The following is a 120,166-nucleotide window of genomic DNA, read 5'->3' as shown; positions in this document are numbered from 1 at the left end:
TCCCAAAAATAAATAAACGTTGAAAAAAAAATTTAAAAAAAAAAAAAAAAAGAAGAGATTGTGACACACACAGAGGAAGAACATGTGAAGATACAGGGGAAAGATGGCCATCTACAGACCAAGGAGAGAGGCTTCAGAAGATACCAACCCTGTTGATGCTTTGAATTGGACTTCTAGCTTCCAGAATTTTAAGAAAATAAATTTATATTGTTTAAGGCATCCAGTCTTGGTACTTTGTTATGGCAATCCTAGCAAGTAATACAAGATCTTTCAAGGAATTTTGTCTACTTCACCAAGTTGTTGAATTTATTAGCATAGAATTGTTTATCAAAATGCAAAGAGATACCACTTCACATTCATTATAATGGGTACTATTTTTTTAATTTTATTTTTTATTTTTAAAAATTTATATCCAAATTAGTTAGCATATAGTGAAACAATGATTTCAGGAGTAGATTCCTTAATGCCCCTTACCCATTTAGCCCATCCCCCCTCCCACAACCCCTCCAATAACCCTCAGTTTGTTCTCCATATTTATGAATCTCTTCTGTTTTGTCCCCCTCCCTGTTTTTATATTATTTTTGTTTCCCTTCCTTTATGTTCATCTATTTTGTCTCTTAAAGTCCTCATATGAGTGAAGTCATATGATTTTTGTCATTCTCTGACTGACTAATTTCACTTAACATAATACCCTCCAGTACCATCCACGTAGTTGCAAATGGCAAGATTTCATTCTTTTTGATTGCCGAGTAATACTCCATTGTATAGATACACCACATCCTCTTCATCCATTCATCCATGATGAACATTTGGGCTCTTTCCATAGTTTGGCTATAGTGCATAGTGCTGCTATAAACATGGGGGTGCACGTGTCCCTTCAAAACAGCACACCTGTATCCCGTGGATAAATACCTAGTAGTGCAATTGCTGGGTCACAGGGTAGTTCTATTTTTAGTTTTTTTAAAAAAATTTTTTTTTTCAACGTTTATTCATTTTGGGGACAGAGAGAGACAGAGCATGAACGGGGGAGGGGCAGAGAGAGAGGGAGACACAGAATCGGAAACAGGCTCCAGGCTCTGAGCCATCAGCCCAGAGCCCAATGCGGGGCTCGAACTCACGGACCGCGAGATCGTGACCTGGCTGAAGTCGGACGCTCAACCGACTGCGCCACCCAGGCGCCCCTATTTTTAGTTTTATGAGGAACCTCTATACTGTTTTCCAGAGTGGCTGCACCAGTTTGCATTCCCACCAACAGTGCAAAAGAGATCCTCTTTCTCCTCATCCTCGCCAACATCTGTTGTTGCCTGAGTTGTTAATGTTGGCCATTCTGACTGGTGTGAGGTGGTATCTCTTTGTGGTATTGATTTGTATTTCCCTGATGATGAGTGATGTTGAGCATTCTTTCATGTGTCAGTTGGCCATCTGGATGTCTTCCTTGGAGAAGTGTCTATTCATGTCTTTTGCCCATTTCTTCACTGGATTATTTGTTTTTTGGATGTTGAGTTTGATAAGTTCTTTATAGATTTTGGATACTAACCCTTTATCTGATATGTCATTTGAAAATATCTTCTCCCATTCTGTTGGTTGCCTTTTAGTTTTGCTGATTGTTTCCTTCGCTGTTCAGAAGGTTTTTATTTTGATGAGGTCCCAGTAGTTCATTTTTGCTTTTGTTTCCCTTGCCTCCAGAGACATGTTGAGTAAGAAGTTGCTGTGGCCAAGATCAAAGAGGTTTTTCCCTGCTTTCTCCTCGAGGATTTTGATGGCTTCCTGTCTTACATTGAAGTCTTTCATCCATTTTGAGTTTATTTTTGTGTATGGTGTAAGAGAGTGGTCCAGGTTCATTCTTCTGCATGTTGCTGTCCAGATTTTCAAGCACCACTTGCTGAAGAGACTGTCTTTATTCCATTGGATATTCTTTCCTGCTTTGTCAAAGATTAGTTGGCCATATGTTTGTGGATCCATTGCTGGGTTCTCTATCCTGTTCCATTGATCTGAGTGTCTGTTGTTGTGCCAGTATCATACTGTCTTGATGATTACAGCTTTATAGTATAGCTTGAAGTCTCGGATTGTGATGTTTCCTGCTTTGGTTTTCTTTTTCAAGATTTCTTTGGCTATTTGGGGTATTTTCTGGTTCCACACAAATTTTAGGATTATTTGTTCTAGCTCTGTGAAGAATGTTGGTGTTACTTTGATAGGGATTGCATTGAATATGTAGATTGCTTTGGGTAATATTGACATTTTAACAATATTTGTTCTTTCTATCCAGGAGCATGGAATCTTTTTCCATTTTTTTGTGTCTTCTTCAATTTTCTTTCATAAGCTTTCTATAGTTTTCAGTGTATAAATTTTTCACCTCTTTGGTTATATTTATTCCTAGGTATTTTATGTTTTTTTGTGCCACTGTAAATGGGATCAATTCCTTGATTTCTCTTTCTGTCACTTCATTGTTGGGTGTATAGGAATGCAACCAATTACTGTGCATTGATTTTATATCCTGCAAGTTTCCTGATTCATAAATCAGTTCTAGCAGTTTTTTGGTGGAATCTTTTGGGTTTTCCATATAGAGTATCATGTCATTTGCGAAGAGTGAAAATTTGACCTCCTCCTGGCCGATTTGGATGCCTTTTATTTCTTTGTATTGTTTGATTGCAGAGGCTAAGACTTTCAATACTATGTTGAATAACAGTGGTGAGAGTGGACATCCCTGTCTTGTTCCTGAGCTTAGGGGGAAAGCTCTCAGTTTTTCCCCATTGAGGATGATATTAGCGTTGCGTCGTTCATATATGGCTTTTATGATCTTGAGGTATGCTCCTTGTATCCCTACTTTCTTGAGGGTTTTCATCAAGAAAGGATGCTGTATTTTGTCAAATGCTTTCTCTGCATCTGTTGAGAGGACCCTATGGTTCTTGTCCTTTCTTTTATTGATATGATGAATCACGTTAATTGTTTTGCGGATATAGAACCAGCCCTGCATCCCAGGCATATATCTTGCTTGGTCGTGGTGAATAGTTTTTTTAATGTATTGTTGGATCTGGTTGGCTAATATCTTGTTAAGGATTTTTGCATCCATGTTTATCAGGGAACTTGGCCTATAGTTTTCCTTTTTAGTGTGGTCTCTGTCTGGTTTTGGAATCAAGGTAATGCTGGCTTCATAGAAAGAATTTGGAAGTTTTCCTTCCATTTCTATTTTTTGGAACAGTGTCAAGAGAATAGGTGTTAACTCTTCCTTAAATGTTTGGTAGAATTTCCCTGGAAAGCCGTCTGGCCCTGGACTCTTGTGTTTTGGCAGATTTTTGATTACTAATTCGATTTCCTTACTGGTGATGGGTCTGTTCAAATTTTCTATTTCTTCCTGTTTCAGTTTTGGTAGTGTAGTGTTTCTAGGAACTTGTCCATTTCTTCCAGATTACCCATTTTATTGGCATATAATTGTTCATAATATTCTCTTATTATTGTTTTTGTTTCTGTTGTGTTGTGTTGGTGATCTCTCCTCTTTCATTCTTGATTTTATTTATTTGGGTCCTTTCCTTTTTCTTTTTGATCAAACTGGCTACTGGTTTATCAATTTTGTTAATTCTTTCAAAGAACCAGCTTCTGGTTTCACTGATCTGTTCTACTGTTTTTTTGGGTTTCAATAGCATTAATTTCTGCTCTAATCTTTATTATTTCTTGTCTTCTGCTGGTTTTGGGTTTTATTTGCTGTTCTTTTTCCAGCTCCTTAAGGCGTAAGGTTAGGTTGTGTATCTGAGATCTTTCCTCCTTCTTTAGGAAGGCCTGGATTGCTGTATACTTTCCTCTTATGACTGTCTTTGCTGCGTCCCAGAGGTTTTGGGTTGTGGTGTTATCATTTTCATTGACTTCCATATACTTTTTAATTTCCTCTTTAACTGTTTGGTTAGACCATTCATTCTTTAGTAAGATGTTCTTCAGTCTCCAAGTATTTGTTACCTTTCCAAAATTTTTCTTCTGGTTGATTTTGAGTTTTATAGCGTTGTGGTCTGAAAATATGCACAGTATGATCTCGATCTTTTTGTACTTACTTAGGCCTGATTTGTGTCCCAGTATATGGTCTATTCTGGAGAAAGTTCCATGTGCACTGGAGAAGAATGTATATTCTTCTGCTTTAGGATGAAATGTTCTGAATATATCTGTTAAGTCCATCTGGTCCAGTGTGTCATTCAAAGCCATTGTTTCCTTGTTGATTTTTTGATCAGATGATCTGTCCATTGCTGTGAGTGGGGTGTTGAAGTCCCCTAGTATTATGGTATTATTATCAATGAGTTTCTTTATGTTTGTGAATAATTGATTTATATATTTGGGTGCTCTCACATTTGGAGCATAAATGTTTACAATTGTTAGGTCTTCTTGGTGGATAGACCCCTTAATCATGATATAATGCCCTTCTTCATCTCTTGTTACAGTCTTTATTTTAAAGTCTAGATTGTCTGATATAAGTATGGCTACTCAGGATTTCTTTTGTCAACAATTAGCGTGATAGATCCATCCCCTTACTTACCATCTGAAGGTGTCTGTAGGTCTAAAGTGGGTAGCTTGTAAACAGCAAATAGATGGATCTTATTTTCTTATCCATTCTGTTACCCTATGTCTTTTTATTGGAGCATTGAGTCCATTGACGTTTAGAGTGGGTACTGAAAGATATGAATTTATTGCCATTATGTTGCTTGTAGAGTTGGAGTTTCTGGTGGAGTTTTCTGGTCCTTTCTAATCTTTGTTGCTTTTGATATTTATCTATACATATATATATATATTTTTTTTTTCATCTTTTCTCCCCTCAGAAAGTCCCCCTTAAAATTTCTTGCAGGGCTGGTTTAGTGGTCACAAACTCCTTTAATTTTTGTTTGTCTGGGAAACTTTTTATCCATCCTTCTATTTTGAATAAATACAGCCTTGCTTGACAAAGAATTCTTGGCTGCATATTTTTCTGATTCAGCACACTGAATATATCCTGCCACTCCTTTCTGGCCTGCCAAGTTTCTGTGGATAGGTCTGCTGCAAACCTGATCTGTCTTCCCTTGTATGTTAGGGAATTTTTCCCCTTGCTGCTTTCATGATTCTCTCCTTGCCTGAGTATTTTGTGAATTTGACTATGATATGCCTTGTTGATGGTCGGTTTTTGTTGAATCTAATAGGGGTCCACTATGCTTCCTGGATTTTGATGTCTGTGTCTTTCCCCAGGTTAGGAAAGTTTTCCGCTATGATTTGCTCACATAACCCTTCTACCCCTATTTCTCTTTCTTCCTCTTCTGGGACCCCTATGATTCTGATGTTGTTCCTTTTTAATGAGTCACTGATTTCTCTAATTCTTAAATTGTGCTCTTTTGCCTTAATCTCCCTCTTTTTTTTTTTTTGCTTCATTATTCTCCATAAGTTTGTCCTCTATATCGCTGATTCTCTGTTCTGCCTCATCCATCCTTGCTGCTGCTGCATCCATCTGTGATTGCAGCTCAGTTATAGCATTTTTAATTTCATTCTGGCTATTTTTTACTTCTTTTATCTCTGCAGAAAGGGATTCTAATCTATTTTCGACTCCAGCTAGTGTTCTTATTATCGTGATTCTAAATTCTGGTTCAGACCATTGCTTGTATCTATGTTGGTTAAATCCCTGGCTATCATTTCTTCCTGCTCTTTCTTTTGGGGTGAATTCCTTTGTTTGGTCATTTTGAAGGGAGAAAAGGAATTAATGAGGTAGAAAAGTTAAAATTAAAAAAATTAAAATAAAAAAAATTAAAACTAAAAAATGCTAAAATTAAAAAATTAAAAACACAAACACACACAAAATCGAATAAATGATGCTAGATTCTAGGTGTGTTTTGTCTGGGTGTTGAAAGTGGTTTGACAGATTAGAGGAAAAAAAGTGGGGGGGAGAAAAAAAATAAAATCATTTGAGAATTTGAAAAAATGAATACACTGAAGTAGACTAAAATGAGATGATGGGGGTAAGATAGAATTTGATAAAATACACACAAAAGTAAAGAATATAGTAGAAAAAAATTTAAAATATTTTTAATAAAAATTAAAAATAAATATGAATTTTTCTTTTTCTGTATTTAAGAAAAAGAAAAGAAATGAAAAAGAAAAAAGATGAAAAACGAAAAAAAATCATTTGAAAATTTGAAAAAGTGAATACACCGTAGTAGACTAAAATAAAATGATGGAGGTAAAATAGAACTTGAAAAAATTTACATAAGAGCAAAAAAATAGTAATAAAAATTAAATAAAAATATTTTTAATAGAAATTGAAAGTAAAAATGAAGTTTTTCTCTTCCTGCATCCAAGAAAAAGGAAAGAAAAAGAGAAAAAAAGAAAAAGAAATTGTTTGAAAATTTGAAAAGGTGAATACCCTGAAGTAGACTAAAATAAAATGATGAAAGTAAAGTAGAACTTGAAAAAATTTACACAAAAGTAAGAAATATAGTAATAAAAATTAAAGAAAAATATTTTTAATAAAAATTGAAAATAAAAATGAATTTTTTCTCTTTATGTATTCAAGAAAAAGAATTATAAAAGAGAAAAAGAAAAAAGAAAAAAAAGAAAGAAAATTGAATAGATGAACCTGCTAACAGATTGAAGTAGGACTGAAATGGCTTCGTTTTCCCGTAGAAGTCAGTTTACGTAGGCCGTTAGAGTCCATAAATTAAGCTGGCGGTGAGACATGTGTTCTTGAAGAGCGAAGTTGGCCCAGTTGGGCGGGGCTCAGTGTAACAGCTTCACTCCCCAGTAGATGGCGCTACTAGCCTACTGGGGTGGATTGTTGCGGTGCTCGTGGGTGTGTATGCACATGCGCGGGAGTGACAAAAATGGCACCACCCAGCTACCCAGTCCATTCTCCCTATCAGCAATCGCGCACCCGTTCTCTGTCTTCAGCTCTGGTCCACTCCCCGCTTTTTCACTCTTCATGACCAAGCCCCAGGCAGTACCTCTCTCACGAGTTTTGACTCAGATGCGGCTGTTTTCCCCAGCCCCTTACTTCCGAAGGACTGCGGCTTTGACCAGTTCTGCCCCTCTGCGGGAGGGTCTCACTGTGCAATGGCTGAATGAGCAATGGCCGAATATTGGCTGCACCGAGGAACGCCTGCGGGACCCCGCTGCTGCCGGTGCCTGGAGACTGCGGCCAGGTGCCAGCCTGTCCCAGAAAAAGTTCGCGAGACAGTGTAGCAGCAGCGTTTCAGGGATTATGGAAAATCACAACACACATCTGGCACCAGGCTTCACCCTTAATGACCTTGCCCCAGCACCAGCAAATGTGGCTGCCTTCTGGGGTCTGCTGGGACCAGGTGGCTTCAACAGTCTCTACCACACGTCTTTCTGCAGTGGAACCGCTTTTCCCTGTGTGGCCCGAGAAGCTCCCGGACCCCACTCTGTTCCTGGGGATTCGCTCTTCCCACCAGAGCACCGCCAGGTATTGAGCCACGGAGTTGCAGCCTTTGCTCTCCCCTTGTTTACAGTATTAATGGAATTTAAACCCTCTCCTTTCTCCTTTTTCCCTTTTTAGTTTAGTCCCTGTGGCTGTTTGCAGTTTTCCACTTTCTCTCCAGCTGCTTTTGGGGAGGGGTGCTTTTCCCGTATTCTCCTCTCCTCCCTAGTCTCCGTCCTCTCTCTGCCCACTTTCCCTACCTTTTGCGGCTTCTTGCTCCCCAAATTCACCTTTCTGCGCTGTGTACCTGCTGAATTCTGTGGTTCAGGTTGTGCAGATTGTTGTGTTAATCCTCCAATCAGGTTTCTAGGTGTGTAGAATGGTTTAGTGTTGGTCTGGCTGTATTTCATGGACACGAGACATATAAAAAACTTCCATGCTGTTCCGCCATCTTGGCTCCTTCCTCATTATAATGGATACTACTAAGAAAAGAAACAGGGTGCCTGGGTGACTCAGTGGGTGAAGCGTCTGACTTTGGCCCACGTCATGACCCTGCACTTTGTGGGTTCGAGCCCTGTGTTGGGCTGACAGCTCAGAGCGTGGAGCCTACTTTAGATTCTGTGTCTTCCTCTCTCTCTGCCCCTCCCCTGCTCACAGTCTGTCTCTCTGTTGTCTGTCTCTCTCTTTCTCTCAGAAATAAACATAAAAAAAAGAAAGTAGCAAGTGTTGGCAGGGATGCGGGGAAATTAGAACATTGTGCACTTTGGTAGGAATGTGACAGGACCCTGAGTGTTCATTGGTGGATGGATGAATGAGAAAAATGTGGTATGTTGGAAGGATGGATTAAATAGGTGATGGGGATGAAGGAATGCACTTATGATGAGCACTGGGTGATGTGTAGAATTGTTGAATCACTATATTGTACACCTGAAACTAATATAGCACTATATGTTAACTAACTGGAATTAAAAAAGAAACTTGGAGCTCCTGAGTGACTCAGTTGGATAAGTGTCCAACCCGTGCTGTCAGAGTGGAGCCTGCTCTCTCCCTGTCTCTGCCCCTCCCCCCCTCAAATAAATAAACTTTAAAAAGAGTTGAATTATTTTTAAAAATGTATATATATGTAATGGCATATTCAGCTTTAAAAAGGAAGGAAACTCTAACATACACAACAACATGGATGAACCTTGAGGATATTATGCTAAATGAAATAAGCAAGTCGCCAAAAGGCAAGTACTGTATAATTTCACTTATATGAGATACTTAGAGTAGCCCAAATCATAGAGACAGAGGTAAAATGGTGTTTACTAGGAGCTAGAGGGATGGGAAGTGGGAAGTTATTGTTTAATATATATAGAGGTTTTTAAAAAATATTTGTTCTTAAAAAATGTCTATTTTGAGAGACAGCATGAGCAGGGGAGGGACAGAGAGAGGAGAGAATTTTTTTTTAATGTTTATTTATTTTAGAGAGAGAGAGAGAGAGAGAGAGCACAAATGGGGGAGGGGCAGAGAAGGAGACACAAAATCCGAAGCAGGCTCCAGCCTCTGAGCTGTCAGCATAGAGTGTGATGGGGGCCTCGAACCCACAAACCCACAAACCATGACCCAAGCTGAAGTCAGACGCCCAGCCAACTGAGCCACTCAGGTGCTCTGAGGAGAGAGAGAACCTTAAGCAGGCTCCCCGCTCAGTGTAGAGATGGACACAGGGCTCTATCCCATGACCATGAGATCATGGCCAGAGCTGAAATCAAGAGTCGGATGCTTAACCAACTGACCCACACAGGCACCCCCAGTTTCAGTCTTATAAGATGAAAAGAGGGGCACCTGGCTGGCTTAGTTGGAGAATGTAACTCTTGTTCTTGGGATTGTGAGTTTCAGCCCATGTTGAGTATAGAGATTACTTTTTAGAGAATCGTTAAATTTTTTTTAATGTTTATTTATTTATGAGACACAGAGAGACAGAACATGAATGAGGGAGGGGCAGAGAGAGAAGGAGACACAGAACCTGAAGCAGGGTCCAGGCTCTGAGCTGTCACCACAGAGCCTGATGAGGGGCTCAAACTCATGGACTGTGAGATTATGACCTGAGCCGAAGTCGGATGCTCAACTGACTGAGCCACCCAGGTGCCCCTTTAAATAATCTTTTAAAAAGTAAGATGAAAAGAATTCTGATGATAGTGATGATAGGATGATAACGATTGTACAATATTATAAATGTATTCAAGTATGACTTAACTGTAGACTTACAAATGATTAAGATATATAGCTTTTATGTATTTTACCACAATTTAAAAAGTTGGAAGAAATGTTCACAGTATTCTTTTAATATTCTTTCTAGGTCTATAGACTCTGTTGTGTTTCTTCTTTCATTCCTGATTTTGGGAATATGTGTCTTTTTTCTTTTTTTCTGGAAAGTCTGACTAGAATTGTCCAATTGAAAAAGTACCTTTCAAAAAACCTACTTAGAGTTTTATTGATTTTATTTTTTTTCATTTTCTGTCATTGATTTTTGCCCTTATTTTTTTTAATTTTCTTTTTTTACATTTTATTTATTTTTGAGAGAGAGAGAGAGAGAGACAGAGCACAAGTGGAGGAGAGACAGAAAGAGGGAGACACAGAATCCAAAGCAGGCTCCAGGCTCTGAGCTGTCAGCACAGAGCCCAATGCAGGGCTTGAACCCATGAACCGTGAGATCATGACCTGAGCCGAAGTCAGTTGCTTAACCGATGGAGCCACCCAGGCGCCCCTCTGCTCTCATTTTTTATTTTCTTATTATTTTAATATTAACTTGCTCTTTTTTAAAAAGTTCCTTTAGGTACATGTTTAGATCACTGATTTTAGACCTTTATTGTTTCCTAATATAAATAACTAATGTTATGCATTTTCCTCTAAGCAATGCTTCAGTTGCATCCCACAAATTTTAATATATTATATTTTCATTTTGATTCAGTGAAAAATATTTTCTAATTCCTTTGTTTTTTTTTTTTTATTTGACCATTGGTTAATTGGGAATTTATGGTTTAATTTCCAAATGTTGTTTTTTTTTTTTTTTTATAATTTTCTGTTCTTGATATCTAGATTAGTTCTGTTTTGGTCAGAGAATATATCTGTATTATTTCAGTCCTTTTCAGATTTATTGAGACTTGTTTCATGCCCAGAATATAGTTTATTTTGGTCATATTCCATAAAATTTGAAAAGAATGTTTATTCTGTTGTTGGGTAGACTCTTTCAGAAATACCAATTAGGACATGTTCGTTAATAATGTTAAGAGCTTTTTTTGTTTGTTTTGTTTTGTTTTGTTTTTTGTCAGTTAATGAATGAGTGTCAAAATATCCAAATACAATTGCGGTTTAGTTTATTTTTCCTTTTAGCTCTATCAATTTATCCTTTATGTTTTAGACCTCTGTTATTAGATGCTTTCATATTTGGATTTCTTTTTTAATGAACTTATTCCTTTATCATCATAATATCTTTCCTTATTCTTGCTAATATTCCTTCTTATGAATTCTATTTTGGGTATTATTAATATAACTACTCTATTTTTTTTCTTTGTGTTTGAATGTTATCTGTTTTCTCCATGTCCTATTCTTTGGTAATGCTAGAGGAATCCTAGGTCCAGACAAAAGTCAGTAATTAATTCTGTGTTCTTTGTCCAGCGTCCTCTTGAGATCCAGAACCTCAAACAAATCAATGCTCCAGGGAGTAGGCCAGAGTTTGTTTCAGGCTTATTTCCCAACCAGGGGATCCACATCTCAACACCTGACTTTAAGCACAGGGATTGGAGCCAGTCCCCCATGTCACATGAAATATTTTTAGTTGTCTTGTAAGAAAAAAAAAGCCAAGCTCCCCGATACCTAGCCTGCTTTGGGCTCCAGTGCTCAGCAGACTTGTACCTTCTGTACTATCTATAGTGTTGCATTCCCGTCTTGTTTTTGGACCCAAACATATATATCTTTTTTTGAGCTGACTATATCTTAGAGTGCTTCTCTTTTAAAGTTTTATCTGTCATTGTTATATATTAGAGTGCTGAAGTTGGAAGAATCTTGATGGATGTCTTAGAGTTCTTTCCTTGTAAGCTACAGAACTTTCCTCTGGAATTTGCACATAGGAAGACTAAGATGGAGCTCGTGGGGTAGAAAGACATGGCCGGAATAGATATGCAGGTTTGGGCAGCAGGAACTAATGGAGACCCGGGTCCATGTTGTTCCTAAGATGAATTCCTAGATTTCTAATCATGTGCAGTCATTTTTTCACTATCCTTGAATCAATTCCAGAAAAGAATATCTGATTGGCATTTCTTGGACCATCCATATCTTTCTTGGAGTAATTTGTTTCACAGCCTATCCAAGACCATGTGCAATGAATAGAGAAGGAACTTCAAAATAAAACTGGACTGTGGTTTCCAGAAGACAGGAATATAGATGTTGGGCAGCACAAACTAGAGATGCCCATTTTACTTACTCTGCCATGACGTAGGTGTGAGAACAATAACATCTGGTATTTATCAAGTACTTTCACGTACTTACTGTGTGCCAGTCATTGTTGTTGGTCTTTTCCACCTAATAGCACCTCTAAATTGTCACTATACCCCATGAGGCATGTATAACTTTCACGCTACTGATGAAGATGTTGAGGGTCAGAGAGATTGAGTAACTTTCCTAAGGTCACATAGCTCGGATTTGTATCCAGTTGGTTGGGTCTAGTGTTCTTATCCTGAGCACTGAGCCACACTGCCTCTGGACTCAACTGCCTCTTCATATGGTTGACTGAGAATTAAGACAATGCAGGGAGAATACCTAGCAGTGCTTCCTCAGTCTAGGGTGACTGTTCAGTGTCCAACCAAGTTGGTCAGTGTGGGTCCAATGGGGCTCACTGGGTTTGCTCCATATGTGAGGAGAGAGAGGAGATAATGTGAGCTGCTTTTATTTTGAATCCCCAGGGCAAGTTTTGTAATAAGAGGGAATTCTCAAAATCGGAGGCCAGAGTTGAACTGTGTTACAAATTATCTGCCTCCCATGCTGTTTGTCACCTTTATTTCCAGCTGAGGTGCAAAATGAAAATACCCTGCAGTCACTTCCTTCTCAGAACCACTGGACCCAAAGGAAAGGCCAAGGAATACAGATGCTGCTGCTTTATTGCAGAGGATATTCAAAACCAAACTTCATCTTTTTCCTCATGGGAAAAGAATATAACCTTTGAATAAAAGGGACACTCAGGATAATAATAAGGAATAATAATTCCTAACATTTATTGATGGCTTAACAGTGTGCCAGGATCTAGGCTCAGCTCCTTATATTCTTTCATTTTTATCCTCATAATAGTCGCATCAGGAAGGTGTTATTACCACTCCCATTTTATTGATGAGAAAACTGAGGATTGTGAGGTTGAGTAGATTTTTGTCTATATAAACCCTAAGAGGGGGCTTCACACCATCTCTGACTCTCCACCCCAAACTGTGCATATGGTATTGTGGACAAAGAAAATAGCAATCTTTTCTTTTTTCTATGCCTCCAGTCCATAAAATGATACACATGCTTTTCTTTTCTTTTCTTTTCTTTTCTTTTCTTTTCTTTTCTTTTCTTTTCTTTTCTTTCCTTTCCTTTCCTTTTCTTTTCTTTTCTTTTCTATTTTCTCTTCTTTCTTCTTTCTTTCTTTCTTTCTTTCTTTCTTTCTTTCTTTCTTTTCCTTCCTTCCTTTCTTTTCCTTCCTTCCTTCCTTCCTTCCTTCCTTCCTTCCTTCCTTCCCCTTCCTTCCTTCCTTCCTTCCTTCCTTCCTTCCTTCCTTCCTTCCTTCTTTCACATGCTTCCATTTGACAAACCTTCAAAGCATTTTCTTAAACACGTGTGCCCAAGGTTGTCTTGTTCAGGAAAGGGATTGGGGGCATGTTTTGTTTTGTTTTTTTTTTTTTTTTGCCAAGGGAGATTTAATTTACACAGCAGCCACCTGGGGCCCAGTCAGAGCTGGGGAGATCTATAACCAAAGACCCCACTACCTCTTCCCTTGAAGACCAGTCCCCATAGACACTTAGATGGGGCTCCTTGGGTTGTGCAGAGAATGCTCCAGTCAAAAGGAGATTTGGAAATAATATTGTCCCCAAAGTTGGGGGAACTCTGTGGCCTGGAGATGGTTGGCAATAGGGGGTTTGGGGGGCACCTTTTGCTGGGATCTTACAGCCTGTTGAAATGTACACTTTAAACAACAAAGGCTCCATCCACGCTGTAAGTCTGCATGCCAGGGCAGGCATAACTCACGTTATGAGTCAACCTGTTTGGAAAATAGCAACAATTGCTGTGACAAACAGAAGAACAAATTGAGAAATATGCAATTTTCCTAAACATATCAATGTTACAATCATTTTTCTCAGAAAAAACTCCACAACATATATTTGCCATATATAAGACATATATTTCATATATTACCTTTGCCAAAACCCTAACGTGTTTGGACACCTTCACATCCAATGAAGCGGATCCTAATGCTCTCAGCCTCCTCCGTTGCCTCTCTCCCTTATCCATCAGCACATGGCTTGTCCATGCCAGTTACTTAGCTTAATCTGGATTGCAAAGGCAGACTAGGTTTGAGTGCTGACTCTACCCCCAGCCAGCTTTGTGGCCAGGAGCAAGTTGCCTCACTCCATGAAACGCTATTTTAAAAGTCTGGATAGCATGGCTCGTTAGCTCACAGGTTGCTGAGAGCTCATTAACATACATGATGAGCATGGCATGGTTTCCTAACTCAAAACAGGTACCACGGTGAAGCCTCACAGCCTGTGGTCCATTTTTGCCTGGAATGGAGACAAGGAAGGAGTTTGCTGCCTGACAAAATAAGAAAATGTTTGCTTCTGTCAGGGCAGGGTGGGGGGGTGGCTGGTAAGAATGTAGAGCTCCTGGGAAGAGGAGGATGTGCAGGCCAGGGGAGACAGAGAAGAGCTGTGGGGAGTACAGACAAGTGATGAAGACTTCTAAAGTCATTGTTGTTCGGTATGTGATAGAAGCCCTCCCCTCTCTCCTAGAGAAGCTTCTATAAATTCTACTTTGTACGTGGTCACCTCTGGGTGAGTGAGTTTGTTTGGGGGTGCCCTAAGAGGAAGATAAGTGACAAGTTGGCTATTGCATGGGTGGGAAGGTCAAGCCCCACGCTGGAGTGGTATGCGCCTGGAGCTGCAGGGAGCTGCCCCGGTTCATGTGCGAGAGGTGTCCCAGGCCCCTCCCCAACCCCCCAGTTTCCATTAGCTGCTATAGAAGTGGCTATTCAATTTTTCTGAGCATGCACTGTTGTGTTTGGTGGCTGATCCAGTGAAAACCATTTTGGTTCCAAGTGACAGGAAACCAAACTCACACTAGCCTAAGAAAAGCCAATCACTCTGGCCTTGGACGTGCTGTGCTCTGATCAGCTGGGCATAACATTTCAGCTGCCACAGGGCAAAGAGTGGCATCCCAGTTGGGCCGGATAGACCAAGAGTAGGGGATAGGTGGGTCCCTAAAACAACAGGGCTGTTACTGCAGGAAGCTGGAAGGGAGGCAGCAGAAGTGAAAAGCCACTGTTCACCATGGTCGCCAAACGAGAGAAGTAAGTCTTCTCTGCTCCACAGTTTCAGAGATTTTCCAGCTCCCAAAAAACCTAGGGAGGCAGTTTTCTCCAGCAGGTCAACTGATCCCCAAAGGGAGATGATAAGTTGTCAGCAACAATTTATACTAAGCACTTTTCTCCAAGGCAAGTGTTTGTTTTTTAAATTTCTACAGAAAACCACTGAGATACTATTAGGTGCTTTGGAAACATTTTTCAAAAGAAGGAAAAATAGAGGTCTCTCCAAGGACGCCTTCCAAGAAGGCACACACTGTTTAAATGCCAGTGTGCTGCCTGGCTTTAGTGCCACTCCACTGCTTGCTTCAGAAAGGACAGGGATCAACAAGCAGTTTCGGATATTTTTCCATTGTGAATTGTGGTGTTTATCTCGTTGAATCCATTTCCCCAGTGATGCTGAATTCCTAATGAATATTTAAATGACTGGAACATTTTAAGGACAAGAATCAGTCAAGCCTTGGAGCCTGATCACCGGCTGCTCTGAGCCTCTTGGTGTTACTTAGGCTCTTGCTTAATTTCGGTGAACTTTGTAATTTGTTCCACAAACGTGGTTGATTTCATATGTGCACTTTGACTGGGTTATTGTTGTCATCCACTGTTGTCGAAGTAGACTCCCAAGAGGTCAGTTTTGGGAATATAACAAAAAAAGCTTGAGTTTCATTCCAGCAAAGAGCGGGTGGAGGTGGAATGCTTGGGCCTGGGGTCCTATCTGTGAGTGCTCTGCTCCCAGGTGTGGCCACCACTCGCCTGTGTAAGAGAGCCTGGCCGAGTCCCTCACCTCAGTGCTGGGACTCAGTCTTCCCACCCAGGAAGAGAGAATGCTTACTGTGTAGGGCTGTGGAAGGGTCTCTTGAGGATTAGATGAGATCAGGTAGACAAGGAGGTCAGAGCCGTGTATAGCATGTAGCAGGGGCTCAATAATTAACAGTTGTCTATAAAGGAGCTCACTTTTTGCCTTTTCTTATTTTTATTGTTTCCTAACAAAATAGCAAGTGCTCATTGTAAAAAAATTCAAATAACACAGAAGTGTATAGAGTATGCCTTTCTCAGGTAAACCTGGTCAAGAGTCCTGACGTAGTTTTACTTGTGCAAATGTATGTACACACACTATACACACATGGCACAATTGTTCACGTGTATATGATGTGAACATCTTTACAAAACCAGCTCCTATAGGTGGATGTAGATAGAATCTTGTTCTTTCTAAAATTGTTCAAATAGTTTGGAGGGATGGGGCAACTGACTTTTTTAATTAAAAAAAATTGTTTTTAACGTTTATTTATTTTTGAGACAGAGAGAGACAGAGCATGAACGGGGGAGGGTCAGAGAGAGAGGGAGACACAGAATCTGAAACAGGCTCCAGGCTCTGAGCTGTCAGCACAGAGCCCGACGCAGGGCTTGAACTCATGAACTGAGAGATCATGACCTGAGCTGAAGCTGGATGCTTAACCAACTGAACCACCCAGGCACCCCATTTTTGATAACAGTTTTATAGATGTATAATTCACATGTCATACAGTTCACCCATTTAAAGCATACAATTCAGTGGTTTTCAGTGTATACACAGATTTGTGTATAGCCATTACCACAGTCAATTACAGAATATTTTCATTATGTTAAAAAGAAACCCCACGCTCTATCACACCCTCAATCCTCCAGCCTGCAGCCCTATGTAACCACTGATATACTTTCTTTCTATTTCTCTATATTTGCCTACTTGGACATTTCATACGAATGGAATCATATAATATATGGTGTTTTATAATTGGCTTATTTCACTTAGCATAATGTTTTCAAAGTCCATCCATGTTGTAGCATGTATCAGCACTTCATTCCTTTTTATGGCTGAACAATATTCCATTATACAGATATACAAGATTTTTTTTTATCCACTTATCAGTTGATGGACATTTGAGTTATTTCCAGCTTCTGGCCATCATGCATAAATATGCTATGAACATTCACGTACCACTTTTTGTGTCAACATAGGTTTTCATTTCTCTTGGATATATATCTAGTAGTAATATTGCTGGGAAGTCTATGTTTTACTTTTTCAGGAACTGTCAGGTTTTTTTCCAAAGTGGCTGCACCACTTTACATTCCCACCAACGGTGTCTGAGAATTCTGATTTCTCTGTAGCCTCACCAACACTTGTTGACTTTTTGATAATAGCCGTCCTAATGGGTGAGAAGTGGTATCTCGCCGTGGTTTTGATTTGCATTTCCCTGATGACTAATGATGTTGAACATCTTTTCATCGGCTGTCAGCCGTTCGTAATATGTTCTTTGAAAAACCGTCTGCTCAGATTCTCTGCCCATTTAAAAATTGGAGTTTTTTTTTTATTATTGAGTTGTAAGAATTCTTTATGTATTCTGGGTACAAATCCTTTAACAGATTTATGATTTAAAAATATGTTCTCCCATTCTGTAGGTCGTCTTTTCACTTTCTTGATGGTGTCCTTTGAAAGACAAAAGTTTTTAATTTTGATGATGCCCAATTTATTTTTTTTCGTCAGTTGCTTGAGCTTTTGATGTCATGTCTAAGAAACCATTGCCATATCCAGAGTAGTGAAGATTTACCCTATGTTTTCTTCCAGGAGTTTTATAGCTTTGGCTCTAACATACAGACCTTTCATCTATTTTGAGTTAATTTTTGTATGTGGTTTGAAGTTAGGATCAAATTTCATTCTTTTGCATGTGGTTATCCAGTGTCCCAGCACCATTTCTTAAGGGAACAGAATTTTGGATCTTTCTCCCTATACTGAATTCTGTCTTTAGTCCAAACACTCTTTCAGTTGTTTTTTTTCCCTTCCGGTTATTTCTTGGTTTTCATGCCTCCAATGACCCTCTGCTATGTTAGAATCTGGTTTCTCTGTTGATCTAAACCCAACTGCTTTATTTTTTTAAATGTTTTTGATTAGGTAATATAATATATGCAAATCTAAATTTAAATACAAAGTTAATAGATAAAAAGGTCTCCCTTTCACTGCTGTCCCTCTGTTACCCCAGGCCTCCCAATGTAAAGGTAGTTACTTCCTGGTTCTTGCTATTTTATGCATACACACACACACACACACATATGCTTATACATACTTTCTCTTTTCTTCACAAATTGTAGTATAGCACATATACTCTTCTGAGTCATGTTTTTCATGACTTTTTTACTTAAACAGTATGTGTTGGAGATTCTTCCGTTACTGTACTCCAAAGATCTTTTCTAGGACACACAGGACTCCATTGTATGAATGAACCATGGTTTATTGAATCAATCCCTTGTTAGTGGACATGGGTCAGCTTGTTATTATAAGCCATCCTGCAAAGAATTTTTGTACATGTAGAAATTTGTATGTGGGAATGTATGTCTTTAGGATATGAGGAATCTATTAAATGAGGTGAAACATCTTTTCCTAAGTTCAAGGACCCTTCATATTTCCTTGTCTGTGAATTGTCTCTTCATGTCCTTTGCCTCTTTTCTGTTGGGTTTCTGGCCTTTTTCTCATGGATTTGTGGAAGCTCTCTGTAGATAAAAGATACAAGTTGAAAAGGCTTTTCCCTATATGCATTTTAACTTCAGTGTTATTTGCATTTAAAAAAAAACACAAAATCATTTTTATTCTTATGGAGTTGAATTTATCCATTTGTTCTTCTACGTCTTTGGGTTTTGAGTCATACTTAAGAAGTCCTTCTTGATTCCAAGCTTAAAAAATATTTCAAGTTTGTGATTTTATTTACTACATTTAAATATTTGATCCATCTGGAATTTATTCTAGGATAAGGCTAGATAGGAATCCAGCTTTCCTCCAGATGGCTACCCAATTGTCTGCAATAACAATTTTAGAAGAAACACTCTTCTCCACTGATTGGAAAAGCCCTTTATCATACCCTACATTGCTCTGTTTGTCAATTTCAGATTTCTATTTTTGACTACAGCTTTTTTATATTTCAATATAAACTTTATAATCAGTTTTTCTTGTTTCTAAAAAGGCCTGTTGGCATTTTAATTTAATTTAACATGACATTTATAGATTAACTTAGGGAGAGTTGATGTTTTATGATGAGCCTGCCTGTAGTGTCTAGGACAAGGAGGGAGGTATGAGGAGAGGGGCTTTTGAACTGCCTAGAAATGTTCCTGGATTTACAGCACAGCTTGTCACAAGACCAGGCATGATAACCCTTCAGTAATGACTGAGCCCCCTTTAATGTGTTTAGCAGACATCCTGTGAATGTCTGCTTTGTGCCCATGTGTGGCTGAGGCCTCGAATTAGCTGTTCTTCCCATCTTAGTATTAAGATGTTTTAGTGCCCGCTACTGCTTGGCTAAACATCTCCATTTTCCTGTCCGTTTTGCAACAAGGTTTGTCCATGTGAATGGAGGATCATGTGAGGCTTCTGAGAATTCTTAAAAGGAAGGGGAAAACCCTTTTTCTTGTCCCTTCCTCTGTCTGGCTGCCTGGAACACAAACCTGATGGCTGTGACTCAGAAGCCATTGTGGACCAGGAGACCCAATGCTAAGATGGTGGAGGTAGATGGAGTCAGGGTCTCTGGTGACTGAGGAGCACCCACAGCCTGGACTACTATATTAGGGTTCTCCGGAGACACAGGACCAAGAGGAGATATATATGCATTTGTATACATATATGGGAGAGAGAAATGTATTATAAGGAATTGGCTCATGTGATTATGAAGGCTGGGAAGTTCCACGATCTGCCACCTGCAAGCTGGAAACCCGGGAGAGCCAGTGGTGTAAGTTCTAGTTGAAGTGCAGCAGAGGACTGATAACCCATGTCAGAAAGAGTCAGGCAGAGAGTGTGAATTCTCCTTCACCCCTGCCTTTTGTCCTGTTCAGGCCTTTACCAGGTTGGATGAGGTCCACCTATGTTGGGGAGAGCAGTCCAGTGTACTCAGTCAACAGATTCAAATGTTAATCTCAGCTAGAAACACCCTCACAGGCATATCCAAAATGACACGTAAGCAAATATCTGGGCACCTTGTATTGACGCCTAAAATTAACCACCACAGCTTCCTGCTTCTAACTCCTTTCAACTGCTGTTACTTTGGGTTTTTCTCCAATGTGCCGCTGAACTTGATTCCATTCATCTTGAGCACACAGGCAAGAAAAGAGAGTCTTCATCGAGGGGCTCTTTCTGCAGAGGAGTGGGGAAGACCAACAGGCATCCTCAGGATAGAGCGCCACATGACAGGAAGCACCCATGAGGTTGTACTGCTGCTATAGGGGGCAGGGAAGGCTCAGAGCAGGGTTTGATGGCTAAGTGGGACATGAAGGCTAGGCAAGATTTTGTCAGCCGGAGAACACAGCCTGGGCATTCCAGAAGGAGAAAGAAGCACGAAAAAGGCAAAAACAAGAAAGGCGCGGTTTACGTTCAGGAACTGTGAGAAATTTGGGGTAACCAGATTGGGTGTGTATAGGCAAGGTCTAGGTCGGTGTAGGGCTTAAAAAGCGTGAAAGACCATAATGAATCTGGGGCACAACTTGGGGTACAGTAATTACTGTAGTTCAGAAATACACTTTTAGGTTTAACATAAATGTTAATGGAGAAAGAAGCACTTTATAAAATATTTCTAGCTGGGGTTCTCTAAACCGAGGTGTCCCCATATAGGATACGTTCACATCAGTGCGAGAGGTTCACTTGGCTGCAATTTCCCCGCCCCGCCGGGGACACAGCATACTACGTCGGTCTCCACAGAAGGTGTCTGCAGATTGAACAAGGCGCGAAGCCTGCTACAGCCTTTGGGAGGTGTGGCCTCTCCCTCACATCCTCCTCTGCCCTCAGAACCTCCTTGACTACTATGCTGGGCTGGAGCCTGCGTACTCCACCAAGTGAGGAGAACCTGGATTGATTTTTATCCAGAGTAAAAGACCTACTAACGTGAGTGTGGGGTTTTAAAATTTTCTTTTTTTTCAACGTTTTTTATTTATTTTTGGGACAGAGAGAGACAGAGCATGAACGGGGGAGGGGCAGAGACAGAGGGAGACACAGAATCAGAAACAGGCTCCAGGCCCTGGGCCATCAGCCCAGAGCCCGACGCGGGGCTCGAACCCACGGACCGTGAGATCGTGACCTGGCTGAAGTCGGACGCTTAACCGACTGCGCCACCCAGGCGCCCCTGTGGGGTTTTAATAAACAGATATACATAGAGAAGGGCAAGTAATTTTTATTTTTTATTTTATTTTTGTATTCATAACCCAAATGCTGCCTGCCTTTTTTTGGTTCAAGGGTGCAATTAAACTATTAGCAACAAAAGGCCAAGTTTGCTCCAAAGTGTCTTTCTGTGTGGCTGAAGGACAAGTGCCCTTCAATGTGCCCTCTTCTCTAGACAGGAGTGATGGGGGATGAACCCCAGTGTTCTCCCCCACTGCTCTGAGCCTTTAATAGGCTTTTCTCCATATTCAGTCACCTCCAGAAGGTTCCAGGGCCACTGCCTTCTAAGGCCTCTGTTGCTGCTGTACACACCTTGGGGTTATATGCCCTTCCCCCTTAACCCTCCCCGCAGCCCAAGAGTAGACACAGACTGAGAAGAAGAATGGATTCCTCTCCCTATACCACAGCTCAGATGTCAAGGGCTTGCTGATGGCTCTGGGATAATTGGCCACACTCACAGAGTACTGGCCACAGGATGCTTCCCAGCCTAACCCGCAACCTGCTTCCATGCCCTGGAGACCAGCTTCTCTCACACTCCAGGAGTGTGAGACTAGCCCTGCTAGTCTCTTTGGACTCTGTGAGGCTGAGAAGGAAGGAAAATTCCACCTCACCTGCCTTCCTATTCTTGCCCAGCATGATTGAGGGAAGGAAGTTCCATTCCCCTCATGGGGGAGTCCTCACCTCTCCTTACAGTGATGTGGTCTCTCCCTAACACTCCAGTACCGCCTTTCTCAGAGTTGCAGTTGGCTTATGTGCACTGGAATCAATAGACGCTTATGTTAAAATGCAGATCCTGGGTCCCATCGCAAACTCACTAAATCAGAGCACAGGAGAGGATCAGAGACTACAACATCAGTGGATTCCTTGAAGGAGACAGGTTTTGGTTCGAAATATTATATGCTGGGGGCATGACTAACACAGGCTGGAGTGAGCTTCCCCTAACTTGATACTCCCATGCAAAGCAAAGGTTGGGGCTTACCATTCTTCTTTAGTCTTCTGGGTCTCCGTTCTTGACCTCTTTGGAACAGCCGCTCAAACAGGAACACTTACTTTCAAAGAGGTCCATCGTGATGCTGGCAAAAGTAGTCCAATACCTCACTTAGAGGAGTATTTCCCACAGTAAATATGATCTGGGGTGTGCAGCTCTCCCCACAGCTGGGCCCCCTTGTATGTGACCACAGAGTAAGAGGCCCAGCTTCTCAAATGTCTTAATGTCACAGTCTTTGCTTTGCATTTGCATAATCAAATAGTAGCGTCAAGTGGTTTCACTAGGACGGGAGGGCCGTGGGCCTCATCGTTTTTGGGGACAATTACAGCCAGACTGAAGGTGTAAATCGGAGAGTTTCAGGCAACCAGGAACAGATAGATGATCATCCTATGAATGGGCCAGATGCGGTAGTTTCTGTTTTCTTTTTGGTTTTTGGTTGAGACTGTGTTTTTCAAAGAATTAAGCCCACACTTAAAAAAATTTTTTAAGTTAATTTATTTATTTTGAGAGAGACAGAAACGGTGCAATTGGGGGAGGAGGGAGAGAGAGAGAGAATCCCAAACAGGCTCCATGCTGCCAGGGCAGAGCCTGAGGTGGGGCTCGAACTCACAAACTGCGAGATCATGACCTGAGCCCAAATCAAAAGTCAGACACTTAACCAACTGAGCCACCCAGGAGCCCTGAGTTCACACTTTAAAACCAAAAGTTTTAAATAAAAATCTAGATTTCGACTCTTCTGGGCAAATTCAGAGCATTGATACCATGGGGCTTGCCTCTGCTGGCTTCATAGCAGCATGGCCCTGTAAGGCCATCCCAGCCCTTACTCCCCACGGTGTCCCTCACAAGGCCAGTGTCCAAGGTTGTCATTATGCTGTTAGCTGTCTTGTTTCTTTTTACCTGCCTAGTGCCACTTAGCCTGTGCTGTCCTCACTCTGTGGCCTCCAGGATAGCGGTGGGGGCTGGGGGTATGTGACCTCTGGCCCACATGGAGGTTAATTCAGGTCTCCCTTCCTTTCAGAACATCCGCTTACAGCCAGGACAGGAGCATCTGGTCACACTGCTATCCAAATAACCACAAATAGGTCATGACCTCATAAGCCATGAGTTCGAGCCCAGGCTCTGTGCTGACAGCGTAGAAGCTGTTTGGGATTTTCTCTCTCCCTTTCTCTGCCTTTTCCCCACTCATGTGCTTGCTCTCTCTCTCTCTCTCCCTCTTTCTCTCTCAACATAAATAAATAAACATTTTTTAAAAAACCCAACCAGCAAAGGAAACAACCAACAAAACTAAAAGGCAACCAACGGAATGGGAAAAGATATTTGCAAATGACATATCAGACAAAGGGCTAGTATCCAAAATCTATAAAGAGCTCACCAAACTCCACACCTGAAAAACAAATAACCCAGTAAAGAAATGGGCAGAAGACATGAATAGACACTTCTCTAAAGAAGACATCCAGATGGCCAACAGGCACATGAAAAGATGCTCAATGTCACTCCTCATCAGGGAAATACAAATCAAAACCACACTCAGATATCACCTCACGCCAGTCAGAGTGGCCAAAATGAACAAATCAGGAGACTATAGATGCTGGAGAGGATGTGGGGAAACGGGAACCCTCTTGCACTGTTGGTGGGAATGCAAATTGGTGCAGCCGCTCTGGAAAACAGTGTGGAGGTTCCTCAAAAAATTAAAAATAGACCTACCCTATGACCCAGCAATAGCACTGCTAGGAATTTACCCAAGGGATACAGGAGTACTGATGCATAGGGGCACTTGTACCCCAATGTTTATAGCAGCACTCTCAACAATAGCCAAATTATGGAAAGAGCCTAAATGTCCATCAACTGATGAATGGATAAAGAAATTGTGGTTTATATACACAATGGAGTACTACGTGACAATGAGAAAGAATCAAATATGGCCCTTTGTGGCAACATGGATGGAACTGGAGTGTTATGCTAAGTGAAATAAGCCATACAGAGAAAGACAGATACCATATGGTTTCACTCTTATGTGGATCCTGAGAAACTTAACAGGAACCCATGGGGGAGGGGAAGGAAAAAAAAAAAAAAAGAGGTTAGAGTGGGAGAGAGCCAAAGCATAAGAGACTGTTAAAAACTGAGAACAAACTGAGGGTTGATGGGGGGTGGGAGGGAGGGGAGGGTGGGTGATGGGTATTGAGGAGGGCACCTTTTGGGATGAGCACTGGGTGTTGTATGGAAAACAATTTGACAATAAACTTCATATGTTGAAAAAACAAAAACAAAAAACAAAACAAAAAAAACCCAACCAAATAACCACAAATAGACTCTTTCCCATAAAATGTTCAAACAATCTGGGAAGAAAATTTCTCTATGCTTCATGCCAGACACCTGGGCTAGCATTTTCTTGTCTTTTACCTGGATTTGGCCAATGGTGTATTTCTCCAAAAAGCACAGCACCCACAGGTGAACATGTGAAACCTGAAATTTTCTCCCCCGTGGTGTCTGCAAAGCACAGGGGGATTCGTGCATCAAGTCTCAGTATTACTTTGCCTGGGATATGTGTCCACACTAGCCTTTGCTAGAGAGGAAATACAGAGGCCTTTGGGGTCCCCCCTCCATATACCGACTGCTCAAATGTCCTAGCAGCTTAGTTTGGAAACTAATTTTTAACACAGTTCTCTTATATGTGGACTTTTCACATATTGTCTGTCAATGTTTTTAAGGGTGAAATTACCAAGAGGGCAAATATAGCCAGTGAGGCCCCCAGCAGCAAGCCCAGGGAGGCTCCCAAAAAACCTATTCTTTTTAAATTTTAAAACTAGAAGAAATAAACTTAGAGATTCCAAATTTCACTTAAAAACTAATAAGGTGGAGCTATGCTTCTAATTTTATTAAAAGATTGTAAAGATGTCTTTTACTAAAGAGAATTTCTTTACACATTTTCATGTTATACAATGAAATTGATTTGGCATCTTAATAAAGTTAAAATGTGAGTTAACTAAGTGGCATTTTAAAAGCATTAAAAGGCACCCGAATGTCTAGCTTGTTGAAGCACAGAGGGCTTTTGCCTTCAATCAGGAGCAAGCCATGTTTCCTGTTTCTTTGCAGGGAGACAGATGTTCAAGAAGACATAAGACAGAGGAAGGTGGAGGCAGATTCTGGCACATTTCTTTAGACTGAAAAATGATCACATTTCCAAAGAGAAAGCTCTTCTTAATGACAGAGAAGGGCTAGGATATATGGGCAGATGACTTTTATATCAAATTCTTGATTTTATTTTTATTAAAAAATTTTAAAGTATATTTATTTATTGAGAGAGAGAGAGAGAGGGAGACATGGAGGGACAGGGAGAGAGGGAGAGAGAATCCCAATCAGGCTCCGCACTCTCAGTGCAGAGCCTGATGTGGGGCTCAATCTCATGAACTGTGAGATCATGACCCAAGCTGAAATCAGGAGTTGGATGCTCAACTGACTGAGCCACCCAGGCACCCCAAACTCTTGATTTTATTTTAAATGTTTGTTTTAAAAGCACCCTCAACCCCAACACACACACACACACACACACACACACACAAAGTAAAAATTCTACCACTGAAAAATATTTCTTCCATACCGGGAAGAAATGAAACTCTTGCAGTCCCACCCCACCAAGCCTACCACACAGAGGTAACCTTGTGATTTGTTCTGGCGATGCTGATTCCTACATCATTTAACTCTGAAACTGGAACACAGCACCTGGGGCATAGGCATCTCCCAGCAGTTTTGCATGCTCGAGTGCGTCTTAGAATCGTGTGCAATCTTGCCTTACTTGCCCTTCTGCTCTGGTCAGGGAGAGAAGGAGAGCAGGTGTAGGTGCTGGTGGGGGGCTCCTCTGAGGGCACAAATACAGGCTGGGGGGGGCATGTCAGAGGAGGGCAAGGCAGCTACCTGGTGGGGCCCTTGCTCAACACGGGGTGGGGGGTGGGCTGCAGAGCCTGAAGAGGGGCCAGAGTCCTTCGAGCTGAAGTTACTGCACTGAACGCTGATGGGAAAGCTTGCCATTTTATTTCTTAGCAGAAAAAGTTATGGTAGTGAAAGTGGGAATCACTATTCAAGGAGGAAGAAATTTCCTGATTCATGATAGAATTCCTGGACAAATGTCTTAGTCACTCGGGAAGAGGGTCAACACAAAAAGCTAAGTTAAAAAATAGATACATAATTGGGTACATACAACGTGGTCTCAACTTAGTGAAATCAATTTCTCTATATATCTATCTCTTAATGAATATTCAGACGTAAATGCAAGAAACTCAAATTGAAATATACCAAAATGTTATCAAATGTATACCTTATTCCCACTTGTATTTTTCCATTTGACTGTAATGAAAATGTATTTCTCTTATAGTAAAATGTTTATATGAAACCAGAATTCTACATCTTAAACTGGTCTTTAAGACAGAGAAACTGAATCTAGGGTTACTGAAGACATGTGAGAACTGGCACCAGACGCCAGGGGGAAAGTTTTTTAGCCTCAGGTTCTCAGTGAGGATGATTAAGTATTTCCAGAATCCTAAAGCGATCGTAATCTCTGAGTGAAATCTGGTAAGTGAAGCTTGGGCTGAAAATGAAAATTATATCCCCCATGTCCTCACATGCGAGAAAGAACTTGTGCAGGTGGTTTCATCGCGTCCCAGATGCCTTTGAAGTTCTGAGGTGCAGGAGGTATGAGGCCACCTGGAGTTATGGGAAGGGTGGCCTCCCCAGGTGCAGTGAAGCCGCGGGGAGCAGGGTGGTTGCCTCCCCAAGGGGGCTGCGCTGGGAGTCAGCCGGTGGCCTTGTGGAGGCCCTGAAAGCCCTTCTCTTTCACCAGGGTGCCCAGAGTCTTCTGTGAAGGAACTCATCTTTCCCCTACAAGGTGTGATGCATTTTTACCATGACTTCACATTTAACGTCATTAGATCGGTATCTGCATGTCTCTATAGCTAAGAAGGGATGCTACAGTTGGTGCACAGGACCTGAAAGTACAAACAGCATCACTTTGACACAGTTGATTTTACACTGCCCATGACTAACCTTCTTTAACCCTGCAGGGCTGTGTGTTCCTCCAGAGGGACAAGCAGCCACTTTACCCGTCTGCCCTGGGCTCTTTCTGGCCCTCTGCAGAACAGCTTGTTGGGCTGGCTCATGCAAAAGAGGGCAGATACTTTTCTTGTTATGAAGAATAACTGGCGATTTGACTTTAGGGAATTGTATTTGAACACTTAAAATATTATTGCATTGGGAGCAAGAAATCAACCTGTAGAAATAGCCAGGTTTCCAAATACCGACATTAACTGTGGGTTCAGATTTTCAAGGGCCACTCTTCTCCCTCCTGCTCCCCTTTCCCCGCAATCTTTAATTTTACCTGCTCCTAGCTCTTTCCTTACTAGAGAATGGAATCTCAGATGCTCCTGGCAAACTCTGTGTTATTAGTACAGGATGGCTTTCTGTTATTAGATTGCATTTTATTATTTCCTTCAGCTCAGCGCATACCTGATATTGGAGGACTCTCCCTGTGGGTTGAGATTGAAAGATGCTGCAAATGATGATGTGCTTTTATTATTTTGGGGGGGCCTTGTTCTCTCGCAGCCAGGTGAGAGACCTTATGGTGGGCAGGCTGAAGGACAGGCCTGCATTACTTTAGACTGTCAGAGCCCAGCATCCTGGAATGACTGCTTTTGTTTGCCAGAGGCAGCTGCTGTGTTGTTGACTTGAGGTGCCTGTCTGGGTGAGGAGATCAGTAGGCATTTAGGATGGCTATCCTGGCCTCTTCGCACAGTGGGTCTAGTTTACCATCACCTCCTAGGGAAATAGATACAATTTTCCTTTGACCAGCTTTCTGTACAATTTCATGTCATGTAAGACACGTACGATTTCCACTAGAAGACAAGTCTCAAAGTACACAGTCACTTAAATTGTTAACTAGCCTTCGACAGAGTATAATAACAGCAAAAACTTTTACTTCTGAGCAGAGTGTGGTATGTGCGATGCCAGCCTGCCAGGCAGGAAGCTCTCCAGGGCAATGAAATCCCTAGAATGTCACTGATAATGCCATGCACTGAGGGCGTGTCGACTCTAATTGTCTTAGCAAGCCTAGGTAGAATAATCAAATGGAACAAACCTGTTTTGAAGGCAAATGATAATAAAACACACATTGTTAAGATGTGAAAATAAAAAGAAAGAATAAAAGAAAACCCCCAAACCTATTACCCCTAAGTGCCTGTTATATCATTTGAAATCTGGGGCTAAAACTTCATTTTTCTTTCTGTCCCTCTTTTGTGTCCAGTGTTCTGGGAAGGAACCCAGAGCATCAAGCACTTTGTGTGGTTTAGGATGTGCTTACTCTTGTACACAGGGCTTTGAGTAAGAATTTAAGACTCAGAAAAAAAGTCCAATTTGAATCTGGTCCTAACCCACTGGCCACTTCAACTAGAAATCGAGCCCACTTCAGAGAAGGCAAAATGCTGCTTGGGAGCAGAGCAGTGCTGAAGGACTTACCAAATTCCAGTTCTTTGATGTTGCAGTAAAAGACGACTTCTTCATTCACCATGAGTTCTACCACATTCCAGTCTTCTATCTTTTCTAGGATGACGTTGTGTCCATCTCTGGCCAACACAGCTGGAAAAGATGGAGAGGAGTGTGGGTGGCATGAGGACAGGCTCTAGATTAACCTGCCATGCGGATGTTCTCATGGATGCCAGCAGCTGGCTTGGTTTCCAGTTGCCCGTGGCTATAACTCCAGTTGCCCTGTTGGGTACCTACCTGGTGCTGGCCCGGTGTGCCCTCACCTTTTCTGGAAAGCACAGCCAGAGACCTGAGCAATTCAGGTTTTGGTTGCAATTTGCCCCAGACCCATAGGATATGTGGAAATAGGAGATGTCTCTAGGAAGAGTTTTTGAACTTTTTTTTATAGAGATGATACTCAGTGCTGGAGGGGATGGGGGGAATTAGGTAACTTCTTATCTTGCTGATGGAAATAGAAATTGGCCACCTTTCTGGAGTTAATTTGGCAATACAAGCCTCAAAAGCCTCAAACATTTTTAGAATTACAGAATAAACTCTGGCCAGGGGATACGCGCTTATAAGAAAGCTTCCTCAGGAAAAAAAAACAACAAAACAAAACAAAACAGAAATACAGGCAGACTTTTGTAACGAGAGGTTCCTTTCTGCAGTTTTATAATAGAAAATACTTTGTATAACCTATTGTTCAAATCATAAGAAGATGATAGGTCCATATGATGAGTTTTTTTCTGATCATTTCAGAAAATGTTTATTCATTTTTTTAATAGCAAGAAAAATATTTGTAATATGTGCAAACAATCAGGGTACATGTATAGCATATATGAAAACACATCTTCACTACTAATTAGAGTATGTATATGTAATAGGAAAAGAAAAGAAATATTCAGTGGTTATCTCTCTGGTAAGAGTGTGTAAAACTTCTTTGTCTTTATTCTGCCAGCATTTTCCAGATTTTCTATACTAAGGAGAAATAAAATGCTTTTTATTTTTTGTTTTGTTTTAAAGCTAATGAACTGAAATTTTATTCACACCTTTGGAAGTTGCTTTTTGGTTTTCACTTCCCTAGAGATGAGCCATGGAAAAGTTGTTAGATCTATTCTCTAACGTGGAAACGCAAAAGTGTAGGAGTTTAGGAGAAATGATGTGCATGAACAGCATGGGATTCTGTTTTCTCTAACATGTCTGTCCTCCGTTTTCCTGAAATGTTCACCTTGTAACATTGGTGGTAGAGTCGGTGTGCTCAATCACCATCTTTGGCAGTCTTCATGCATCAGTGAGAATTTTGGTTAAGTTGGGATGAGGAATCCGATGAAGGGCGTGGTTTGTTTTTTTTTTTTTTTTGAGTCTTAGCATTGCAATCAGTCTTATGTGCAGAAAAGCAGACAATTATGTCAGTTAATTGCACTTAATTACAGAGACAATTGCTGCTTCAAAATGTTGGCGTGTCCACTTCTTCATCTTTCAATCAGCTCAAGAACATCCAGCCCCAACTGTGAACATTTTAATTGCGTGATTTTAATTTCACTTCTGGAAAGGAACTTCAGAGAGTAACTCAGTGAGGATCTCCATCAACGAGATAGCGCTCCTTGGGCACCCAGCGGGAGCCCTAATTGACCCTGCATCGGCTAACGCCTCTCTCTACGAACACCCGCATCTTTTCCTCTGGCATATTTATGTTATTGTATCCTATTTAAGTGTCTTGTATTGAACATCTTTGGAGGAAGGCACTGAGCTTGGACTAATGCCTTGTTGAAATGAAGTGGTCCATGCAGTTTGGGATGGCCAGGGGACAGTCTAGGAAGCAGAAAGGCAGTCCATAGGCAGAGATTTCTGGGAAGCAGACACTCTCCCAGCAGCACCCCATCAGGAGAGGGGATGTGTAGCCTGAGAGGGAAAAGTTGCAAGTGAGTGGGTAGGGGGCAATTTGGCCTCCAGAACCTTGGCTTTGCCTTGTCAGAAGATGTTCCTGGGAAATGTACTTCAATTTGGTAGGAAGAAATCAGGAACAAAACAGCTTCTCTGTTCCAACCCCATCTCTGGAGGCAAGGTGTTACCTCTATACTACTAACACACAACAGTGACTCTCTAAGGCCTGGGGGTTCTGGAGAGAAGGAGGCACAGACTGTGTCTGGAGTTGCTCACTGTAATGCAGTGTAAGTGAGGAAGGGCTCTGCACGAGGAGACCTGGGAAGGCGCACACCCTTCGTCAGTCCACAGACCTTTCCTTTCTCAGAGGGCAGAGCCCTGTCTGAGTCTCACATAGCATCTGGGTCTGGGGTTACTTTTATGAGAAAGTAAGCACTCTTTCATAGCAAAGCGAATCTAAGAAACAGGATTTGATGTACCAAATAATCCACCCTGTGGAAGTGGGAGTGCCAAATAATGAGAGTCTGCCTCCTACTTGAGCAAATCAAGCCCTACAGGGAGAGACCCTCTTAAGACAGCATACCACTTCTCACTTCACTTTCTACATGGTTCGCAAAGCATGGGCTCTCGGGGCCTTTAAGGGAGCACATCTCCCTCACTGACTCTAATCCCCCCACCCCAACCCCACCAGATGCTTGGTGTTAATATAGCTTGTTAAATAAACAAACTCAATTCAATGGTGCTGGGAATCTCCAATGACTCTCTTGGATCCTGAGTGACCTAAGTCTGATTCTTATTAAAGCGATGAGCCACCCTAGACCCCACATCATATATTCCCCCACAGGATGCCTGCCCCCTTGTCATCAGTCTGGGGTGTGTTGAGCCCAGCTGTAGGGTGGTCAGTGCGGGCTTAAGGGATCAAACCTGGAGAAGCACCAGAATTCCTGCAGCTCATCCAAATGCCGCCTCTCTACATGGAGGACCCATTCTTTCCTACGAGCTGCTGTGGCGTTGTCTATTCAAAGAAAGGTCAGATAAATACACTCCATGCAACAAAGTCTTTCCAAAGGCGGTAGCTAAACTCCGGCATAAATCAACCAGAAGCTGTAAGGCCACCCGCAGAATGCCTGCCTCTTTGAAGTGGCACCTCATCCTTCAAGGGGGATCTGGGTAAGCTGAAGGGAAACAGAAAAGCCTCCCTTTTCTCAGTGCTGGCGGAATTGGGCACCATCTGGGAGGGATTTAAACACTGCTAGTTAGGAAGTCAAGGCAAACAGACAGACAGACATCTCCCCCTTCTCTGCTGGGCACAGATGAAATGCCTATGATCATTGATGTGAGCAGCTAATGCATAGCTAGGGACAGGAGAATGGCACACAGGGTGTTGTCACTAAATAAGCATAGATCCAATTTTTATGGGTTTGTTTCAATTCCTTTTAGTTCCTTTTCGCAGCTCATTTGGCAGACTTAAGGACAGTAGACAAGGAGCAACCATGGTCAGGAGATTACTTAGGACTTTGGTTAAGCATTACATAGTTTAGTTTCATTAATATTGAGTCCATAATAGAGACATTTTTGCTGAACCATTATAACTTGTGGGTAATAAAAAAAGAACAAAAATTTTCAGATTCCTTAAGGCACAGTAAGTTCAGGAAATATCAGGCATATTTCCAAAGCCAGCAGGACTTCAGGAAATGATAAAGGGCTATGATTTTTAAAGAAACATACAGAATTCAGATGCAGATTTTACAGATGGGGACCTGTGAATGCACCACTCTGCTTGGTTTGATGTTAGTATTGACTCTAAAGTGGTGGTGGGAGTGTGGAGCAGAACGGGGTCGTGGGGGTGGGGGGGACCAGATACTCCCTGCTTTGCTTTTGTTAACGCCCTGGCATTTGTCACCAGTCCTCAGTGAATGTTGGCTGCTGGTACAATATGAATCATCATTCAGGGATACACAAACTAACTTTAAACATCAGCCACCTGCTGATAGCTTGCAATGTGCTTCTCCAACCATAAAAATTCTCCCCTTGATCTTCTCAAGATACTCCTTCCCCTCCCCTACTGCGGGAAGAACTGCTCGTGCCCTTGGCTTCCTCATCTCTCCCTGCATCTTAACCTCCTGCCAATGAAGGCTTCAGCCCACCTTCTCTTGATCCTGTGCTCTCAGAGGTGGAGAACCATCAGCACATTCAGTGGCTCACACAGTTCTCCCGCCCCTCTTAGTAAACTGATAGTCTGACTCATCTCCTTTCTTACTTCTTTTTTTAAAAATGTTTTTATTTATTTTTGAGACAGAGAGAGACAGAGCATGAGCAGGGGAGGGGCAGAGAGAGAGGGAGACACAGAATCCAAAGCAGGCTCCAGGCTCTGAGCTGTCAGCACAGAGGGGCTCAAACTCATGGACTGTGAGATCATGACCTGAGCTAAAATCAGATGCTTAACCGACTGAGCCACCCAGGCGCCCCTCTTACTTCTTTAAAATACTTCTGCTGGAAAAAAATAAAGAAACTACCCCAAACTATTTTAAACTCTAAAATTTTATCAGATTAATTTTTTTTAATGTTTACTTTTGAGAGAGAGACACACACAGAGCACAAGCGGGGGAAAGGCAGAGAGACAGGGAGACACAGAATCCGAAGCAGGCTCCAGGCTCCACACTGTCAGCACAGAGCCTGATTCAGGGCTCGAACTCATTCATGAACCATGAGATCATGACCTGAGCCAAAGTTGGAGACTTAACTGACTGAGCCACTGAGGCACCCCATGAATTTTTATCAGATTATAAATGTGATGCAGACCCACGATTTTTAAAAAACCTTACAATTATAGGACAGAACATTTTAAATCACCCATAATTCTTCCTCCTCCCCTCCACTTTGTCCTTTTCAGTGGAAGTTGGATCACAGTGTACATGGAATTCAGGAACACACCTCACTCCCTTAACGTCATGTCGTGGTGATCCAGTTCTGTCGATATATACATGGACCAGCTGCACTGCATTTCATGTGACAGCTCAAACTTATGAGCACTAGGAAGAAGTAAAGAAGGAAGGAAGGGAGATAGGGAGGAGGCAGGCAGAGGGAGGTGTTGACGTTTTTGATAGGGATGCTCAAGGAACGGCTGTTGATGAAGGTGACTTTTAAGAAACACCCAGAGGCTGCGAGGGAGTGAAGAGTGAGGACAATGCAGGAATCTGGAGGAAGAGCATTCCAGGTGGAGCAGCTGCCACACCTGGAGGTCAAAGTGCACCAGGGGGGTTCAAGGGCCAATGAGGAGGTCGGCGTGGCTGCAGCTGAGTGACTGAGGGTACAGAGTGTATAGTGACAGAGGAAACGAGGTCAGGGAGGACACCTATAGGCCACTGCAAGCCTTTGACTTCTCCCTTGAGTGAGCTGGGAGCCACCAGGATGTTCTTGGAGGCACAGGCCATGCTATGACTCAAGTTTAAAGGCATCACCCGGCTTTGGCGCTGAGGACAGACTGCAGGGGACAAGGGTGGTCACAGGGAACTCAGCAGAGAGATAGGGGCACTTATCCAGGCAGGAGATGATGGTGTTTGTGATGAATGTGAAGCAAAGAGAGGACAGAAAGTTGCCTGCAAAGTTTTTGGCCTGAGTAACTAAAAGAACAGAGCTGTGGGAACCGAGAGGGAGAGAATGCAGAGGGGCTGGTTTGGGGTGGGTATTAGGTTTAGAAACTTTGGACATATTAGTCTGAGATGCCTACTAAACACCCCAGTGGCAATGAGAAATCCTGACGGGAGAGAGAAATTTGGGAGTCATCAGCACATAGATGTTATTTAAACTCATAACTGCTTCTGACTCAAATCTGCCTTTGTCTTTCCCCTGAACTTCAGAACGTAATTTCTAACCTCTTAATATCTCTTAATAATTAATCTTTTCTCACTTCTCCTCCCTAAATCTCTTCCTTGAGAATTGGCCTCTTAAGGCACATCCTTAATCTCATGATTCTTTAGCTCAAGAAACTTTGCTGGCTCCCTGTTGCCAAGGGTAAAACAGTCGTGACTCTCTTGTTACATACCATCCTCCAGCCAGACCCAGCGGCTTGCTGCTCCCCAGCTTGCCCCATGTGGCTCCCTCCTTCCCTTCCTAGTAACCCTGTGCCCTGAAATAATAAGAACGAATGCTTGTTGAACATTTACTATGTGCAGGTATGGTATTCATGACTCTGCATTTTCCCACTGGAATCTCGCATCAGCGAGGTAGGGATCTGCTCCCATTTTACCAATAAGTAAACTGAGGCTTGCAAAAGTGAAATAACTTGATCTTGGCTTTGGCCACAGAGCTACTAAATGGTGGAGACCCATTCAAAATTAGATTGGTTGGACTTCAGAGTCCTTGCACTTGACCTCTCTGCTCATGCCATTTTCTCTGCCAACTGTGCCAAGAGCGCAAGTAGGAGACAGGTGACCAGGTGATCCATGGGATTTGTGTACAAACTAGATGGGAAGTATACCCCACTTCAATACCTGTAATTTGTAGGTTATAACAAAATGTTTATTTATGCGTTCTCCTTTAATATAATTCTTGGTAGCGAAATGATCTAGTTGGACTCTATATAAGTCATGCTCGCTATGGCAGCAGCAAGAAACATAATTAAAAAGGGTCTGCAGGCATCAGCACAATGGCGGAGTAGGCACTCCAAACTCCCATTCCTCCATAGAGACATTAACGTTCTGTTGTCAAAAAAACAGCAGAAACTGTCAGAACAAACTTTGTCAGAACTCTGGAAAACAAAGTTGGCAAAAGAGTAAACACTGGGTCAAGACAAAGCCAACTTTAAGATGCTAAGAAAGCTTTGTGGCATCTTTACTTGTCCTTGCCTCACCTCCTCCCTCACTTGCTGGCAGCCTTGAAGATAATAGCCCTTGTCCCCAGTGTGGGTCCTCGTCCCCATGTCTAGAGGGAGCAAAGCAAACCATGTTTTGCAAATTCCTGTTTGTCTGTTCTTCCCTGTCTGGGGGCTCCCTAGGGACTAGCACAAGGCCCTCGTCTATGTTTCACCTAATGTGGAACTCACACAAGGTGGAAAAGCTGTGGGCAGCGTGCGGGGAAATGAAAAATGCATAGCTGTCTGGGCAAAAGACTGTTGAGACATACAGTAAACCTCATGAAGCCAGGGAGGGAAAGCTGGTAAGAAGTTTCTGATGGGAAATTAGAGCATTTAAAAGCACTGAAGACTGAAGACCCAGGCCTGGGCTCTCTTCTCGTTCTATATGTGATCCCCAAGTCCATGACTCAGACCATTCTATCTCTAGTTCAGACTTTTTCTCTGAGCTCTAGAACTGCAGAGCTAACTCAGTACCTCCATCTACACAGCTGAAAACACATGAAGTTTAATATGGTCGAAATGGAGCATGTTCCTACAAATTACAGTCCATCTGTGTTGTCATCTTCAGTGTAGAGCACTTCCATCCATCAGCACTTTGATCAAGCCAGACACTGACTGGATCCAGAGGATATCCTCCTGACCCTCAGCCCCCCCCCCACCTCTTTCCTCTTACTTTTTTTTTTCCTTCCTCTTTCTTTAATCCACTGCCCCTCTACGGCTGTCCTGGTCCAAGCTACTCTCATCTCTCCCTTGTACCACCCGAAGTCTCTTGACTTGTCTCTTCACTTCCATTCTTGGCCCCCTCTGCTCTGTTCTCCTCAGACAGCCACAGTTTGACCGCCCCCCCCCACCACCCCCACCTGAAACTTGCATAGGGCCGTGCAGGATCTGCCCCTGTCTACCTCTCCAACCTCATCCTTCTTGCAGTTCAACAAATACCTCATTTGTTCATGCTTCCAGCCTTTGTAGTTTCTCTGTCTGGCATGCTCTTTCTTCTCTTTACCTGGTTTTCTCTCCCTACTTTTTAAAGCTCAACTCAAGTATAATTCCAGTGAACAAACCTTTCCAGATCTTCCCCTCTCCCCTCCAATTATAGCCAGTGGCAGGCCCCACTCTGATCACATTCCTCTGTTGGAGGCTCAGCACAACTGTTAACTAGTAGTCAACAATGAGAAGGTCATTTTAAGGACATGTACCTTTGTTTGCAAGTATGTCCCCAGTACCTGGAATAGTGTCCAACACATATTAGATGCTCAGTAAAGGTTTGTTGCATGATTGAATGCTGAAAATGTAGACTCTCCACCATTTTCCAGCCACATGACTTTGGAAAAGTCACTTAATATTCTTGATCTTCTGTTTAAGCAGGATTATGTGATCCTTCCCATTCAAATGATTTGTATAAACTGCCTGGTACCCAGTGGGCTCCCAGTACATGTTTGTTTCCACTCCTATTTTGAAGCAGTAGAAGCCAGAGGAAGATGCTAAGTCATCCTGAGGAAGCAGAAGCTCAGGGAAGACTCTCCAGAGGTTATGGTGCTTGGTCTGGGTCAGCGGAAGGAAGGAGGTATAGGGAGAGGGTACCGCCTGCACAGGTGCTCAGAGGTTGGGGTACACCTGGGCACACGCAGTTGGGTGGCCCTCTGGAGCTCGGCTGCCTACCTTGCAGGCCCTCTAGGCGGAAGGTGCGGTACTCCACAGACAGGCCGACTGCACTGTATGGCCCATAGCGCAAGATGACTAACGCGTTCTTAGGCATGGCTGCCGAGCACCCAGCCTGCGCGAAGGCGCAATACAGACTGCTAGGCAACTGCTCTGCAGGCCCTTGGGAGAGGGTGTGGCCACGGGGCAGTGGGCGGGGCCAGGCGGGTAGGGGTGGAACTTGAGGATCCTCCCCACAAGTCCCTTCCTGAGAGTCTGTGTCAGGGGTGGGGATGAGGGTTCTTCCTTTCTGGGTGTCTGCCCCACCATCACTGGGGTGCAAGAAAGGTGCGGTGGTAGTTTGAGGCGATAGCCAGGTAAATGCGGGATTTCTACTTGGTATGGCAAGTGTTAGTGATAAATAACAAGAGCCAACATTTATAGCTAGTTACAGAAAGTATTGTCAAGTGACATGCTAAGCACTTTCCATATATTATCTCATTTAACCTTTTTACCATCCTTCTGAAGTAGGTTGTATTTTGTATTTTGTATTTACAAAACTAAGGCTCAGAGGGTCCAGGTAGCCTTCCAAGGCAAGTCAGTGGTGTAGGATGGATTGGAACTCCTTGTAAGGTGCCTATATATAGAGAAGTGATTTTTGTTTTGTTTTGTTTTGTTTTGTTTTGTTGTTTTTTGTTTTTTATCAGTTCTTGAAACTGAATTTAAGTCCTTCATCTGTTTTCTGAAAAATGTGAGTCATTATCTCTTCACATATTGCTTCTGGTCCCATTTTCTCACTTTTTAGGGACTTCAGTTAAATTTATGTTAGACCTTCCAACTGTATTCTTCATGTCTCTTCTCTGCTGTGTTTTTCTCTTTTCAATCTTCTTTTGGACTGTATATGTGTATGTGTTCATTCATTCATTCATTCATTCATTCATTCATTTTTACCTGTAATCCAGTTTACTAATTTTCTCTCTAGCTGTGTCTTAACTGCTATTAGAGCCATCAATATGGTTGGGTTTTTTTTTTCTTGAGTTATTTGTGTTTTAATTCTGGAATTTTACTTTGGTCCTTTTTCAAATCTGCTGTGACACTTTCTATACTTTTCAGTTTCTTGCCAAGTGTTTTAGGTTTGAGGTTATCTTCTTGATCATAGTAAAGATACTTATTTTATAGTCTGCATTTGAGAATTCCACTATCTGGAGACCCCATGTTTCTGTTTCTGTTTTTATTTCTACTAGTGTCTGCTTATTTTGTCTAGAGCTCTTGGTTTACTTTCAATGTGTACTGGACATTGTATTTGAAAAATTATTTGTAGGAAGAATTTGAGGCCAAGGGTGATGTTATCTTCCTCTATAGAAGACTTTTTTTTTTCTTCACTGCTTGCCAATTCCCAGTAACACCAGTAACCCAGGATCATCTTAATATGACTTCAGGGCTTATGGTTATCTGAGTCATCCAGATGGCTTGAAACTGGGAGCAGGCCAGGTGGAGATTTGTTCACTTATATTTTATCCTCATTTCTGCCCTAATGAGGGTGGTCGCTTGCCAGGATTCACCCGTGGTGGTGCTGGGCTCCAGTTTTTATATGCCTAATGCTGCAAAGACAAAAATTGCATCTTACCTTCTAGGTTGCCTATTCAAGATCACTAGACAGCTCCAGAGTAAAAACATCTCCAGTGCTATGCTTACTTACTCTCATCCTCTCCCTGATCTTGATCTAGGTTAGGTCTTTTATGATTTCAAGAAGATTTTTAAAAACATATATGCCAGATTTTTAAAAATGTCTTCTGTAGGAAGCTTTGTCTGAATTAGCTAGTCTACCATTATTACAGGCAGAAGATGCCCCTGTTGAAGTTTTGTTGGAGTTGAATTGAATCTAGAGATCAATTTGGGGAAAACTAACATCTTTCTGAGGCTTTCATATTCATGATCTTGAAATACCTCTCCTTTATTTAGATCTTCTTCAATGTATTTTAGTGCAGTTTATAATTATCTGTGTATAGGTCTTCATGTCTTTTGTTAGATTTATTGCTAGGTTCTATTGTAAATCATGTATTCTGTATTGTGATTTTATTGTTTGTTGCTGGTATGTAAAACAAAATTGACTTTTATATGTTGATTTTATGTAAGCAGCTTTGATCTTTTTAGTTGATTTCTGTTTATTTATATATAGATTCTTTTGGATTTTCTTATTGGCAATCACTTTGCAGAAAATGGTCGGTTTTTTTTCTTTTATTAAGCTTTTGTTTCTTTTTCTTCTTATCTTGTTGCACAGTCTAGAACCTCTAGTTAAATGATGAACAGAAGTGGAAATAGTACATATCCTGTTTTTATTTTGTTTTATATTATTTTATTTTTTTAATTTACATCCAAGTTAGTTAGTATATAGTACAACAGTGATTTCAGGCGTAGATTCCTTAATGACCCTTACCTATTTATCCCATCCCTCCTCCCACAATCCCTCCAGTAACCCTCTGTTCTCCATATTTAAGAGTCTCTTATGTTTTGTCCCCTCCCTGTTTTTATATTACTTTTGCTTCCCTTCCCTTGTGTTCATCTGTTCTGTGTCTTAAAGTCCTCATATGAGCGAAGTCCTGTCATATTTGTCTTTCTCTGACTAATTTCGCTTAGCATAATACCCTCTAGTTCCATCCACGTAGTTGCAAATGGCAAGATTTCATTCTTTTTGATGGCCGAGTAATACTCCATTGTATAGATATATACCACATCTTTATCCATTCATCCATCAATGGACATTTGGGCTCTTTCCATACTTTAGCTATTGTTGATAGTGCTGCTATAAACATTGGGGTGCATGTGTCCCTTTGAAACAGCATACCTGTATCCCTTGGATAAATGCCTAATAGTGCAATTGCTGGGTCACAGGGTAGTTCTATTTTTAATTTTTTGAGGAACCTCCATAGTGTTTTCCAGAGTGGCTGCACCAGTTTGCATTTCCACCAGCAGTGCAACAGAGACCCTCTTTCTCCACATCCTCACCAACATCTGCTGTTGCCTGAGTTGTTAATGTTGGCCATTCTGACAGGTGTGAGGTGGTATCTCTTTGTGGTTTTACTTTGTATTTCCCTGATGATGAGTGATGTTGAGGCTTTTTTCAAGTGTCGGTTGGCCATCTGGATGTCTTCTTTGGAGAAGTGTCTATTCATGTCTTTTGCCCATTTCTTCACTGGACTATTTGTTTTTTGGGTGTTGAGTTTGATAAGTTCTTTATAGATTTTGGATACTAACCCTTTATCTGATATGTCATTTGCAAATATCTTCTCCCATTCCATCGGTTGCCTTTTAGTTTTACTGATTGTTTCCTTCGCTGTGCAGAAGCTTTTTATTTTGATGAGGTTCAAGATTGCTTTGGCTATTCGGGGTCTTTTCTGGTTCCATACATATTTTAGGACTGTTTGTTCTAGCTCTGTGAAGAATGCTGGTGTTATCTTGATAGGGATTGCATTGAATATGTAGATTGCTTTGGGTAGTACTGACATGTTAACAATATTTGTTCTTCCTACCCAGGAGCATGGAATATTTTTCCATTTTTTTGTGTCTTTTTCAATTTATTTCATAAGATTTCTATAGTTTTCAGTGTATAGATTTTTCACCTCTTTGGTTAGGTTTATTCCTAGGTATTTTATGGGTTTTGGTGCAATTGTAAATGGGATCGATTCCTTGATTTTTATTTCTGTTGCTTCATTGTTGGTGTATAGGAATGCAACCAATTTCTGTGCATTGACTTTATATCCTGCCACTTTGCTGAATTCATGAATCAGTTCTAGCAGTTTTTTGGTGGAATCTTTTGAGGTTTCCATGTAGAGTATCATGTCATCTGTGAAGAGTGCAAGTTTGACCTCCTCCTGGCCAATTTGGATGCCTTTTATTTCTTTGTGTTGTCTGATTGCTGAGGCTAAGACTTCCAATACTATGTTGAATAACACTGGTGAGAGTGGACATCCCTGTCTTGTTCCTGACCTTAGGGGGAAAGCTCTCAGTTTTTCCCCATTGAGGATGATATTAGCGTTGGGCCTTCATATATGGCTTTTATGATCTCGAGGTATGATCTTTCTATCCCTACTTTCTTGAGAGTTTTTATCAAGAAAGGATGCTGTGTTTTGTCAAATGCTTTCTTTGCATCTATTGAGAGGATCATGTGGCTCTTGTCCTTTCTTTTATTGATGTGATGAATCACATTGATTGTTCTGAGGATATTGAACCAGCCCTGCATCCCAGGTATAAATCCTGCCTGGTCATGGTGAATAATTATTTTAATGTATTGTTGGATTCAGTTGGCTAATATCTTGTTGAGGATTTTTGCATCCATGTTCGTCAGGGAAATTGGTTTATAATTCTCCTTTTTAGTGGGGTCTTTGGTTTTGGAATCAAGGTATTGCTGACTTCATAGAAAGACTTTGGAAGTTTTCCTTCCATTTCTATTTTTTGGAACAGTGTCAAGAGAATAGGTGTTAACTCTTCTTAAATGTTTGGTAGAATTCCCATGGAAAGCCATCTGGCCTTGGACTCTTGTTTTTTGGGAGATTTTCGACTACTAATTGAAGTTCTTTACTGATTATGGGTCTGTTCAAGTTTTCTATTTCTTCCTGTTTCAGTTTTGGTAGTTTATATGTTTCGAGGAATATGTCCTTTTCTTCCAGATTGCCCATTTTATTGGCGTATAATTGCTCATAATATTCTCTTATTATTGTTTTTATTTCTGCTGTGTTGGCTGTGATCTCTCCTCTTTCATTCTTGATTTTATTTATTTGGGTCCTTTCCTCTTTCTTTTTGATCAAAGTGGATAGTGGTTTATCAATTTTGTTAATTCTTTCAAAGAACCAGCTGCTGGTTTCACTGATCTGTTCTACTGTTTTTGTTGTTGTTATTTGCTTGTTTGTTTCAATAGCATTGATTTCTGCTCTAATCTTTATTATTTCCTGTCTTCTGCTGGTTTTGGGTTTTATTTGCTCTTCTTTTTCAAGCTCTTTAAGGTGTAAGCTTAGGTTGTGTATCTGAGACCTTTCTTCCTTTTTTAAGAAGGCCTGGATTGCCATATACTTTCCTTTTATAACTGCCTTTGCTGCGTCCCAGAGGTTTTGGGCTGTGGTGTTATCATTTTCATTGGCTTCTATGGACTTTTTAACTTCCTCTTTAGCTTCTTGGTTAGACCATTCATTCTTTAGTAGAGTGTTCTTTTGTCTTCAAGTATTTGTTACCTTTCCAAAATTTTTCTTCTGGTTGATTTCGAGTTTCATAGCATTGTGGTCTGAAAATATGCACAGTATGATCTCAATCTTTTTGTACTTACTTAGGGCTGATTTGTGTCCCAGTATGTGGTCTATTCTGGAGGACATTCCATGTGCACTGGAGAAGAATGTATATTCTTCTGCTTTAGGATGAAATGTTCTGAATATATCTGTTAAGTCCATCTGGTCCAGTGTGTCATTCAAAGCCATTGTTTCCTTGTTGATTTTTTGATCAGATGATCTGTCCATTGCTGTGAGTGGGGTGTTGAAATCTCCTACTATTATGGTATTATTATCGATGAGTTTCTTTATGTTTGTGATTAGTTGATTTATATATTTGGGTGCTCTCACATTTGGAGCATAAATGTTTACAATTGTTAGGTCTTCTTGGTGGATAGACTCCTTAATTATGATATAATGCCCTTCTTCATCTCTTGTTACAGTCTTTATTTTAAAGTCTAGATTGTCTGATATAAATATGGCTACTCAGGCTTTCTTTTATCAACAATTAGTGTGATAGATGGTTCTCCATCCCCTTACTTACCATCTGAAGGTGTCTGTAGGTCTAAAGTGGGTAGCTTGTAAACAGCAAATAGATGTATCTTATTTTCTTATCCATTCTGTTACCCTATGTCTTTTTATTGGAGCATTGAGTCCATTGACATTTAGAGTGGGTACTGAAAGATATGAATTTATTGCCATTATGTTGCTTGTAGAGTTGGAGTTTCTGGTGGAGTTCTCTGGTCCTTTCTAATCTTTGTTGCTTTTGGTATGTATTTATTTATATAAATATATATTCTCATCTTTTCTCCCCTCAGAAAGTCCCCCTTAAAATTTCTTGCAGGGCTGGTTTAGTGGTCACAAACTCCTTTAATTTTTGTTTGTCTGGGAAACTTTTTATCCATCCTTCTATTTTGAATGACAGCCTTGCTTGACAAAGAATTCTTGGCTGCATATTTTTCTGATTCAGCACACTGAATATATCCTGCCACTCCTTTCTGGCCTGCCAAGTTTCTGTGGATAGGTCTGCTGCAAACCTGATCTGTCTTCCCTTGTATGTTAGGGACTTTTTTCCCCTTGCTGCTTTCATGATTCTCTCCTTGCCTGAGTATTTTCTGAATTTGACTATAATATGCCTTGTTGATGGTCGGTTTTTGTTGAATCTAATAGGGGTCCACTATGCTTCCTGGATTTTGATGTCTGTGTCTTTCCCCAGGTTAGGAAAGTTTTCCGCTATGATTTGGTCACATAACCCTTCTACCCCTATTTCTCTTTCTTCCTCTTCTGGGACCCCTATGATTCTGATGTTGTTCCTTTTTAATGAGTCACTGATTTCTCTAATTCTTAAATTGTGCTCTTTTGCCTTAATCTCCCTCTTTTTTTTTTTTTGCTTCATTATTCTCCATAAGTTCATCCTCTATATCACTGATTCTCTGTTCTGCCTCATCCATCCTTGCTGCTGCTGCATCCATCCGTGATTGCAGCTAAGTTATAGCATTTTTTATTTCATCCTGACTAGCTTTTACTTCATTTATCTCTGCAGAAAGGATTCTAATCTATTTTCGACTACAGCTAGTATTCTTATTATTGTGATTCTAAATTCTGGTTCAGACATCTTGCTTGTATCTGTGTTGGTTAAGTCCCTGGGTGTCGTTTCTTCCTGCTCTTTCTTTTGGGGTGAATTCCTTTGTTTGGTCATTTTGAAGGGAGAAAAGGAATTAATGAGGTAGAAAAGTTAAATTAAAAAAATTAAAATTAAAAAATTAAAAACAAACACATACACACACACAAAATCGAATAAATGATGCTAGACCCTAGGTGTGTTTTGGTCTGGGTGGTGAAAGGGTCTTGATAGAATAGAGAAAAAATGGGGTAAAAAAAGGATACCATTTGAAAATTTGAAAAAAATGAATACACTCAAATATAATAAAATGATGGAAGTAAAATTGAATTTGAAAAATTTACAAAAAAGTAAAAAATAGAGTTGAAATAATTAAAAAAGATATATTTAAAAAATAATTGAAAATAAAAAGATTTTTTCTCTTTCTGTATTCGAGAAAAGAAAAGAAAAAGAAAGGAAAAAAAAGAAAATTCAATAGATGGACCAGCAAACAGACTGAAATACGATTGAAATTACTTTGTTTTCTCCTAGAAGTCAAACTATGAAGTGCTTTATAGTCCATAAACTAAGCAGGCAGAGAGATTTGTGTTCCTGAAGAACAAGGTTGGCCCAGTTGGGCGGGGCTTCGTGTAATGGTCCATTCTCCACTAGATGGCGCTGCTTAGCCTACGCTTTGGAGGGAGTGTTGTGGTGCTTGTAAGTGTGTATGCGCATGCGCGGGAGGGAGTGGTGAAAATGGCGTCACCCAGCTACCAGTCTCTAGTATTGGAACTCTGTTCTCCTCGATCAGCAATCACACACCCATCTTTTGTTGTCCTTTCTGTCTGGCTTCCATCCACTTTCCGCTTTTACACTGTCCATGACCAAGCCCCTGGCAGCACTTCCCTCCTGAGTTTTATCTCAGACGTGGCTATTTTTCCCAACCCCTTACTTCTGAAGCACTGCGGCTTTGACCCATTCTGCCCCTCTGTGGGAGGGTCTTACCAAGCAATGGCCGGTGTCAGCTGCACCCAGGAACGTTCACAGGACAGTGCTGCTGTAGATGCCTGGAGACTGCAGCTGGGCACCAGCCTGCCCCAGAAAAAGTTCGCGTGATGGTGGCAGCAGCAGTGTTTCAGGGATTATGGAAAATCACGGCACACATCTAGCACATGGCTTCACCCCCAATGACCTTGTTCCAGCCCCAGCAAATGTGCTTGTTCTCCCAGGTCCACTGGGGCCTTTGGGGGAGCCACACAGCCTCTACCAGGTGTCCTCCCAGCAGGGGAACCACCTTTCCCCATGTGGCCCAGAAGACCTCTGGACTTCATTCTGTTCCTGGGGATTCGCCCTTCCCACCAGAGCACCACCAGGTATCAAGCTGCAGGGTTTCAGACTCTGCACTCCCCCTGTTTATAGAGTCTTAATGGAAGTTAAACCCTCTCCTTTCTCCTTTCTCCCTTTTTAGTTCAGTCCCTGTGGCTGTTTCCACTTTTCCACTTTCTCTCCAGCTGCTTTTGGTGGGGGGTGTTTTTCCCATATTCCCCCCCACCCATCTCTGTCCTCTCTCCGCAAGCAAAAACAGCTCCCTGTCCTCTGTGGCTTCTCTCTCCCCCAGTTCACTCTCGGCGCTGCGTACCTCCTGAGTGCTGTGGTTCAGGTTGTGCAGCTTGTTGTGTTAATCCTCAAGTCAGTTTTCTAGGTGTGCGGGATGGTTTAGTGTTGGTCTGGCTGTGTTTCATGGAGGCAAGATGCACAAAAAACTTCCATGCTGTTCCTCCATCTTGGCTCCTCCAGTGCATATCCACCTTTATCCTACATTTCCCTACTTAGGATGATGTATATTGTATGTTTTATGCAGATGTTCCATGTTGCTAAGTTATTTTCTAATTCCTTTTACTATGAGTTTTTTAAAATTATGAATGACTGTTAAATTTTACTGAATGCATTTCAATGATCTATTAGAGTGGTTCTGTAGTTTTATTCTTTAAGCTATTCATGGGTAAATGACATTTAGCTATCTTCTTTTTTTTTAAGTTTTAATTTTAATTCTAGTTAGTTAACAGCATCATATTAGTTTCAGGTGTACTATACAGTGATTCAACACGTTTATACATCGCCTGGTGCTCATCATCTTCTAATATTAAACTACCTTGCATTCTCAGATAAACCTGACTTGGCCATGGGTGCAGTACTGTTAGAATTTGTTTGCTATAGTTTCATTTAGATTTCTGGATATTTATGCATGAGGAAAATGGGCCTTTAGTTTTTCTTTATTGGATATCCAAGTCTGGTTTGGATACTAAAGTTATACTAGCCTCAGAGAATAAATAAGGGCGTTTATACAAAGAGGGAATATTCCCTTATTGGTTTTATATATGATTGAAATGATCATTTCTTTGAATGTTTGGTAGGAAATGTCTACAACATTTTACATTCCTCTTCCCCCACCATACTTATTTTTCTGAGTGGGAAGATTTTATTTTATTTATTTTATTTTATTTTTCTGAGTGGGAAGATTTTAAACTACTGCTTCAGTTAATTTAAGATTTATAAGGCTATCCAGAAATCTTATTTCTTCTTTTATTAGTTGTAGTAAGTTATACTTTTCTAAGAATTTTTATCTAAGTTTTCAAATTTATTGGAATAAAGTAGTTGATATATTCTCTGGTTACCTTTATAATGTCTACTACAGTTGTATCTACCTATTATTAATTATATATTTCTGAATTTCTCATTTTTTCATTGTTTTTACCAGAGCCTTGTCTATTTTGTTATTGTTTTCAAAGAACCAAGTTAAAAAATATATATTTATCACGCTGTATTTTAGTTACCAGTTTATCAGTATCCCATTTGACTGGGGGCTCCTTGAAAGCTAGAGAGTGTCACATTCATTTTGCCTTGAAGTAGGTAACAGATTATTTGCTAAATGAATAACAAACAATATTTCTATTCAAATTGTGTGTATTTATCCATGATTACTGAGTGTTAAATCTCCAAATATGTAGGTATGTATGTATTTATCTATTTATTTATTGTCAACTTAGCTAACATACAGTGTAGTCTTGGCTTCAGGAGTAGATTCCAGTGATTTATCACTTACATACAACACCCTGTACTCAACCCAACAAGTGCCCTCCTCAATGCCCTTCACCCATTTTCCGCACCCTCCCAAACCTTCATGCCCATCAACCCTCAGTTCTCTGTTTTTAAGAATCTCTGTGGTTTGCCCCTCTCTCTTCTTGTATCTTATTTTTCATTCCCTTCCCCTATAGTCATCTGTTAAGTTTCTAAAATTCCACATATGAGTGAAATCATATGGTATCTGTCTTTTTCTGACTGACTTATTTTTCTTAGTATAATACCCTCCAGTTTCATCCACACTGTTGCAAAGATTTCATTCTTTTTCATTTCCAAGTAGTATTCCATTGTGTATATATATATACTACATCTTCTTCTTCTTCTTTTTTTACACTTATTTATTTTTGAGAAACAGAGCACTAGTGGGAGAGGGGCAGAGAGAGACAGACAGACAGACAGACAGAATCCAAAGCAGGCTCCAGGCTCTGAGTTGTCAGCACAGAGCCTGACGTGGGGCTTGAACTCACAAACTGTGAGATCATGACCTGAGCCAAAGTTGGACGCTCAACCAACTGAGCCCCGACATCTTCTTTATCCATTCATCAGTTGATGAATATTTGGACTCTTTCCATACTTTGGCTATTGTTGATAGTGCTGCTATAAACATTGGGGTGCATGTGCCCCCTTTGAATCAGCACTCCTGTATCCTTTGGATAAATTCCTAGTAGTGCAATTGCGAGGTCTTGGGTAATTCTATTTTTAATTTTTTGAGGAACCTCCACACTGTTTTTCAGAATCCACAAGTATTCTATAATCTGATTTAAAATCCTCAAATTCAAAGAAGAAACTTATACCAAAGCTTTGGCTCAGCTTGTACTAAATCATTTAAAAAATTTGTAACTTTGAGGCATTTTATTATAAGAAGCTGGCACTCATACATAAACTAACAAGAACTTAAAATTCATTACACATTTACTTCATTTTTTTAGCTTGACTGTGTAGTAAATCTTTAGCTTCCTTGATTTTGGCTGCTATATAAGGAGATTCTCCCTTGTCTGGGTGATTTAAAAGGATACTTCATCAACAAGCATCTCTTATTTTTCCTTTATTGGCAGTAGGGCTTGTGCCTAATATTAATGCTGCTTCTCATTTTGTCATTTTGAGTTCAAATGCACCTCTATAATAGCCACCACTGAAAGCAGATTTTTGTAGACTTTGAAAAATTTGTTATGCTTGAGGTTCCATATATTTCATGGCTTGAAGAACATAGCAGCCTGCAAATCCTGCAGCAGCCATTGTCAGTCCAACTGCTGCCCCTATACTGGCCATGATTCTGGCTCAGTTCCCTGACCTCCACTGAGCACAAGCATGTGGTCAAAGAACCAACTTTTGCTTTTTTTTTAGCTTCTCTGTTATTTTTTGTTTTCTCCTTCCTTGATAGTTGTCTTATCTTGGTTACTTTCTTTGAGTTTACTCTTCAGCTCTTTTTCCTACCTTTTTTTTTTTAAAGTTTTTTTTTATTTTTGAGAGAGAGAGGGAGAGAGGGTGTGTGCATGCATGTGCATGGGGGAGGGGCAGAGAAAGAGAGAGAGAATTTCAGAAGGTTCCACACTGTCAGCACAGAGCTCGACGTGGGGTTCGATCTCACAAACCACAAGTTCATAACCTGAGCCAAAACCAAGAGCCAGATGCTTAACCAACTGAGCCACCCAGGTGCCCCACTTTTTCTTACTTTTTAAGAAAAAAGTACACTTAAGTGTATACTTAGCTCATCAATTTTCAGTCTTTCATCTTTTCTGATGTATTTTAAGGTATAAATTTTCCTTAAATTTATACTTTTAAATTTCCTTAAAAGTATCACTTTTTCTGTATCCCAGAGATTTGGTATGAAGTGTCTTTATTATCATTCTGATCTAATAATTTTCATTATTGTTTTTTCTTTGACCCAAGAATTTTAGAATAATGTAATTCTTTGAATCATGGAATATTCCTAATTATTTTCTCTTTGAATAGTGCTTTCCTCCATTGTCTCTAACCTCTTCTTCCTGAACTTCAACATGTATCTTCCTTGTATTTTTATTTCTTTCTTTATAATATTAAACATATCTATTTTACAGCTTCTGTCTGAGTCATCTTTTCTTTCCAGTCTTTGTGATATTCACTCTGATGTTTGCTTTATCTGCTGCTTTCCCTCTTGTGAACTATTTCTTGTGCTGTTTGTATTTTTTGACTGTGAGCTCATCTTTAATAGAGTGTTTTCCTTCTCTGGGTGTTTGGTGTTTCCACATTTGTGGAAGGTGGTTTTGTATTGGACTCTGCTGAGCCCCTTTGGATCTTACTGACCCAGGAAATTAAAAAAAAAAATTATTGGCGTAGAATTCTTGCTTTGCAAATAAGTTGTATAAACTCAGGCTCCACATCTACACGACACACATTTATAGTTTAATTTCTCATGGATGTCTTTTTTCCATCATCTATAGCCCTGAGTGAATGGCATGGTTCCTCAATGCTCCCCTAGGATGATGGGAAGAGTTTTTCTAGTCTTTTTATTGTTGTTGTTGTTAAAGTTGGGACACTTCTATGAGGTTCGGATTTTGTGCAGGGAGTTTAGCTGCATCTTCTATCTTGCATGAGCTGAGGTCATGTTCTCTCAACTTGCAGCGGTGGTAAACCCTGCTGTTAGCCACTGGAATTTGTGTCTGGTCTGACACATCTTTAACTCTTGCTCACTGTTCTGTTTTAGGCCTTCTTCTCCTTCTCCGTCTCCGTCTCCTTCTCCTTCTCCTTCTGCTTCTGCTTCTGCTTCTCCTACTCCTTCTCCTTCTCCTCCCCCTACCCCTCCTCCTTCTTGTAATGTGAGGATTTATTTTCTTTCTTTTGAATTTGACTATATATTTCAAAGAATTTTCTCTGTGCATATGTTTTTATAGATAGAAGGGCCCTTCTGGATCAGTTCAATCTCCCGTTTTGTTGCTCTTTAATATAAGAAATAGAGATAGGGGCACCTGGGTGGCTCAGTCAGTTTAGCATCTGACTTTGGCTCAGGTCTTGATCTCACGGTTTGTGGGTTTGAGCCCCACATCAGGCTCTGTGCTGACAACTCAGAGCCTGGAACCTGCTTCAGATTCTGTGTCTCCCTCTCTCTCTGTCCCTCCCCTATTCATGCCCTGTCTCTCAAAAATGAATAAACATTAAAAAAAAGAAATAGAGATCAAGGACAGAACCCTGGGGTCCAATATCACGTAAGGGACAGAAATAGGAAGTGAAACCCTCAAAGAGATGGAAGAAACAGAAGGAATAGAACAAGGAGAGACCTGGCCCTTAGAAGAAGGAGAGCAGTTTTTAGAAAGGTTCTCTTATTTGATATGAGGCCAGATTTCCCAGAGATGGCATATTGTTTATCCTGCAGACTCAAAAGGCCTCCTTGGAAGGAAAACTCAGAGAACTATAAAAGGAAGGAGATCAGCTGAATTCATAAAGGGAATGAAGGGCACTAGTTCCCGCCCCCCCCACTATCAGGGATTAATTTGGAAAATTCTGGTTCTTCTTGTGAACCTGGGAGGGACTCTTCTCTGCCTTTTTAACTAAATGTACCAACATCCACCCCATAGAGACTCCAGAGACAACAAGGAGGGAGTTGCATTAGTTTGTATGTTGGGCGCTGGCTTGCCTGTTTGTATTCTTCTCTCTCTATTTTCTTCATCTTGTTATTTTAGGGCCACGTGTGATCTGTGTGCTAAATAAGAGCAAGCTGACATTACTCTGACCCTGTTCGTTCCTAACCCCACCATTCCTCCTGGAATATTCTTAGCCGTTGTCTTTTTGCATAATGCCTTTTCTGCTTCCCAAGTATACAAATTCAGACATGTTAAGGTTCCTTTTAGGCTCTGATTGGAAAGCATTTGGAAACCCAGTTCTGGTTCTGTGGATTTTTGTGGCTGCAGAGGGGATCTTGCAGCTTGGAATGTATCTTTGGGCTGTGCAGGGTGAAGGAACCTGTGTGCAAGTATCTGTGAGCCTGCAGTGAGCGATTTTTACGTCACTATCTAAGTTTTCAAACAAGGACCATCTGTGTCATCTCACCACAGTCCTGGAAATGGGTGGTGCTGGTGTCAACATCCACACTTCACAGATGAAGAAACAAGGCAAGAGAGGTGAAGCAACATCCCCAGAGTCCATGGCAAGTTAGAGATAGAATTGGATTTACAGTCTAGGCATCCCATCTCTGAGTCTGGCATTTTCCTCTCCATTCCATTCTGCTACGCACGTTTGTGGAGGCTTAAGTGGAGACACTGATCTCTACACCCAGGTTTCTGCCAACGTGATCACAAACAGCCCGTGAAGCCCCTCTGCCCCTCACCCTTTCCCCATGCCACATGGTAGGAGAGACTCAAGTCCCTTCCTCCCTTTCTCTCCTGGTCCCTGTACCTTTCAGACATCCACTGCTGCTGCTGATGGACTTCAGACAATGCCAAATGAATTGTTAACCCAGCTCACAGAATTTACAACAAAATTTTTATAGCATTTATGGGTAGAAACAATGGCTAACACCATCTTTCTTGGCATTACTTTTTATTGAATACAGGCTTACAGTCTTTAAATATTTTGAATATAGTACTTTCAATATACAGTCCTTTAGTCATACATATATTTAAAGCACAAAACTATAACTTAAAATTGAAAGACTATAAATACACATGTATATATTGCCATAAATCTAGAACAATTTTATAAAAATAGAACTCAAATGTCAACTTTATATATTTTGGCAACTTAGCAGTATTGTAAGGTGGCCACAAGCATTTTTATTATGCATCACTGCCCTGAAATGACTGTCTTCAGATTTCATTCTCCATCTCTCTGGGGACACTTGAAACAGTCTCCATTACCAGGGTCCCCCAGAGATGCCCATGGCCATGGCTCAGCATTGCCTTTGCATAAAGACTCAGGGCATCCACCTGTTCTTGGAGGGGGAAGACCAGCTTCCAGATTCTTCCTCAGAAAGAGGAGGTATTCCCTCCTGCCAAATGTCCACAATCCTACACTTCTTAAAGCCCTCACAGTGTATGGTTGATATCTGAATATACAGAGTCAGTTTCCTTTCCCTATGCTCAGAGAATGACAGACGTGAGCTTGGTTCTTTCAAACCAGTGTAAAAGTTTGAAATAACTTCACCTGAACAATGCCTGCTGGGGTAACATCATACTGACAGTGGACACCAGAGCCCAACTGCTTGTGCAAGGCCCTTTACAGACATGATCTGCAATCCTCAAAGCATTGCAAAGTTGGGACATTCTTGTCCCCATTTGATGATGGAGGGAATTGAGTCTCTGGGTATTTAGGTCTCTTGGTCAGGTCAGTGGGGTTGCCAGACCCCAAAATCAAATGTCCAGAAATCCATGGAGGGAAATCAGAAGAGAAATCAGATCTGTACTGTGGTCATTTGGTGAGAACAGACAAGTGGTTTTGGGTCAACTTACATCAGGTGTACAGAAATTCCCCAGACATTCTCAGGACTCTTAGAATGCTACTTCCCAAGGGGAGCAGGAAGGTGGAGGTCTGTAGGAGTATGCACCTACAGACCAGTGACTTTGAAGGGCAGTGCAGAATCTCCTAGATCATCCAATAGAAATCCTCAATCTAAAACCAGGGCTCAAGGAATTTACTGTTCCGGGTGGTTTGTGTTTTCAGAGCTGAACAAAGGTCCCCCATCTCAGCCCTGCCTACTTCAATACTGGTCAAAGTGCAGAAAGCTTGCATGGTTGTCCAAAGGGACATGTGCAGGGTCCCTGGGCTAGAGTGCAGAGCTCAGAATGCCTCAGAGCACAGTGGGAATGGGGCGAGGGGTATTTGCAGGAATCTCCCGCTGGTCGCACAGCAGAAGTTAGTGGTGAGAGCCAAGCTCTGTGCCTCCTCTGGACAGAGACAGGCTGCCTCAGCTGTTTGCAGTGTGGCCTTTCTAGTCCCTTGCCTTTTAGATTTACTATAAAAATAGTCCCCAACAGGAAGTGATTCTCATATCTTCTTGATGATCACAATCTCTCGGGACCACCTTAACTTTGGCTTTGTGCACTCTCTGCCCCTCCATCAGGGTTGTCTCTGGATACAGCCATTCCCTCCTCCTGGCCCACTCCCCACTAGCTGTCTCCTTTCCCCACCCTCCCCTGCTGGGGGCAAGGAGAGTCCTGTTCTGCACTCCTCCTCATGGGGTTTAGTTGGAATCCCTGGGTAACATCCTCCACATAAAGGGGCCCAGCTGTCTGCAGGTGTCCTGCTTGGGTCACTGAGATAATTTTCTGAAATTAATTATATGGTAGTTTTCTTAAAATCCTCTCTTAAAAATAAATAAAACAAGGGGTGCCTGAGTGGTTCAGTCGGTTAAGCATCTGATTTAGATTCAGGTCATGATCTTGGGGCTCATGAGTTCAAGCCCCACGTCGGGCTCTGTGCTGACAGCCCAGAGCATGGAGCCTGCTTCAGATTCTGTGTCTCCCTCTCTATCTGCCCCTCCCCTGCTCACTCTATCTCTCTCTCTTTCTCTCTCTCCCTCTCTCTCTCTCAAAAATGAATAAACATTGAAAAAATTTTAAAGATGAATAAAACAAAACAAATGAACAACAAGAGCAGAAAGCCCCCAAAGTAACCCTCTCCTCTGTAGAAGGCAGATCACCTATAAGGGCATGATTCCTGTGAAGGGGAGTGGGGAAGGAACGAGAAAAAAAAAATGTGAGTGGCAGGATCCTTGGGGACGTAGACTGGTCCCCCTTCCATCCCTGCTGCTTGGTGGGCACTGTGCTGCTTACTCTGCTGGACTGTCCTTAATGCCCCCCCACCCCAGGGAAGCAGAGAGCAATACCACTCTAGGGCAATGGCAGATGGTTCTTTTTCCCCTTTCAAAATAGCAGGACCAGATTTTCCAAACTCAATGGAAGGCTGCCCCTAGGAGATTAGATGAAAACCAGGAGACATGTGGTTTTGGGCCTGGGTCACTACATTTTAAAATAACTTGGGCTGTGTGTGTGTGTGTGTGTGTGTGTGTGTGTGTGTGTAGGGGAGGGGGTGTTTACAGCACTGTCTGGCTCAGTGCAGGCCACCCTGAATGCCATGATCAGACTGCTGTGAATCTGAAAACAAAGGCCCCTACTCTTCCCCCCCCAAAAAGAGGTAATGACCTGGAGTTAGCCTCTTTCTTCATGATTCGTGTAGGGACACTGCATGTAATAGGTTGACTCATTCTTTTTTGGGGTCAAAAGTCTCACCTGGACATACTAGGTCCTGCTAGGGTAGCAAACACCAACATTAAGCTTCTGATACCACACAGGGAAGGCAGTGTAGACTTCCCCATCTCACCAAGGCTGCCTCAGAGCCAGGCCAGTCTTATTTCCCAGTACACAGGCTAGAGGTAACCTTGGTAAATGATGACAATTCCCATGAGTAATGAGGGACACTTTCCTCCTAACACTCCTGCTTTGTGTGATGCCTCAGTGTGGTCTCTGTGTTGGGCCCTGAGGATGGGAGCTACTGAAAGCTGGGGAGAGGGTGGGAAGCAGGGGTTTGGCAGGGTCTAGCAGCGGCAGAATGCTGGGTTTGGGGAGATGAAACCTAGTGGCAGGAGTCAAGGTTGGTGCCCTTGAATGGGCCTTGTTGCTTTTTCTTGTGTTGCCAATGGCTTGCCCACCACAGACTGTGACAGACTACAGAGGTCCCGCATTTCAATGAGGCTTTCTTCTACCGCTTTTGCAAACTTGGTAGAAGATGTCTCTTTGCAGCCATGAAAGCTGGAGATGCAGAAAAGGATGCTCTCTGGCTGGGGGTTGTAGCAGGCCCCGTACCCATCGGGCACCACGGGACCATAGCAGCAAAACATCTCCATGGTTGTGGGCACCTAGAGGAGAGGACAGGTCAGAAGATGCTTGTCCTGAAATGTAACCTGCGAACTTGCTAGAATGCAGGGCTTTTCAACAACCCAGAGGCCTCAACGGGATATTTGCTTCTCTTTTCCACCTGGGCGTTTGACTGAATTAACCAAATGAACCAATTGCTTCAGCATGGTTGGCCACAGGCAGAGTCATAAAAACAAACCTATCTAACCACACGATGTCAGAAGAAGAGGGTCCATAAGCCACTCCCTGGTAGGAAATGTGCTGTACTTGTAGAGTCAAAATCTCCCAGAGTGACCTGTGCTGGGTCTCAGGCTGAGACTCTCCTTCACTGGGAAGGCTGTTTGAGGCACTGAGGCAATCAGGGTAATTAACTCAATGGGACCCTGGTGGTACCCAACAGTTACATGGCTTCCCAGAGGGAGTAATTTATGAACAGAAGGAAATCTGGCCTGTCTTCTTTGTTGATTTTCCCCACATCCTTAATTACTGTCAGTACTGCCTGGCTGGTCTGATTTTCTCCCCATAGCCCCGCCATGCACAATTACCCAGCATTGGGCATTTCAAAGAGTGCCATCAACTGGAGTTTTAGTTATGCACCTAATACATTTTGAATTCAGAGTGCTGAGATTTTGTAATCGGGATCACAAATCAGGAAAATGTGTCTCTGAAGGCCTTCAAGCCATAAATGTTCATTTCTAGTTGGGAGGGGAAAAAACACCAAACCACCACACCCCAAATTAATTTTATTAGCTGGTCTGATGGGGAAAATAAAACACATTCTTGAGTACTTGCAGGATGGGGTTTGTTTTAAACCTAAGGTTTCTGGTGCTCTGTAGTCAGGCCTTCAGAAATGACAGCGGCCATTTTAATGGGGCAGAACAAACCATTAGTCTTGCTAATAGAGTCACCTCATTGTGAGATAAATTTGCCGTGCAACAGCTGAAGGCCGTAAAACCATTCCAAAGCACTTTTTGCCCACGGATGGTTTCCTGAAGAATTTATGTTGTTGCGTCCTGCCCTCGTTTATTCACGTCTGCGAGCTCACTGCCGTAATGACAAAATCAAATTACTGAGTGGGCTTTTATCCTCAAACACAACTTTGTCAGCCCCTTTTATTGCCCACGTCCAGCCTTTGGCAGATGAGGTAGAGTTTTAGTAAGCTGACTTTTGGGGGTTTATTTTCTTTCCTAAACTGCTGCCTTCTCTAGTGGATTTCATTCTTTCCAACAGTGGTCCTCCCACAGAGGGAGGATGTAGCACTAGTGAGGAGATGCTGGGATGGCAGCCAATCACCTGCTGTTGGCCACACAGACCTTTATAATAATGTCTGTGACCTGATTAGAGGATCCTGTCCATGCCAGGCACTAGGCTAGGCTTTCTACCCACATCGTCACCTCTTGTTGAGTCAGGACTTCACTCTAGTCCTATTGGGCTTCAGAACCTGTGGCCAGCATGGTGGAACACTACCCCTCTAGTAACAGATTGAAAGGTAATAAAGCAGTAATGATTAGGGCACCAGTACCCATCCAATCCACCTCTGCCAAGGTGGTGCCCATGATTACACCCATTTAGGCAGTGGGGAAACCAGCACTCTGAGCATTTAAGTCATTTTGCAAAAGGTCATGCAGCTTGTAAGAAGCAGATCTGGGACTTGCCTGACTCCAACCAGTGGGCTGTAGTCACTTGGTTACACTAAGTGGCTTTTTAGAAAGCGCACTGGTTACACTAAATGGCCCCTTGGGTGACAGCTGCACTAGGGCTGTACCTGGCTGGTTGAGAGGATGAACCGGTTACTCATCAGGTATGTTTCATCCGTGAACATCTCGGGCAACTCCTTGCACATGTCTCGGGCCAGCTCCCGCAGCCCCAGCAAATGATTGTCGATGGCCATCCCTGTTATGGCCTGGGTAGTTAGGGACAAAGAACAGGACATAAGAATGGGCTCCTCTGCCCTCCCCCTTCTCTCTAGTCCACAATGCTAATGGTGACTGCAAGGGTCAAGGCTTGCACTTACCCAGTGCTTGCTGCAGACAGTGGGTGTCGGTGGCCACCCAGGACTGACCACTTTACTACTCAGCCTCTGCTTCTTGGACCCTTCCTATGTGCACAGGGCGAGTCCAGAGCAGGCTGGGTTCTAACATGAGCATGTCTGAGTTAAAGGTCTATGAGTCTGAGTATCCCTCACCTCTCAACCCCAGCATGGTCACCACTCTAAGTGGAAGAGGTGGGCCAGGCCATCCCCAGTAACTTCATAGGTAGGAGAAGAGTTTGGGGAGAAGGATGGGTTCTGCGCCCTGTGGACGGATGGGGAGGGGTGCCCTGGGATATCACTGGACAGACTCTCACCACAACTAATACTTTATCCTCCAGAGAAGTCCAATGAATGAGTGATAGAGGACATTAAGGTCTGTTTCTAAATCTTGGTTGCTATTTCATGGGCCCAGAGTCAGCTCAACTAAACTGGATTATAATCTAAGAAATCATTTTGAGACAGAAACTAGACATCTTAGCAGAGGCTCAGCTGATATTTGCAAGAGGAAAGCTTGTTGAATGTAAAAAGATTTTTTTCTTTTTATCATTAAGACACTTGAATTCTTATCAAAGGATAAAATATAGCAGTGGGGACTCCAGGATTTCTACGGAAGAGGAACTCAGAAGTGGTGGTGTGGCCGGTAGTGGGGCTGGGGCACTCATTTCATATCCTTCCCACTTGAGGTAGCGTGTGTAGCATGCACACTGGTTTCACTTGGATTACATGTTTATTTGGGGCAATTATGGGAAGTGATGGAGACTTGGGGGCCACCTCTGGCCTATAGTAGTGACCTCTGAGTCCACATCAGGGTAATTGTAAATCATAGGGGGTTCACAGTTGCATAAGATGCCCACTTAGTTGTTAGAGCCCCAGCGAGGAGGAAACCTCCATCACAATGAACTCTGTTCAAGTTTACAAGGCACGCTTTGGGATTTGGCAACTGTTCTTTCTCAGTACAGAATGAATGCATAAAGATGACTCAGAGGCCCCAGTCTCTTCCAGTGCACCTAATTATAGGTTAAAAGACATGTCACACAACCTCAGCTCACTTTAGACGTGCCCCGTTAGAACAGAGGGGAAGAACTATGAGCCTATCTTTGAAGTGGGCGTACTTCTAATTTCTCTGGTTACCTCTGTGTCATCGCTGATTGGTGGCAGATCTGGAGAAGCAGCCACTCTCTGCAGCAGCCACCCACCCGTCTTCACCACCTCAAGCTCACTGTGGCAACTGGGGTTGATTTAACAGATTGTTTGGATTAAGGCCACAAGTAGTAATGAGTAGAATGATTCATCACTCAGTCTTTCTTTCATTCATTCAGGGAATCTTACTTGAGCACCCACTGTGTGCCCAAGCTACTGGGTGCTGGGAGTGTGCGTGCTATGAAGGAAAAGCATAAGGTGCTGTGAGAGTCTGTGATGGGGCATCTGGCGCACACCTGCTCCTGCACTGGGATGTCCTTTCTCCACAACCATTCCCAAATACACTAGCCAGGGAGCTGGAGCTCCCTTTGCTTCTTTCCCCCATCCCTTACCCCATGTCACCAACCAAGCACCAGATTAACCTTCAAAGCATCCTTATAGCTCTTTCCTTCCCACCCCATCTCTTTTATTTAGCTGTTCCCACAACTTAAAATAGTTAACACAGCAGAAACCTAGGGCAATGCTCTACAGGATTTTTTTAAAGTTTTTTTTAATGTTTATTTATTTATTTTGAGAGAGAGAGAGAGAGAGAGAGAAAGCGAACAGGAGAGGTAGAGAGAGAAGGAAAGAGAGAATCCCAAGAAGGCTCTACACTGTCAATGCAGAGCCAGATGCGGGGCTCGAACTCACGAACTGTGAGACCATTCCTTGAGCCAAAATCAAGAATCAGAGGTGAGGCACCTGGGTGGCTCGGTTGGTTAAACATCTGACTTCAGCTCAGTTCGTGATCTCATGGTACGTGAGTTCTAGCCCTGCATTGGGCTTTCTACTGTCAGTGTAGAGCCAGCTTCAGATCCTCTGTGCCTGCCTCTCTCTGCCCCACGTCTGCTCGACTTCATCAAAAACAAATACACATTAAAAAATTAATTAATTAAAAAAGAGTCAGATGCTTAACTAACTGAGCCACCCAGGCACCCCAGAATGATTGTCAGTTAATATATTGATCACTAGTGCAAGTAGTAGTTTATCCTCTGTTGTTTGTATGCAAATGATGGCTCTGCCATGCTAGAAAATAAACTATTTCTCTAAATAAGGGAACATTTTCCTTAAAATTTTGATTTCACTGTTAATTTTCAGCAAAGCCTTTTTATTCATAGGCAATATGAATAAATAGAAAATAAGAAGGCAAAACCAGCCCTTGGTGGGAATAAATACTGCCTCACCTGCGATCATGCAAGGTGTGCAAGCCACCCCAGTTTGCCAGGCTTGGCCACCATCTCTCACATTTGACTTCTCTTGTATAAACTCTAAAGTGCTATAACATATTTGCTATTATTATCATTTTTTTTTTTCAAAGACCATTCGTCGTATTCTTGTAAAATCCATGTAAAAACAAGTGCTCTGTTGGGGCGCCTGGGTGGCTCAGTTGGTTAAGCATCCAACTTCAGCTCAGGTTATGATCTCGCAGTTTCTGAGTTTGAGCCCTGCATTGGGCTCTCTGCTGTCAGCACAGAGCCCACTTCAGATCCTCTGTCTCCATCTCTCTCTCCCCCTCCCCCACTTGTGCTCCATCCCTCTAAAAAATAAATAAACATTAAAAAAAAAAAAAGAGTGCCATGTTATCTAGTATTTAAAAATAAGAAAAAGGAGGCTCTGAGAGGCATGGCCTTGGCCAAGCCACTGGGCCCAGCTCTCACCCAGGTCCTGTGCCACGGCCCTACTCTTGAAGGCCCCGCTCTGGGCACAGCCCACAGTCATAAGTTCACCTGAGAGGGGGCGCCACATCACTCACCATGACTGTGTACTCAGTCTGGGCTCGGATGGCATCCTTCAGGAGCAGCAGCTTCTCTGAAGCCTGTCGACAGACCAGAGATGGGGCTTTAAAGGGCTACTCAGTGGCAAGCTAGAGGAGCTGGTTGTCACGGAGCCCAGCCAACAGGCAGCCCACCGCTGCCCCTCTGGCCTCCTGGAGACTCTTTAGACAGAGCAGGACTTACCGGCACAGCAGCCTTGTGGTCAGTGATGGCTCTCACAAAACTCAGCGCCTCTGGAGTTGCCGATCGAATGTTGTCCACGCGGCCCTCCTGGAATCGGCGAATGGACGCGCTCTCATAGGTGGGGACGAGTCTCCTGTGGAGCCTGCATAAGATGCAAGATGAATGGCAAATGGTGATGCAGTCTCAGGAAACCATAAACGTTGAAAGAAAAATAGCCTCGGCAGGCTTTATTTTTACAGTCCTGACTCTACTTGGCATAGTATTTCATTTTAATGTTAATAGAATTCTGGAGGAGATTTCCCAAAGAGGAGTGTCGGGGAGTCGCTAATATGACTTTCATACATTTGGTGACACTGTGTGGTTATAAAATAAAGAAGTGACTGGTAACTTTTCAAAAAACCCCAGTCTGGTGGGGAACCTAGAATTTTCTTCAAGATCTGATGAGTGTTTGATTAATAGCACAGAATGGAATAATTGTGCAATTAATCATTCACACCCTTGAGGGAATCCTGTTTTATTTAGAACAATTCAAGCATGACCTATGGATGGAGGCAGGGAGGGGGCTTCAGTGGTCACGAGTGGAAACTGCAGCACAGGACCGCCTGTCCAGGGGCAGCACCCGTGGGCACCATGGCTGTGCCTCTCCTCCCTGACGTCTGGGACAGGAGTCACTCCCCACACCAGCCAGGGAAAGTCCTTTCATTAGGCATGTGAGCCGTGAGCACTCCTAGGCTTGCATACCTGGCTGGCACACATCTTTCTCACCAGTCAGTAAAGTCTTTGGTGTTGGGGGTGGGGAGGAGAAAGACACAGAATCACAGAGGGGCAGTGACAGCCCAAAGTCACATACAAGTCATGGTCCTGCATCTTGGCCTTGTCAGGGCATGTACCTCCCATGCTGGGTAAGCTCTAGGAGGAGAAAGGCCAGGTCTGATTCAGCACAGTGCTTTGTCCTGTAACTTGGTGAGAGGGTCAATCAACTTCCTGTACACTTATGCCTCATTTCCCCAAGGAGAAAGGACTCTGGCAGGGAGCTCATTTCTTCTATCTCTATGGCCCCAGGAGGCAAACACCATGCTGAGCACAAAAGTAGATGCCATCACTGGCTAATCACTGATCAACCCCAATTTAGGCAGCTTCCAGGCTTCTGTAGACTCTAGGGGCAGATTAAAAAATTTTTTTTGTTATGGCTTAGACTCTTGAAGAATATTCTCCATGAGAAGCAGAGAAGCCCTATTTGGGCTACTCACAGGAGCCTTTGGCCACATCCACTGCTGGCCACATCCAGTGCAACAAAGATCATTAAGGGTGGAGGAGGCAGAGCTCTGTACAGGGTCCACTAGCCCCCTCCTAGATTTGGGTCCGAAGGGCTCTCTGAAGTAACACCTGCCGGCATCTCTGGTTGTGGTTCCAGCAGAACCTTGACCTCATGGCCCATTTCAGCCATGTGCCAGTATCAGAATGGCGACTGCGGTTCCAGACACCGGGACCTGCCACAGCTCAATGCCAGTGAGGCCTTTGTGTCCCCACGATGAGCACAGACCTCGTGTGGGGTGACATCAGCCTTCCCCAAGGAGTCCCAATGCTCTGAATGGCCGTAGCCACTTTCCTTCCCTGTGAGTTACCACACCTCCAGGGGAAACTGGGATCTGGGTTGCTGTGTCCACACGAGTGCTGTCAACCCTTGCCCCAGCCTTATCGCAAGGTCACTTTATGCTCCCCCCATCCCCGTATATGGCAAAATGCAGGCAGGTCCTGGTGGGGTAGTGCTATTTATCGTCTATGCCGGCTGATGAGTGCTGCTCCAGGAGCACTGGAGCCTACAGGAGCCGGCCTTGTCTTTAGGATGATCCACTTTGCATTTTAGTTTCAGCCTCCTATCAAAGACTGCTTGGGCTCCCTGCCTTCAACCCTTACTCCCTTACTCCCTACTTTGCTGCCAACACAGGGCTACCACCACAGGGACTTCTCTAAGCTGCAGACCTGACTGTGCCGCCCCCCAGATAAAACTCCTGTCGTGTATTCTCACATCTGTGACTCAGCCCCTGATGCCTACTCTGTGCCGGGTGTGTGAGAGATACCCAGAGTGTCAGGCTTGGGAGAAACAGGCTAGAAGACAAAAATCAACAAATCAACAAACAAGGTAGCTCACACAAACAACTGCTATGAAAGAAAAAGAGGACACAATGGGATAGGCTAGAGAGCTGGATGGCGAGGGCCTGAGGTGGCTGCTTTAGATAAGGGGGTCAGGGCAGGCCTCTGAGAGCTGACACCAGAGCAGACCCCGGCAGAGGGGAGGAGGTGGCATGTGAAGAGTGGTGATGGCAACTGGTGGGTGGGCGGAGGCACAGCCAGAGCAAAGGGCTTGGGAGGAGGGCCCCAGTAGAGGCCAGTTCACAGGGAGACTTTCTAAGCCTGGACTTTGTTCTAAACATGGTGGAAAACCATTGGGAGGGTTCAAGGTGGTGAGTGATAGGATCTGATTTGCATATTTCAACGTTTTGCAAAGATGGGAGTGGAGGCAGAGACCCTGGGGGAGCATGCTGCAGTTAAGCAGCACCAGATGATGGGGGCGGGGGAGGGGCCGATGGTGATGGAGAGGGAAAATGGGGGGTGGGGGGGAGAGGTTCTGAGAGACATCTGGAGGATGACATGGTGGTGTCACGGGTGGGGAATGAGAGACAGGGACAAATCAAAGATGAGTTCAGATTCTTTGACTTGACCCACAGTGGGCGGGGGTGGGGGGTATGCTGGTTCCATGTCCTTATAAAGAAACAGGGCACAGCCAGAGGCTGGGTGAGGGCAAGAGTAGGAGCGGCCTCCATCACCCGCGTTGTTAGCTCAGTGTTCTGGCGCTTTGAGCTCTGCGCACCTGTGCCATCACTCGGGCAAATTCCTGACTTGATGTCTTTCCTTCTCTTTTCTGAGACTGGATTCACACTTTGATGAAGTGGCACCTTCTTTCATGCAGCCTGCTCTGGTCCTCCCATCTCCTAGGCCCGCAGAAAGTCATTCCTCCCTCTAGGATGCTTCTAGACTCTAGAGTCTAGGGCAGCTTGTCAGTCAGCCCGCCTGGGCAGCGTCATTCCGCCAGCAGGCTTTGCTCACCTGTAGAAGGCCAGCTGGAGGGCCACCTGAATGAAGGCATCAGGACTGCATTTCTGCTTCTTAATGAATGTTTTCCCGAAGATGTCAAACTTATAAACAGTAAAGTCGAGATTCTTTACTATTCTGTGGCAGAAGAAGAAGAGGTGCTATTACATGCAAAATGGAATGCACACACCACAAAGTCTAACCAAGTTGCTCAAGCTTGGTGTACAACCTAGTGCTCTGGAAGTTGAGGACACAGTCCTTGCCCACCAGGAACATATCGGGTGTCAGAGACAGGCCTTGACATACAGAAGTGGCAGAGGGCATGCCAGACCAGGGATCCCTGAGCTGAAGGTGAGGCTTGGCCAGGCAGGGCAGTGGCCCTGTTCTGGTGGTAGGGGAGGGGCCTGGGAGCACAGGGGCCTGAGAGGCATTTGCATGGGCAGGGAGAGCAGTGTCCTCAAACAAAATCCTAGAAGCCTCTTGCCCACAGAAGCAGGCCTGAAGGAGGCCATTCATTTGACCTGTTTGGGAAGGTGTGTCCCACATCGTCGGACCCTTTTGGCATCCTGGCTATTCTGGCAGACTGGGCATGCCACCTTTGCCCAGGGAAAAGCCTACTTCTGAGATGGCTGTAAGCCATGTCTCTTCACAGAGACTCTTCCCTGTTGTGCTATGAGAGGAAGACCTGGGGCCTCCCTGTTGGTCATGGCCACCCCAGCAAGGGCTGCTCTTCTGGGCTTGGCCGCTGACTATAAACCCCAGGAGCTATTACTGAGCCTCTCATGGCATGCCCAGGTCCTTACTGCCCATGAGTCACTGTCAGAGTAACAGGTAGATTCCCTGAGTCTACACTGAGACCCTTGAGTACCTGTCATCCCCTATTGACCAGTCTCTTCCTTCATGAGTTTGGGGTCTGGGCTGATTGTCCGTTGCAACATGGTCCGGCAGGGTCCACACCATCTGTCCACTGGCCATAAGTGAACACAGAGCCTTGGGCAGGCAACCCCAAGCCTCCACGCACATACTTCCTCAGGTCGCAGATGCTGCCTGCCTGCCCTTCCTTGAGCTATTCCCCCTTCCTCGTGGGAGCTCAGCTCTCAGTGGGGCCATGTCAGGTTCTGGGGACCCATGGAGGCCCACCCCTCAGTCCAACCTGTTAGTCAACTGTCTCTAGACAGGCTGAGTTCATGGTCACACAGCCACCTGGAAACCTCTTGCCCAGGCCCTGCCCACACAGACACTGCTCCCTTCCACAGGTGGCCCAGGACCCCCAAGGCTCCTCCTGCTTTCTCAGCTTCAGGCCTCTCCTGGTTCCCCACTTCTGAAAAGAAAACTTCAGGGGCCCCATTCAGATCTCTGAAAATGAGTGGGGGTTTTCTCCACCCAGGACTTGCCAGTCTACCAACTCACTCTCCTAGAGGCCTGCTCATCCCAAGAACAGCCCCGTAAGGTTGTGATATCAGCACCATTTGTAGATGAACACCTGGGGCTTCTCCCACTCTCCTGCCACAGCCAGTCATCCTCCACAGCAGCCTGCAGTGGCCTTGCCCTTTGTACCCTTCAAGCCTGGCCATGATCTGTCCCACTCACCCATGCGCTTCCCATAATCTCCTCACTGGCCCCCTGAACCCCCCTGCTCAAAACCCTCCAGGGGCTCTTCACCACTGAAGGACAGCTTCCAGGTCCCATAACACAAGAACAGCAATGTATTCACAATGTGGCCTCAACGTCCCTTTAGTGCCTCAGTTCTGCCAATTCTCTCAGTTGCTGGTTTCCAGGCCAGCCTGGATCTTCTACGAACCTGTACAAGCTTGAACAAGCTGCCTTTCTGCCTCTTCTCCCCTGCCTGCACCATGAACTCCTATCCATCCTTCAAGGCCCATCGTTGCAAAGCCCTCCCCCAATGTCCTGGTAGAATTCCACTCCTGTAGCCTCTGTGAGTTCGGGTCTGTATGCCTTTCCCTGGTTTTGGCACTTTATTGTGTCACACGTTTTGGTCTGAGGGTCTACTTCCTCCACTGAAGCATGGACGGCAGGCTCCGTGGTATATTCATTTTGGTGTCCTCAGCCTTTCCACAGTCCTGGCACACTTAAAATTCTGTACATGTCTAATGAATGAGTGAATGAGTGAATGAATGAATCATGCTCACTTACCGAATGAGGGAATGAACAACCAAGGTCCGGATCTAGTTGCCAGCCTACGGCTCACTCCACAACTTGCCACCGTTCTAGTGCTGGCCCACCCAGAGATGCCCAGACCCATCCTGGGCCCTCCTGCACGGTCCCGTTAGGGCCTTGACTGCCTCCCTCCTCTTGGGAAAAAAGGCCCCCTTGTCAAGTTGCAGTGTAAATTCAAGCAAATCAAAATAGCTTGGATTCAAATGACCTATGCAAACCAGTTGTTTACTACTCCCCCCGAAAGCAGGGGGATGATTTCCCCGTCTTGACTCTGCTCAGTCAGGTGAAACCCACGAAAAAATAGCTCCATGTTTGCATTTTATGGAAATGATGGATACTCCAGCAAGGTTATTTCCCAGAGAGTTGTAACTCCCCTTTAGTTTGAATACATTTCCATGATGGGGGTGGAAGGGAGTAGTGCAGGTGGGCAAGGGGAGGCAAAGAGCTGGGGTCTTTAGAAACTTCCAGGCTGCCTCTAGATATCCAGCCTGGATAGAGGGGGTTGTGGTGAGGTGGTAGCAATCCCCCTAAAAGAGACTTGGACTTTGTACCGTTGAAGTTTTTCTGCTGAGGAGGCTAAGAGGCCTTGAATTTCCGGGGAGCATTTCCAACGCAGCCTCCTGGGGGCCGGGAGCTCGCTGACCGAGTCGGCTCGGACCAGCTTCTGGCTGCTCTTCACCCTGCAGACAGAGAGAGGTGACCTCGTGCGGCCCTGCCACATGCTGCGGGCTGCCGGCAGCATGCGTCTTAGCTGTTGGAGTTTCAGTGGGTATGAGCTGTCCCTGGAAACACAGACTGAGGGTCAGCGGAGCCACTCAAAGGAGCACGTGGCAGAGCCAGGATTCCAGCCAGTTCTGCCTGACTCCAGAGCCCCGTATTTCTTTTCACGCTTTCCCACTCCACCGCTTTCCACCACTGACATTTATGAAACACTTGGAAGGAAATTGAAGAAGCAAATTGTGTTGTTTTGTCCATGAGGGCTTTTAGGGATCCTAAAGAGTTCTTAAATCATGGTAGAGATTTAGAACTTAGATTCAGAGAGAAGATTCTAGAAGGAGAGAATGGGTAAACCACAAATAGAGGAAAGGGGTCGGTGTGTTTAAGGGATAGAGAAGCACTCAGTCTGGCCAGCTTGGAAGCTAGGGAGAGAGACGCGGCCCAAGGGGATGGAAGGAGGTGGGACCTGCCCTCCTCCGTGCTGGGTCAAGCCAGTCCAGCCCTGACTCTGAACAGCACTAGATGTTGCTCTGGGCTTCACTGGGCCAAAGCAGGTGTTCCTTTTTGGCTGAGAATTCTTTGCCAAGCTTTTCTCTAACCGCCCAAACCCTGCTGTCCAGTCTGCCCCCCTCTGTCCATGGCAGATAAAGTGTATGATGTCAAGCTGGTTTTCAAACCCATCTTTTGCTAAGACACTTTCCGGACAAATGTGCCCCCCCCCCCCCCCGCCGACGGACACCCAAATTTTTCTTGGCCTAGCTTGGCAGCCCCTTGGCAGTCTGGCTTTGACTTCTATGGCTGTTGCAAAGGGGCCCCACCCCCAGACTCACATGTGTTTGAGCAGATGCTCTGTGCACTGCACCAGGACGATGCCGTCGAAAGGGGAGTGTTCACACACCACACCACAGGTACCGTCTCGGCTCACCACAAACTGCAAGAAGAAGAGGTGAGGCACGTCTGGTAGCGTCTGCATTTCAAACTGGCCCCTTGGCTCCAGGCCAGGCATCCTCAACCTCTCAGGGACCTCTCCTCCAGGGACACCAAAGCACATGATCTTCCCAAAAAGAATGCTTCTGGAAATTGCCAAGACCTGAGAATATGGGGGCCTCAAGGCAGCTCTGTCGTGTGACCTCCTTCCCAGAAATGCTCTGGGCAGTGAGGGTGGAGCCCAAGGTTCCCTGGCTGAGGTAGCCCAGTGATTCCTGAGACCTCACACGGAAGCTGTACATACTTTGCTCAGGTCCTGGGCAAGTTCCTTCAGCTTCTGTTAAGCCCTGTTTCCCCATCACAGTGGGCACTGGGGCCACAAGCCTGTACAGCTTTGTGTGGTTATGTGTCTGAGTCCACCCTGTGTGTCTGGCTACCTTGGATTTTATTCCCAGGATCTAAACCAGTGTCTACCCCATAGTAGGTGCTCAGTGATTTTGTTGAATGAGTGACTGAAAGATAATGATCCAATTTGGATGGTGTGCAGATTCCTAGGGAGAAACAAATTGTCTCTTGGTGGGAGTGAAGGAAGGGTGTTCTGAGGATGCTCTGCTCCCTGCTGCCTGGGCTTCGAGTCAGGGACCCGGATTCCAGGTCTGCCATTGCCACCTGCCAGCTGGGAGACCTTTAACCAGACATTTCAGCTCTCTGGCTTTAGTTTGCTCCCCTTTAAAATGGATGCAATAAGGCCCAGTTCACAGGATTGCTATGAGGATTAGAAAGAAAGTACAGGAAAGGTCCACAGGCACTGTAAAGATTTTACCAAGGCTGTACTTAGCCGACTTAGAAAAGGAACATACTCAGCATGTACAGAAGTGTTGGCAGAAAATAATGAGATTGAGATTTGATTGTTAAAGCGTACCCCAGATAAAGTGGGGCTGCCTATAGCGGCTCAGCACAGCATCACACTCAAGAGAGTCTGGTCCACCGTCCATAAACAAACAAGCAAACAAACAAGCTATTGACATTTTTACTGATACTCTTCCAGGATGCTGTAACAATCACATGTGAGCTGACTCTCCTCATGTCTTGCCCAGTCTCTCACATCACGTGCCAGTGACCCGAAGCTTTCCTCCCATTCTTCAATCTTCCCACGTCATCTTTCTCAAAACTCAACCCTTGCAGATTCTTTTCTCTTTTCCCCAACATCCCCTGCTTTCCTGTCCTGAGACTAGCTCTTGATCCTTTCAATTCACGTCCCTGGGAGCCTCTTTGGCTCCTCCAGCTCACCTGATCATCTGTCCTGCCCGTGGAAAGAGCCCAGAGGTGGGCACAGTCACCCATGTGAGGCAGGAGGGGAAGGCTGTGCCCACTCATGCATTAGTGATTTTCTGTCCCTGTCACTAAAAGAAAGGAAGGAAAACGGTGCCTTTTAAAAACCACTCCCAAGGCTTGCTATGTTTCCGGTCCTGTACATCCATTATATCATTTCTCTCCACAGCTGCTCCATGAAAGATTACAAGCCATTAGCACCACTGGTGGAGGCTGAGACAGCCAGCACAGCAGCAAGAGAACTCATCAGGAATAGCAGAATCAATATGCAAACCAATAAAAAAGGATAACCAGAACGTAGGGGCCAGAGAAAGCGGAAAATGAGATGTTGCCTAGAAATGCTTCTCAGTGTGAGCAATGTTAGCCCAAAGCATAGAGATCGCTGGCTATTTAATATGGTCATTATGAAAGTGATGTCCCTCACCTTATAGTGCATGAAGGGAGATGGGGAGTGAGCCCCAGGTCTGACCCAGAGGTCCCACATGCCTGGCACAGGCTGCAGGAAGGTTAGGGGTTTGAGTTGAGTTCGGGCACTTGCTCCAGAGAAGCATCCTGGCCAGTCCAGGGGCTGACACCAGCAGCACATTTCCGGTGCCTTCAGCTCCCTTGGCCCCCGATGCAGTATCCTGGGTAGCACAGGTCAGCGAGCCAGCCTGCTGGATGTGAGCATGTGCTGGCTCGGGCCCCTGGCCACGCCACTGGGGAGGCTTACCTGCAGGGACTTGTCGTACCAGCGGTTCGCCCCATTCTTGCTACAGCCTCCGCCGTGAAGGAGCTGAAGTGCCCTGTTGGTGTCACTGAGCTCCATGCCTCCCGGGGCATCCAGGCATACCAGGCAGATGCAGCGTTCAATCATGTCCAGTGCGTCCCGGTTGGTGGAGTCTGCGGGCCAGGCAAACAAGGCCTTATCACCTACCCCCAAACCCTAGGCTTGAGGTCCCCTCCACGGAGTGTCACATATCACAGGCAGACACCCAGCCCTTGAGCCAGTCCCGACCCCTCTTTGAACCCCAGCGGGTGGGCGGTGAAGTCAGCCAGACTGTCCTGAGCTTCTGTGCGAATCCCAGCAGCCGGCTCACTCTCAGGGTCTCTGCGAGAGTCCCACTCACTCTTCATCTGTGGCCAGTTCTGCCCCTGGATGGGTGGTCACTGGCCCTGCCTTCTAGGATGAGGGGCCTCATGCAGGGCCTTCTCCACGGATGTTAGACCCACTGGCCAGATTTTACCAGGGGAGGAGCTCCAATTCCCCCATCCAGCCGCACCCCCACCCACCCCGCTGTGGCACTTAAGAGCCACATGTGGCACATAGGCATGTTTATTTGTCCTGAACTACAGTTTTTGAACATTAGTTGCTGAAATTTAAAAATCAGTCAGTTTCACATGAAAAGCTGAAGGGAAGGATTCAAGGTGTTGCCCTCCCTGCCCCCTGCCACCTCGGCAGTTATTTCAATGCAGAGGGCAGATGGAAGGGACAGGCTGCCCCAAAGCCATATGCGGGTGAGCCCATTGGGGCCATTTCAGGCATGTCACTAAAAGCCACTGAGTTGTGCAGGAGACATATCACCAAGGCAGCTCAGCTGTCCCATGGGGGACATTGGGCATGGGGTTTCTCTTGGAGTAGAGCTGGCCCGGCCAGATGGGCTGCCCTAGGCAGCCTCCTCCACCTCCACCACCTCCTCTATCCAGCCTTTTGGGCTGGATGCTGTAACAGGATGAAGTGCAGAGTTACCCCTCCCTCCAAGCCCCAGAGTATTCTATGCATGGAAGATGGGGTGCAAGGTATTTGGAGGCAAAGGGACACTATGTGGCAGAGATTGCTAGCTGCAGATGACAATATCCATTCTCCCTTTAGTCACAGAGTGCCTGGTTTTTGGTTGGCACAGGGAGAACCAGAACTCAAGCTACATTGCCCACTGCCAACAGCATTTAGAAACACAACGTGACAGCTTCTAAGAGAGCTCCTTAAAGATAACTAGCACATGCTCTTTGCCCCTCTTCCCACCTTCCTCTATCCACTGCTTAGAACACCGGTGTGATGGCTGGACCTCTAGCCTCCATTTGGACCATATGGATGCAGGGCCACATCCTTGCAGTGAGATGGAAGAACCCTAGACGCCATGTATTAGCTTTGGATGGCTTACTTCTGGTGTACACGAGAGAGAGAGAGAGAGAGAGAGAGAGAGAGAGAGAGAGAGAAACCTGTTTTCTTTAAGCCACTATTATTTTGGGCTTTCTGTCACACATGGCCAAATCTAATCCTAACTTATACCATCTGGTGATGTTGGGTTCAGATTCTCACACTGCAAGAATTGGCTGGAGCTGAGAAGCTGCACCCTTGGTTTATCATAGTCCTTTCTCATTCATTCAACCCCCTTGATCCCGGTGGGTATTGAAATTCGAGGTCCCTGTCCAGGAAGCTATTTGTCAGAGAGAAACATTCTGGGGGCCAAGGAGCCCTCCAAGATGACAATCAGGACCACCCTCACCCTGCTCCCTCTTGTCCCATTAAGGCAGGCACTTGGGCAGGCCCTGGTCCTGAGTGCTGGCTCTCCTATTTCCTGTAGTCAGCTGGAGTCCAAGCACACAGCCCTCTGCCCGTCCAGCCACACATACCTCTCTGCTCCTGCCCTTCCCCTCCTTATTGGGATCCATTTACTGATAGGTCAGAATTCTCTCTTTCAGAGCCCTTGGCTCTGGAAGCTTCTCTTCTTCCAGAGCCTCAAGCCAAAAATTATGCCCATCATCTCTCACAGCCATCTGGAAACTGCTTTTCTGAAGTCCAGGGAATGTGTGGGAGCAGGTGTGGCTTAGGTTCAGGATCTCCCCACAGCCTCTGTCCACCAGCCAGGTCCTACCTGTGGGTTGGAGCCAGGCCAACAGCACCTTCCCCAGTCAATAGGAGGCTGAGTCTATATATAGCTTGATGCTGCCAACGGTAGTTTGTCCTTCCTTCTATCCAGCTAGGGACCTGGGGTGGCCCTCGATAAGGTTCTGTCTGTTCCTCCTTGCTCTTAGCCTCACCCCAACCTTTCTGGGCTGCACCCTCACTGGGGTGTATGGTGACTCTCCCCCACCCCAGTGGAGTAAGACTTGAGTGGGGCCGTTGTGCTGGGCACACAGATGTCAAGGCCACTTGGGTGTTGTCTGCTCTGCCCACATGATTTCTCCAGTTCATGAGAAGTGTCCACATATAATCTCATGTGAAGAGAGTCTGCAGTCCCCACCCATCCCCTCCCTCCCACTTCTTGCAAATCCCTCTCACAGCGAGTCTTCCACTCTGGGAAGGAGGTTGACAGGCAAGCCAGCCCATCCTTGGGTCATCTGCTCCCCACTGCCTATCTAGATGAGGGCTTGGAGAGCACTGCACTTTCAGCACCGCTCTTGATCCCAATGGTGCCAGGATGACTCATTATCTTCCACATGGCCTCCTGGGATTTCCTGGAATCTGATCAACTTCAAGGCTTTAGGCCATGTCCTGAGGATCTAAAGATTTACCAGCTGAAGCCTTTGGGAATTGCCCTTCCCTCTACTCCTCAGTGTGGTGCTGTCACTGGGTTACCCTCTTCAACCTGAAATGACTTCTATTGCCCACGAAGTTGAATCTAAGTATAGCCCTTTGGGCCCAATGGCTCATCATGTTGCCCTTCTGGGGATCACTTCCCCTGAATCCCTGCATGGACCTCATACCTCCTGCTACTCCCTAGACACCTGGGCTCATTCATCTCTACATCATAGCATGTATGGGGGCTCCTCTCCTACTCTGCCTATCAGAGCTCCACTCATAAACACCTCCCAAGCTCCCTGATCCTCTAACAGGGCTGGTACTGTGCCTGGCATGGGGGGGTGTGGCCCAGACAGAGTTCCTGCACTCCAGAACTCCTCATACCCAGAGAATGCTAGCTCAGCTGCTTGCTTGGGGCAGACAAGGAACCTCTGCTCTGTCCACCAGGCTGACCTCATATGGTGCCTGGGTTCAAGGCTGGACTGGTCCCCTCTATACCTGTTGTCTCCTATTGCACTGTGCATGACCCTACAGCAAAAGGCCCTGCTGCTGACCTCAGACCTCCCTATACTTTAAGCAGTCACTGCCAGTCCAGCTCCAGAAACCCTGATCTAGTCCACTCTCCCATGTCTGTGAGCTTGTAGAGGGTGAGGCCTGGGTCCCTAGTCCAGGTGGGCACAGGAAAATGTCCATGGCTGACAGTGGACTTGAGAGTGTATATAGACAGGTGAGGCTGAGATCTGTGTACACAGTGCAGAGTGGGAGCCTGGAGGAGTCCATCTGGCTAACAGGAAAGGTCAATGGCCTCTTGAGGGTGAGAAAACAACTACCCTCAGGGCATAGAGCCTCGTGGGATGGGAGAATGGTGAGAGATTGGGAGGGGATGGAGATTTGGAAGGGATTCCTCACCCTTTGCAAGGCTCCCAGGCCTGCCCTTCTCTGCTCCAATTGGAGTCCCTGCCAATGGCCCTGGTGCCCGGCCCTGCCCTGTGTGCTATTCTGGGGGTTCCTTTTGGCTCCCAGGCTGGCTGGTGACTTCAGAGAATGGAGAAGCCTTGGCCAGGCTGGGATCAGATTTAAACAGGCAGAGAGGAAGGGAAAAACATGTCAGGAGGGAGATAACAGTGCTGGAAAAGGTTCTAAGGGCTGGGGTATAGACACCCAGGCTTATGGGTGGAGCTTTTGAGTGAGCAGACCACCCCAGGCTGCAGTTCATCCCCAGATTATAGGTAAAGGCATGCAAGATTTAGGTGAGGCTGAAAAAATGCAGTGAAGTGATGCTATTAGCTAACCTTTGTTGAGCACCTACTATGTGCCAGGCATCTATTGAAGCCCTCATATTGACGAACATGAGATAGGCATTTTTATCATCCCCATTCACAGAGAAGCTAAATGTCTTTCTAAGGTCACCCAGTAAATGGAGGGAAATAGACCTGATCTCAGGCGTGCAACCACAACGCCCAGGCTGGGAACAGATCATCAAGGGCTGTGAATGGCAGGATCCGGAATGTGGGTTTCATCTAGCAACAACAAGGAACCACCAAAGGATCTTGGGCTGGGGTTGATATGGTCAGAGCAGAGTCTAGGGGATGCCCAGCAGCTTGGGAAGGATGCGGGTCTGGAGGTCAGTTAAAGGGCCATGGGAATCCCCAGTGCTGCATACCTTGGCCCTGTTGGTCATGTCTAAGTGAGCTCTGAGACCCCAGGCTGGGTATCTGCCTACACTAAAATTTCCTTGGAAATACCCCAAAGCCAAATTCCTTAGAATAGCCTCGAAGCTATTTCCTTAGAATAGCTCCCAAAGTGGAGTGGGCAGGCTATAGCTCCCCCAGGAAACTCAAGGCAGGCCTGTCTATCCAGGATGCTGGGGAGTAAGCCTAACACATCTGTGCAGGAGAGTGGAAGCTTTGCACACTCCTTCCCAGATGGACAACTTGAAGCAACAGACAAGGACATCTCCCCAGGCATCAGTGCTGTAGCCGCCTCCAGGCAGGAGAGATGGGACCCTGAGGAGGGGCTGAGCATGCGGGTTGTGCAGGGCCCCAGAGCTCAGCGCCAACCAACAGTAACCAGGTCCTGGCTCATTAGACAGGGTGAAATGGGAGCAGGACAGCAGAGCTGGGATGCCAGGTGGCCTTGCAAATGAACTCCTGCATACAAGTAGCTGATCGGTCAAAGGCTGACAAGTTTATCGTGTAAGGCAGAAAATGAACTACACCCAAACTCATCCACCATGACTCTGGCCCAAATGTAATGGAAACGGGGGGCTGTGGGCTGGAGGCATGCGGCAGGAGCCGTTTGTCTTGTGACATTCTCATCGAGCACATGGAGGCTCGTTTAATGTGGTAAATCAATCTTCCTCAAGGAGCCCCTGCTTAATAGTGAGAAGTCGGAGTTGAGTAATAGGAGGAGCTTGCTCTGCCACCCACGCCTGGGGAGTTGACAGCTTCGGTGACACGGAAATTCCAGAGGCCACAGGGCCTTGGAGGGCCCTGGAGCTTCTGTTAGAGACTGAAAGCTTACAGACTGTGACTAATGTGAGCAAAAATAAAAGGAACACAGCACCCCTGTTGTGGAGGGCTGCAGAACTCAGGTGCTGCTCCCCAACACCTCCACCTGTGCACATGTGTGCACATATACACAGCTCTATCTCAGACACTTGCCTTCTCTGTTCTACACCCTGGGAAGGTGGCTCAAGTCAGATCCCTACTGTCTTGCCTCACATGGTCCAAGGAGATGGAGACACTGGCTCCTTTTCGGAGGCTTAGAGCTTCTAAACCTTTGTCAGTTCCATCTGAGCAGATTTTCTGCCTAGATAAAGGGATTGTCTCTCCTTTTGGGATGGAAATTTGCCATCACACATCCCATATTCTTCTCTACTCTATGGCTTATGGAATAATCTTTATGCTCCCAGTTCCCAAAGGCTATGAAAATTCCAACAAAAGTATTTCTTGCCCAATAAGACCTGGCTCTTGCACAGCAGAATTGCTTTGAATTGAGTTCCAAAATCCTCTTGAAAGAGCTCAAAAGGAAGGACTTCTGCTTCCAGGAACATCAAGTTGACTTTTCCCAGTTCCTTCTACTAAAAACCCTGGATGTTACATTTAAAACAAACATCAGAAGACTCTGAAAGATGGAGAGAGATGGACAGGCTGAGGCTCTCAGGACCGAAGGAACAATATGATGGTGAATTCCCTGCCTGTTCTGGACTAAATTGTGTTCCATCAGCCCTGAAATTCATATACGGAAGCTTTAACCTTCAATGTGACTGTATTTAAAGATGAGGCTTTATTTAATGAGGTAATTAAGGTTAAATGAGATCATAAGGGTGGGGTCTTAAATGTATATGACCATGTCCTCACGAGAAGAGGAAGAGACACCAGAGATGTGTGTGCACAGATAAAAGACCATTTGAGGATGCAGTGAGATGGTGGTCATCTGCAAGCCACAGAGAAAGGCTTCCGGAGAAACTAATGCTGCCAACACCTTGACCTTGGACTTCTAGCCACCATAATGGTGAGAAATAAATTTATGTTGTTTAAGCCACTCAGACGAATACACTGGGTTTTCTGTTTTACCTAAAATATGCCAGGCTTGGAGCTCAAATAGCCAATAACATAAAACACAAACAAATGTAGACCAAAAAGAAAAAAAAAGCCCAATAAAAGCCTACTTTCTTTAGCCAAAGGACCAGGAAAGAGGCATACTAGCAAGACAGGAAAACTTTTAGATAATAACCTTCCCCCATGCCAACAAAAGCAGAGTGGGGAGCCTAGACTTCTACCATCAGCAGTCTGTACTGAAGCATGTCAGCTTCTGAGGGTATCGGAGAAAGCATGGTCTCAGATAGAAGCTGGGACATCCATTTCCACTGGACAATATCCACCACCTCAGTTGCTCCACACACAGCATTAGTCGAGAATATGTGGGATCTTGAATTCCTACTCCCACCATGAGTAACAAGGAACCTCCCCTGGGGTGTTAATATAGGTCTCATGAGAAACTTGGACTTCTATCTCCACCTGGTTGCATCAAGGCAGAACCCATTCCCTGCTCCTGCTGGAGTGGTGTCAGAGAAAGCCAGCTAAAACAGAAGGTTTAAATAACATCCAGAGTCTTACAATATAACACCTCCAGGTTTCAATAGAAAATCACTTATACCAAGAACCAGGAAAATCTCAGCTTGAATGAAAAAAGACCATCAGTATATGCCCACTACTGATATGACCAGAATGTTAGAACTATGTGAGAAATATTTTAAAATTAATCATCATAATACTGAAAAATCCGTGGGACAAAAGACCTTAACAATCATGTTATTGGAGTCTCAGAAGGAGAGGAAAAAGAGCAGAGCAAGAAAGCACTCAGAGAAAAAATGGCCCAAAACTTCCTAAATTTGGCAAAAGACATAAACTTAATCCCACACAGGATAAATTCAGGGATTCAGTTAATCCCACACAGGATAAATTCAAAAAAATCCACATCAAGACATTATCATAGTCAAAGTTCTGAAAACTAAAGACAAAGAAAAAATCTTGAAAGCAGAGAGAAATGATGCTTTATTTTTAGGGAAAAACAATTTAAATTACTGTCTATTTCTCATCAGAAACCATGGAGGCTGGTATGAAGTGACACAACCTTTTTCAAGTACTGAGAGAAAACCATTAATCCAGAATTCTATATCTAGCAAAAATATCCTTCAGGAAGGACGGGGAAATCAAGACATTTTAGATGAGGAAAAACTAAGAAAATTTATCCCCAGAAGACTTGCCCTAAAAGGAAAGCTAAAGGAATTTCCCCCCAAAGAAAGGAAATTATATAAAGAAAGAAACATGGAAACATTAAGAAGGAAGAAAGAATAACAGAAAGAGTAAATATTATAGTAAATAAATTTTCATTCTCTTTTTGAGTTTTTAAAATTATACTTCCCTGCTGAAACAAAATTATAACGCTGCCTGATGTGGTTCTAAATTTGTATTAGAGGAAATGTTTAAGACAATTATATTATAAATGGGGGAGAGTAAAGGGTAATAAACTTTTTACATTTCACTAGAACTCGCAAAATTTCAACACCAGTAGATAGTGATAAGTTATATATACACACACACACACACATATATGATATACTATAATATATGTATAATTTATCAATATAACATATAAATACCTATAGAAACCACTAGAGAAAACTATACAGATACACTAAAAACATTACAATAAATCAAAGTGGAATTCTCAAAAATGTTCAAGTAACCTATAGGAAGGAAAAAGAAAGCAAGAATTGAAAAACAGAGGTGATTGGGAATGCAAGCTGGTGCAGCCACTCTGGAAAACAGTATAGAGATTCCTCAAAAAACTAAAAGTAGAATTACCCTATGACCCAGCAGTCGCACTACTAGGCATTTACCCACGAGATACAGGTGTGCCATTTCAAAGGGACACATGCACCCCCATGTTTATAGCAGCACTATCAACAATAGCTAAAGTATGGAAAGAGCCCAAATGTCCATCAATAGATGAATGGACAAAGATGTGGTATATATATATATATATATATATATATATATATATATATATATACACACACACACACACACACACACACACAATGGAGTATTACTTGGCAATCAAAAGGAATGAAATCTTGCCATTTGCAACTACATGGATGGAACTGAGGGTATTATGTTAAGTGAAATGAGTCAGAGAAAGACAAAAATCATATGACTTCACTCATATGAGGACTTTAAGAGACAAAACAGATAAACGTAAGGGAAGGGAAACAAAAATAGTATAAAAACAGGGAGGGGAACAAAACAGAAGAAACTCATAAATATGGAGAACAAACTGAGGGTTATTGGAGGGGTTGTGGGAGGGGGGATGGGCTAAATGGGTAAGGGGCATTAAGGAATCTACTCCTGAAATCATTGTTTCACTCTATGCTAACTAATTTGAATGTAAATTTAAAAAAATAAGAAATAAAATTAAAAAAATAAATAAAAATTAAAAAAAAAAGAACAACAGAGGTGACAAAAAATAAAATGGCAACATGAAATCCCAGCATATCAATAATTACAGTGATAGAAATTGACAAAGTAGATTTAAAAAGACATTCTGGTTATATTCTATCTATAAGAAACTCACATCAAATATAATGATATAGACTGGCTGAAAGTAAAAGAAAGGAAAAAGATATATCAAGCAAACATTAATCAAAAGAAAGCAGGAGTTGCTGCATTGATATCAGATTAAGTAAACTTCAGGGCAAAAAAAATTACCAGAGACATTGAGGGGCATTACATAAAACAAAATGGTCAATCTACCAGAGCACCATGGTGGCTCAGTAGTTAAACATCCAACTCCTGATTTCAGCTCAGGTCATGATCTCACGGTTCATGAGTTTGAGCCCCACATACGGCTCCACACTGATAGTGCAGAGTCTGCCTGGGATTCTCTCCCTCTCTGCCTCTCCCCTGCTAGTGCTGTCTCTCTCAAAACCAACCAACCAACCAACCAACCAACAAACAAACATTTTAGAAAAAACCTAAACATGCAGATATCAATTTTATTCCTGGACATTTTTCCTAAAATGAAAATTTATGATCGCACAAAAACCTTTATATATAATATAAATATATATAATTTATATATAATATAAATATAATTATATATCAATTATATATTAATTATAATATATATATAATTTTTGGCTATTCAAATAAAGCTACTATAGTAATAGCTACTATACATTTTACAGCTATTATATACGATAGTAGCTTTATTTGAATAGCCAAAAAGTAGGAACAACTCAGATGTCCTCTAATAGGTGAATGATATCAACTACATACCAAGGAATAAATAAAAAGGAATGAACTATTGAGACATGGGACAGTGTGAATGAATCTCCAGAGAATTATGCCAAGTGAAAACAAGCCAGTCTCAGAAGGTTACATACTGTACGATTCCATTTGTATAACGTTCTGAAAACAATTACATTCTAGAAATGAAGACAGATTCTGGTTGCCAGGGGTTAAGGAGGGATGGAGTTGGAAGGGAAATGGGCTGTGATATCCTGGTTGTGATATCATACTAGAATTTTACAAGATATTAGCACTGGGGGGAAAGGGTACAGTGAGATTATTTTTATTTTTCTAGTTTTTTTTTGTTGTTTTGTTTTGTTTTGTTTTTTTGTTTTTTTGAGAGAGCAAGCCAGGGAGGGGCAGAGAGAGAGGGAGAGAAAAATCCCAAGCAGGCTCCAAGCTGTCAGTGCAGAGCCCGATGTGGGGCTTTAGCTCACAAACTGTGAGATCATGACCTCACCAGCTGAAAGCAAGAGTCAGACGCTTAACTGACTAAGCCACCCAGGTGCCCCCCTGGGGGAGATCATTTTTTACAAGCGTGTGTGCATCTATAATTATTCCCAAATAAGTTTAATTTAATTAAAAAAAAACCCTCAAGAACCAAGAGCTGCTCTTTCTTCTGGGTTTGAAATACCCTTCCCACAGAGGCCGATTTAAAGAGCTATCACACTTCCAGAATTAGGGGAGAGGTGGTGAGTTGAGAAGGGCAGGAGATTAAAAAAAAACAACTTCCCACCTGCTTTGTACCCCAAATATCATAAAATGGAAAGTGAGAGCCAGAGAGACAGCATCTGAGAAGAAAGGAAATAACAGAGGTGTCTGAGTGTGAGCACACAGAGTATGTGCCATGTGGGGAGCCCAGGGGAAGCACCTCCAAGGGTATCTTGGAGTTAATAAGGGTTAGAGTTCCGAGGCAAGGAGTACAGGCCATTCAGTCTAAGGCCATGGGTCACTGTCACTGACCAAATGGACGTTCAACAGGTATCCATTTGCAGTTCACCAGATTTTTCCATAAAGTTTGTGGGCCTTGGATAAACATCCCCAGAGTGTTTTCCCAAATCTAATAAGAGTTATCATTTAGCAAACAGCCTCTATGCACCAGGCACAAGACCACCTGCTTTGTAGTCCCTCTGCAAACCCTCAGTCCTGTCTGCAGGGCAGGGTGGCCATCCCCATGTCCTGGCCTAGGACACCAGGCTCCAGGGCACAGCAAGGAGAACCAGGTCAAGCCCAGTCCTCTTGCCCCTGAACCTGTGCCTCTCCCTGTCTGGATACCCTCATCCACAGGAGCCTTCATGCTTCCACTGTGGGAGGACAATGGCCCCTGCAACACCACCCTCCTACCCCCAAGGAAGGAAAACAGCATTCAGCCTTGGGAGCCCAGGAGGTATTTCTGGGCCAATTAAATCCGAAAGGCTGTTATTGCTAATGTGTAATTGGTTTTAAAATCAGCAGACTTGTCTATCTCTGGATGACAATATTTAAATAGCAAAATGCCCATCCCGAGTGGTTCTTGTAAACCATGACTGAGGCCTTCTCCAGACGCAGCCGCCTTCTGTCAGTTCCCTCCTTGAAAGCAATGGCTCAGCTCTAATTGGCTGCTGGGGATAAATATTTACGGCGCTGTGTAAACAGAAGCATCTGCCCAAAGTCTGTTCACAGGATCTCCACGCAGCACCCAGGAAAGCCAGCGGGCTCCAGGGTGGGGGTGTGGGCTCTCTGAGTTGGCTATCCTTTTCCTACAAATTGACAAGTGCTGTAGTCTTCCAGACTCAGGGCAGAATGTCTAATTGAATTTCCAGACCAGGATAACAGTGTTGGACCTCCTGGGTTCAGGAAGGCCAAAGCTTCGAGGCTGTGCAGGGAGGGAGGTCCTGAGAGGTTATGCATGCCCTTCCTGAGGCCCCAAATCCCACCCTGCCTGCCGGGCCCTGAGGATCTCAGGCTTGGGGGACAGATGCCCTGATCCACCACTGACCACCTGTAAGGGTGAACACTACCTCAAACTGTTGGAGACACAGCCTCCTATGTTCTGTGGGGATGAAATCCCACCTCACAGGCTATACTGAAGACTGAAAGCAAGGGACAGAAAGGGCCCAAGATAAGGTCAGCATCAAGGTGTACCTCCATACATAGTAGCTGCTAATATCTGCAGAAGTTGGTCCCAACCTGAATTGCATTCAAAGGTATTTTAAAAATATAGATTCCTGGGACACCTGGGTGGCTCAGCTAGTTAAGCATCTGACTCTTGGTTTTGGCTTAGGTCATGATCTCACGGTTCATGAGTTGGAACCCTGTGTCGTGCTCTGCGTGGACAGTGTGGAAACTTCTTGGCATTCTGTCTCTCCCTCTTTTTCTGCCCCTCCCTAGCTTATATGCACTTTCTCTCTCTCTCTCTCAAAATAAATAAATACACTTAAAAAAAAAAAGAAAGAAAGATGTGGTCCAAGGCCATTTAAAAAATATATATTCAGATTCCTAGGGCACCTGGGTGGCTCAGTTGGTTAAGCATCTGACTCGGTTTCCGATCAGATCATGATCTCACAGTTTTGTGAGTTCAAGCCCCACATCAGGCTCTGCCAGGCTTGGGCTCTGTGCTGGCATTGCAGAACTTGCTTGGGATTCAATCTCTCTCCCTCTCTCTGCCCCTTGCACTGTCTCTGTCTCTCTCAAAATAAATAAATAAACTTAAAAAAAAACAGCAACAAATTCCTTGGCCTCACTCCTATCACCCTGCAAAATCCCTGGGACCCCAGAATCTTTTTTAAGGGTCTCCCTAGATGATCCTGATGTTGTTGGCCAGCCCCAGTCACACACACCTCAACCCACCTGGGCTTAGCCTCATGTCCCACTTGGCAAAGGAAGCCCTCCTGAGCTATGACAGGCAGATGGGTAAGGTCCCCAAATTCCCTCTGGACACCTGTTGGAGGCACTCCTTTGGTTTTATCCTGTCCACTCTTGTTCTAACAATTCTGCTTATTCCAGTCTCCCAAAAAGACCTCAGGCTTCTGTGGGGCAGTGATGGTCCTGCTGGGTTTCTTAGCTCTTGGACCCCCAGGAGGGCATTCTATGTTGGCTGTTGATGATTAGGCTGAAGATAGAGATGACAATACACACACTTGTCTTGTAACATATTCTCAGAGATTTCATGTAAGAAGTGCTGGGGGAGTGTCAAGGGGGTGTGGAGACATGGGGTACAGAGAGGGAGCATGGGCTTTATGGCAGACAGCTGGCTCCCCTGCTCTGTGAGCTCCACCTTCTCAATGTCATAGCAGAGGATTGGGTGGGGGAAACTGTGGGCTGGCAGTGGGAGCTGTCTTGGTTGGGAGGCAGGGTGAAGGATCAGGGTCCCGTTTTCTAAGGAGAGAGTTGATAAAATCAATTGCCCCACTGTGCCTCAGTTGACCCTATGACAATTCAGGGGCCGATTTTGTCTGAGCTCAGGTGCCTCCATCCAGGCCTCCACCATGACAAGAGGAGCTCAGCTTGGCTGAAGCCTTTTGTTAGACAGCACCTGCCTGGGCCCAGTGCCCATGGGCATTGGTCTCTGCCCAGGTCCGAGGAAGGGAGGTGGAGACCTTGGGACTTGGGCTTTCCATTGTGCTAGTTGTGATACTGTTGTGGGCCAGTCAGATGCCCACCCCAGCTCCCACAACCACACTGGAACCAGGAGAGTACCTCCACAGAAGTTGAGGATTTGAGAGTGTTGTTTGCAATGATCACCACCATCCCTGGGACTCTCAGTAGCACTCCCATGCCATGAGTCCCCTCCATGGGCTCATTTTTCACTCCCCTCCTCTCCCCCTTCCTGAACCCCTTATGACATCTGAGTAGTGATGGCTAGTCCCCTTGCATTTCCAATCTTTTCTGAAAGTGTTCTGTTCACCTTCTGCCTCAACAGGAGGGGGCACCCTCTGAGGGAAACACTTCCCTATGTCCTCTCATGGGAGACTATTTTCCTTCACACTCATGCACCCCAGTGCCAGGTGGGGTAGGTGGCTTTCTTCTCCCTGTTCCTGCTCCTGAACACGTCTTCACTGCTTTTCCTTTGGAGCCATAGCTATTAGACTTCTACCTTCCAACCCCCATCATTGTCACCCCTCTGTTGCTGTGTTCCCCTGACTCCCTCACAACACCCCCTCATGCAGATCTGGGCTCCTGATTCACCTTTTTCCTCCCCATAACCACTCCAGTCATCTTTCCTACAGCCTGAACACCTGTGCAGAGGACCCAGCCCATAGGGACCCTCCTTTCTCAGTCCCTCAATCTTCCACGTTTAACAGTCCAACCTTGGCATTCACTCCCACAATCACACCTGGGAGCTCATCACTACCAGGAACTGATGCCTTTGAAGTCTCAGTCTCAAGCATCCCACACTCAGACCACACTCTTGACTTTCTGATTCACAAGCTCTGTTATTCCACATTCTGCAACATGTCTTATCTCACTGACCCCTAAAAATCATCAACTCCACCACCTATTTCCACTATCAATCATCCACCTTTGTTTTTTACTTCCCTCCTGTCATGGGCTGAGCTGTGTCCTCTCGAAGTCCCCAAGTTAAAGTCCTAACCCCCCCCCCTCAATATCTCAGAATAGGACTGTATTGGGAGATGGGGTCTTTATTGAGGTAGTAAAAGTAAAATGAGGTCCTAATCCAATATATCTGGTGTCCTCATAAGAAGATATTAGGACTCAGGCACATACAGAGGGAAGACCATGGGAAGACACAGGGAGAAGATGGCCATTGACAAGCCAGGGAGAGAGGCCTCAGAAGAAACCAACCATGTCCACACCTTGATCTCAGACTTCTAGCCTTCAGAACTGTAAGAAAATACATTTCTGCTGTTTAAGCTACTCAGGCTGTGGTACTTTGCAAAGGTGGCCCAAGCAGACTACTACACCTCCTTACTCATTTCAGATTCCAATACTGTAACTATTCCCTTGCCCTATCTTCCACCTCTCTCCCTTGGTTATATTCTCCTACCTTAGCTGAATCTGATGACCCACTTCTCTTTGCCTGAACCTGAGGAGCTGAACATTGTAAGGCAAAAAATTGCAAAACAATACTAATTAGTTTCTCTTAAAATGTATGGCCCCCAAGCCCTCAAATATGAGCTCAACACAGTCCATAAATCTCATCAAGTTTTCCAAGAGGCTATTTCTTGCATTCTCTTTTGCCTTCAGAACCCACCCTGCCTCTCTCAGCTCATGGCCATAGCTCTGCTGATCTGAGACTAGAAGCCACCAGTCAGGTACCTCCTCATATTCCTACCACCACAGCTACAGACCCATGGACCACGGGCCCAGCTTTTGGTTTTCCCAGTACCAACCAAAGCCTCTTATTCTCTGGGTTCCATCTCATTTTGCCTTTGCAAGAATCCCATGCATCTGTTCATCTCTTCTGTCCTCATTAATGATTTCTCTTACCAAAGTACTTCCATACATGTGTGTACATACAATGATGCATTTGCCTCTCCTACTAAAGACATTTTCCTTGACCCCCATCAACCCCCAGGAACAGCCCCATTTTTCTGCCTTTTTAATACCAAAATGTCTGAAAACAGTCATCCACACTTAACTGATTCTACTCATTGACAGTGTCATCAACAATTTCTTCCTGCTGTTGGATCGCATTCATCAGCATGCAACCATTTGTTCTTCCTACTCCCCAGCCTGACTTTGGTGAAGGTCACCGATGACTTAGGGTTGCCAAACTCTGGCTCCCCTCTTGTCCAGCTCTGCTTGGGGCCATCAGCAGCATTCCAAGTAGTTGGCCACTTCCTCCTTCCATTTGAATCTTCGTGACTCATCTCCTGGTTTTGCTCTTGACTTCATGGGCTGCTCTTTCTCAATCCTCTTTGTATCTTTCCCTACCTGACCTCCGAGGACCCATTCTGCTGTTTCTAGATGATCTCACCCAGGTCCATGACTTTAAATATCACTTATGTGCTGATGGCTCTCAAATTTATGTCTCTGTACTGACCTCTGTCTTGAGCTCCAGACACATAGATCTAATTTGACATCTTCACTTAGATGACTCAAGGCATCTCAAACCTGACACACTTAGAAAGGACTTCATTCTGCAGCCACTTCCCCAAACTGGTTCCCATCTCGGTGAATGGTACCACCATCTACTCAGTTGCTTGAATCAAAAACCTCGGAACCATTCTCTTTTCTTTTCCTCCTTGTTACTTCTACTTTGCAATATGTGTGGACCTCACCCATGTCTTTCCATCTTTACTCTCAACCTTAGTCCAAGCTGCCACGATCTTTCACATCTATACTGAAATCATTTCCTAAATGGCTTCCCTTCTGTGGGTAGGGGATGCTCCAGGGAGGGGGTCTATGTGAAGGACTGGTTTCCTGCTGTGCAGATGACACAGTCAGTGCTAACCAGATTAATTGGATTTCCGAAGGGAAAGCGTGTGGGCCCCTCTTTTCTGTCACACTTCCCTCAGAAACAGCACTTCCATTCAGAAAGCCAGATCAAGTGCCATTAACAAATTAATTCCGATTAGCACAGCCCAAGCACTTAAACCTCAAGGCAATCCCGGTCAGTACTGCAGGGAGATAGCTTGGCCTGCTAATAAAGTGGAAACTGTATTGGAAGCAAAGGCGATTGTTTGATGCCTGTCTCTGTCCCTGGAGGGGAGGAGAGTGGGATCTGATTACACTATGGCCTCCTGAGGGAATTAACTCACTTCCCAATGACAAGTTATTAATTCCCCCATTTGGTGGTCAGGTCTGTGAGAATGGGGTCAGCTCTCACACCCTCCTGTGTCCCATGCATCCCCTGATTTAGGACTGAGCATTCCTTGGGTACCCAATAATTGAATGAAAAAGAATTAACTGGTAGGTAGGCAATAGGTCTAGGGCCTAGTATCATTAGTAACCCTTCATTCTTTTATTTAACAAATATCATTGGGGCCCAACTGTGTTTGGCACAGCAGATTGAAAAGTTAATCCAAACAGATGAGGCCCCTGTTCCCCTAGAACTCATAGACTAAGGGAGGGAGGCAGATAATCAGCATGCATCAAACAGATGAGATGCTGGTTTCAGAGAGTTACAAATGCAAACAAGGTAAGAAAATAGGACAAGGTGACAGAGTGTGCTGAGTTGGGGATGCACTAGGAGGGTCTGAGCCAGTGACACCTGAGCTGAGCTCTGGATGGTGCAAGGAGCCAGTTAACCCTGGCAAAAGAACTTTCTAGGGAGAGGGATCAGAAAATGTAAGTGCCTACTGCCCGAGACCCAGGCCCTACCACCTTTTCATTCTCTCAACACGTCCAGCATGGCCATCTTTGCTGGCTGGTTGGTCTCCATGTGGAACCAGGCAGGGTAGACATGTCCCTGCTGGGCAGTCGGCTTTGCCCACAGCCAGCCTGCTATCCCTCCCTCCTGCTCTTCTCACTCATGTCTAAGAGCTTTGCAAAATTCGCACCTCTTCCAATGAAATCTTTCAAAAGCTTCCCAAGTGGAAGGGCTCCCTCTCCTCGCTGAAGTTCCAGAGCACTTATTTGGTACCTGCTATCTCTATTGCTTTACATGGGTAGATGCTGCCTTACTGTGTACCTGAATCTGCTCCCCCATGCCTTCCCTTACCCTGTCCAGTGGGCTGCTTGGGGGCAGTAGCTTCATCCTCTCTGCCTCTTAGACTTTCTAGGCCTAGCCCAGACCCTCAGCTGATAGACACTCAGGGAGTCTGAATGGACATCTGGCCAAATGAGAGCCCAAGGGGCAGATGGAGGTCCACAGAAGCCTCCCTTTTATTCCCCAGTCTCTAATAGAGGCAAAAAAGGAAAGCACTCCATCCAATTCCTGGGAATAAGGCTGGCTTTAGCTTTGAAAATTAGTTTCCGGAGGATGATTTAAAATTATTACAACTATTACCAGCTTTCTTGTGGGAATGCTTGGAAACTTTCGTAAAAGCAGCAAGCCAGCCACAAGGATAGGTCAGCTTGAAGATGAAAAGTTCTAGGACTGAGAAATCACATGAAGGAGGCAGCCAACCATGCTCCCAGAGCTGTGCTCCATCCCAGATCTCCAGGTGACAGCTCTCCCAGTGACTCAGACTCCTAAAATGGGTACCATTGCTGCCCACCAGTAAAACACAACTGCTTAATTGTAGCCAGCCTTCCTCCAGCTCAACACTTCCGTCCCTCAATATTCCCAGACATTCCAGGATTCCAGTGCTCATCAGCCTCACCCAGGAAGCTAGAATATTGTCAGATGAAAAACGAGGTGCCTGTAACTTCCAGGTGCCTCAGCTGACTTTCCGTAGGGTCCTGAGTTGGAGGGAGGCCTGAGCTCCCCATGCTATGGCAAATGGGGATGAGGCATGGTGCCCAACCCTGGAGGAAGGAAAGCCAATGGGCATGAGGATGAGATGAGCGTGGAGACGCGCTGGGCACTGCTGCTAACCTTTCACGAGGACTGTCCTGGCCTCAGCCCACTCGCTCCTCCCTTCTGACGTCAGCAGGCCGATTGGAGGCAAGCGTTCATCCTCGTTGGAAGCCATTTTGACTATCTTTCTCAACTGAGTGAACAGATCCCCCTCACTGAGACGGCGGAAATTAATGACAACATCCAAGACAAAGAACTGTGGGGGAAACAGGTCAAACACGTCACTCATGGCAGCCGGCCCAAGGCGAAGGGCCTTCACTGAGCCTTCACACATGCGTATAGATAGGGGATACTCAGGCTCAAGGTATGTGATGGTTCCCTGAAAAGTCACATGTTGGGGACCTATCCAAATGCTGTTGACTGGGCTGGACTCTAAGCTTCCCCAAATCAAAGAGGGCCAGATTAACCTTAGCTAAAATAAAACCTGTTTCTATGGTTCCTACTTCATGTAAAACTATTATGTTTATGGGGAATTAAGTATAAATTGGTACAATTGCTATTGGAGGGCAGTGTCTATCAAAACTGAAAATGTGCATACCTTATGATTCAGCAGTCACTCTTATAAATGCATACTTTAGCCTTAGGCTTGGAGAAACATACACTCTTGTGCCCAGATATGTGAAGCAGTGGGCATATAAGCCTTATTTGCAATAGCAAAATGGTAGAGACAGCCTACGTGTTCTTCAGAAGGGGAACAGCTAAATTAAATGAGTTTATTTATCTAATGCATGTCTACTCATTGGTAAATAGGAATGAACTAGCTCTAGATACAGCTACAGAGATAGATCTCAAACACACTGGTGAGTGGAGAAAAAAAAGCAAGTCAGCAAATGATAAGCAGAGGAAGATTCAAATGGAAAAATAACACACAAAATGCTCTATCCCTTTGTGTGTCCATATACAGGTGTACATGCATGTGCTTTGTATGTGAGACCTGTGAGCTATCATTAGTAGCTTTGAAGCCAGAGTCTTGGGCTTTGTGAAAGGTCTTATCTAGCCCCAAGTCAAGATCCCTTTTCTGCTGGTTGACATAAGTACCTGGTCCCATGTCCTGAGAAGCATACATGTGGCCTGGTTCTGAGCAGGAGCCCCAAGAGCATTTCTGAAATGGATGGATACTGCAGCACATAGGGGCTGGGAAATGAGTTTGACTTTTGAATGAAGACGGAGAAAGTTTCTTGTTTGTGGCTAAACTGTCATGTGGGCTTCCAGTGGGAATGCTAACCTAGGATGGCAGACTTTCACTGAGCTCCTATCCTAGAAAATGTCAGATGAACCCAAGAAGAAAACATTGTAGCACAAATAGCGGGGGAATCCTGGGGGGTAGGTTTTTAGCAAAACCAACCACACAAACAAAAAAACAAAAAACCCCACCAAAACTCAAAAACCAAAGCAAACCCAAACAAAACAAAACAAAACAAAACCAGAAAAAAACCAAATCCTAAACAAAACCGCTTTTTGTCAGATGAAATCATGAGGTGGAGGCTCAATATACAGACCAAATCACCTAGTGGGCACTGGTAAGGGGTCAGGAGCCCTCATGCTAAGACTATCCCCTGGGGCCCCATGGGTCCTTGTTGGTTCCTGGAACCCAGTATGAAGACCTGAGCTGCAGGAGATGGGGCACTGGCCAGGCCTGGGAGTCCTTCTCAGTCTTGGACAGGCCACTCAACTTGTCTAAGTCCCATTTCCCCTTTTTTCAGATGGAGATTTAAAGGCCCCTCTGCAAGGTTACTATAGAACCAGGTGGGGTGCATACATGTAAGTGCCAAGCCTAAGGCCTGGACATGGAGGTCCCGATGGGCAGTCTGTTAAGCTGTCCATATGTCTGCATGTGGTCTCCAGGAAGGCCACAGCCTGGGTGATTCATGAGGAGTTGCTAAGGCCATGCAGGGTCTCAGTCCATCCAGGAAGTTCTTTTGAGTTGACCTGGCTGGTCAGGGCCCATATAAGAGCCTACATAAGTCATTCTCAATTGATGACTCTCCTTGTTCTTAAAATCTAATTCGTGGAGAGAAATGGGACTGAGTAGGAATCAAGAAACCCCACTTTGGGGTCATGCTGTCCCAGCTCACTGTCTGCCTCTGAGAGCGGGCTGAGCATGCCTGGTGAAATAGGAGTGGGTAAGTACTCATGCACCCTCCCCAAGCCTGAGATGCAGCAGAGAGGGGCGACTGACCTGGTTGCAGCAGGCCACAATGACATGCTCTGGCTCGGGCATGACACTGCTCTTCTGGGCCACCAGTGTATCCTGGATGTGGCCAGGGAGGCGGTAGGAGGAGAAGAGCCCGTAGTATTGCTTCATACAGAGTGGCTGCCCTGACAGCTGGCCCTTGGCACAGTCGGTGGGGATGGAGTGACTGGAGAGGGAGAGCAGGGAGGGAGGCAGGGAATCAGAATTGCTTCTACTTGACTTGATCAGGCAAAGCAGGGCACAAATACCAGAACTGCGTTAGGATGGTAGTAAGAGAGCTGGATTCCTCACTTTTTAAAGTAGTGGAGTGCCCCATTTCCAAGGTCCATGGACACCCTCGGGGTTTGCTCAAGCCTCTGATTTTTTCCCTCACCCCTGCCTCAGGCAGCCCTGTGCCTTCGCTTCTGCTGGTCTTTGCCTGGCATGTCTTCACCCCACCTCTGCACTCAACTAATTTGTTTAGGAAAACTTCCACTCCTTTAAGAGCCTACTCTTCCATCGCCTCTTCCAGAAGCCTTCTCTAAATTCAAGGTAGAAAGTTCTCTTTCTCCTGTGGTCTCAGCGTATCTTGTGTCCTTCTTTACTTCCTCCCTGACCTTTTACTCCTCCTCCTCCTCTTCCTTTCCCTACTCCTCCTCCTTCCTTCATCCCTCTCCCCTCTCCTCCATCTTTGTCTGTCTCCCCTTCCCTCCTTCCTTCTTTCTCTTCCCTTCCTTCCTCCACTTCCTCCCCCTCCTCCTCTCCCTTCTCTCTGCTTTTATCTCTTTCCTCTGTCCTTCCTTCTTCCGTCCCTCTCTCTTCTTCCTCTTCCTCTTCCTTCTTCTCTCCTCCCTCCCTCCATCTCTACTTCTCCTCCCTCCCTTTCAGGCAACAAATGTTATTGAGCATTCCTCTGTGCCAGGCACAGGGGTAATAGTGGCATCTTTCTGGGATCTGGGATTATAGTGGCAAGCAAAACACGAGTCTCCTGTTCTAATGGGGCACAGGTCCTGGGATATGTAGGTGGAGCATAGGCAATAAGCAGCAAGTTGATAGATGGGAAGGTTTTGGATAATGAGACAGGGTGATAAGGACCAGATATGTAAGCTGAGCGTTGAGGGGAAGAGGCAGCCCTAAGATTAGCTGGGGCAGAGTGAGGGTAGGGTGTTCCATGGCCCTGCTGCTCAACGTGCAGGTGCCACACTGAACCATAGGAATCAGTGGGAGCTCTCAGAAACTTCTACAGCAATTTGATGGAGGAATTTTATGTCTATTGAACCTATAGTAAACATAAGATATGTGGTTGTGTATTTTGTACCTCTGTACCATTTTTCTGCAAATTCATTTTGGTACAGTGTGTGAGTGGGGGTGCATTTTAAAGAGATCAAGGAAGGAGAGTGCTTACCCTAGGAAGAGGAACCACTAATGGTTGGGTCAGCTGGGGTAAAGGTTATCCTGATGCTGCAGGAGTTGGGGCGGGGGCGGGGAGGGGGGTTGGTCCACCTGCTCTATGACATGAGCCAGGAACACAGAGCTGAAAAAGACAAGGTCTCTGCCCTCTGGTTGCTCCTTGACTAGTGTAGCAGGGAGACAGATGACTCAACAGGCTGTGCCAAAACAGGGCTCTGCCCTTCCCAGCCTGGGCCCCATCCTACCTGTCCAGCAGGGTCTTGTAGCTGAGCACGCCAGAGATGAGGTTGGCTGCGAACCTGCAGAGACACATGAAGCCTTAAGTTCTCCTCTCAGGGGCTCAGGCCCCTTCCCTTTCTCCAACATTCCTCTCCCTCCCCTCCATCTCCTTTCTCCCAAACTCAAGGACCACCCTCCAGATGCCAGGCCTCAGTGGTACACTAATCTGATGGGATTCCTGTTGCCTGCCCACCCCCCTCCCCCGCATCATGCTGTCAGTCCTTCACAAGCCTTGGATTAAAAATGGTCCTGTGGAGATAACTGGGAGGAGGAGAGGAAAGCAGAAGGTGAATGAGAAGGAGGAGGAGGAGGAGGGAGAGAAAACGAGCAGAGGCCACAGAGCAGGCAGGAGAAGGCTGGATGGTCAGGGGTGGGTTTCGCCCTAGGAAAGGCCAGTGCTGGGGCTGAACTGGAAAAGAAACCTGGGTTTGGGGAAATCCAGTCTCCCAGGAAAAGTCAATTTCATTCGGTGCTAATGAAAATGAAAGTAAGTGCCAGGGGGAAAAGAGTCACCAGAGAACTGTGCCACAGGGCCATGTCATCTTAACTGCCCATGGGTGATGGCCCTGGCTTAAGGAGGAAAAATGTCCCCTTGTAAGCAGTTGGAGAACTGTTTTCAGCAGCTGCTCATCCATTTATCTGCATACTTCCTGCTGGCATGGGAGGTCCAGGCTTGCAGGCTGCCTGACCAGCAGTCAGTTGGGCTAGTCTCAGTGAGGAAGGAGGGGATGGGGGTCTAACTAGCATAGCTGAGCCCTGCCCACAGGCCAAGGTAGGCCCTGCCTCTTTTGTTTGGTTGGTTTTTCCTCTCTGAACTGTCCTGATGCTGTGCCACATTGGATTTGGCTCTAAGAGACTCCTGTAGGGAGACCTTTCCTCCCTGCCACATCCCTGTGTAAACTCCCCCCATCAACATCAGTGGGCCCAGAGGCCATTCCCGTGGCTCAGTGAGCCCTGAAATTGCAGCAGATGGAAAAGGCTCTGGCGGCGGCAGCTGGCAGGAAGGAACCATTTCCACCCCCTTGGAGCCTCTGTTTAGATAGCCTGGTGCAGTGCATCCCAGTGACAAACCCAAGACTCAGGTACTGGTAGGGCAGAGATGCATACCTCCTTCCAGGGCCTCAGCCAGGTCAAGAATGCCCTGGGGACACCTGGGGGCCCATGACCTCCATTTACTGCCCACTCCACCTCAAATAAATATATTCCGAGGAAGACCCTGTGTTTGTCACTCATATTGTAGCCTCATCTAACCAATTTCCCAAACCCATGGCCTGGACTGCCTCTGTCTCAGAGGCATTTGGTCTCAGAAATCTCAGCCAAGGCACAAGCGTTGACCTTTCCTTCCTGCTACTGGAGCCAGGACCCCAGGCAGGCTCTCAAGCTGTGAATTCAGGAGCATGGTGGCCTCCTCACCTTAGCTGGTCATTTGTATCTTGAAAGTGCTGGCGGGCAAAGATCACAGCTGGACTGGAGTTTACAGGCAGGGCCAGGCGGTTATTGAGATACATGTCATTCAGCCAGTACTCAGACACCTGTTGGGGAAAACGGGAGGGGTGCCATTACCCCGCAAGGTCACACACGCCCCTCTGAACAAAGGCACCTTGCCTCGAGAGCACCCAGTCCCATCCTGGCAGGCCCAAGGGACAACTGAGACACTTTCTTGGACCATGGACTTTGTTCGTTCATTCCGCAAATGCACATGGAGCCCTAGTGATGCACTAGGGCCTGTGTGCTCTCCAGCCCACCATGACTATCCTTCATTTTTGCCCCATGCCATCCTTCTCTTCCATCCCAGTTTCCCATTCTGGGTGTTTGGTACTTCATCCCTGTTCCCTGCCCATCTTTATGTGTGTCTTGTTCATGCTTTTCACCCTTCTTTGTTTCCCTGAACTTACCTCTATCTTCTTCCACCCCATCACTATCTGCCATCCCTGTCCCCCATCTGTCTCCATCTCTGTACCCTGTCTTTCCCTATTGCCCCATTTCTATCTCCTGCTGCCCCCACCCCTGTTCCCCTTCCTTATCCCCCATCTGTCCTCCATCCTTGTCCCTGTCTGTCCCCCATCCGCAACCCCTAATGTCTTCTACCTGTATATCCTGTCTCTCCCCAGCACTCTATCTCTATCCCCATCTGTCCCTTTTTGGTCCCCATCCCTATCTCCCATCCCACATCCTGTCTGTCCCTTGCTGTCCCCCTGTTTCTCCTCTCATCCCTATCCCTTCATCTGTCCATCTTTGTTACCTACCTGCCCCTCATCCAAATCCCTGTCTCCGTGTCTGCTCCCTGCCCCCCACCCTGTGGGTCCCTTGTCTGCCCCCACGCCCTAGTCTGCTCCCTCTCAGCAACTCTTACCCAATTGGCTGTCTTCTCCTGTCGTTCCAGGAGCTTCTGCTGCAGGGTCTCACCAAGGCCACCAGGGGCCCCAAACCGCTGCACAATGGCCTGGCTCCTCTTGAACTGTTCTTCAGGTACTAGGTGCTGCATGCACCGCAGGTAAGTGGCCAGGGTCTGCTGCAGTGGGGGCACTGGAAGTTTGGGCAACTCCTGGAAGAGAGAGTTCACCAGCACTTGCTATGCCTGTTCTTGTGTGGGGTCCATGCCTGTCCGCGAGATGATTCCCACTGTGTGTCTCCATCTGGCCTTATCCTTGTTCTACACTCTGGGTCTTGCCTATTTCCAGGGCTCAGCTCAGCAGAATTATGAACTTAGGAAACTTCTATTTGTTTTTTTCTGGTACCCCAGTCCTGCCCCCACGAGGGGATAAAGTGTAGAGGAAAATACCTTGATGTTGGCACCAGACAGACCTGGGTTTATGCACTGACCTGCTGCTAACCAGCTGTGTAATCTTAAGCAAACCACCTCACCTTTGAGCCTCAGTTTCCCCTCCTGTAAAATGGGGATAATAACCTCCACCTCCCATAGGATCAAACAGATCCTATGTGAAAAGTGCTTTTAAATCACAGGGAATGGGTCTAAGATGAAACAGATCTGTTACTGATATTGGATACTTATCACTCTTAATTTAGGGATTGTTTCCAGCTGGGGCTTCAGAAGTCAGTTGATCTCTGGACCCAAAGGGTATAATACTAATGGAGAGATTTGGACAGGTGAAACATGGCGGGAGGCATAGTTCAGAATCCTGCAAGTTGTTTCCTAAGAAGGTGACTCATGTCCTGGCTCCTTACTAAGCCCTTCCCAGTTATGAAAGCTGGGGAGCCCCATTCTGCTCCATGTGGGTACAGGGCAGGGAGGGAGAACAGAGAGTGCTGTGGATGTTCTTCCTATCTTAGCCTTTCTGAGCCCCAGCTTCCTAACCCATAGGACATAAATAACAATTCCTACCTGAGTGGAGCACAGACAGAATTAAATGAGACAAACCACTGGCCCCAGATAAGCACATCATAAAATGTTATGATGTTACTGTCCCCCTCTAAAAGGGATTCCTAAAAGGAAACCCATAACTTCTGGGGACTCCCAAAGTGTGGAGAGAGTCTGAATAGAACTCTCCACCAATGTCTCCCCTTTCTGGATGCCATGCTTCCTAATTTACCAGCTGTGTTCACCCAGGGATCTCATGCTTGTGTTCAACCATGTTACGGCTGACCTGGGCAGGGATTTTCCTTCCATTTTCAGATGAAACTGAAGCCCAAAGAGTGGAGAAACTAGTCCATGGTCACCCAGCAATATGATAGCAGAGTTGGGACCTGAAATCAGTCTTCATCCAACATCCACTCTGCTCCTTCCTCCTAGATTGTTCTCTCCCTTCCTCCTTGGTCCTTTTTCCATTCCCTCCTTTTCCTTCTTCCTCACTAAGCTAGTTACGGTCAGAAACCAGGACTTTTCATATTACCGATAAAGTTTACAAAGTTGGCAGTAGGTAGTCACCTTCTTTCAGGGGTTTTTCCCCTTGGAGTGGGGGTGACAGTGAATTTCCACCCCTGGCAGGCTGTGGAGTAAAGGGGCCCATTCAAAGCTTGCCTCTGCTTTGCTCCTGCACTGCATGGGCTAAGGCCCTCCCCAAGTGGCCCTTGGCAGACAAGGACCAACCACGGGAGCCTGTGCTGATGAATGAATGAGAATCTTGCCTGCCTCATCCTGTCTTTAGAGCTCACTACCCTAGGGGGAGGGAGGAGGGTATCAGTGCCAACTATGGGCTATCCTGCCCCAGGGAACTCTCAAGGACCAGGGTGGTCTGGGTAGCATTCCAGATTCCTCAGCCCACTTCAAGAGAGCCAGGTCCAGACCCCCATCCAGCTGCTCTGGTTCCCCCTCCCCTGTCTTGGGGTCTGGAGGCCTCTCTGGTGGGTGAGTGGGCAAGTACCTGCAGAAAGCCAAGCCCAGCTGGTGGCCTTTCCAAGAGTGCCAGCAGGCCTGGCTGGGGCCCCAGCTAGAAACAGGTCACCCTTCCTCAGGGCTCTGACAGGGTGCTGGGACTCAGAGTTATGGGGAATCAGCGATGGGTAAAATGGAATGAGGCAGAAAATCTCTGCTCACATGTCGTAGCCCCATGGGGCTCCTCCCCAGACTCTCCTAGGCTTCTGGCCCACACCTGGGGCTAGATAGAGGCAGGGAGGTGTACTAATGAGGGTCTTTGGACACTAGGGTCCCAGGTCAGTACACATTTCCTGGGAAGTTCATGTGAACCAGGCCCTAGACTGGACTTAGGGACAATGGAAAGAAAAGGCCTGCTCCCAGGGAAGCCACATTTCAATGGGAGGGACATGCCATGGCAAGACTCAACAACAGAGATGTTTGTGGGCTGCAAAAGTCAGGACAAACAACATGGTCAGCAACTTCATGGGTAGAAGCCTAAAAGTTCTAATTAGGATTTCAAATGAAGCCCTGGGTAAAGAAGTGGCAAGAAGACTAACTTAGCAGAGGGGCCAGCACTGCAACAACTCACAGACTAGATAAGCTGCTCCATCACTTAAGAAGGTAAGGAAGGAGGATGCCTGCCTAAGGAGGGGTGGCATTGTCTTAAACCAGTGGGGAAGATAGTGCCTAAGGCTCCAGGGCTGAACCAGTAACAGTAGCCGGGACTGGGAGGTGACCTGGCTTAAGGTAGAGAATTCAGCCTCACCCTAAGGCAACTCCACTAGGCTCAAAGCCATTGGAAGTGGAACTTGGGGAGGGGAAAAAGCCCTGGGAGAAGAGAGAGTACCTGGCCCAGGTCAAGGGCTCTTCCTGGCTTTGGGGTTAGGAAGTGTGGCTGTCAGAATTCCATCAGCATCCCCTGAAACCACTCCCAGCCCTTCGAGGCGTTCCCAGGCTCCTCAGTGGGCTCAGAGCAGGACTGCAGCCTGGACTTCGCGCCCTGGAGAGTGCAGGGTTGGGGGCTAGTCCCACACAGGACTGTTCTGGAAGCAAGAGTATGTGAGCAGGGAGAACAGGGATGAAGGAGAGAGCTCCAGAAATCACTCACAGACTCCTCCTCACTGCTGGGCGGTTTTGCTGCCATCTTATGGGGAGCTTTTTCCAGTATGGGCATCTTGGTGACTCCTGGCTGGGGAAGCAGAAGTGCAGACCTGGGGACCAAGAAGCAGAAGGGCATCAGCACAGTAGCCACATAAAGCTACATGGACCCTTCACCCCCACCCTGTGAAGAGGCTAGAGCTAGACATGGGCCCCAAATACACATGGCCTCATTGTAGACCTGGTCCCAATCTCCCAATCTCTGGACCAGCCCCCCCTGACCACAGTGTCCTTTCTGAGTCCCCAGATGGGATAGAGTGGGGTCTAGAGTGAGCCTTTAGGTGGTCCCTACTCCATAAGACTGCCACCCAGGCTCAACCTACCACCCCAGAGCAGAGTGGGAGGGAGCGGGGCTGGACTCGCTCACTCCAAATCCATAAGGGGGTGTTGGCAGAGCACTTGCTTTGTTCCTGCCTTGGACCCAACAGATACCTGTTTTGCTGATTAAAATCTCTCTTTCCCACTAGACTGTGAGCTTCTCCTGTTGTGTTCAGTGCTTCATCTCTGGGACCTAGCTGCGTGACTAGCATGGAGTAGGATCAGTGCTGGGTAGCTGAGTAAAAGGAATGCACACATGCATCAATGCATGTGTAAATGGACACAGGTCCTCTAAGGCTGTGGGTTCCAGGAGCACTCTGGGCTGACTGGGAGCCTGGCCTCTGGCCAAGGCAGGGGTGGGAGTGGAGGACCCTGGGGCCTGCTGGACAGACTTGGACTTAGGCAATCTTTGGTTCCCAGGCTCCTAGAGCAGGTGGCATGGGAATGCTGAGGGAGATGGGACAGGGCAGCTGCACAGTCCAGGCCCCTAGAGACCACCTGACTCAACCTGGAGAGAAGAGGATTAATTTTTTATTCACAGTACAAGTGACACAGGCCAAGAGGGGGCAAAGGCCTATTTTTAAGGCTACCTTCTACCTTCAGAGAATGCGCTAAGCATAAGCCTCAGAGCCATGCATCCATGATTTCCACTCACCCATTGCCTATTCTCTCCCAAGAGCAGAAAGCTGATGCTTAGGCCATTTTATCCCCTGCGCCCTCCCCCGCCCCCCAGGCAAGCATGGCCCAGGTGGGAGCCAGGGTCCAGGCACAGTTGACCCAAGGGCAGAGCATCCAGAAAGATGGATGAATCAGGCTCCAGAATGGAGGAACCTAGCCTTCCTGGCAGTGCTAGGCAGAGACTATAGGCAGAGATGTGAACACTTGGCCAGGATGCTACAGACTAGGTGGTCCCTGGACCTTCCCTGGAAGGTAGTAGCTGCTCCCACTCCCAGTAACATAAAAGCAGCAGCATCCAAGTTAGGGTCCATCACAGCACCGCGGAGATTGGAAAGGTTGTTGAGGGCAAGGGCAAGTTGGTAAAGGCCCTAGTGCTCTTGGAGACCCCATATCTTGGAAAGGTGTAAGATTGGAGCAGGGACAGCTTCCTGGGGACCAAATGGGAGGGCCTGGTCCTTGTGAGGCAGCAGCTGCTTTCCCTCCTTGGGCCATGGGCCCACAACAAGGAGGCGTATGTGTATGTGTGTGTATCTTTCTGTCTCTGGTGCTCTCCACTCTCTGCTGCCACCAGCATGGCTTCCGAGGACTGCCAGGAGGGGTCTCTGCTCTGCCCAGGAGGCCCAACCCCAGCTCCGCCCGGGCAACACAGGCAGTCCGTGCTCTCTAGAGACTCCTTGGGACCCAGCTCATACTTGCCACCTGCGGCGGCTCCCCACCTCCGCCTTCGCGAGAGTTGGGTGCTCACCCGCGATTCAGAGGGGTCTGGCTGGGTGAGATCCGCCAACGCCTTGACTGGGCACAGAAAGTGCAGACCTTGGCATTTAGCAGATGGGGATCTAGGAGAAGAGAGAAGTGAGGATACGCACGTGGAACCTCGGAGCCTGATGGTCAAGTTCTCTCCAAGCCCTTTCCCCCTAACTTCTCACCGTTCGGCTCCCTGTCCCCCTGCCCCCACTCCTGGTGGGGAAGAGCCAGAGCCGCGGAAGCCCAGTCTCCTGGCAGTTCCCCGACGGCCGCTTCAGTTCAGGGCTCGGAAATCCCGAGGATCTTGGGGTCTCTCGCCCCCGGCGCGGTCCTTGGACGGAGCCTTACTCCGCGGCCCTCCGGCCTCTGAGCTTTGCTTGCTCCCCGCGCTGCGGTCCTCCAGCCCAGCCCTTCTCACCTGCCCTCCTCGGATCTGCCGCCTCTGCCGCCGCTCCACGGCACCAAGCAAGACTGGGGGCGCGAGTGTGAGCCAGAAGGGATCCAGGGGCGCGTCAGCAGTACGGAGGCGGGGGCCTCTGTCCACCTTAGAGCCTCCGACGTCGCCGGGCCCCCGCGGCCTCCCTACTGGCTGCCGGCGAACCGGCCGCTCCCGTCTTCTCCTTCCTCCTGTTCCTCCTCCCTCCCCTCTCTCCTCTTTCCTCCCTCCCTCAGCCCCACCCCGTCTCTCCCGTTCTTCCTCATTGCCCCCGCCCCCGCGGCTCCCTACCGCGATCCCATCTCCCGGCCCCTAGCCCGGGCTCGGACGGCTTCCCGGATGAGTTTGTGTAAGGGCAGCGGAATCCGGGCAGGGGAAGGGTGGCAGAACCTTGCCCCCCCCCCACCCCCCCCGCCTTGCCTTTTGCACCCCACCCAGCCATCCCCAGTCGCCGCGCTCTCCCAACTCCATTATCCAAGCCCCGATTGCCTCCGCACCACCCTGGGAAGGGTTGGGTCTGGATAAATCTGCCCTCCCCGCCGTCTAGGCCAGGCTCAAACCGTACCACAACTTCTTTCAAAATCATCATCATCATCATCATCATCATCATCATCATCCTGTTTGTTGATCACTGCAGGTCCTCCTTCCTTTTCTATTCCCACCCCATCCTTGCTGGCACTATGGGGTGAGGGAGTGGAGATACAGACCCGGGGATGCTTATAGACACTCCTCCCAGACAAAGCACTCCTCCCCCCACCCCAGATACAGATCCTTACACACCAACACATACAGACAGACCCACAAAGACAGACCCTGCCCAAACGCACGCAACACAGCCCAACACACAGACGAGGACAGACGTGCACACACCAGCAGTGAAGACTCTCGCAGGCATTGTTTAATACACAGGCGTACCCCAACTCTGCTGCCTCTCCTTGCCAGAATTGGAGGGCTCTTCGGCCTTCATCAGGCCGCAGGCTCCAGGACTGGGAGTGGCCTGCAAACGGGGGCCTGCGGCTCCGGAGACCTGCGCTCAAGGTGGGGAGAATTCTGACAGCCTTGGCCAGCTGCTTCCACCAAGGCCAGGGTAAGGGTGGGGGTAAGGGTGGGGGGTTGGCACCAGCTCCCACACTGGCACCCTCTTCAGTCACGACTCAGACCCGCACAGCCAGGACACAGCAGACACATCAACAGTTCCCCCACTCCTCGAAGGATAGAGCCTAACTCTCTAACGAGCACACACGACACAAGCGCTTTTCCAGAGAGCGGATCTCTGCCCGGAACAGCTCGGCCCCTACTCCTCACCGGAGCCTGGACCGGGCAGGATGCGGGGCTCTGGCGTTTCAGAGCTCAGTGGCTGACACTGGGAGTGTCCTCAAGGGGCGGGGACTAGCGTACCCGGAGGGAGCGGATCCTCAGGCTCCCTCGGGCGGCGCCCTGGGGCGCTGCGTTGGGACTGGGAGGGAGGGGCTGTCTCGAAGGAAGAGAGCCGTGTACAACACGGTGTCTGAGGGTGGGATCCCTTGTTGGTTTTGCTTCTTTCGTATCTCCTTTACCAGGTAGCAAGAGCCACAGGCTTCCGAGTGCTTGCCAGGCTCAGACCTGGATCGGGGCTAGACTCAGCTCACCCTCCCCTCTGCCCTCCCCTCTGCCCTGGCCCTGTGCTGGGCCGCCCACCCTCATCAGTAAAGAGACTCGGTCTCGAACAGATATAGTTTATTGATTCGGGCCGGAAGCACCGCGGTGCTGGGGGCTAAGTTGGCACTGAGAGGAACGGAAGGAAAGACAGACAGACAGACAGACGGTTCTACACAGGGGAGCCCCGAGGTGGCGGCTTGCGCACCTCTTTATCTCTGCCAGGAGTGTATCGTTTTGTATGCTTCTGTGCTCCACGTCCCACTGGACTAGAGGGAGGGAAACACAGAAAGGGTCAAAGTGGGGGGATCCCGGCAGGCAAGTCAAGATGGGTGAGAGTGTAGGATACTCGTTGGAGGGGTGGGCCTTGAGTCTAAGCTGGCCAGTACTCTCACAGAGTAGCCACCTGGACCCGGGGGGTGGGCGGTGAGGGGATGGCTCGGGAGAGTAGCTGGGCTGCTAACTGTGGGTGTAGTAATTGTTGTAGACGTCCTCGCACTCGTCAAAGGGGCCCGAAGGGCTTCGAGGGGCGCCGTCTGGGTCGGCCACAGGGCGCTCACGCAGGCGCACAGCATCATACAGACCCTGCGGTGGCTCATCCAGCAGCACATCGCGCTCAGAGCGGGAGCGCCTCAGGAGGCCCACGTTGCGCAGCAGCAGCAGGACCGGCGCGTAGAGCAGGTTGGCCAGGCCCATGCCAAGGCTAAGTTGCACAAAACCAAGCGAGTGCACTATGTGCCCCGCCACTATGGGCCCGAGAGCATAGGCCACGGAATAGGAGATGTCGGCGATGGCATAGACGCTGCCGTAGACCGAGACGTGGCGCACGTCCACGAGAAAGGCGAGCGTGGGCAGCAGTGCCGTGTCAACTAGCGCGATGCCGAAGCAGAGGCCGCAGAGTGAGATCACCAGTGGTGCGAAGGAGCGGCAGGCGGGCACCACGCAAGAGCTGGCGCCGATCACTGCCAGCCCTAGTGCTCCGTACAGCCACTGCAGGTGTGGATAGCGCGCCGCCAGGCGCACGGTGAGGTAGACACCTAGCACATGCGGCACGAAAGCTGGCAGCCAGGCCATGCCCGTCTGCCATTCAGACGCCGCCATCGTGTGCTCCATCCACGTGGCGATGGTGGGCTCGAGGAAGGCGAGGGGGATGTTGCAGGTGGTGAGCGCCCCGGCCACCACGGCGATGTAAGGGTCCAGCATGAGGCGGTGGATGGGTGTGCCCACCGGCAGGTTGGCCCGCGCCCGCGTCACGGCCGAGAAGGGCTTGGCCACCACCAGCAGCAACAGCGCGTCGAGCAGCGAAACAGCGGCGAGCACCAGAAAGGGCACAGGCTTGCCCGCGAACCCGTAGAGGAAGCCCCCGAAGGGTGGCGCCACCAGACTCCCGAAGCTGATGAAGGCCAGCGCCACGCCCAACGCACGACTGCGCTCCGGCTCTTCAGGATACTTGTCGGCGATCATGGCAATGCCGGACGTATCCGCAAAGGCCGAGCCCAGGCCTTGCAGGCTGCGTGCAGCGAAGAGCATAGCATAGTCCTCCGCGAACGCGAACAGCACGGTGGAGGCGAACAAGACGCCCAGGCCGATAAGCAGCGGCACGTCGTAGCTCATACGGTCAATGAAGGGCCCACTCAGGGGGTTCACCAGCAGCTGCAGGATGGCCTTGGAGGCAAACAGCACCCCGATCTTCACGTCCTCACTCTCCGTCGGGGACTCTGAGGTGTTGCCCATGTTGTCACTGCCACTGGCTGGAGTGGGCGCCTGCAGGGTGTGCACTTTGGGGCTCGTGGTGGGCCTGCCGGCCTTATGCATGTGGGCAATGTAGTCGGGCACGATGGGCACGATGACCATGTACAGCATGTTGTCCAGGAAGAGAGCCACGCACACGATGACCAGCACCAGGCGCCGCTGCCGCCGAGGATCCTGCAGCACTGCGCCCATCGCCTCCGACAGCTTGCTGGCTGCCGCCCGGGCCTGGCCCGCGGGCGCCGCGGGTTCCATTGCCTCTACTCCTCCGCTCTTCCGAGGACGCCTCCGCTGGGGCCGCCCGGGCGCGGGCGCCCTGCAGTGCAGAGCCGAGGGCACGGAACTTCGCGGGCGCGGTCCGCGCGGCGCAGCGCCCCCTGTGTCTCAGGTGGCTGCAGGGCTCATGGCCCGTTGTCCCGGGAAAGGCAAAGACCCTGTCCGGCGAGACGCCTCCGGCCGTTCGCAGCCAAGCCCGGACCCGCCGCTGCTGGGCTCGGGGGCTGTCAGGGAAGGTGGGCGCGCCGAGTGGCTGGGGCCAGAGACTGAGCGCGCGGCGCCTTGGGCTCGTCAGGCGCGGTCCCCGAAGCGTTGAAAGGCCGCCCGCGCGGGCCGAAGGGCATGCTGCTGCCGCCCGCCCGCTGGCTCACTCGCCCCGCCGCCGCTCTCCCCTCCCTTCGCGTCGGCTCTTGCCTCCTCCTCCTCCGCCTCCTCTTTTTTTCCTTTCCACTCGGGGCTGTGACGCGGCGAGTCTCGGCCCCCGAGTGGTGCCCGGGCCACTTGCGTCGCTCATGCTAATGCGACGTCGGCGGGGCGGGGGCCGGGGGCGGGGCGCGGCCGGGCAGGGGTCCCCTTCCCAGAGGCGCCAGGACTGGAAACCCTAGAAAGGGGTCTTGGTGTGAAGAGAGTACTGGTCAAGCCCTGGAGGATGGATGCGCCGCGCGAGGAGCGGGCTGTCTGTTCCTCCGCCCCCTCTCAGTTCTAGGACCCGAGGGATTTGCACCCGTTCTTTTCCCCCCTCCCCAGAGGGTCGCTCAGCGGCCGTCCCCCAACCCTCCAGCCCTGCTGGAGAGGAAGGCGCCGGGGACTCCAGATCTCCGCCTCAGCCTGGATCTCCGCGCACAGCCGGCAAAGAGCCCCCGAGGTGAGCCGCCGCTGCGTCCATCTGTTCTCGCAGCTGGAATGTGGGGCTGCTATTGGTGGGGGGCCCGGTATAGATCCCCCCAACCCTTTCTCCGGCCCCACCCCCTTGGCCCCTTCCACCTTCGGGAAGGGAGGGGGAGACGCAGAGACTGCTGGGCCGGGTTCCGACAGACCGGCCCTTCGGGAGAATGTCATAGCAGAGAATTCCTGACTATTAGCTTCTGGGGATCGAGGGGAGAAGTCACCCTCCTCCCACCCGGGGCCCCGATTATCAGCCTTGCCCCTCCCATCTTCCCGTACAGTTTCGCCACCCTCTCCCAGCCCGTACTCCCCCTTTCAGCTTTAACTGTCCGGGTTTCCCAGCTCCGCCTCTTCTCCTTTCCCTCCTCCTGACCCCTCCCCATTCTAACTCCTCCCAGCCCCTCTTAGCACTCGAACAAGTCCTCCCTCAGTTTCAGTGAGGTCCCGCCCCCCGTCTCCAGAGCTGCCTTCAAGTCCCAGGTGGGCTCTGGGAGTTACGTGGCCGGGGTCCTCTCTTGGCAGCTGTAAGAAAGCCCGTGGGAGTGGGTGCGGCGCCCACTCCCACGGCAGGACCCAGCAGCTTTGCTCTCATCAGAGGATGGAGGGAGGCTCACCTGCCGAGAGGGCTGCAACGCCCAGACACCTCATTCTCTGCAGACTGGCTGAGCCTCCCTGGCTGTGCGCTGAGCCTAATGTGTTCCCCCAAAGAGCGTGGACCCTAGATGGCACACGGAGTCCGTGTTCCAGTCTGCGGGCTGGCAAGGGAAAGGCTCTGAGGCAGCTGGGACTGGGGGACTTGTGTTGTTGAGATTACAGTGTGTCCTTTCCAGAGTCAGAGAGGAATTTCCCCATTCTTCTGGTCTCAAAAGTAAACTAGCATTAGATCCATCTTCTTTCTCTACTGTGCTCCCCATCCTGAGGGAGGCACTGGTGATGCAGTGCAAAGAACTTGGGCTTTAGACACAAATGACTGAAGATGGCTCCCACCTCTGCCACTTACCAGTTAGGGCGTCAGGGAATGACTTCACCTCTCTGTCCCCCTGTTTCTTTATTTGTAAAACGGGGTAATCATTGTATCAACTGCCCGTAACATAGTAAGAGTGATGCAAGTGCTTGCTATTGTCATTATTATCTGTAAAATGTGTTCTTTTATCTTCCTTTCCCACAGTAGTGGGTCTTGTAAAGAGCAGGTAAAAGATACAGGGACACCTTGGCTTCCTGGCTAGTCCTTGTGATTAGGTGGGCGTTGTGATTCCAGGCTCTGTCCTAGCTGATGGGAGGCCCAAGGGCATTGGGAATTTATCTTCTATCCCTGAGATGACTGTGGGGTGAGATGATAGAGACCAGGGTGTCAGGATGACAGCCGGCAGCTTTGGTACCTGTTACTCAATCTCTCCACCAACCCAGGCACCCCAGAGAGGAGAAACCCTTCCACTTCAGGAGTTCCCAGCATGTGCTCTGCAGTGGCCAAACTGCCCTGTGTCTGAGACAGGAAAAGAGCCCCTTATGGAGACAGATCTGGCTCTGATTGACCTTGGGCGAGTCACAGCCTCTCTCTGGACTCCAGCTTTTGTCTCTGTTAAGTAAGGGGTGAGAGGAAAGCCCCTCCTGCGCTGCATTTCCTGGGGAAATGGGTACTGGAGAAGGGCTTTTCAGGGTGACAGAATTATTTTAAATTTTATTTGAAGGCCTTGAGTCAGCACACACTCTTCAGCTTATCACAGTGTCCCTCCGACTGATTTTGCACATTTAGGTCACCTACCTGCTTGTCCAGTCACTTGAGTTTGAAACCTGGGGATGAGAAAAACAACTTTTGTTTTTCTAAGTTGCTGCTCAGGCATTTTACAGTTTGATAGCCCTACTCATACCCAGAATCTGGACATTTAAACACCTAAAAAAGTTTTTCTTAATGTCTATTTATATTTGAGATGGAGGGTGGGGAGGGCAGGTGCAGAGGGAGACAGAGACAGAATCCGAAACAAGCTCCAGGCTCTGAGCTGTCAGCACAGAGCCTGATGCAGGGCTTGAACTCATGAGCCAAGAGATCATGACCTGAGCCGAAGTTGGACACTCAACTGGCTGAGCCACCCAGGCACCCCCAGAATCTGGACATTTAGATAAGGACTTGAGTTTAGGATTTCTGACTTAAGTTCTCACATGGCTTTTCCTGGGGCACCTTTAAAAATAACCACTTAAAAATAAGAACACAAAATGTTAGTGACCTCTGCCTCAACCACTTTATAAGTAAAAAGTGCTTGCTACCCTACTGTCTATCTCCTGCTCACTGGTGATCTGGGACAGAGTCTGCCCTTCCCCCATTGCTCTTTGCAGCCTCCCCTCTGCTTCTGGGATCTGTAAGTAATATCTGTGACTCTACTTCCTTTGTATGGGTGTATTGAAATTGCACCTTCAATTGAGGTGATCCCATGGGTTTCACTTTCCCAGAGTGAGAGCTTAGCTGCTGGGGAGGTGGGGGGTGGAGGGTGGGGGGCTACCTGCTGCCCCTGTGTGGGTGGCTTACACTTCCTCATTCAGCAGATCATAATCTGCATATTCTCAGTTGAGTATACCAGCTCCAGCTTCCCAAAGCAGACCTCTGGCCTCTTCTGACTCTCCCATTGTGAGTCTTTTAAAGGGTCAGAGGGTTGATGGGTGAGGGGCAGGGGAGGGGAAGAAGGGTGATGGACATTGAGGAGGGCACTTATTGGAATGAGCACTGAGTAGTTGTATGTAACCAATGAATCACAAGAATCTACCCCCCAAACCAGGAGCACACTGTATACACTGTATGTTAGCCAACTTGACAATAAATTATATTAAAAACAATAAATAAATAAATAAATACAAATAAAGGGTCAGTCTTCCAGCCTGCAGAGCAATTGTTATTTATGCATATATTGTTTGCCCTGTCTGCTTTAATGGGGGGGGGGACGGTTTAAAGCAGATGTTTTTCTGTCTATTGGCTGAAGAATTTAGAACTTAGAGGAATCTTAGAGAAAGGAAACTTTTCCAGAGACTTCAAGGTGCAGACACCTCTCCCAGCCCACTGGCCCTCATAATTCATGACTCTTCTTGAGCATGGAACCAAGTTATCTCTGAGATCATGCCCAACTCTCCAGTCCTCCGTTCACCAATGGCAGAAAACAGACTCATTTATTGAGGACTCTGTGCCAAGGGTGTTATGTGTGCTGTGTTATTTAATTTCACTCAGTCCTGGGGCAGTGCAGGTGTTCTTTTCCCTGTCTTACTGATGAGGAAGCTGGGCAGAGAGAAATCATGTCACTTACCTAAGGTCCCAACAGTAGAGCCTGGATTTAAACCACCTGTCTTGTGATTTTCATGATGCCTTCCTATTTCCTGTGCTTCACTGTGCCTCTGCTGCTCCAACTGCAAGGCAGCCACACCTGGCAGTGTAGGGGAGAGGGACAGATCAAGATCCATGGGAGGAGGAAGGCTTGGCTGGTCCCTAAAGAAGCTCCTGGGACACTAAACTCCCTCACCCTCAAACTTCCAGTTCAGAAGGCAATCCCCTACCCCTTTGATCAGCAGCCCCAGTAACTAGGGAGCAGGCATCTCTGGGAGTTGAGGACCCCCTGCCTCAGGGAAAGGCTAGGACCCTAGCCTTGGCAGAACTTGGGAAGGATTCCCTTCCCTGGCTGGCAGGGAGCTGTCCAGGGTGCTGGTCCCTGCTCCGTCTCTGGCCAACCAGCCTTACACAAAGGCCCTGTTCCTCTGGGCTTCCTGTGTCTGTGGCTTGCTCTTCAATAGAACTCTTGGTAAATTCCTTTCCAGAGACTTCTCTATCTGACCATAACTTGCAGGCAAAAGAGAACTTCCCATAAAATCCTGTTGGAGAAAATGGCAACATTTTCTTCTCTCCTTTCTCAATTAGATATAGGAACGGTTGCTACAGAGTACCTATCTGCTACTCAATGTAAGTCAAATGAGGAAAGGAAAAAAAATTATTTTTTAGACACATAGAAGTACTTATAACATTCTAGACACTGTTCTAAGCATTTTACAACATTAACTCATTTAATACTCTTATCAAACTTCATATTGCCTTTTTACAGGCAAGGACACCAAGGGACAGTAATTTACCCACAGTTGGAGAGTTCATAGGTGGTGGAGACAGGATTCAAATGCAGGCTATCTAGCTCCAGCATCCAGCTCTCAACTGCCATGCTGTCCTGATCCAGGATGGCTGAAGATTATGAGTCAACTTACTTGAAAGTATCTAGTTCAATGCCCGATACTTAGTAGGAGGTTAATTATTATTGTTTTGTGTAGATAGAGACAGCTTGGTGATTTCCTGACAACTTTTCTTCTCCTTTTATCCATTGGATACAGTTGTGGCCTCTGTCTGCTAGAACATAGTCCTTTCCTCAAGCTTGACCTGGTGTCCCAGTGTTGCTTGCTGTGGACTTGGGGAGTAGTGGTGTCCATGAGGAAGGTGTGGAAGGATAGCCTTCCTGCACCTGTGCCTGGGTGAGGTATGGCGTGTGTATTCCAGAATGGATCTTGAGGGACTTGTAATGTGGGTGCTGCTTTGGAGGAAGGCATCAGCCCATCCTGGAATCTTTTATAGAAGGTCATGGGCCAAGTTAATTCCAGGGCCACTCCATTTATTGTTTCACTGAGACATCTGGACTCAGAGACTCAAAATGACCATGTTTCTGTAGAGAAGCAGGTTGATAGTGGTGGTGGCGGTGTGTGGGCGGGGCACCTGCTTCTGATTTATTATTTCTTTGTCTCCCTGGAACCACTTAAGTGCAGGCTTCGTTCCAATGAAGCTCAGAAGCCTCTTTGGATTCCAGTACTGGGGGAGGGGTGCCGTTTACCCTGATCTTACTACTCACCCTGTGTGCTTCTTCAGGAAGGCCTCAGGGCCTCAGAATCACTTAATTAATTTAGGCTTCCTCAGTCACATATTCTCAGATTCAAAGGAACAGAGCAGTCCCTGTCAGCCTTTCCTGGAAGCCTGTGAGTCTGGTGGCTAGAAGCCAGGAGGACTACGTGCCTGCCTGCCTGCCCTTGGCTAGTGTGTCCTCAGGACTCAGACCTGTCTTGTGCACTGCACATCTGGGTTCTAATTGGGGAATAAGGGGGCTGAAGTTCCTGTACTGTGAGCAGGACTTGGAACACCTCTCTACAGCTCTCAGAGAAAAAGCTGCCCTTACCTGCTTTACTTCTGGCTCCTGACACTTAGGAAGTGGAAGCAGGGCCTCAAAATCACTCCGTTTCTTTTCCCTCCTGTTTTCTCATCACAATCCAATGAGTCTCTCAGGCTCATTTTCCTCCTCCATTGAGGCCATCCCTCCCCAGACCCCTAATCTTCCCTTAAACCTAATCTTCCCCCAAACTGTGGAAGTCAGTCACCTCCTAGTTTGTCCCTTGCCTCCTGACCTGACCAATCCACCTGTGCATGGATGCCAAACTTCTTTTCTGTAAAGTTTCAGGCAGGTTCCCATGTGATTATGGACCTTGCAGGGCCCCCTGCTGCTTAGGACTGGACTCCAGCTTCTTCTTCCAGCATTGTGGCTTTCCACAATGAGTCCCCAACCTTTCATGTCTTTCTTGTCTTCCCTAACAGCCCCCTGAAACTCCCGCCTCTGCACCTTTGAAACTGCAGTTCTCTTAGCCCATGCCCAGCTTTTCTTTTCTTTTCTTTCTTTCTTTCTTTCTTTCTTTCTTTCTTTCTTTCTTGAAAGAGAGCGACAGAGAGGGAGAGGGGCAGAAAGAGAGAGAGAACCTTAAGCAGGCTCCATGCTCAGTGCACAGCCCCTTATGGGGCTTGATTGCATGATGGTGAGATCATGACCTGAGCAGAAATCAAGAGTCTGACACTTAACTGACTGAGCCACCCAGGTGCCTCTAGCTTTCCTTGGTTGCAATAGATGCTTCCCTGATTCCTAATATATTGTGAACACCCTCTCCTTCCCCCCACCATGACTCCTACTGCATTTTTCTATTGCTCTTCAGGAATTTTATTCCACACAGTGCTGGACCTATTCCCTCTACTCTCTGCCAGCCTGAGAGCTTCTTGAAGGCATTATCTACCGAGTGTGTCTAAAAACAAGATTTGTTTGTCATGTATTCTGCAGAGCATCAGCCACAGCACTTTGCACAGAAGTGGATATGTCAGTGGTTTTTAAATCTATCTCTACATTTATTAAAATGAAAATTAACCATGGAAGTATACGTGAACAGAAATTGCTCATAGAGATACTCATAGAAATTAGAACATTGTGAATATTTGTTTGTGGCCCCCAATCCTGGTCCTCTCTGCCCCCCTCTCAGAAGCTACTACCATTAACTGTTTTTATGTGTATTTTCCAAGATCTTTCTAAACCCTTTTCTAGACTTATCTATGAACACCTATAAAATGCAACATAAGCAGCCTTTATGTTTAAATATGTATATTTTGACATAAAGGTTGTTATAAATGTGTCATTCTGCAGTTCTCTCCTTTTCCACTCAAGAATATTTGTCCATAAAATTTAGTCCATAAAAACTAACTCAATTTTCTTAGCTGCTGCAGAGTACTTTTTGTTATGAACATACCCCAGTGTTTACAGCTATTTCCCTATGATAGACATTTCAGTTCTTTCTTTTTTTTTTTAAGTTTATTTACTTTGTGATAGAGAGAGAGGAAGGGGCAGAGAGAGAGACAGTGAGAGAGAGAGAGAGAGAGAGAGTGTGTGAGAGAGAGAGAGAGAGAGAGAGAGAGAATCCCAAGCAGGCTCCACACTGTCAGCGCAGAGCCCAACATGGGCCTCGAACTCACAAACCATGAGATCATGACCTGAGCAGAAATCAAGAGCCAGACGCTTAACCAACTGAGCCACCCAGGCACCCCCATTTAGGTTATTTCTAATGTTTAGGCATGATGATGTTGCAATGGATTTCCTTGTGTTTGGGTAGAGGTGCTTCCTCAAGAGATACACAAACACTTTGGTCGATCCCAGAAGTCTATGCACATTCTAAATTTTGAAAGAAATTTCCAAATTGCCCTCCAAAGCATCTGCAAAAATGTATCCCCCACAAGTAGTACAGAAGAGTACACAATTCCCAACACCCTAGCACATTTGTTCTTTTTTGTCTTTTTCCCTTTTGTCAATCTAATGGGAGAAAAATGGTGTTCAATATTGTTTTAGTTAGAGGATTATTTTAACTGGCTGAGTACCTTTTCTTATGTTTATTGGCCATTTGTGTTTCCTTTTTTTTGTAAATTGCCTCTTACTTTCCCCATTTTTCTATTAGGTTGTTTGTTCTTTTCTTCCTGAGTTATAGGAATGTTTGTTATGTAGAATATCATTATTAAATAGAATAACTTGATTAAATAAAATATATTTCCCTTGGGCATGTCTGTTGTGGCTGAAAACTTTTGTTACTTCTTCCCTACTGGAATTGATGGTTGATACTTATTGGGAAGGATAGTTTGGGGTGGATATGAAGTTGCAACATCAGTTAAAACCATTCACAGCCTCCTCCTCATCAGTGGGAGAGAGTCCAAATTTTTTAGCTAGACCTAACAGAGCCCCTGTAATCCATCTACTTCCACAGTCACCATACAATACCCAGATCTGATTCCTGATTCCATCACTTTCCACCCATCTAACTTGGAGCTCATTTACTTAAATGCTCTGGATTTAGGTTCTGTCATTTAAAAAAGCATACAATTGTCCCTTCTTTGCAAGTTTCTAACTCTCTGACCTTGTGCAAGTTACTTAACCTCCCAAACCTTACTAATACATCTATAAAATGGGTGCATGGACAAGGCCGCACAGGGTTTAGAATGAGGTTCCTTGTGAAGTAAGGTGATGCTGCTGTGAGTTATTCCCCCTCCTATCTGTCTGGATGCCTCTTACATATCCATTGTGATCAAATCAAGCCTCTTTGTCCTACTTCCCAGATAAAACTGTTTCCTCTCTCCTTTGTGCCAAGACCATGTGTCTATCACTATATTTGTCAAACTGTATTATGAGAGTGTCTTCACGTGTCTGTTTCCTCTACCAGAGGGTAGGGTCTGAGGTGGGTGGGTTGCACTCGGCGCCTGGGATACAACACCCCATAGATGACTGTGCAATGGAAGAATTAGCCTGTGTGCCACTTTTGGAAAAAAAAAATAGGGCTTCCTCATTTTGCCAAAATTTTGTTGAGCTTGGAATGGACAGAGGCACACTTAGGAGAAAGCTAAAGTGTACCTGAAAAATGCCCTAGATGTACCCTGGAGAGAGCCAGGAAATAGATTTGCCTTAAGGCACACTGACGCTGCAGCCTAGCCTGAAAAGCTCCCCTGATTGACTAGTTGGGTAGGCAAAAAGATATTTAAGGGAAACTACATTTTACAGTCAGGGTTGGCATGACTGGGAAAATCAGGAAGAGAGATGAAGGCTGCCAGAGATCCCTTTTGGGTTTTAGAGGCGTGTTGTGATCAGAAAAGCAAGCACTGATCAGTCAGAGTCACTCCGATATTTAGACTTGAAAAGTGTAAGTTTGGGGCAGGGAAATCTCAGAGCCCTGAACAGAAGGCGGGCAGATGACTACTCCAGAAGGATGTCCCTTGTGGACGCGGGCTGTGTCAGTATATCCCCATCACCCAGCGCACTGTCTGCATTTAGAAAGGTTCAGTGAGAATGCAAGGGGGATACTTGTTTGGGAGTGAATTGTTCTGAATGGGTATGTAGCGACTGCCTACACTGAGAACTGTGGAAACCTTCTGTGCTTGTGTAGTGTGGCCACAGGTTCAAGATCATTCATCTTGAAGCCTCTGAAGACAGAGACCTTTTCCGAGGGCACCCAGATGCAGACAGTGGAGATGCATGGAGGAGGCCCATTATGGTAAGACCGCTGGCCCTTCAGGGCCTGCCTACCGCTTGCCACCCTGAGTCTACACGTCATTGCAGATGGATGGGTCTGAGTTTCAGACATGGGCCTGGAAGGGGCAGGGACACTACAAAGTCAGCCCAGTCTCTCTGACTTGTGTCTGAGTGGCCAGAAGTTTGTTCTTTCCCAGGCTGCTTGCCAGGGCCTTTTCCAGGCGTGTCTGTGATGTAAGAGAGAGGTCAGCAAACAGCCCCAGTGCGAGCCCTGGCCCTGTACCAGACACTGCAAAAGGCTTTTACCATTATTAGCTTTCAATATCATAAAACTCCTATGAGCTAAGTCCTCTTCTGGGCCCCATTTTATAAGTTGGCAGTGTAGGGAGTTGACTAATGTGCCAAGGTCACCCGGCTGTCTGATTCATGTCCATGGGTTTATCCATTTGGCTATGTGGCTTCCATTCTCTGGAGACCTGTGGAATTTCTCTGTGGTCTTCAAAGCACTGCTCTCCCACAAATCCTGTGTGCAGGGTCATGACTACTATCCTCCTCTGGGTATTGGGGACCATCTAGCTCCAGGCACAGAGGCTATATCTGTTTCCTCCTTCCTGAGACAGTCTTACCTCTGTCCTTATTATTTCTTGCTAGGACTATTGCAGTAGTCTCTTGGTAGATTCTCCCTGCCTCTGGTGTTACTTCCAGCTCCTGACCCCCTTAACTGCTCTCACAGTCAAGTTTTTAAAACATAAATCTTCCCCACAGTAGGCACTTAATAGATATTTGTTAAACTGGTCATCCTCTTGCTTTAAATTCCCATTGCCTATGGCCAAGTTCACAAGCTAACCATGGCTTTCAGAGCCCTAAGTGTATGTCCCCAGCTCCTCCTCACGCTGCTTCTACTAGCACTCCCTGCCACATGCACATGGTGGCCTGCCCAGGACACCTGCATCTTGCCATGCCCAGTCCCACTGTTGTCCATGTTCACTTTCCCGGTAGAATGGGTTACTAACCGTGGGGGACATCCTGGCCCAAGTACACATACCTTTACCCTTGCATTGGCAAGAGGGATTGTAGGGCTTGATTGCATGTCTTCTCCCCACCTTGGCCTATATTCAATCCATCTAACATCTCCCAAGCCCACCATGGGGCCTCACAGGAAGAAAAGCATCTGGGAATAGTTTCTGCCACACACACATATAGATGTGTATACTGACCTACTACCCAAAGTGAGGCATACTCTTGTTTCTACTATAGTTATGTGAAGTGCTGGTCACAACCCACTAACTTGGTTTTATAACCAGCAAATGGTTGGCGACTCGTGGCTTGGAAAGCTTACGCTGGCTCACTTGTTCCTCACGACAACCTTATCATGCTGGTACTATTATTTTCTTCCATTTCATATTTGATGAAAGAGAGACACCTCACACAGCTAGGAAGCAAGAGCCAGGCTTAGAACCCAGGCAGGCGGCCCTAAGAACCCATGCTCTCAACTTGCACGAATGTAGCTTTGCTGATAGATCAGGGCTCCAGGGGCTGGGCAAACGTGGTGGATGGGAGGCCACGCAGAGCCCACTGCAGGAGTGAGTTCCAGCTCCCTACACACCCTTGGGAAGTGACCAACAGGAAAGTAAGAGCTAGAGCATCACCTCCCCTCTAGGGGTGAGCTAGAGCTCCGGGGTGACTCTGTCCAGAGCATTGGTCCTGCACTTCCAGGAGTGAGAGGGAAGTTAGCTTGTGCCCGAGTGAGGAGCATCAGGATCCTCTCCTCCTCTGTGGTCCATGCTCAGGGAGTGAGCCTAGGGATCAGGTAGAGAGCATGGATGCCAGGGAGGGTTGATGATGGCTAATGCTTCATATATATGAGCATTAATGACCCCCTCAGGTCTGCCACCACCGTGTCCCCAGCAGCGGGCACCATGTCTGCACACGTGGAACAAATGAACAAAAAGTCACTCTTTCTGGAGGTGTTCACAGGGAGGAAAGTGACCAGAGTTCTGACCCCCTCTTGTTGAGGGACAAAGATGTTAAAACACATCTGAAGAGCCTCCAAGGCCTGCTCTGTGGCCCAGTGCCAAGATGAGGCCCCAGAAGGAGGTCTCTGTGAGAGAGCAAGTCTGGGCTGGGAAGTTGGGAATCCCATCCCTCAAACTCCCGGTGATGTCGAGGCAGGTTCTGGAGCTAAAAAACAAAACAAAACAAAACAAACAAAACAAAACAAAACAAAAACTATATTGCAATGGAAAGAACTGGCCCCATGAGGTGTGGGCAGGTGGCAAGGGACACCTCTGATTGACCCTAACTCTAACCATACTGGCCACATGAATCCAATTCCATAGTGAGGCCTGACTCAGGGTTGTGTGAGAGGGAGAGGGGATCCCCTGACTAGTACTGGAGCTCCAGGTGGTGACGTGGGCAGGGACACAGGGACTTTGTAGGTGCAGATGTGGTCTCCTTCTCTCCACAGGTGTGTGGGGACTAGGCAGCCAGGAGTGGCAGCTGTGGGGAGGACAGCGAGGCACTCAGATTCAGTTGAAAACATGATCAACTCTGAGTGTCAGGAAGACTAACCAGAGCGTTGTTTTCTTAGGCAGTAAGATGCTAGCTTCTTAATTTAATTTTTAGTTAAAGGAATTTTTAAAATTGTATTTTATTTTTGAAACAGACAGAGAATGAATGGGGGAGGGGCAGAGAGAGAGGGAGACATGGAATGTGAAGCAGGCTCCAGGCTCTGAATTGTTAGCACAGAGCTCCATCCGGGACTCGAACCCATGAACCTTGAGATTAAACCTGAGCCAAAGTCGGATGCCCAACTGACTCAGCCACCCAGGCGCCCCTCAAACTAATTCTTGATGAGAAACGCACACATCCCTTATAAGGACTGTGCCCACGTCTTGTGTCCTGTGAGGCCTGAGCAGTGTTTGGTCATCAGCAGGCTGCATGCTAACAAAGAGCGGACAGTCTGTGGGTTTGTAAATGGACAAGAGACAGGAGGACAGGTACCATTTCCTCACTTGAACTTCTCAGATGCCATCTGATAGCAGATTGAATGAATGTACCTCTTGTCTGACCCCAGGTATTGAGCAAATTCCAGCCTCCTTAGTGAGTTAGTCTGCAGGGTTGATGGGCTCAGAAAGCCTCTGTTCTTCCTCTAGTGGCCAGAAAGAGAATAGCAGGCCCAGGCGTTTCTGTGAATAGCCCTCCTCAGCCATCCCTAGTGAGCCCTGGGACTCAATGAGCACTCCCAAGGGGCTCAGGAAGGGTCCAGGCTATACCCCACATGGGAGACCACTAGATAAGATCCTCTATTTGTGGTGAGAGTGAGAGATGCCCAAGTTGTCCCCTCTGCCCCTGTCCAACAGGCCCAACTTCAGACCCTTGCAGGAGGGATGGAGAGATGCACCTGTTACAAGATCAGTTCCGGGCATTTTGGAAAGAGAGAGGAAGAGAACTCATTCCTGAGCGGGGGTGGAGCATGAGTGGGCTGTCCAAGGCCAGAGGTCAGGGGATAGAGGCACACCCTGAGCAGTGCTGTCCAGGTAGAAGATGGAGACCACATCTGGAGGAAGGTGCCTCAGGTGGGAGGTCATGTGTGGGAATGGGGAGGGGATGAGATGTTGGCGTGCAAAGTCCTGGGACTAGAGGGGCTGTGTGCCAAACCTCTGGGAGCCAACTAGCTTTCTGTGGCGAGTTGAAAGGAAAAATATAAGAATCCCTATATAGTATTTGTTGTTTTTTTAAAGGGTACAGTCCCAGATATGAAATGACTCCTCCAATCAGTAGGGCATTTTTACATCTCATAGTACATAAAGCCAGATGGCTTTCTACAAGTATGATGTCATATTCCATTCCCATTAACCATGAGGTGACTCTTTTCCCCCCAACTGCACCCAGAGTTATTACCTTAAAAAACCAACAATCTGGGGCACCTAGATGGCTCAATCAGTTGAGCGTCCAACTCTTGATTTCAGCTCAGGGCAAGATCTCAAGTTGTGGGATCAAGCCCTGCATTGGGCTCCGGGCTGAGTGTGGAGCCTGCTTGAGAGTCTCTTCCTCCCTCTCTCTGCTCCTCTCCCCTGCTTCCTTTCAATCTTTCTTTCTCTGTCAAAAATAAAAATAAATAAAATTAAAGAGAAACCCTAACAATCTAATAGGGGAATGATGTCATCTGTTTAATTATTGCCCTCTGATGATTAGACATCAGGACCATGTCCTTCCAGTGGCCTCCAGGCCCTGTGGTCTAGATCCCAGCCTTACCTCTGCAGGTCCTCTGCATGGCTGTTCCACCCACCTTGGGTCCTTTTCATGTGCTCACCCCTCTGCTTGGAACGTAATCCGTCTGCACATTTCATTTCCTCACCTTGTGATCTGCATTTGTTAACAAAGCCTTCCCAGACCACCTTGCTTAAAATTGCACCCAGCACTTATTATCCCCCTTGGTTGCTTTTATTCTCTTCCAGTGTGAATCCTCATATGCATAGTTTACAGATTTTGTTTACTATCTGTCTCCCCTCCCCGGAATAGATGCCTCCGGAGGACATATGAAAAGGGGGAAAACTGACTCGTGTTTGGTTGCAATATCCTGAGTGGGCATCAGAGTTACCAGGAAGGCTTGTTCGAATGCAGAGTACTAGGCCCCACCAGTTTCTGAGTGGGTTTGGGAATCTGTATTTTTAACAAATTCCCAGCTTTGTTTGCCCTTGCCTGAAATTATCTTAGACCGTTCCTGAACAGGCTGCTGGTTCTGAGACCGTACTTTGAGAACCACTGGCCAGTTTGATTCCATTACTGGTATTTGCTGCCACCGCCTGGTGACTCTTGAGAATGGCACACTCTTTCTCTCACGTGCCAACTATGCATCCATTCACTAGCTCTTGGTTTTAATGTTTATTTCATTGAAAGTATCTTCACTGGGATGAATTATTTTCTTGAAAATTCCTTGATGATTTTATTTATTTTTTATAAAAATTTTTAAATGTTTTTATTTATTTTTGAGAGAGAGAGAGAGAGAGAGAGCAAGCAGGGGAGGGGCAGAGAGAGAGGGAGACAGAGAAACAGAAGCAGGTCCAGGCTCCAAGCTGTCAGCAGAGGGCCTGTCATGGGGCTTGAACCCATGAACCGTGAGATCATGACCTGAGCTGAATTTAGATGCTTAGCTGACTGAGCCACCCAGGTGCCCCAAGATTTTATTTACCCACTGGGCTTTAATAATCCATATCAAATTTCACCAGTATAACTTCTACCTCTGTGAATTTTCTTTAGGGGAGGATTAATCCATTCTTTAATCAATTAAAATTTTTATCTATGTTGTTTTACCAATTGTATTTTGTGTTGACTATTTTTCAAAAATTTATCCCCCCCCCTCCGCTGCCAGAAATTTGGTCAAAATGTTGCTGAAGTTAGGGGCACTTGGGTGGCTCAGGTGGTTAATTAAGTGTCCAGATTCAGCTCAGGTTATGATCTCACAGTTTGTGAGTTTGAGCCCCATGTCAGGCTCTGTGCTGACAGCTTGGAGCCTGGAGCCTGCTTCGGATTCTATGTCTCTCTCTCTCTCTCTCTCTCTCTCTCTCTCCCCCTCTCCCACTTGTGCATTCTCTCTGTCTGTCTCAAAAATAAATAACTTTAAAAAATGTGGCAGAAGTAAAAAGGCAGGGTCAAAATGTTCTGCTTTGTCTGGGTAATTTCAGAATTATAAAATGACCTCTTTCTGAGATGACTCAGGAAATCTGAAATCATCACAGTTGGAAGACCTAGTTTTGAATTCAGGATCTGCTGTTTGCTGGTGTGATTTTGGGTGAGTTATTGATATTCCATTTCCTGAGGATTTAGTAAGATGAGGTCTGTAAAGCCCTTGGCACATTGTAGGTGTTTTAGGATCTGCAAAGGCCTGGACTGTGTCTGTCCCTGCCCGGGCTGGGCTATGCTCTGATGCTTTGTTCTCCCAGAAATGGAAACAGCGTATCACCTGGAGACCAAGTGTAGTCTGAAGTTGTCACTCTTGCGTGCCCAGACATACATAGTACCATGTAACATCCAGGCATTATCTCCAGGGACAGCTCAGATTCAGAGACAATCCACACACATGGCTCTGGTCTGCAGAACTGGTCGGGGGGGTTGCTTGGCAATGGGCTGGGTGGAGGGACTCATTGGGTTTTCCTGTAGCCCTAGTCAAGCCCCTCTAAGCAGCTGTTTCAGCAAAAAGTGGGGATTGTTCTGACCAACATCACCTTCTCTGGGGCAGAATTGTAGGTCCACAAAGACAGCTATGAGACATCTCCTTAGTTCTATTAGGACCATAAAGAAACAAGCTCTTTCCCTAATTTATTTAAGACATATATCAAAAGAGTAAGCAAGCATGTTTTTAAAAATGGATTATGGGGGCGCCTGGGTGGCGCAGTCGGTTAAGCGTCCGACTTCAGCCAGGTCACGATCTCGCGGTCCGTGAGTTCGAGCCCTGCGTCAGGCTCTGGGCGGATGGCTCGGAGCCTGGAGCCTGTTTCCGATTCTGTGTCTCCCTCTCTCTCTGCCCCTCCCCCGTTCATGCTCTGTCTCTCTCTGTCCCAAAAATAAATAAAAACGTTGAAAAAAAAATTAAAAAAATGGATTATGTATGTCTTTATTATATGTAACACATTAAACTGGTCTTTAAAGAAAACAAGCAGAGTTTTTAAAGAAAGGAGCTTTCAAACATCTACCTGAAACAGAAGATATGTGTCCTCCTCCCTCAGAGCAGATTCGTAGACCACTTTTCTTTCAGAAATCACAGAGGTCTTGGTAGGTGTGCTTTGATGAAGGACAAAGGACACTCTACTGTCCATCTATCCCCATGAGCGGGAGGATCACTTCCCAGCTGTGCTCAGCCCCAACCAAGGCATTTTCCCAGGCCTCTCAGAGCAAGGACCATATTATTTTATTTAGGCTTGGGGAAATGCTGACACTAAATGCCCAACTATTTAGTGATTGAAATTTGACTTTTGCTTGCCTAATTTCTAATTCCCTAAGTTCTTCAACTTCTGTCAGTGGGTGCATCATTTTATGAAGATATTTCAGATTGAGAATGAGGAACAGGGTCCTGTGCTACATTAAACAAAGTTAAACTTGGATTTGGAAGTCTTACTCTTACTGCTGTGATGTATTTTACTGCAGAACTTCTTGGAAACCTTAATGAACTAATCTACTGTCTTCTTTTTTTTTGAGAGAGAGAGAGAGAGAGCAAGAGCGAGTGCACCAGTGAGGGAGAAGGTCAGAGGGAGAGAGAGAGAGAGAGAGAGAGAGAGAGAGAGAGAGAGAATCTCAAGCAGACTCCACGCTTGACACAGAGTCTGCCATGGGGCTCGATCCCACAACCCTGGGATCATGACCTGAGCCAAAATCAAGAGTTGGATGCTCAACCAACTAAGCCATCCGAGTGCCCCTAATCTAGTGTTTTCTAAACTTATTTGATCGCTAAGCCTTTCTACTTTTCTTGAGGATCATTTTAAGGGATTAAATGTTGGATAAGTGTTGGTGTGTTAAAAAAAAATGACTTGGGGATTGTTGCTCTGGGACCCTTCTGTGTTCTGAGGTTTCCAGTTTGATCCATGACCATTCATAGATCATCCCCAGCTCACACCATGGAGCTCTAGGGAGGGTCTCACACTATGGGAGAAGGTCAGAGGTTGGGCTTCAAAGGACAGATGTGCTTGATGGTCCATGAGGAATGAGTCTTCCCAAATAAGGAGCAGGACTTTATTTGCCTTTGTCTGAAAGTATCTTTTACTTTCATAAACACACCATGAGCAGAGCACTGAGTTAGGTGCTGGGGGCGAGGGTAAAGGTCAATAAAAGTGTGTGATGTGTAGGGGCGCCTGGGTGGCGCAGTCGGTTAAGCATCCGACTTCAGCCAGGTCACGATCTCGCGGTCCGTGAGTTCGAGCCCCGCGTCAGGCTCTGGGCTGATGGCTCAGAGCCTGGAGCCTGTTTCCGATTCTGTGTCTCCCTCTCTCTCTGCCCCTCCCCCATTCATGCTCTGTCTCTCTCTGTCCCAAAAAAAATAAATAAACGTTGAAAAAAAAATTAAAAAAAAAAGTGTGTGATGTGTATATCTCTTCACACAGTCCCACCATTTAGTGGGGTTGGTAAGACTAGCTCTTTGTTGAATTCTGTGTTTCATGGTACTATTTATGAACTGTCTTCCCCCATCCATTCTTGTCATGGCTCGCTGGTAGACTGTATTTCTCTGCCCACCCTGAGGTGAGGTTTGGCTGATGGAACTGTGATCAGAGGCTTTCATGTGCTTGCATGATGTAGTTGAGA

At 46.0% G+C, this 120,166-nt stretch overlaps 3 protein-coding genes and 1 pseudogene across 3 annotated transcripts; all 4 read right to left on the bottom strand.

Annotated features, from left to right (window-relative positions):
- Positions 1-27,848: 27,848 nt before the first annotated feature.
- On the bottom strand, positions 27,849-37,110 carry CUNH10orf53 (chromosome unknown C10orf53 homolog). Its single transcript, XM_047072788.1, has 3 exons — positions 37,014-37,110; positions 28,610-28,729; positions 27,849-27,913 (listed from the first exon to the last, which is right to left on the bottom strand). The coding sequence occupies exons 1-3, from the start codon at positions 37,108-37,110 to the stop codon at positions 27,849-27,851; spliced, it is 282 nt and encodes a 93-aa protein (XP_046928744.1).
- A 10,790-nt stretch (positions 37,111-47,900) lies between these two features.
- On the bottom strand, positions 47,901-48,257 carry LOC124506116 (mitochondrial import inner membrane translocase subunit TIM14-like; annotated as a pseudogene).
- A 6,286-nt stretch (positions 48,258-54,543) lies between these two features.
- Positions 54,544-96,362, bottom strand: CHAT (choline O-acetyltransferase). The gene is made up of 14 exons (XM_047072630.1): positions 96,279-96,362; positions 93,209-93,397; positions 92,269-92,387; positions 90,822-90,875; positions 89,173-89,353; positions 87,012-87,189; positions 68,940-69,109; positions 66,799-66,899; positions 65,803-65,931; positions 63,089-63,211; positions 59,981-60,122; positions 59,776-59,838; positions 56,577-56,714; positions 54,544-54,813 (listed from the first exon to the last, which is right to left on the bottom strand). The coding sequence occupies exons 1-14, from the start codon at positions 96,342-96,344 to the stop codon at positions 54,544-54,546; spliced, it is 1,923 nt and encodes a 640-aa protein (XP_046928586.1). The 5' UTR covers positions 96,345-96,362.
- Positions 96,363-100,598: 4,236 nt separating this feature from the next.
- SLC18A3 (solute carrier family 18 member A3) lies at positions 100,599-102,143 on the bottom strand. The gene has a single exon (XM_047072629.1). The coding sequence runs from the start codon at positions 102,141-102,143 to the stop codon at positions 100,599-100,601; it is 1,545 nt and encodes a 514-aa protein (XP_046928585.1).
- Between the last annotated feature and the right edge of the window lie 18,023 nt (positions 102,144-120,166).

The sequence above is a fragment of the Lynx rufus genome, unplaced genomic scaffold (assembly GCF_022079265.1).
Source record: "Lynx rufus isolate CCGP_SWC_20201006 ecotype Redwood Valley unplaced genomic scaffold, mLynRuf1.p SCAF_11, whole genome shotgun sequence".
Classification (NCBI taxonomy): Eukaryota; Metazoa; Chordata; class Mammalia; order Carnivora; family Felidae; genus Lynx; species Lynx rufus.
The sequence above is the reverse complement of the archived record's forward strand: the minus strand, read 5'-3'. Positions and strand labels throughout refer to the sequence as shown.

Coding starts and splice junctions, on each gene's coding strand:
- CUNH10orf53 (XM_047072788.1), bottom strand. CDS start 37,110: ATGCCTAAGAACGCGTTAGTCATCTTGCGCTATGGGCCATACAGTGCA. Junction 28,730..37,013: donor CCGCCTAGAGGGCCTGCAAG/GTAGGCAGCCGA, acceptor CATCTTTTCCAG/CTGTGTTGGCCAGAGATGGA. Junction 27,914..28,609: donor CATCAAAGAACTGGAATTTG/GTAAGTCCTTCA, acceptor CTATTTCCCTAG/GAGGTGATGGTAAACTAGAC.
- CHAT (XM_047072630.1), bottom strand. CDS start 96,344: ATGCCCATACTGGAAAAAGCTCCCCATAAGATGGCAGCAAAACCGCCC. Junction 65,932..66,798: donor GAGCATCTGCTCAAACACAT/GTGAGTCTGGGG, acceptor CTCTGTCTGCAG/GGTGAAGAGCAGCCAGAAGC. Junction 63,212..65,802: donor TCAGCAGAAAAACTTCAACG/GTACAAAGTCCA, acceptor CTTCTGCCACAG/AATAGTAAAGAATCTCGACT.
- SLC18A3 (XM_047072629.1), bottom strand. CDS start 102,143: ATGGAACCCGCGGCGCCCGCGGGCCAGGCCCGGGCGGCAGCCAGCAAG.